General features: G+C 45.8%; 1 protein-coding gene across 3 annotated transcripts; it reads left to right on the top strand.

Annotated features, from left to right (window-relative positions):
• The first annotated feature begins 33,350 nt into the window (after positions 1 to 33,350).
• FSD1L (fibronectin type III and SPRY domain containing 1 like) lies at positions 33,351 to 108,625 on the top strand. 3 transcript variants are annotated; one of them, XM_054031276.1, is made up of 14 exons: positions 33,351 to 33,469; positions 43,753 to 43,848; positions 44,894 to 45,025; positions 50,320 to 50,421; positions 55,091 to 55,113; positions 68,844 to 68,965; positions 73,605 to 73,814; positions 74,268 to 74,366; positions 80,391 to 80,520; positions 82,781 to 82,813; positions 99,152 to 99,252; positions 100,580 to 100,831; positions 102,027 to 102,115; positions 103,979 to 108,625. In XM_054031276.1, exons 1-14 carry the CDS (start codon positions 33,455 to 33,457, stop codon positions 104,099 to 104,101), a joined length of 1,527 nt encoding a protein of 508 aa, XP_053887251.1. In that variant the 5' UTR covers positions 33,351 to 33,454; the 3' UTR covers positions 104,102 to 108,625. The 3 variants fall into 3 exon arrangements, with proteins under 3 accessions (XP_053887251.1, XP_053887253.1, XP_053887252.1); XM_054031277.1 differs by lacking the exon at positions 33,351 to 33,469 and adding an exon at positions 33,738 to 33,812; XM_054031278.1 differs by lacking the exons at positions 43,753 to 43,848; positions 44,894 to 45,025.
• The last annotated feature ends 2,040 nt before the right edge of the window (positions 108,626 to 110,665 follow it).

Here is a 110,665-nt window from a genome sequence, read left to right as displayed (position 1 = left end):
TCCCAGTGAAGTCAATGGGAGTTTCACCCTTAAATGTAGTGTGAGCAGAAGTAGGCTCTTACTCCACCTCCTTAGACAGATAGGGGAAGAGACCTGTATACCCCCAGCCCCATATGCTCTCTCCTGGTTAGTGGTACATTGTAAAGCAAATCTGAGTAGTGCTTGGTTTACAAGAAGTCTTGTTTCCTTCCTGCCATTTTGAAGGAAGTTCTCTTTGTAATAGACTCATTAGACCAAGGCTCTGGCTGAGTTACTGAAGTCCTCAAATATCGATTTAAAGACTTCACATTATTGAGACTCTACCATTTACTGTAGTTCAAACAAAAGTGCCCCATGGTGCAGAGGAAGGGGTCTCTGCCAGTCTGACCTGGGGAACAATTCCTTCCCAGCCCCAAACGTGGCAATGAGTTAGACTTCAAATGCCTTATCTATTTTACAAGCTGGAAACTCTAGAAAAAATGAGCTGAGGGAATGGATGGTAAAACGTAGATGCACCCTAGCACAGTTAGGTCACAAGGTGTTCCCATCCTGCACCACAAAGATTGGGAATCGCTGGCTGGCTGGTGGGCCTTGCGGACGTGCTCAGGGTCTAAGATGGGTCTCTAGCACACCCAAGCACAGCTCTTTGGCCACAGTAAAGTAGGGTACACATCTTGCTTCAACAGGGCTGTAGGTAATTACGTTGATTTTTAACAAGGAAACAGATGACAGTCACATGTTTAATTTTAGGGGCGAGGCGGGGTCTGGGAGAGAATAAGGCGGGGAGGGGGAGGCACTCTGCAAAGTAGTACTGCCCTTACGTTTTCTAACACTCATTCTTACAGGGCCAGACCCACAGCTGGTGCAAATCTCGCTCTAAAGACATTGGCATTTCACTGAGTTACAGCAGCTGAGGATCTGGCCCACAGCACTGTCCGCTCCCACACTCACCATGCAGGCTGCAGGTGTTACCCCCCTGGCTTCACTGTGATTAAAACAAGCATGTCTGTGAGCCAGGAGCAGAGAGTGATGGTAGAAAGTAGGTAGCTGGGAGGGGACATGTCTCCAGAACAGCAGTGGATTAGAACGACACCTGGCCCAGATCCACAACTTAGCTACCTCCTTCCTCTCCAAGATAGCCTTGTTTCCTTCCTCAAAGCCTGAGTAGTGTGTGCTGTGCGCCCTGGCTAACTGGGGTCTCTCAGCGTCCAGCCTCTGGCTGTGTCCACCTTCCCTGACATAGGAGTGGGCCCCCAGGGGGCCGCCTGGACCCAGGGTGTGTCTAGGAATCCTACACGGGCAGCAGATGGCAGCCATCAGATGAGTGCTCTGCCACTTGCTGTCCACTAACTCATTGGTGCCCGCCCCCATAGTGCAAGGGGCCTGCCTTAATCCTCCCCTGCTACCTAAACAAACTGGTTGGCCCTTGGAACAAAACCGTAAACAGAATTTACTTACTTCTGCAGTCCAGATAGGCATTGACAAAGGTTGGCTGGAGCCCTTCACAGCTGAGTTTCATAGGCATAAAGAGGTCAGAATATAGCCTACAGACCCTTCTTAGTGGCTCAGAAAGTATATGTACCGTTGCAGAGTTTGGCAAGTGTTAAGTTCTCTTTTATGGTCTTTTAGCAAGTAGGCAATAAGGAAGGTGCAGCCGTCTACCAGCAGATTGGCATTATTTTTGTACTGTTGGGATTGTATCACAGATAGTTACTATATTTGATACCGAAAAAGTGGGGAGTCAAAATCTGTTTGGAAATGCTGGTTTTACAGATCAAACATGGCTTAAGTACTTGCAGATGGCGTTGTTACAGTCTTTACCACTACTTCATCCTGGTGCAGGCTTTTCATCCCGATCACGCATAATAAGGGGATCAAACCCATGGAATGTATTAGCAATTAATGTTGAATCTTGCTGGTCCGTTTACTAAGAAGTGTGCTTCTTTCCAATGGAATGCCACCTCCTTTTGGAATAAAACTAGTTAACGTGACACTGTTTGTTGTTGTCTGAGAACCTGAAATGTGTTGTAATGAAAATTGTAAATGGTGGAGGGAAGGGAAATGAACAGTTCTGATCTAATATTAGATTTTCTGTGTAAACTGACTGTGGCAGAATACTGATGCAAACTGTATTTTAGTCTGACAAATGTATAGAATTTTTTTATGTATCAGAATAAAGTTTTCTAGAAAAGACTTTTTCGTGTCTCCTCTGTTGGCTGGCAAGATGGTTTCCCTTGCAGTATGGGTGAGTAGTAGAGCGGGACTGGGCTTGGTGGGCAAACTTTGGCTCTGGATTAAACGTCCCCTGAGGGTATATGGAATAAAGACTTAGAACTACAATGTGGCCTTTCCCCACCTGGGTATTAAAATGTGTTAGCCATCATGTTTCTTATACGCGCACCTTTTTTTCCTGCCGTAGGCAGATGTCTATCCAGTCCCTCACTGTCTGAGATAACACATTTGCAAGCAAATATGCATGAGCATGTTACTCTAATGCCCCAAGGCTTAAAAAGGCATCTCTAATATTAGACCATGCTCCTCACTGTAATACCTCATTACTACTGACAGTAGCACCTGGAGCTCTCAAAGGATCAGCATTCCATTGTGTTAGGTGCCGTACACAAAGACATGCTCCCCACTCTGAAGCTTTTACAGTCCAAGGCCCCAGTTCTGCAGTGCTTTATAGACGTGCTTAACTTGGAGTCTCATGGCACATTTTTAAGCCCTTTCAGGATCAAAGCCCAAGAGGACAAGTAGCATAGCAAGGATGGGAGTGCAGAGAGGCAGCATAATCCTGTGGATAGGAAACTGAACTGGGACTCAGGGGACCTGTGTTCTCTGCTACAGCCTGCAGTGTGACCTTGAGTGAGTTTCTGCCTCCCTTTTCCCATCTGTAAAATAGGGGTAATGTTACTTACCCACTCTCCTGTTCTGGGGCCAGTAAATGGGTTTAAGTTCTTTGAGATCAGATGAAAGATGTTCTATAAAAGGGAACTTATGAGATCATATCTGAGCACCTCAATGCAGCCTAGTTCAGTGGGATCAGAGAGCTCCCCTCCTTTCCCCCCGCATGATAGCTGTCAATTTCCTCTTTTGTTACTGCCAGTTTCTCAATGGACTATAACCAGCCATGCAGAGCGGTGTTTTCTCCCCATGTTATCCTTTATTTCCTGCAAACGCAATGCTTTTATTAATTTAATTTAATTTAACTGGGAGCTATTGCCAGCTCAAACCTTGAAGTTAAAGCCATTGTGAAGAATCACTAAATACAATTAGGAGGCATAAAGGACTGATCAACCAATCAGAACATTGGACTCCTGCAGACAGATGGGGCCTCATGTGGTGGAACTAACTACCCCTAAATTAGTCCATTTTAACTGGGAAATTCCATTTTAAAGTGACACTGAGGGACAAAACATCCTCCATTATAATGCTCTGCGTGTGCATGCGCTGGCGAGCACCAACAGTAGGCTAGGTGCCCTCCAGACAGGTAAGACAGCCCTGCCTGCCTCCCCCTCCACACAACACAATCTCGTTTTACTTTGTGTCTCAGGGCGTTGATGATGGCCCAGGCCACGTCTGTTTGGCTCAGTATCTCAGTCACAGTTTGTCAGAAATGAGGCTGCTCAGAACCAGAATGGTGCTGCGCGGACACAGGTCATTCGGAACTCAACTGGCTCCTGTTGAACTTTGCAGGTGTAAAGACTTCAGGACAAGGCCCTAAGACAGTCACAGGCTGGCTCCCCATCTGCCTCATCTCCCTCGGTGGCCTTGCAGCTCTGGGTGCGGGAGAGGAAAAGGGAAGGCATAGAGGATGGGCCTGGGGAGATCTGGACAGGGACAATGGGAAAGGGGAGAACAAGCATGGAGACCTGAAATGGAGGAGAGAATTGTGGCTTGACCTGGGTAGGCTCAGAGGGAAGCCTGTGATGAGTTTGCAGAGAGAATGGGAACCAGAGGGATAGAACTAAAAAGATGAAACCCACAGAGATTGTGTGGAAGAGTGAACAGGAACCAGAAGGAGAGGGGAAGGAAGGTGGGTGAGGTACTAGGTACAAGGAAGAGGGAAATGGATTGGGGAAAGAATGAGAAGAGGGTAAGGGAAAACCAAGAGAGAGAACCAGGAAAATATTAACAGGAGGGAAAGCAAGAGTATGGAATAGAGAGACGTGAAACGTAGGAGAGGAGAGCACAAGAAATGAAAAAGCAACAGCACACACAACTACCTCATTCTGGAACACACACAATTCCACAGTCAAGATGCTCTAAGTGCAATAATCAGTGTTTAACCCTGGGTCACACTGTCTGAAAAACAACCCACATGGACCCAACTCTGGCACTGACAAGTCGAAACCCCAGGGCAAAAAGCTTATCCTGATGATTGACTTTACCAATAAGCACGTTTTGCAGATATGGGAATATCAAGACCAGATCTGTACCTCTGATCTTAAAATCTACAAATATCTGACTCACTAGAATAGCTCATTGAATGTCCATGTAGTGCTCAGGGTTGTATTTGGTACCCTGACAAGGCATCAAAGGAAAGACAAAAGTATAATTACAAAATAGAAGTCGTAAAAATGTAGGGCTGGAAGGAACCTCAAGAGGTCATCTAGTCCAGCCCATACACTGGGGAAGATTAAGTATACTGAGACCATCCTTGACAGGTGTTTGTTCTTAAAAACCACCATAGTTTCACCTTCTAAAAAAAGGCAGGGATTTATGAATTACCCTAAGAATGAAAATACCAAGGGACTATTGTTCCCCTGAAATAAAAACCATGAACAATTTTCTCTACTAAAGTCCCACTTACAAAGAACTTGTTCAGTGTAGACAAACCCCAGTGAAATTCAGTGCAACAGCCTCAGCAACAAACCAGTATCATGGTTCTGTTGAGACGCCTTAGAGTTATTGGCCAAGCCATGCAATCAGGGCCTGATCCATTGACTACCGATGTCAATTGGAGGCTTTTTTTCTTACTTTGCGTTTATACAGAGCCTTCGGTCTACCCCTCTTTCTAACTTAGCTTCTCTCATTGCTGTAATACCTGAGCGCCTCACAATTTTTAATGTATTTATCTACACAATCCCCCTGTGTGCTGAGGAACTGAGGCACCAAGGCCCAGAGCCTCAACTGATTGCAATGGAAGTTTGGTGCCTAAATATCTTTGAAGATCTGGGCCTAAGTTACTTGCCCACGGCCATACAGGAAGTCTGTGGCAGAGCAGAGAACAGCTGATTCACAGACTAGTGCCCTCTCTGCTGGCCATCCTTGCTGTCTCCCATGTTCTAACTGGGAGGCCTTTAGATTAAAGCCAGAGCATGACTTGGGACCCACATTTGAGCCTGAGACTTGGAGAGAAGCAACCAGACCCATCCCATCCACTTCCAGCGCTGACATCAATACCCAATATACATTTTGTTGCCCAGAGTTTTTATTCCTCTAGGACTTTGCATTTAAAGTGGGAACTCTGCTGTCTAAAACCTGTCAGAAACGTAATTTAAACAGAAGGGCCTTTTGTCATTATTTCTGGGATTGTGGCTGACTCAGGGCTGTGATTTCATGTCCAAGGCATTCTAGTGTGAAATACCTGTTCAGCCATTTATTTGTCTCCTACCTGATTACTGTCAGCTCGGGTGGCTGGATAAATCAACTCAGAGGGGTCTGAGGTTTGCTTTTTTTAGGGCATGTAAAGCTGTACTGGGCTCAAAAATCTGTCCCAACATTGGATTTGCTTAAATTTTATTGCATTCAAGGTAAATAAAGGACAATTAGATGACAAGTGAAGAGTATGAAATAGATCAGCTGACAGCAATAAAAGGAAAGTAGCATTACACAGCTAAGCACTGGTCCATCATGGGGGTTCTCCGCACTACCGTTATACAAACCATAACAAAGGGGTGTTTGTTTTTTGCAGTTTTAAAAAGAAGCAAACCCAGACTAGAAATGCAGGTCTGAATTATCCAGATTTACACTGCAGCCAACTTGAAAGTGAACCCTGATTGAAAATGAAAGTGATAGTTACACTGTGCAGAACTGTTTCATTTTTTGTTCACATCTACACTATTGCCAGCTCCAAGTGGTCCAAGATCCTGGATCAAGCTCCCCAGGATCATGAGTTTGGCTTGAAAAAATAATTTATGTTCTTTTTTATTTGCTTCTAGTTTTTGACTCTTTAGTGGTCACGTTTCCAGCTTTTCTCAGCAGCCATGAGGGCTAGAGATTTACTTAAAACCAAAAGAAAAAAGCAAAGCTGAGATTCTCATATAATCACTTGACTGCAGGAGTAGGGAAACACCAGATATCGGGAGAGTTGGCATACCTGAAGACATCTGGGTAAAAAAGTTCTTTGTTCAGGATTCAGTAACCCCATGTTTTGAATCAAGGGCTGAGAAAGCATCCAACCCATGTTTAAGTCATCCAAGAAGTTCTCCAACAAAAAGCAAGAAAGACAAGATTTGACATTCCTGATCATTCTAAAAAGAAGCAGAAAGGACCGTTTGTCCCCTCCCCCGACACACCTGTCTTTGTACCTGATATAGCGAAGAGGAAGGCCTGGTATATCTGTTCCCACACCCACACTTTGCAGGTCATCTTTAAAGGAAAGAGAGGGTGGAAGAAGTGACCAAGGGCTCCTTTGCAGAAGCAAAACAGCCAACCTCAGAGAATTCAAAGTTAAGGGGTGTTTACACAATCTCCAGGGCTCACATACGCCTTTGCAGGTGGGGCTGTAGGGCACATGGAAGTGGCAATAAGCAGCAAGACATAACACAACAATATAAGAAGGTGGCTAGTGCAGTTGTGGGCAATCCAGAGATGAAGGTGACAAGAGCAGTGCTGATGGGACGCGTGGGTGTCTTATCTTGCAAGAGGCCCTGCAACACCCAGAGCCAATGCTGGAAAAGAATGGAACTGATGCCAGATCCATGCACAAATGTGTGTGCAAATTGGGCACACAATTACTGCACTAGTGCGGCTAATACCAAAGTTACATGTGCAATTGCACAAGCAAGTTAAGCGGTCGACTGTACGTGTCTAGTTTTGAAAAGCTAGCAGAGTCTCGGGGGTATCAGTGACAAATATCTTGCACCGAAATAGTCTGTGGTTCATTTAGAAAAACACTTCTCTCCTTTGCTGAGCGATACGGTTAATTGTCCCTACAAAATACCGGCTCCAGTCTCCATCCTGCCAGCTGTGTATTGCCAGTGTGTTTCAGCCTGAGGGCAAATCCCATGACGAGGGATATACAGCATTGTGTTTCTAGAGCTTTGCCGCTTCATCTATTATCATTTCCTTGCTTCTGTAATCACAACATGCAATGATAATAAAAAACCTGGCAGGAATTAAAAATATTGCAACTAAATAGCCAATTAGCCAGCCACTGCGTTGCAACGTGGGCGTGAAATAAATAGCCTTTGGCTAGCAAGGGCAATTGAGAAATCAAATCGGTGCTCTGAAAAGGTTTCTGAACTACGGAGCCTGGTGCCAGCATAGCATCACAGGAACACCACTATGCGCCAAATCCATGTTTCCTAAAATATGGACCATGTGTCCATCTAAACAACAGTTAAAATACACTAATAATTCATTTTCCTTGTGGACCAGATTATCAGTGTGAAGGAAATAAAGAAGCAATGTTGTCTCTAAACTACATTGGCAGGGCATTTACTCAGTTTAGCACCAATCCACAAGGCACTCAAATATGCTCACAGTCCCCTTGGCTTCACTGGAGTTTAACATTATGCCCGTGTTTATCGTCTCTGCCGGACCATGAGCTTTGTGCAGGGAAGTTCAGAGGTAATGGATACACCACTAATTTTTGCATCCACAGCCGTTGCACCCTTATTTATTTATACAAGAGTTTCCATAGCCCTGTTAATGTAGCAGCTGGGTGCCACACATCATTAAAACCACAATCTATATGCCTGATGGGCAGCTGTCTCCTTCCCTTACTCAGGCAAAACTCCCACTGAAGTGACTGATAGGAGGGAGAGTTTTGTCTGACTAAGGTCTGCAGCATCAGGCGCCACAATACATCCCAAACCACCAGTGTAAATTATTGTTTTCACAGGGGCTCAGGTAAAAAAAATCAATGTAGCTTTAAACACTTGCTTGGGGGAAGACTAAGAGTAGGGTTTGCTCAATTTTAGCTTAGCTGATCCTGCCCAAGGGTAAACAACAGCAACAAGATGTTTGCGGAGTACTACGCAGACTGTCTGTGCTGGGAAGTATAAACCCCACGCTGGCAGTGACAGGGTTAAAGGGAGCTGGAGAGCCCAGGTAGCCCATTCTGTGGCACCGGAGGGGAGACAGGTAATGAAGGATTGGACGCAGCAAGGGAGGATCAGACTGGTTGGTTCCTAAAGGAAGGAGTGCAGGGTGATACAAGGGAGATAGAGAGTTGTAGGCTTTCCCCTCTAAACGGCTCTGAAGGGCGACCACAGTAAGAGGAAAGACTTTCCTATGGCAGGTTCAGGAGAAGGCCAAGCCCTAAGGCCTTGGGGGGAGATTGGGAAAAGGATCCAATCTGAGGATGGGACTTCAGGGCGAAACCTCATGGCTACCCGGCTCTAGGAAGAGCCAGATGTCTAGGGAGAAAGCTGCGAGAGGCAGTGCTCTGTAAGGAAGCCGGAAAGAACTGAGCCCACTTTTATATGTTGGGGTTTATTTTGGACTTTAGTGTACATCAGAAGGGGGAAAACTACAGCGTGACCTAGCTGGAAGGCCACTACGCAGACCACTGGCGTCCAGAGGAGAGATGGGGAGGAGTTGCTGCAACAGCAGGTCTTGCCACAAGGGGGTGTCTCTGAAATGGTGGGAGTCTGAACGCTGCCCTTGGAGAGAGCATCACAAAAAGCTTTGAAGTGACTCAGATCAGAATGGCTGTGACCAGAGGGATAGATATGGACGTTTAATGTAATGACTTTGAACCCTATGTCAAAAGAATAGTAAGGTTGCAAAGTCAACGACTCAAGTTAGGAAGTGCCGGAATTAAGGTTGCCTGTATAAACTTGTGCGCGTGCATAATGATAAAGTCTTTAATTACATGATCACATACTAATTATTCCCCCTCTCCCCCAGGATTGCTTCCTGGAATTGAAATTCCAAGAGGGAGGGATAGCTCAGTGGTTTGAGCATTGGTTTGCTTAAACCTAGGGTTGTGAGTTCAATCCTTGAGGGGGCCATTTAGGGAACTGGGGTAAAAATCTGTCTGGGGATTGGTCCTGCTTTGAGCAGGGGGTTAGACTAGATGACCTCCAGAGGTCCCTTCCAACCCTGATATTCTATGAAATGAGAAACTACAGGGAAAATCCTGCTCATTCCCTGCTGAAACATGTTCAGTACTGTTGGCGTGTAGGTGGCACATCTGACTGTACATGGAATATTTGGAGACTAGCTGCCAGATTCTACTAAGCCACTACTGTGCATGTGCAAATGGCATTTTTCAGAGGTGTTTAATTCTGCCAGACTTGGGTAGACTTTCATAGAGGTGGCAAAGGGCAACCTTTTGGAACCATGGTGATCCATCCCGCCTGTCAAATTTCAGTTCCTTGCTCTGAAGCATAGAGGCATTAGAGCTTCTCAGCAAAACGGTTGCCAGAATTTAACATAGCCAAAATAATATCCTTTTCCTTCATCTTGGAAACAGCTGAACCATTTTTGCCAAAACTTTCCAAAATCATCCTGAGGTAGGTGTCTGGCATGGATTCTAGCTGCCTGCCTGCCTAACAGTCTGGCAGAGTTCTGGACAGCTGAGACAAAGGCCTGCTAGTGGAATGTACTAGGTAAAGCTGGGAAATATTTTATTTTTACTGAAATTTCTTTTGTCCCAAGGTGCTGATTTGGGTTAGCCAAAACACTTAGTTAATTCATGTCGAATTTGCTGAATTGTTTTGGTCAAATTCTCCTTCCCCTCCCCCCCAAAATACAACTAAATTCTGATAGAGTCAAAAGTTTTTTGTTTTGAAAATGTCAAAACAAAATGTTTTTAATTTTCAGTTCAAAATAACTGGTTCAAAAATTTGTTCAATTTTAATTTTAAAAGTAAAAGTTTGACATCCAAATATTTCAAGTCAAAGGAAATGTTTAGTTCAACCCAAAACAAATTTTTTCTGACTTTTTTAAATTTACAAAAAAACTAAAAAAAAAGGTATTAGTCCAGCTCTAGTGTTATGCAACCTTAACTACAAGAATCTGTGCTAACTTTGCCTATAGGGACAAGAGTCCTGCACTTAGGACGGAAGAATCCCATTCACTGTTACAGACTAGGGACCGAATGGCTAGGCAGCAGTTCTGCAGAAAAGGACCTAGGGGTCACAGTGGACGAGAAGCTGGATACAGTGTGCCCTTGTTGCCAAGAAACCAAACGGCATTTTGGACTGTATAAGTAGGGGCATTGCCAGCAGATCGAGAGACGTGATCATTCCCCTCTATTTGACATTGGTGAGGCCTCATCTGGAATACTGTGTCCAGTTTTGGGCCCCACACTACAAGAAGGATGTGAAAAAATTGGAAAGAGTCCAGCGGAGGGCAACAAAAATGATTAGGGGACTGGAGCATATGACTTAAGAGGAGAGGCTGAAGGAACTGGGATTGTTTAGTCTGCAGAAGAGAAGAATGAGGGGGGATTTGATAGCTACTTTCAACTACCTGAAACAGGGCCGGCTCCAGGCACCAGCCCACCAAGCTTGTGCTTGGGGCGGCACCTGGAGGGGGGTGGCGCAGTGCTCTGGCTCTGGCCACGGGAGGGAGCGGAGCCGCAGCGGGCTCTCCGCCCTCCTCCCGGCGCTCTGGCCGCCGGGGAGAGCAGAGCCGCAGCGGGCTCGCCACCCTCCCCCCGGTGCTCTGGCCGCTGGGGAGAGCGGAGCCGCGGCGGGCTCGCCGCCCTCCCCCTGGCGCTCTGGCCGCCGGGGAGAGCGGAGCCGCGGCGGGCTCGCCACCCTCCCTCCGGCGCTCTGGCCGCCGGGGAGAGCGGAGCCACAGCGGGCTCGCCGCCCTCTTCCCGGCGCTCTGGCCACCGGGGAGAGCGGAGCCGCGGCAGGCTCGCCGCCCTCTCCCCGGCACTCTGGCCGGTTGGGTAGAGCGGCCTGCGGCCGGGCTCGGTGCCCTCCCCTGCCGTGCGGGCGGCAAAAAAGCCAGAGCCGGCCCTGACCTGAAATGAAAGGGGGTTCCAAAGAGGCTGGATCGTGACTGTTCTCAGTGGTGGCAGATGACAGAACAAGGAGTAATGGTCTCAAGTTGCAGTGGGGGAGGTTTAGGTTGGATATTAAGAAAAACTTTTTCACTAGGAGGGTGGTGAAGCACTGGAATGCGTTACCTAGGGAGGTGGTGGAATCTCCTTCTTTAGAGGTTTTTAAGGTCAGGCTTGACGAAGCCCTGGCTGGGATGATTTAGTTGGGATTAGGTCCTGCTTTGAGCAGGGGGTTGGACTAGATGACCTCCTGAGGTCCCTTCCAACCCTGATATTCTATGATTCTATTATTCTAAGCCTTCATATTACTCTGTGGCACTTATTTTCATCATGTTTTTTTATTTTTAATAACTAGGAGTTAGGAATCTCCTAATTGCTGGGCCTGCTGGAGTCCTGGGATGGAATTCCATTTCAATGGGTTTGTCTTGTCTGCACTAGCACACACTGTCTTCAAAAGCAATTCAGCCCTTCTCAGCAATGGTTCTATTTCCTAGCACATGACGGGGCTTTAGATACCAGCCAGGAAAGACTGAGTGCTGATAGCGGAGACTGATACAGTGCAAGTAGCCATGGGGACTTGAAGGGACTCAGAACAGACAGAGATGACTTTTCCGATGCTTCTCAAGTGCAGGGGTGTTGGAACAATTTTCATAGTGGGGGTGCTGAGAGCCACTGAACCAAAGTGTAAACCCTGTATATCATGGAAACCACTTCAAGCCAAGGGGTGCTGCAGCATCCTTAGTTCCAGCACCTATGCTCAAGTGATTCATTCATTTCTGCAGACACTCAGGTTTCTTTTTTGTAATTACGGTAAGACTCTAACTCCTGACACTGTGGAGATACCTTTCCAACCATTAACTAATGTAGTATCACCTTAGACCTCAAACACATTCCAGCTAGTAAGTCAGGACACCCTAACTACAGCAGTGTTCTCCGCTGACCCCATTACAACTGGTTTACAGCTTTAGTATAGACCAGACCTAACTGGTCACCATAGTCAGCCTAAAGCCTTGGACTGTGCAGGGTTTTAATATGATCACAAGGACATGGCTAGGTCCCATCTACATTAGTGCATTGGTTGTACTTATTGAGGTGGCCTTATTGAGTCTGAAACTACATGGGGAGGAGTCAACAGCATCCAGTTCTTACAGTGGGTGTTGACTCTGAAACCCAATGATGTATGTTTAAGGCCCTGATCCTGCAGAGAGTTGTGCATGGTTGGAAACCCCTACGGAGCCACACTGACTCCAATGGGAAATTAACTATGTTGAGCTAACTGAAGAATCGGCCGAAATGTCAACGTTGTTTGATTACTTTAAGACATGCAGTGAACAGGGTTTTCTGGTGCCGTTGGATCTCATTCGTGATGAGAGAGCTGTCAGGGTACCTAATTCATCCTCCTGGCATCACAAGATTGTTCCCTACAGTACATCTCAGTGCTTTGTCCAATCCAGTTTTGAACCTCCCAAGTGATAAGGGAAGTCACAGAAGCCCTGAGATACTATTCTCTAGACTAATACATTGTCAGGCAGCTGCCTGGTATTTTTCCACTCTGAGTTTTCCTTTAAAAAGGAAATTCCTCCTCTTATTCCTGGTTGTACTCCAAGTCTAAACAAATCGCCAAGGGGAGTGGAATAGCAGCTACTACTGCAGAGCTGCCACCAGTAGGCTTTCTCCAGAACCAGTTCCTGATTCCACCTTGCTGGCAGTGTTAAGTCATAAGCCCCCAAACTAAATCTAAACACACACGAGACTCGCTCCCAGCACTCGTGTATTACAGCACCACTTCTGGCAGCAGGGTGCCCTGTAGAGAGCAAAGACTTCCCAGAACACCCGCTGGGGTTGGGGATGAGTGATGGTGCAGTCCCTCTTTGCCAGCAGTACTGCTAACCCCCTGTGCTGTTGATACCATTGTTTCAGCACCTGCTCCATTGTTCTACAGCCATGCGTGGGACCCTGAATGGTCCCGCTGGGAAAGCCCAATGCACTGCAGTGTCACCTTTAACACTGAACGTCAAGATTTTGTTTCCAGTTTGTTACAATCAACTTTATATTTTGTAAATTTCCTGTGCAGGAAATCCCTGAAATCATTAACTGTCCCCTATCCCCTGCTCCCATCTCAAAAGGGTCAGATTGTCAATATTTGTTTCCCAGTGTCTGTGGTCCAGGCGCCTGACCTGATCCCCATGCCAGATATGCCAGGGCCTATGAGAGCTGCGATCAATGTTAGCAGATAAGAAGCTTGTCTTTGACTGGCTTAGCCCAAAATCAGGCGAGAATGCACCACTGTCCCCTCAATAGCTTTTCTGGGACATGACCTGGCCCCTGTTTCTGTCCTGGCTTATGCAGCACCCCCTCTGGTTACCTACGTTAACATGCCAAAGGTTATTGTGCTCCAAGAAGTGGCATGTAGTTAGCCTTCCAGATCTAGGCGATCTGTCCCCTTTATGCATTAATTAGATTAAACCTAGAACATTTCAGATAGTCCACTGAAACGTTCTCCATCACCTCACTCCTACAGAAACCCAGGAGTCAGTGTGTCCAAGTATTTATCTTGTACCCTGGTTTCTTCTGCTGTTCAGCTCCACTTTTCTTTGTGCGCATGCTATCTAAGGATATAGCAAGTTAAAGGTTGATCCTTCAACTGAATGGCTCCTGAGTCAAACCTGGCCTCTTGCAGGATCAGACCCTAAAGAGGTCCAAAAAAGTTACTTTTCCGTGTGCTAAGCCACGTGCTGATACTGCCTCTGCCTTCTCTAAACAGGCACACTGACAACCTGACTGAGTGCCCCTCCCCTTTTTTCTTTTTTTAAACTAGAAAGGGAGTTTATGGAGATTCTCCCATACATTCCAGTCTAGCAATACACCCTGAGCTGACAGCTTGATTTCTGCTGTGCATCATACAAACACTGAAGGACCGCATCTTGCTGGCAATGGACAGAGTGTTTGGGGGAGAAGGGGCAGCCACACAAACATCCCTGCCGAACCTCACGCATTTGGCCTCAGACTCCGTTTTTTGTGGGATTTCTCAGGCCCCAGAAGCAGCTTCCAAAATCCTGTTAAAGGGATATAGAGTGGGGAGGGGACAGACACATGGAGTTTTAGGAAGGCTGCAAAGACAAGTCTTGAGACCCAACGTCGCGCAATGACATTTACATAGAAAGGCTATTTCATTTTCTTGAGGGGAAAAAATGCATTTCTTTCATGTCACTTTGTTGGGTCAGATAATATAGAGGAGCTTCAGGGATCGGCGTGTGACCTGCCAAGATGAAAAATCCGTCTCTTAAATTTGCCACTATTAGGCAGATGTCCTCAAAAGCATGATGAGCTAACTGTGTATTCAGCACCAGCTGTTACTGCAGTGATCTCACAGCGCCCTCTGCTGGGCTTTCCACAAAGAGCTTTGGAGGCAAAGAACAGCACTAAGAACTTCTGGTGAGTAGGACTGAGATGAGATAGTGAAACAATTGGAGAACAAAAGCAGTATTGTAGCACAGGAGAGAACCAAAGGGACATGCTCATAAATTCCAACTACTCCTTTATCACAGTGATGGGCATAGTCTGAATACTGGGGTAAACATGATAAACAACCATTACAATTGTCTGTTGTACGTTCGCAAAATTAGCTAAAGTCTCCACAAGTTTGTTCATTTGCCCTGTGCAAGGGGATTCCTTTATGCCAAGGACCAAAAATGTGTATTCCCCTGATAAGAGGAACCCCTCATTCACAATTGCTGGGTTTGTGTGGCTATAATGAAGGCACTGGTATCCAGTACTCACAGCGCTGGTGTTCTCTATGTTGTCTACTCAGTCTATAGAATGGTGCAATTAACAAATGCCTTCTTGTTTGGTTGACTTTGCAACAGGTGAACCTTTATTTTTATGGAAGTCTAAGGGGACCCCCAAAACATTCAATAAAACTGGAGTTTTGCAGATTCCGCAGAGATACACCGTTGCCTGCAATTAGACAGAGACACATTTTGGATAAGAGTATTTGTATTTCATGATTGTGAGCCAAGAAGGGGGGCAGCGTGTAAACTGAGCTGCCCAGGAGCAGACCTGACAAAGTTGTGACACAAACTCACAATTCCTCCCTTGCTGCCCTCTTGCTCAGGGGAGCAAGTGACTTCATCTTTTCTATGGATCAGTTTGTTCTTCCATGTGCCCCAATTGGCTACTCTGGGTAAAGGCTAGGGGAGCCAGGGTTCCTCATTCTCTTCCCACCCTTTGGCAGAGGTAAAAACCATGTTGCTTTCTCAGGGCAGGTCTACACTACCCGCCTGAACTGGCGGATAGAAATCAATCTCTTGGGGATCGAATTATCGCGTCTCGTCGGGACGCGACAATCGATCCCTAATCGACGCTTCTACTCCACCAGCGGAGGTGGGAGTAAGCGCCGTCGACGGGGGGAGCCGCGGAGGTCGATTTTGCCGCCGTCCTCACAGCGGGGTAAGTCGGCTCCGATACGTCGAATTCAGCTACGCTATTCGCGTAGCTGAATTTGCGTATCTTAAATCGACCCCTCCTCCCCCGTAGTGAGGACATAGCCTCAGATATTCAGTACAACACTTGCGACAGTGACTCCAGTAAGAGTCAGTGGTTCCCATTTCAGACAATAGCTCAAGCCCTGAAGTCCAGCCCAGTGGCAGGGTTATCCACAGCTTTGGCGTCGCTAAGTTACCGGAGCGTACTCAGTCAGTTTTCATCTCATCTCCAACCTCTTACAGACTTCTCACACAAACGCCCTGTGGCTCTGGTTGGCCAAGTTTGAGGCTGCATTTCCCTGTGCATTTTGCTGTGCTAGGCGGAAGGGACACCCCGTGAGCTCTGTCAGGTATGGGGTTAAAACAGCTCCCCAAATCGCCCGCCTCCTGTGCACTCAGCTGGCCAGCAGGTCGAATGGTTGGTGCTGCAAGCAAGGAACGTCTGTGCTTCATTGGCAGCAAGGCAGCTAGTTCCTTGAGTTCTGAGGTCTATAAACACACAGGCAAGGGCAGGCACTGCAAGAGAGGGGGGCTATTGCAAAATCGGTCATGTCTCTTTTGGGCAGAGTTGTAATCTTCTACTGCGGACTTCCTTGGGGAGATCCACCCTTTGGCTCAATCATCATCTGGTGTAAATCAGGGTAGCTCCATTAATGGAGTCTTGTCAATTTACACCAGCCAAGCATCTGGCCCATAGACGCCAACTTTTCCCGGCGCCGGTGGGTACTCGCGCCCCACTGCCCCTGGCCCCGCCCTGACTCCACCCTTTCCCCGCCCCTGCCCTGCCCCCATTCCAACCCCTTCCCAAATCCCCGCCCCGGCCCCACCTCTTCCCTGAGCGCGCCGCCTCCCTCCCAGCGCTTGCCGTGCGAATCAGCTGTTTCGCAGCGCAAGTGTTGGGAGGTAGGGGGAAAAAGTGGGCACGAGGTGCGCTCGGGGGAGGAGGCGGAGCAGAGGCGGAGGTGAGCTGGGGCGGGGAGCAGCTGGTGGGTGCAGAGCACCCACCAATTTTTCCCCATGGGTGTTCCAGCCCCGGAGTACCCCCGGAGTCAGCGCCTATGATCTGGCCCTTTTTGTCTTTCAGCAGGGGTGAAAGTAACTTAAAGGACTTACCGGTACTCCGGAGTCCTTAGGAGGGGCGGGGCCTCAACCGGAAGAGGCGGGGCCTCTACCAGATGAGGTGGGGCCTTTAAACCCGGGCGCTTTAAATCAGGATTTAAATCAGGATTTAAAGGGCCCGGGGCTGTGGCTGTGGTAGCAGCAGCTGGGAGCCCCAGGCCCTTTAAATCACCCCCAGAGCTACCAGCTGCAGAGGCTGGGAGCCCCAGGGGTGATTTAAAGGGCCAGGGGTTCCCGGCTGCCGCTACCACAGTGGAGCCCCAGGCCCTTTAAATCACCGTCAGAGGGGGCCGCAGCCTCTGGTGGAGCTTTAAAGGGCCCGGGGCTCCGCTGCAGTAGCGGCAGCCGGGAGCCCCTGGCCCTTTAAATCACTGCCCGAGCCCTGCAGTTGCTACCCCAGGGCTCCAGCAGCGGGGCTCGGGTGGTGATTTAAAGGGCTCCGGAGGGTAGTGGCAGTGGGAGCCCCGGGCCCTTTAAATCGCCACCCAAGCCACGCTGCCGGAGCCCTGGGGAGGTGGTGGCGGGGCTCCGGCGTCTATTTTAAGGGCTGGGATGGTAGCGGCTGCCGCAGCCCCGGATCCTTTAAATAGCCGCTGGATCCCGGCCGCTGCTACCCCAGGGCTCCGGGGATGATTTAAAGGGCCCGGGGCAGTAGCTGCGGCAGGCGCCCCGGGCCCTTTAAATCGCTGCCCGAGCCCTGCCGCTTCCCCAGGGCTCCGGCAGCATGGCTCTGGCAGCAGTTTAAAGAGCCCGGGGCTCCAGCCGCTGCTGGGAGCCTCAGGCCCTTTAAATTGCTGCCAGAGGAAGCCAATCCGCCTCGGTACGGCGCACCGGCTCTTGCCAATACGCCATACCGGGGCATACCGGCTTACTTTCACCTCTGTCTTTCAGCTATGTCTGTAGGCAGCTTGTTGTATTTATTGATGTTGGGTATTAAAGGGGTAGGACATTGTTATGTTTGCTGTGGTTTGCTGTTCCAAGCTTTCTCCGTGGGCCAGATTCTTTCTTTCATGACCATCAACCGCTCTCTAACAGGAATATGGCCCAGTTAGCCTATCAGAATCCCATGTCCAGTCCCCGATCTCCATACTACCCATGTGACGATTGCGTTCCCAGTAAGTTTTCAGGCCCCAGCATATAACTCAGTAAGCGAGGCTTCACTCTTGCTGTACTAAATAGAGGGCACATAAGAAGTTTAGAAGTTACACCACTTGTATATCGGGCGTATTCGACATACATTAAACCCATCTGCATCATCCTACTCTTCAGGCCTGTAGCGCTGCAGTGCCATCTGCTGCGCTTTTGCAATAATCTGAGTTACTAAAGCACAACCACCTTCACCAATTAAAGGTAATGGGTTCAGGGAGGCAAGGCCTTGAAAATCTTTATTGTTATATTTGAAAGACTCTGATTCAATAGATCAGCTGCAGATGGAATAGCTACCAACGTGCATAATGCAAATAAATGTCGATTCTCACTTTTTTGACGAGGGTAACAAAACAGCCTGCAGCACAAGACCAGGATTAGAATGTCTTGAGCCTATTAACAGGACAGTGGATAATCCTCATTAAGAAATGGCTTTAGGAAAGCCTGCATTCTGATTGGTTCAATAGCCAGAGCCTAATATCCTGGCTAAACACCATCAGTCACAACCATTTTGTTTCTTGAAGTGAGTCAGATAAAAGCAATTGGGCATTGAAGATGCAGGGTCTGTGAAATGCTTAGATATCCTTGGATAAAGAGCTAAAGGTGTGAAGAGTGCTAGTGTTTATTAATAGGGACTTTGTAACATTCCTTGATTCCCAATCAGCAGAAAACACAGCCATGTGTACAATGCATTTTTCTAAAAAAATCAAATTTCTATGGTTTTTAAAAAAACAATATAGATTACTAACCATGGTCTCTATTTTGCAAGCAGCTCCCTGCTGGCAAATCCCTGCATAGATGTCTGCCTGCACAGGACCAGGGCCCATGTTTGTGCTCATCTTTACCTACCTGCTCCTCCCCCGTTGTCTATTTAAATGTAATTTATAATCTTTTGTAAAAAATCCTTCCCAGAAGTCCTTGCTTCTCTGAGGCAAGGCTCCTCTCCCTTCTCCTCTCTCTGCTCTGTTATCTCCTTGTCTCTCTCCTGCTTTTCTCTCTCCTCCCCTATTTGTGCCTCTTCTCCCTTCTTTTCTCCTCTTTCTGCTCCTGGCTATGGGGCATTTCAAAAGGTTGTTTTAAAATGAGAAGTGACTGCTCTGCTGGGCTACATGGCTCAGGGCCAAGCCTTCAACGTGGAGGAAACTAGATTCAGAAGTATTTTTTTTAGCATAGGTCAGCTTGTTCCAATATGAACTTCTCAGTTTAAAGGAACTAGTGATAGGTTTAAAAATCTGTTTGATTTTCAAAGCAGTCCAGGGGACACAGCTGGCTGGATTTGAAGAAAGCCTTTATCGTGAGAGAGAGAATTCCTGAGCTATATGACTAGTGCACACAAACCACTTTGGCTTATTACAGTTTTTTGGTGCTTGTGTCACTTTCTAGTCAATTTCCTTCTGAGTCCCTCAAACAGTTGCCTAGTGATGCAAGCTTTGGGTTGCATACATAGTAGGAGGCATGTTTGTGTGTTTAAAAATGGTTTCCTCTAAAGTTTAAACAAGTCTTTCCTAGAATATCAGGGTTGGAAGGGACCTCAGGAGGTCATCTAGTCCCACCCCCTGCTCAAAGCAGGACCAACACCAACCATTTCCGCCCCCCCCCAGATCCCTAAAGGCCTCCTCAAGGATTTCACAACCCTGGGTTTAGCAGGCCAATGCTCAAACTACTGAGCTATCCCTCCCCCCCATCTTTGTTGGCTGTCAATGGGATTTAGGCTCCTAAGTGCCTAAATCCCATTTGAAAGTAATATTTAAGGGCCTAAATCAGCTAGAGGTTGTGACACTGAGCACGGCAATGCCAAAATACTTTTAAAAACCTGTGCCCCAGTGCACATCCCATTATAGGAGTAAATTCCACAGCCTTTTCAGTATTGTACATGCCTCTTTTCTGTGTCCCTCATTTTGGACTTTGTTACACATTGCAGCCTGCATTGGGGATTTGGCAAGTTGAGAGGTATGCCCCAAAGAGCTTACAAATTTAGCATCTGATGAGAGACAAGAAGTGGATACAACAAAGAGAAAGGGAGGACAAGATAATAGTGAAATAATCACACTTACTAGTTTACTATCATAAGCAGTAGTCACAGCACACTCTGTGCTTAGTCAAGAGTTTGGTAGTCGTCACAGCAGAAGTGGTAACTGAATCGAACGTTGTGTGAGCAGTGCTATCACAAACTCTCAGATCACCCAGGACAATCTCTGGATAGCTTTACAGATGACCGGAGAAAACATCATCCTGCCTTTTCCTCAAGCAGAATGCCAGAAGGAGATAGATTAATCTAACACTAATCAAAAGGCTTTTCTGGAACTTCCCCCTTCCTTCATTCTCCTTCCACTGGGAGATTTGGGCACCATGTATACTATGCAACCTACAGGGTATAACGTGTCTCATACTTAAAGGTGGTCAATATTGTCATAAAACAGTTCAGTCTTGCCTGTGTGAGTGGAGCCAGTCTGTTATTTTAAAACCATTTAAATGAACAGCCTTCTAGACCTGGCCTTTATTAAATAAACCCGACTAAAACTGTGTGCAATAAGCCACACGCCATACCAAGCCTCATGTTTCTCTCTCTCTCTCTCTCTCTCTCTCTCTCTCTCACACACACACACACACACACACACACACACACACACACATCTATGTTTTTTTGATGTCACCAGGCTCTGTGGAGTTCCCTACTCAGTGAGGTGTGTGGACGTCACGTACCTCTCCAACACCCAGAAGCATCACTGGCACCCTGGCACCATTTCCGGTAGTCCATGGACTGGTAGGTGCTCTGGTGTTTTGGACTCTGCTCAAAGAAATAGCACCAACCATAAAAACTTTTGGTCAATAAGGCCTTGGCTGGACAGATATAGTTATTTGGGTGCAAGTTTGTGTTAATTCACACCTTGGTTGTTTTTGCGCAAGTCTGCAGGGATGCTCTCCTTTTGTAGCAAGGGGATCTTATTTCAATTCTGGTTAAGCTGACTGGTTTTTTTTCTTTAATAAGCTACACCAAAATAAGACACTTTATTTCAGAATAAGGGCTTGTCTCTAGGGAAACTTAGAGAGCAGCAAGCCAGGTTGTGACTGTAGAGCGTACTAGCATAAGCCAGCCATGTGGACCCTGCTACTGCACACTAAAATTTTCCTAGTGAGCTTTGACATACTGCAAACAGCAGAAGGTCAAAACACACTATGGAATTTCTAATGCATGGCAGCAGGGTCCATACAACCAGTGTGCCACTCTAAGGCTTGGTCTACACTACATACATACATACTGGGATGATTTAGTTGGGGATTGGTCCTGCTTTGAGCAGGGGGTGGGACTAGATACCTCCTGAGGTCCCTTCCAACCCTGATATTCTATGATTCTATGATTCAGTATAACTAAGTCTCTCAGGGGTGTGAAAAATCTACACCCTGAGCAACGTAGTTATACCAACTTTAACCCCCTTGTGTAGATAATGCTATGTTGACAGGAGAGCTTCTCATGTTGACATAGCTACCGCCTCTCAGGAAGGTGGAGTTATTAAGCCAACAGGACACCTCTCTCCCATTGGCTTAGAGCAGTAGTTTTCAAACTGTGGGTCGCGACCCAGAACTGGGTTGTGGAATGTCAGGCACTGGGTCGTGGCGGCTCTGGTCAGCACTCCCGACCGGGCCGTTAAAAGTCCCGTTGACGGTGCTGCCCGGCTAAGGCAGGCTAGTCCCTACCTGTTCCGACACCGCGCTGAGCCCCGGAAGTGGCCAGCAGCAGGTCTGGCTCCTAGGCCGGAGGGCCACGGGGCTCCAGGTGCTGCCCTGAGCACCAGCTGTGTACTCCCTTTGGCCAAGAACTGGTCAATGGGAGCTGGGGGGGCGGTGCCTGCGGCCGAGAGCCACGCGGAGCCACTTGCGCACCTCCGCCTAGGAGCCAGACCTGGTGCTGCCTGCTTCCGGGGTGTAGTGCGGTCCGCGGTGCCAGGACAGGCAGGAGGCCTACCTCTGCACCCCCCACTGCGCTGGTGACCGGGAGCCGCCCGAGGTAAGCCCGCGCCCCAAACCCCTGCCCCATCCCTGAGTCCCCCCTTCAAAGCTGGAGCTCCTTCATGCAACCCAAACCCCTCATCCCCGGCCCCACCCCAGAGCCTGCACCCTCAGCCCAGAGCCCTGACCCCCTCCAACACCCCAACCCCCTGCCCCAATCCAGAGCCCCCTCCCACACCCTGAACCCCTCATTCCCAGCCCCACCTCGGAGCCTTCACCCCCGCACACCAACCCTCTGCCCCAGCCCTGAGCCCCTCCCGTGCCCCAAACCCCTCATCCCCAGCTCTGTTGGGTCATGGGCATCAACAATTTTCTTCAACTGGGTCGCCAGAAAAAAAGTTTGAAAACCACTGGCTTAGAGGATCTCCACTAGAGCTGCTACAATCTGTAAATTTGTGGTGTAGACTTGCCCTAAGTCTCCATAGAGACACGCCTTAAGCGTTCACACAAAGACTTGCACTGAAAGAACAAGAGGTGTGGATTCAAACAAGCCCTTTGGGGCAGGGGTGTCTTTTGTTCTGTGTTTGTACAGCACCTAGCACAATGGGCTCCTGGTTCATGATTAGGGCTTCTAGGCACTACAATGACACAAATAATAATCAAACTGATGTAATTATTTCAGTGCAAGTTTGCAGATAAACCAGCTCTAAATCCTTTCACTTACTCACAGGTGGTTTCTGCCTAACCTGATTGCCACTCACCATCACTCACAGCTGAGATATAGGAGAGCCCAGTCCCTCCCTCTAGACCAGGAACAATCCCCTAGACTCAGCTGCTCCCCTGTATGCAATCTGTTCTAGCTTCCACAGGCAGGGACGGCTCTGGCTTTTTTGCTGCCTCAGGCAAAAAACGCTGCCTGCCGCCCCCAGCGCGGCAGGGGAGGGCACTGAGCCCGGCCGCAGGCCGCTCTCCCCAACCGGCCAGAGTGCCGGGGGGGAGGGTGGCGAGCCTGCCGCGGCTCCGCTGGCGGCCGGAGCCCCGGGTGGAGGGCGGAGTGCCGGCCGGGGCTCTGCTCTCCCCAACCGGCCAGAGCGCCGGGCGGGAGGGCGGCGAGCCCACTGCGGCTCTGCTCTCCCCGGCGGCCGGAGCCGGAGCACCGCGTCGCCCCCCTCCAGGTGCCGCCCCAAGCACAAGCTTGGTGGGCTGGTGCCTGGAGCCAGCCCTGTCCACAGGCTACTTCCTGCCTTGACCCCTTTGCCATCTCTCTCTCGGTCAGGTGCTCAGTACCAATCCTACCTAACCCCTAGTTACACTCACACCCAGAAGCCCAACAGCTGGCTCTCCCCTCCTCAGACTGAAGGCAGGGAGCGTTTATATTTTACCCTGCTTTCCCGTACCTACTGTGGCCCATGCTTAGGTCCAGTCAGGTGCTCCTTCTCAGTACCACACCACCCTGAATGCCTGGCTTTGAACTCAGGGGGCTGATAACCCGTAGCAGTGGAACAGGCCTGACTGTGCCTATAGAGGGTGCACATTTCCTGGTACAGTGGGGATTTCATATGAAATCAGAGAATGAAAAATGTGTATTGAGAAATACCCCTGACACCAAAAAGTTTGAAAAACATTTTCTTTGTCCTTGTTGCCTTTCATACTTTATATTGATTATCTAGGGTTACCATTCGTCCGGATTCCCCCGGACAGGTCCGGCTTTTTGAGCTAAAAATAGCGTCCGGGGGGAATTTGTAAATGTCCGGCTTCCCCCCCGCCCCATGCAGAGCGCGCGCGGCTAACAGGGCAGCCGGCCGGATGGTGTCACTTACATGGGGCTCCAACAGCCAGAGAGAGCCCCTCCTCTCCCCTGCAGCAGAGATCACTCCCTCCCTCCCTCCCTCCCTGCATTCGCAGATCCCTCCGGCAGTCTGGAGCTCCTCCCCCACTCCTCCTCCCCTGCCAGCCAGCCTGCTGGGACGAACGGCTCACAGAGATGTTAGGCGAAGGCCAACAACAAGGGGGCCAGAGGGTCGGAGAAGAATATTCCTGGCCCGGGGGCCCGGCTCCGGCAAAGTTTCCTGCCTGCCCCCCGCCTCACACGCTACCCCCCGATGCTCCCCCCGCGCGTCCCCCAGCCCCGCCTGCTGCCCCTGGGCGATTTAAAATAGCCCGGGGCCTCCCGCCGCCACCTGGCCACGTAGCGGGGCTGAGCAGCTTCCTGCATGCTCGATCCACATGGCTGCCAGCATGTCCTTGCAGCCCATTAGGGGGGGTGGGGGTGCTGCTGCGCGCTGCCCCCGCCCTGAACGCCCCTGCAGTCAATGGGAAGCTGCAGGGGCAGTGCCTGGGGACAGCAGCACACGGAGACCTCCCAGCCGCTGCCGGAGGGGGTGCCCCAGGTAAGCACCGAATCCCCCATCCACTTCCAGAGCCTGCACCCACACCCCCTCCCCACACACACCCTCTGGCCCTCAAATTTCCTCCTGCACCCCCTCCCCTTGCACCCCCTCTCACCCCCAAACTCCCTCTCAGAGCTTGCATCCCTCACCCCCTCCTCAATTCCCACCCCCTGCCCCAGCCTGCACCCAGCACCCAAACTCCCTCCCAGAGCCTGCACCCTTCACTCCCTTCTACACCCCCACCCCTGCCCCAGCCTGCACCCAGCACCCAAACTCCCTCCCAGAGCCTGCACCCTTCACCCCCTCTTACCCCCCACCCCCTGCCCCAGCCCAGAGCTTGCACCCAGCACCCAAACTCCCTCCCAGAGCCTGCACCCCATCCCCTCATACACCCCTACCCTGCACCCCACCCCCTCCCCCCAAACTCCTTCTTGCACCTCCACCCCTTCTTCTGCACCCACTTTTGCCCCAAAACTCCCTTCCAGAGCCTGCACCCCTCACCCCCTCCTGCCCCTACCCCCACCCCAGCCCAGAGCCTGCACCCAGCACCCAAACTCCCTCCCAGAGCCTGCACCCCAGACCCCCACCTCCACCCAAACTCTCTCCCAGAGCCCGACCTCTTATCCCTTCTGCACCCAACTCCCTCCCAGAGCCTGCACCCTGCACCCCTCCTGCACCCCAATCCCCTGCCCCAGCCCAGAGCCTCTACCCAAACTCCGTCCCAGAGCCTGCACCCCAGACTCCCTCCCCACCCAAACACCCTTCCAGAGCCTTAGGCAGGTGGGAGGGGGAGTTTGGGGGGGTGGGTTCTGGGTGTTCTGGGCACCACCAACATTTCTACAAATCTGCCGCCCCTGAGTGCATACTACCTATAATAAAATATTATCTTGCCTGCTCCAAACCCTCCAAGCAGAAAATCCCAGTCTTTTTTCAAGGCAGATATCTCTCGTCGTGTTTGCTTCTATATCCTCTGTCTCCCCCAAGACCACTAATAATCTTGGGTAAACACTTCGGCACAGGCGGCTCTAGCTTTTTTACCGCCCCAAGCTCGGCAGGCAGGCTGCCGTCGGCGGCATACCTGCGGGAGGTCCCTGGTCCTGCGGATTCGGCATACCCGCCGCCGAATTGCCGCCGAATCCGCGGGACCGGCAGACCTCCCACAGGCATGCCGCCGAAGGCTGCCTGACTGCCGCCCTCGCAGGGACCGGCAGGGTGCCCCCCGTGGCTTGCCGCCCCCGGCATGCGCTTGGAGCGCTGGTGCCTGGAGCCGTCGCTGCACTTCGGACACACAGAGTGACAACAGGCTGTATGTGCGAAAGAGAAAGAAAGAATTTTCCAGAAAAAAGACCGGTAATGTCTAGACAAGCATTGAGAAAGTGAGAAAAACTAGCCTATATTCAAGCAAATATAATGAATATTATAAGCTTTAATAGCCTATAAATCATATATGCACATAGTTTGAAATAACTTGCTCACCAAGTACTCAGAATATTTTGATATAAATGTATATCTTAGAATCATAGAATCATAGATTAGGGTTGGAAGAGACCTCAGGTGGTCATCTAGTCCAATCCCCTGCAGGACCAACCCCAACTAAATCATCCCAGCCAGGGCTTTGTCTTCCTTCACTTCTCTCAAAACCCTCTATTTATCCTTTCGTCAGCACTCTCTGATATTTACTGTGAAGGTTCCCAAAACTGATGGAGAGAAGCCAACACAAATTTATCCTCCTCTAGATCCACTCGACCCAAGTCCATAAGATGATCACCTGCAAACTCAATCATGAAGCATGGATAGAAAGCAGCATGTGCACTAAAATACACAATTGTACGTATGTACAGAACAAAAGAAGAAAGAACACAAATTAATGGTGTTAAATTTGCAAATTAATTTTAGTTCTGCTGTTTCTCTTGGAAGTCTGTCTCTGAAGTTTTTTTGTTCAATGATAGTGACTTTTAAATCTGTAATAGAATGACCAGGGAGACTGAAGTGTTCACTTACTGGCTTTTGTATGTTACCATTCCTGATGTCCGATTTGTGTCCATTTATTCTTTTGCAGAGGGACTGTCCGGTTTGGCCAATGTACATGGCAAAGGGGCATTGCTGGCACATGATGGCATATATAACATTAGTAGATGTGCAGGTGAATGAGTCCTTGATGGTGTGGCTGATGTGGTTGGGTCCTCTGATGGTGTCGCCAGAACCAGAGGACCCTTGAATAGGGACTGGGAGTGGCTGGCTCATTACAGAAGCAGCTTTTCCTCTCCTGGAATTGACACCTCCTCATCCATTATTGGGAGTGGACCACATCCACCCTGATTGAATTGGCCCTGTCAACACTGGTTCTCCACTTGTGAAGTAACTCCCTGCTCTCCATGTGTCAGTATATAATGCCTGCATCTGTAACTTTCACTCTATGCATCTGAAGAAGTGAGGTTTTTACCCACGAAAGCTTATGCCCAAATAAATCTGTTAGTCTTTAAGGTGCCACCAGACTCCTTGTTGATAACTCTTGTGATCAGTGATTATGGGCACTATGGATCTACAAATTCAGAGTAACCTTTAAGAAGTTGTGCACAGAAGTGTTAAGTACTGCATTTATTTTTAAACCCATAGTTGTATTATCAGTCTTTGTTCTAACTACAAGATACATAGCTTTATCGTGCTTTACCCTTCATAAAGATATAATGCGCATGTGCAGTTTAAAATAAAAATCCCATTCTAAAGGGCATCAGAATTAAGGAGATGACACACCTGAAGAACACATGGCATGAGAGAAAGCTGCATGTGCAGATTGCTCTGTAACAGTTACAATTATGATGTGGTTCTAAATCCGTTTCATGCTCCCAATAATAGGCCGTGTCCTCAGATGGTGTAAATTAGTATAAAATGACTTCAGAAGATCTATTCTGACTTGTACCAGCTAAGGCCCTGGCCCACTGGCTTCAAGAGAGTTCCAGGTTTTGGTCAAAACAGGGTTAATTTTTTTTTCTGTGTAGGAGTGACAGATTGGCTGACAGAATAGGAGGGCAAGTAATACAGAACCAGTCAACTGAACTAATCACTGTACGATGGGACATCAGTGATAATACCATTTCCTATCAGTGGCATGTGAACTTTTCTGTACAGCAGAGTAGATTGCAACCAGGAATGCAGAAAGTGCATATTCAAGAGAAAAGGGATTGTTGCCGCCTACATTAGGAACTGACTCATAACACACAAACTATTTTATACTGTCATACTGTTTTACTGTCCACATTCTGCAGTAAAACAATCTGGGACACTTTGAATGGGAGTATTGTATCTTCACTGCAATTGCTGCAATAAAACAAATCAAGAGAGTGTAGTCAAAGGCCCGGGTTCTTTGGCACTCATCACTCAAAGTGTGGTGTGTTCAAACAGGCCCCGGTTTAAAGATGTTCTTGTTCTCCTTTATATTTCAAATGAGGGTTACATTTTTTAGGATTACAAAATTATTCAAGAGAAATTAAGTGGAAACAAATGGCTTTTTTTCTATTTGGTATGAGCCACCAGACTCTGCAATAATTAAAAAACAAGCATTGTCTCTAAGACCTCAGTGTTTCGTTTTCATGTGCACAGGTTCTTTATATATAAGTTACATGAACATAAAGGGATTTATTTTCACAATGTTTGCAGTGTTGTTGTAGCCCTGTTGGTCCTAGAATATTAGGTGGGTGAGGTAATATCTTTTATTGGACCAACTTCTGTTGCTGGCAGACACAAGCTGTCGAGCTACACAGAGCTCTTCTTCAGGTCTCTTTATTTATGTAGTGACATGCACAATCACATGGCTAATTTAAATGCAAAATTCCTGCTTTTGGATGGGCAAATAGTCAATTGTCTATTATCTAATTGTAGATTTGCTCACACATATTCTTCTTTGCTCACACAGTCATGGTAATTATGTGCACAGTTGTGTGTGCGTGATTTGAGGGGAAAAACAAAACAAAACACACACCCTCAGGATCATTCAATAAATCAGTTCCAGCCCTTGAGACGCAGCATAGCCTGCTGCATGAGGCATGAGACTGGGATCTAAGAACAGCCATACTGGCTCAGACCAGCTGGGTGACCAGATGTCCCGGTTTTATAGGGACAGTCCCGATTTTTGGGTCTTTTTTTTTATATAGGCTCCTATTACCCCCCACCCCATCCCGATTTTTCACACTTGCTGTCTGGTCACCCTAGGTTCATCTAGACCAGTATCCTGTCTTCTGACAGTGGCCTGTGCCAGATGCTTCAGAGGGAGCGACCAGAACAGGGCAGTTTATTGAATTATCCGTCCCCTGTCATCCGGTCCCAGGTTCTGGCAGTCAGAGCTTTAGGGAAACCCAGAGTATGGGGCTCCAGCCCTGACTATCTTAGCTAATAGCCATTGATGGATCTGTCTTCCATGAATTTATCTAATTCTTTTTTGAACCCAGTTATACTTTTGGACATCACAACATCCCCTGGGCATATGCCTCGAGTTCCATACCAACGTGGTGCTCGGGCACCAGCAATATTCAGAGCCCAGGGGCCCAGGGGCCCAGCTCCACCAATATTTGGGGCCGGGTGTCCTCCCCGGCCCCCCTGCGCCCCCCCCCTCCCCCGGCCCCCTCTTGCCTTCCCGGGCTCGGAGCGGGGCTGCTACTCTGAAAACTGACACACACTTCCCTGCAGCTCCATGCTGCCTCCCTGCAGCAACTGCTGCCGCAGGGTCCTAGTGCTCCCCATCTCCCTGCCAGGACAGACTGACTCTGAGCCTGCCCTTCCCCCTCAAACCCTTCCCTTTTCTGGCAGGACCCTCCAGCATCACAGCTCCCCCCCCCCCCCCGCAGTCACCGCTCCTGCCCCATGCTGGGCAAGGAGGCAGCCCCATCCCTCACCCCCCAGTGAACCTGCAGTCAGGGGCAACAGCAGGGGAGGAGGCACACGCAGCACCCTCTGGCACCCACCACGGGGGAGGTGAGGGAGATTCCTGGACCTGAGAGGGGCCCTAGGAGCACATGCAGTGACCGTGTGCTGCTGGGGGGGGCAGGAAAGGGGGGCTTCTCCCCCAGAGCTTGCTGCTGCCGGCAGGGAAAGGGCTGGGGGGAGTCCTCCTCTCTGGCCCCTGTCCTGGAGCATCCTGCCTTCACCCCAAACTCATCCCCAGCCCGGCCCCACCCCAGAGCCCACACCCCCAGTCAGAGCTTTCACCCCCCCACCGCACTCGCAACCCTCTACCCAAGCCCTGAGCCCCTCCCACACCCCAAACACCTTATCCCCAGTCCCAGCCAGAGCCCTCATCCCCCTGCACCCCAACCCTCTGCCCGAGCCCTGAGCCCCTCCCACATCGCAAACCCCTCATCTGCAGCCATACCCCACACCCCATAGCCCTCACCCCACACCCCTCACCCCTGCACCCCCTCCCTCTGCACCCCTTCCATCCCCAAACTCCCTCCCAGAGCCTGCACCCCAATCCCCTGCCCCAGCCTAGGGCCTGCACCCCAGACCTCCTCCCACACTCAAACTCCCTCCCAGAGCCTTGGGCAGGTGGGGGGTGGAGTTTGGGGGGGCGGAGTTTGGGCAGGGGTGGGTTCTGGGCACCACCAAAATTTCTACACACTTGCCACCCCTGCTGGCAATGAGTTCCACAGATTGATTGTGCACCTTATGAAGAAGTAGTTCCTTGTGTTTTTTTTAAAACTTGCTGCCTATTAATTTCATTGGGTGACCCTTGGTTCTTGTGTTATGTGAAGGGGTAAATAGCACTTCCTTATTCACTTTCTCCACACCAGTCATCAGGGCCGGCTTTAGGAAGTGCAGGGCCTGATTCGAATACCCGGCGGTGATCCAGGTCTTTGGCGGCACTTCGGCAGCGGGTCTTTCACTTGCTCCGGGTCTTCCGCGGCACCGAAGGACCCGCTGCCGAAGACCCGGAGTGAGCGAAGGACCCGCTGCCGAAGTGCCGCCAAAGATCTGGAGCGAGTGAAGGACCTGCCAGCGAAGTGCCACCGAAGACCCGGACCGCTGCTGGGCAGTAGCGTAGCTAGCGGGGTGCAGAGGAAGCAGCCGCTTCCCCTCAGCACACTTTGCAAAAGCGGCCGGAGGAGCGAGGGGGGGGGGGCGCAGCCGGAGAAGAGGGGACGCATGCTGGCTGTGGCCCAGCAGCTGCGGCCGGAGGAGCGGGGGGGAGGGGGAACGCAGGCAGGCTGTGGCCCGGCAGCCACGGCCGGAGGAGCAAGGAGGGGGGTGCAGGCTGGCGGCCGAGCAGCTGCAGCCGGAGGAGCCATGCGGGGGAGGGGTGGTGCGGCCGGAGGAGCCAGCCAAGGGGGGGGGCGTGGAGCGGCCGAAGGAGGAGCCGAGGGGCGTGGCCAGAGGAGGAGCCAAGGGGGGGTGCCTTTTTTAGGTTTGCTCCCCCTCCTCTTAAAAGCTGGCTACGCCACTGCTGCTGGGTGAGTAAAAATTAAAAAGGCGCCTATATTAGGCGCTCTTCTTTAGGGCGCGGGGCCCTCTTAGGCGCGGGGCCCAATTCAGGGGAATCGGCCTAAAGCCGGCCCTGCCAGTCATGATTTTATAGGCCTCTATCTTAACTCCCATCCGTCATCTCTTTTCCTAGCTGAAAAGTCCCAGTCTTTTTAATCTCCCCTCATATAGAAGTGGTTCCATACCCCTAATCATTTTTAGATTTAGTAGACCTGAGCTCAGAGTGGTAGCCATGTTAGTGTGTATCAGCAAAAAGAACGAGAAGTACTTGTGGCACCTTAGAGACTAACAAATTTATTTGAGCATAAGTTTTAGCTATAAGTTTATAGCCCACGAAAGCTTATGCTCAAATAAATTTGTTAGTCTCTAAGGTGCCACAAGTACTCCTCGTTCTTTTAGATCTGAGCTGTATTTCTGGCTCTGTTGCCTGGTCCTGTGTGACATTGGGCCAGTCATTTCACCTCTCTGTGCCCATTTTCCTTCTCAACCTTTGTCTGTCAGATATTTGTCATTGGAAGCTCTTTGAGGCAGGCCTGTCTCTTGTTATGTGTTTCTACAGTGTCTAATACAGTGGGGTCCTGATCTCCCAAATCTTAAACAATACTAATAACAAAAGGGTGTGGAGTTCTACCTCACTAGAGAATTCATTTCCTCCTGTTACTAGGTATCTTGTTTTATAAAATTTACTTTGAGTGCCTGATTGACTTTCATGAATGTAGGAAGTCCATAATGCTTTAGAAAAATCAATGATACTAAGAAAAAATGGGGGTTCATCCCTCTTAATTCCCATTTATGTCCCCAAAGCTCCTCCCTCAAAATTAAAAACACTTTGAAAGGACACTCCTTTTGCATAGTTTCAAAATTGGTTCTATAGTTATTTTTTTAAAATACATAAATAAAACAAATTGAGGCCCAAATTGGCTTAATAAATCCTTTTTACCATTAAGTGGTGATGTAGTAGTGAAGGTAGTCCTGGAGAGTTACCATAATGTGGTTTTCTTTTCTTTTACTTTGCTACCAGAGTTTATACTATTATTAATCAGTGACATTACAATAATGCCAAAGCCCCAATCAAGAGTGATACAGTCACAGATACTCTCAAATACTGTGAATATTTTTATAGTTATATATTTGTAAAACGTCATTGATATGAAGAGTTACCACCCATTTCAAACGCTATATGATACACTTTTTATTCCATGGGTCAGAAGGCCCTGAAATACTACAAAGCTGGTTTACAAGGCACTAAGTAGGGCAAACTAAATACATTTCAGGTGTAGGGGAAAAGATCCCTTATGTGTCAAGTTTGACTGCTGTATACAAGACAAAATACAAAATTGGGTGAAAACCTTAGAAAGTGGATACTCAGCCTGAAACATTCAGAAATATGGTGATGTTCACAGGTGTACCCACAATTATCATTTCAAAAGCTCTGATCATGTGCTTGAGCCTCTGTCAGGCTCAGGGGCCTAAACTTTCAAAAGGAATTAGTGATTTTTATGTGTCTGACTTGAGATGCCTTATAAGGGCCTGATTTTCAGAACGTGCTGAGCACCTGCTCTCTAGAAATGAGGTCCCTTTGAGGCATCCCAGCCGGACACACAAAAATAGAGGCAAAGCAAAATCCAGTGTTGCCAACTCTTGTGATTTTAGTGCGAGTCTTGGGATATTTGCTGCTTTTCTTAAAGCCCGAGCTCCTGTATGCATCTCAGTTTTCACTAAAATAAAATTTTATTTTTTTTAGCCCTCATGGATGTGGGAAAAAAAATGAAAGCCATTAGCCAAGTGTGCCATACAGGCTCTGAAAGCAAGAGACAAATAAAAATAACCTCAACTGTTAAAGATTTTTTTTTTAAATGTCATGATTTTGGGGACCTGACTCATGATTTCTTGAACACCTGGAATTGCTAGCCACTGAAAATCATTGGTCACTTGTCAACTCTGGCCAGAATGAAAATGGCTTGTGTCACTGAGGGGGTGGCTATGGCATGGATACACACTCCACTGTCGGCCTTTGCCAGGTCAATACACCCTCCACCCCTGATGCTGCTGTGGGAATAGGATATGATAGCCCAGGCATGGATGGGACTGTGTAGGGTGACCAGACATCAAATGTGAAACATCAGGACAGGAGGTGCGGGGTAATAGGCGCCTATATAGGAAAAAGACCCAAAAATCAGAACTGTTGCTATAAAATTGGGACATCTGGTCCCCCTAGGACTGTGTCCAGTTACTGCACTGGGCAGCGCATGTGTGCGGCCTGGACGCGAACCTGCGACTCCAGGGCAGGTAAGGCGCTGCATTCCTTTAGCGTGAGACGCCCACAGCCCAACCCCTCACCACGCCCACTGCGCAGGCGCCAGCGCTGCAGCTCGCACCTCCGTCTCTCTCGCCTTTCCCCTCCCACCTCGAAGTAGACGTTCCAAGTCACGTACGGGACGGGGCAAGGGGCGGGGTGGAGGCGGTGCCTGGTGGAGGCGTCGCGTCTCTATTGGCCGAGCAAGCAAGGGGGCGGTGCGTCCGGCCCGGGAAAGGGCGGGCACGCTCGGCAGGGAGGGAAGGGAGTTTGTGGAGGACAGGACGGCGCACGCGCAGGGGTGTGGCTGTGGGCGGGGCCGACGAGCGCGGAGGGTGCAAGAGCGGAGCCTCTCGCCCGCCGGCGACTTTGATTAGCGGGCGGGCTGAGGCGGTGGGTGTCTTCCGCGCGCGCCTGCGGCAGCCTCGCTATGGAGGCTCAGAAAGTGAGTGAGTGAGCGCGCGCCCGCCCCGCCCCTGGGGGTGGCAGTGGGTGACCCCGGTGTGAGGGAGTGCCGCCGGGGGGGGGTTAACGGGCCGCGCCCACTCTCACGCGTGAGCCCTGAGCGGCCTCCCCGCAGGTGTGTGGGGGCGGCTGCGTGGAGCCAGCGGGAGTGGCTGTGGGGTGTGGGGGGCAGGTTGGGCTGACTCGCTCCTCGCCCCCCTCAAGCCGTGGGGCGGGTCTGGGGAAGCCGGGCGGGGGGGGGGGGGTGTCAGGCTTGTTTTGCTTTCAGTGGAAAGCTCTCCGCCGCACGGAGAAGCGGAGTTGCAGCCTGAGGAAATCGCTGTGTAAGTGCTGGGTGTTGTCGGCGGATCGCCGAGCGGCCGAAACCAGGCTCGCCTCGAAGCTGCCTTGAGAGGAGCGGGCAGAGTTAGGGGGCCTGGAGCAGGCTGGATCCTGGGGGAACTGTTGCTTTGTGTCTTAGGGTCCTAGAGGCGGGAGGGATGCGGAGGTGGAGGGTAGCTGCACACTAAATGTAGCTTCCATTAAACAGGTCTCACTTAAAATCTTCATGGGGGAGGGGGGAATGCATCCTTCTGTCTGTGCCTCTACATTTCTCTTTCTCCTTTGCTGTTTGCCTAACGTTGGTAGGCTTTGGAGAAGGCTTTTTCACAGAGAAGTGGTATGAAAACTGTACAGCAGCTTAATAAAATTTTTAAATCTGTTCTTAGCTGAGAAGAAACTCACCTGGGATGTACTGTGATGGGGAGGGGAGCAGCATACATGCCCGTCAGTTCCAGGGAAGTAGCAGGTTTCCCTAAGAGATTTGCCCATACTAGTGAGACAGTGTTTAGGAAGTGGAAGGAAAAATTCTTTTCAGTAACTTAACATACTGCAAAATGAGCACCTGTAAGAGATAGCTACTAGGAAGAAAATGCTGGGAAAATAGATGGAAACTGTTCTACAATATTGCTCTGATCTTTCCTACAAGAGGGATGTAAAGGGGTTATGAACCAACAAATGTAACTGTTGAGCTTAACAAAAGATTTGGCATCCTGCGTGTTGGGATGCTAATTGTGTGTTTACAGGTACATGTTATAAAACACCAATATGGAATAGATCACTCTCTTGTTGTGCATTTTGGCCACCACTAATTAGATTGTTGACATAGGTGAATCCCTCTGTTTACTGTTAATGTGAAACTGCATTGAAGGGGACAAATTAATTAAACTTCTTGTATGTTTTTAAAATGTGGCTGTTGACCTGCAGAGATGTGGCTGGGTTAGGAGACTGGACCAAGAGGAAAAAGTTAGTATAGACTGCAAGTAATCTTGACCCAACTTTGTGGGTCCCTGGCCAGGTGTCTGGAAGGATTTTCCCTGCATCCTCCTTCAGGACCTCACTTTACTACTGGCAATAGCCCAGAAATACTGGAACTACTGTTGGCTATGAGTTGTACCTTGACTTTTTGGGTCTTGAAAAATTTCACACACATTGTCTGGACAACTAAGGTTACTAGTACTTTGAAATATGCAGGTGAGAAATGCTACCACCTAACTGGTTAAGACAGCTCTGTGGTAGACTCCTGTCATAGAATCTATGATTCTATCCGGATGCTCTCACGGGACCTCTTGGTTGAAGAGGTAAGGGGGTGAACCTCTGTAAGTCTCTGCCTCGTTAAATGTTGTATAAAATTGAATCTCTATCCACTTTTAGTTGCTGGACGGGAAAAGGAATTCCCCCTCCCCCCAACCATCCAGCGGTGGGGGTGGGGGAGAGGGCCTTTGTTATTCTACTGATTCTCCCAGTCTTGAGTAATGGCTTCTGCTTTATCCTTTTCCAAACAGTATCATTCACATGATTTCTGAGTTTCACTGCTGCCCCACAGGGTTCTGCATAGTATCCTTAAAACTGACAATAGGTATTGTTCTCCCTTTGGTGCAGCTTGGAGAAGCTATGAAAAGTAGCAGAAATATTACAGCTCTTTTCAGACTTGAAGGTGGCAGTAGCTTGGCTTATGCTGGGTTCATGTTTTGAAAGTTACCTTTTGAAATCATAATGGCTTGAAACATCATTCTTAAATGAAAGATTTTGCAGAGGCTCAGACTCAGAGTAGGTCCCCTTGCTAGGGCCAGCTGAAATTGATTGAATACTACTTAATATACATAACCTTATTAATTTAATATTTGAGGTGTTCAGTTGCTATGTGGGTGCCATATAAATCAATTGTCTGTTATTTAGGAAGGCACATGTGTATCTGTAAACTTAAAAAAAGTCTTGTCATGTCTATTACTTGTTGTGTAGTGTAGTATGACAGACTTGTTTGTGAAATTTTAGATGCACAAAATGTATTGTAGTCTTCCTTTCGTTAATCCCATCTAATGGAGTCTACTTTACGAGTCCTCTCTCTCTCTAGAGTGCTCTGTTCAATGCTATATATGCTATATCCTTTAGTCTATCACACCACATTCTAATGTCTTCCTTTATGATATTCCACTGACGCTTTGGAGTTTCACCCAGACCAGTAAAGTGTCACCTGTAACCTTGTGTGCTTCTGTACTGTGCAACTTTGACTCGGAGACCTGACACCAGCAGCCTGCTTACATCAGTGACCTCACCCTGGCTTCCACCAGCCTGATTATTTCATGCAGGGTGATACTATACTTACTATACTAACTACCCCTCTGGTCCTGTGTCTACCCGAAACTGTCTCCCATGCAGTGCTCAGCCCTTCTCTAAAGGACCAGCAAATTTGATCATAGAATCATAGAATATCAGGGTTGGAAGGGACCTCAGGAGGTCATCTAGTCCAGCCCCCTGCTCAGGGCAGGACCAATCCCCAGACAGATTTTTGTCCCAGACCCCTAAATGGCCCCCTCAAGGATTGAACTCACAACCAGGGGTTTAGCAGGCTAATACTCATAAGGTTTTGTAAGTGCTAAAATGAGAAGACCTTACACAGTATCAGCCTGTTTGACTGGATTTTACTCTTTCAGTTTAAAACACTCCACTAAGATGGTTGTGCAATAAAACAAGATTGTTTATTAATAAATGACAGATATTTAAATGATACCAAACAGAAGGAATTGGGCTAGAAAAGGTTCCAAATAAACAAAAGTGAAAATATGCTTGTGATAAATGAGAGGGGGGGGGATAGCTCCCTTTTGTGGACACCGAGACAGCCAGTTTGCTAGGGAATCCCTCTTGGTGGTGGTTCTCTGCTTCCTTTACCTGTAAAGGGTTAACAATCCCACAGGTAAAAGAAAAGGAGTGGGCATCTGACCAAAAGAGCCAATGGGAGGGCTAGAAACTTTTAAAATTGGTGGGGTGGAGGGAAACCAAAAAACAAAAACCTTCCCTGTGTCTAGGTGTTGTGGTTCTCCAGGAAAGAGGGGAACAGGGAGCAGTTACGCTGTGAGAAGCTTAAGCCAGATATGAAAAACCATCAGATTATACCTAGAGGTTGCTTATCTGAAACCCCAGATATGTAAGTAAATTAGGGAATGTCTAGAAAGATGCGATTAGGTTTATTTCTGTTGGTTTCTTATTGGCTTGTGGGCTCCTCTGTGCTAACCCCAAATACTTTTTGTTTTGTCTTTAACCTTTAAGCTGGACGTCAAGGAGGTTATTCTTGATTGAATTTTGTAAGTGGGTTTTGTAAATCTAGCAAAAGCCTAAATTCCAGATGTATTTTTCTTTTTTGTTTTTAATAAAATTTACCTTTTTTAAGAACCGGATTGGATTTTCGGTCTTCTAAAATGTTTGTGCATCTGTTAAATTAGCTGTTGCCACCAGCTAATTTCCTTTGTTTTTCTTTCTCAGCTCTTCCCCGGGGGGGAGGGGGGGTGAAAGGGCTTGAGGGTACCCCACAGGAAGGAATTCCAAAGTGTGCCTTTCTGGTTTCAAAGGGAGTGTGTGTGTTTTATTTATTTATTTTTTGTATTTGGGTGGTGGCATCATCTAAGCATACAAAGTCAGAGAGAAACTGTAACCTTGGGAGTTTAATAATACTGGCCACTCCAGGTTTGTAATTTTTAGAATCCATGCACGTCCCCACTTTCTGCACTCGAAGTGTCAGAGTGGGGAATCCGCCTTGACAGTGCTTCTAATACTAAAACCCAATTTGACAAGCTGGGATCTTTTGTTTAAAATGGACTATGGTGGAAAAAATCAGTCTTCTAGCACGGCTGGCTAGTCCTTAGCCAGGATCCAACTCAGATCTCAAAGTGCTTGATGTCTTTTCTTCTTCAGGTGAAGAATGCCAAAATGGCTTGCTTTCTCCACTCGTATTCTCAAGGTTCATCCTTGTTTTCAAAGGCAGGAAACCCTCCTGGGGGCTCAGCTTGCTGTGTCCACCAGAGAGCTGATGCCATGTTGATTTTTTTCTCAGTCTCCTCCTCTTTGATGGCTTTGTTTAAGTTTTATGTAAATGTACTTCCATTGTGTGTCGATCAATTTACATTGGAGACGCATACAAGCAGGCAGAGCCACATTCCTTGGTCTAGCCCAGGGTGCCTTAAGCCCTACCACATTTTAAGAACATTTCCAGCACATTTATAATTTTTTATGTTAACAGTAAATAATCTCACAAGAATACTAATCAGTGAGTTACTAGATTTTCAATGATATATTACAAGACATCCTTTAAATTAATATAATGACAAGTATGTGGGGTGCACTGAGCTGATCAGGCCAGCTGAGACTCCCTGCTACATATACCTCTACCCCGATATAACATGAATTCAGATATAACACGAATTGAGATATAACACGGTAAAGCAGTGCTCTGGGGAGGAGGGGGCGGGGTTGCACACTCTGGCGGATCAAAGGAAGTTCAATTTGACGTGGTTTCACCTATATCGCGGTAAGATTTTTTTTTTTTGCTCCCGATGACAGTGTTGTATTGAGGTAGAGGTGTACCAGAAAGCCCTATGCCATCTTCTCATGAGGGTGGGTTATAGTTTTGCCAATCACTTCTTGGGTTGACCTCTTTTTCCTTCTATCTTGATGGGTTGGTCTTACCCACATAGTTGTCAGGACTGTGCTTTACACAACCAAACCATTTCAGCCTGCACTCCCTCAATACAAAATGTATCAAATCACATCATGTAACTCATGGGTGTTAATGTGCTATTCAGAGGCACTAAATCTAGTTCTTAAATTACAATGTAGTTAATTTGCCATGATCGGATTGTTGGCATACAATATTAAAAACACATCTAAACCTTATTTTAGGGCTTCAGTGACTCCATGAACATGTACTAATTGGGGTACTAAGCCTACTAGCCAGAAGGAAGTACAAAAATGAAGGGGCTCCCCAGTGACCTCCAGGACCGTGCCTGATCAACACAATGCTTACGTTCTATGCAGTAAAAACAACGAGGAGTCCTTGTGACACATTAGAGACTAACACACTTCTGTGCAGTGTTATTTGAATCCCCCTCAGTAGGGAAATAGCCAAGGGTCTTCACTGCAGCTTGATTGTTAGGCCATTCTCCTATGGGATGTAAGCCTCTACTTTTTGCTCATAGCCAGGTCTACACTAGAAACTTACATTGGTATAACTATGTTGCCCAGGGCTGTGAAAAATCCATACCCCTGAGCGACACAGTTAAACCGACCTAACTTCTGGTGTAGACAATGCTAATTCTCTCATCAGCATAACTACTGCCTCTGGGGGAGGTGGACTAACTGTGTCAATGGGAGAAGCCCTCCTGTTGGCACATTAGCATCTTCACTGAAGGTTTTCAGCTGTGCCACTGCAGCCTTTTAAGTATAGATTGGTCGGTCCTCTGTTTTCCTACAAAAAGAAGAACAGGAGTACACAGACTAACACGGCTGTTACTCTGAAACTTGTTTTCCTACAATTCATCTTAATGAAATTATGGACAGCAGAAGAGATGCCGGAGCTGCCAGCCTTCAGAGATGAGCTGCAATCTGCTTCATCTTGCATTTTACTACTCAATTGGACGATTATTTGCAAACAAAATACTAGAGCTAGAAGTCAGCAGCTTATTTGAAATTGATGGCTTGGGCCCCAACACCTGCCAAGGAAAGCTACCCACTCCATTAGCGGAGTTTTCAGCCTTTACTTTTTTTCCACCATTATGGAAAATGTATGGTTAGGATTAAAGTTAGCCAAACTTCATGCTATTCCTTCCTGCTTGATGAAACTGTAGCTTTGAAAGTTTTATATACTATTTCTAATAGTCTTGCTGATCCTTGTTTCTCCCCCTGTTCCCTCTCTCCCCATTAGTCCTAACTCTAGGATCATTGGCACAATCTTGTTTATGGTGGGACAACTGTTAGCAAGTAGAAAACGGGAGTGGTACAGTACATTGTTTGTATTTTAGGAGTGGCTGTGCAAAGGACTTTATTTGAATGTTACCTAGATAGACCTTTGCCTTTAGGTAAATTCAGACTTTTTTTTTTATTGTACATGGCTATAAAATCTTTTTCAAATGGCAGAACCAACAGGATCTAGTAAATGTAATCCTCTTTTGACTTGGGAGTTTTCTGACTCATCCATACTGACAGTTATATTTATAGGATCTAAGGCTTAGCTGTGGGCTTGTCTGACACAAGCACAATTGCTTCTGGTCAGTAGTGAACCAGAAAGCAGCTGGTCAGATTAGACTGTCTGAGGGAATAACTTAAAAACAACTTTGTTCATAATACTTATGTGACGGGTTGGATCACAGAAACCCCCTTGGGAGCTGCCACCCGATGTGCAAAGACTACCCCTGCTTCTGTTTTCCCTGCCAGCTCAGGACTCCAGCACCCTGTCTTGCTGAGCCAGACACTCCCGTCTGGCTCCAGACACAGACCCAGGGTCTGAATCACTTGTCCCAAAGCTGCAAGTTTACCTGAAAACAGCTCGCAGTAGCGTGCTTGTCTTTAGCACTCAGATGCCCAACTCCCAATGGGGTCTAAACCCAGATAAATCCGTTTTGCCCTGCATAAAGTTTATGCAGGGCAAACTCATAAATTGTTCGCCCTCTATAACACTGATAGAGAGATATGTACAGTTGTTTGCTCCCCCAGGTATTAATACATACTCTGAGTAAATTACTAAATAAAAAGTGATTTTATTAAATACAGACAGTAGGATTTAAGTGGTTCAAAGTAGTAACAGACAGAACAAAGTAAGTCACCAAGCAAAATAAAATAAAATGCGCAAATCTATGCCTAATCAAACTAAATACAGATAATCTCACCCTCAGAGATGTTTCAGTAAGTTTTTCTCAGACTGGACACCTTCCAGGCCTGGGCACAATTCTTTCCCCTGGTACAGCTCTTGTTGCAGCTCAGGTGGTAGCTAGGGGATTCTTCATGATGGCTTCTCTCCCTCTCTCTTCTCTTCCCCCCTTTATATATCTTTTGCATAAGGCGGGAACTCTTTGTCTCTCTGGGTTTCCACCCCCCCTCACTGGAAAAGCACCAGGTTAAAGATGGCTTCCAGTTCAGGTGACATGATCACATGTCACTGCAAGACTTCATTACTCACTTGCCAGCACACACATATACAGGAAGACTCACAGGTAAATACAGCCATCTGCAGACAATGGGAGTCATCAAGATTCCAAACCATCATTAATGGTCCACACTTTACACAATTACAATAGGCCCTCAGAGTTACATTTTATATTTCTAGTTTTAGATACAAGAGTGGTACATTTATACAAATCAGATGATCATACTCAGTAGATTATAAGCTTTGTAATGATACCTTACAAGAGACCTTTTGCATGAAGCATATCCCAGTTACGTTACATTCACTTATTACCGTATTTTCTCTAAAACCAGCTCAGTTACATTATATTGACTTATTATCAAGTTTTTATAAAACCATATAGACTGCACAATGTCACAACTTACTTAACCAATGGGAAAGCTTCTATTCTCAACCAAATGGTAGAAAATATATACATAACAGTAACTTGAGGGAAGTAATGGGTCCTGGTACACATCACCATAGCAATTTGACTGTCCTTAGTGAATAGTAAAAAAAATTGGCAAGGTCTAGCAATTGTATGCAGTTGCACACAATTAACCAGAGTAGTATTGCATGATTACCTCATGCCAACTCTTGATAGGTGTAGAGGTAAACTTGCCTTCCAATTTCAAGTTTGGAATCTTTTCCTAAGGGCCTTTTGGCAGGAACCAGGGTCTGTAGATAGCTTGCTGATTCTTCCACTGAAACATTGATCAGTGATGCTCTCCTATTAAAATCCTCAGAGTGCAGGTAGGTGGATGCTAGTATAATTCAGTTCTTAGTGTTCTCCATGGCTTTCCTTTCAATATTCTATCGAACTGGATGTTGGCATACCCTCTAGAGACAGTGGACAGCATCCCACCAGTTTTAGTTACCTGAGTGCTATACCTCTAGGTTGATCAGCAGGCTTGTTTCTAGGCAGTTACCCAGTTTCAAGTATTTTTTTTTAATAATTCTAATTAACTGGAGAATGACAGAAATGCTTTATTTGTGAGGTCAGAAATAATAAATTTCCTGTGATGCATTTGTAGAATGAATTAAGGACGGGACTAGGAAGAAATGTTAGTTTAAACACAGTTGCTTATATACCAACTTCTGTTGACAAAGTCCAAAACACTTAAGTTTTAGCTACTTTTTATACAAATTACATGATCAAAGGTGTAAAGAAGTCTTTTCTACTCCTTAAAATAAGGAAAAAAACATATACCTTGGTGGAACACCTCTTAGATCAGTGTTTCTCAATATGGCCACTGTGGCTGCATGTGGCCACTAGGGGCTTTTTGTGTAGCCACAGCCTCCTGGGTTGTGATATGGGGGGGGCAAAGCAGTGGCCCCTCCCAGGGCTGCCAGTAGGGGTTGGGCCCTGACCCCTTCTGGAGCCACAAATGCTGGAGGAGTAGGCAGGCGGCAGCGCTCGGGCTTCAGATCTGGGGTGGTGGGCGGCAGGCTCCAGCCATGTGGTGGTGGGCTCCATTCCCCTGGTCCCAGGCACTCCTGCCCCCACCCGTTGCCTCCTCTGGCCCTGGGCTCTGGCCGTTTTGCTCTGACTCCTAGCCGCAGGATTTTGGACTCCACCCATGGGCCCACGTGATCTAGCCCCAGCCATGTGGCAGGGACTATCAGCCCCAAGTTCACCCCCTCACCCCACGCATTGCCCCGGGCTGCCACTGCATCTTCCGGCCCCGGTCTTACTGGGCTATGCAGCTGCAGGGCTCCAGTCCCTGGACTCACCCCCACATCATCCCTGGCCCCGAGCTGCCTCCCTATCCACCTCCCCATCCAGGCTTAATTTGTCCCTCAGCTTGCCAGGGCTGAGTAAATCTGTTGTGAAAAATATTTGTATGTCTGTTTTCACTGCATCCCTGCTAGCTAGCAAGTCCGCTGCTAAGAAAAGTGATCTTAACAAAATACAAATATTAGTTTTCACACAGACTTACTAGCTAGCAAGTCTTAAAAATATAAGCAAGCAAAAGAAACCCCAACAAAAAGGGACAAGAACATGCAAAACACATTCGTTTTTTTTCTATTTAGGTCCAGTAAAGAAGAGAACTGTACATTTTTATTATTGAGTCTGCAAAAAAAATTACATAAATATGCACATATGTCCAAATCATTATTTGTTTTTCCTAACGTTAATTCAGTATTTTAGGAAAAATTGTCAAAGCGGCCACCAGCAATAGTTGGTGACCTCAGCATGCAGCCACCAAAACATTTCTTGTGAGAAACCCCTATCTTAGATCTCTCATCTTTGACTGTTTTGGGCCTTCCTAGGTTTAACAAAACTTTAAAAACAAGGAGTCTGGTGGCACCTTAAAGACTAACAGATTTATCTGGGCATAAGCTTTCGTGGGTAAAAACCTCACTTCTTCAGATGCATGGAGTGAAAGTTACAGGTGCAGGCATTATATACTGACACATGGAGAGCAGGGAGTTACTTCGCAAGTGGAGAACCAGTGTTGACAGGGCCAATTCAATCAGGATGGATGTGGTCCACTCCCAATAATAGATGAGGAGGTGTCAATTCCAGGAGAGGAAAAGCTGCTTCTGTAATGAGCCAGCCACTCCCAGTCCCTATTCAAACCCAGATTAATGGTGTTAAATTTGCATTAGGACTTGAATGCATGTTTGTATTGTCCTTGTGGTGTTGCAGTGGGAAGTGGTGATAGGCAGGCAAAGTTTTCATTAGGTGGTAAACATTGTCTTTGGGGTGGGAAACTATTTAAAATTGCTCACAAGATGTATAATCTTTACATAAATATTGAATTCTCTCTTGAATTTCTTTGTAATCCCAGGAAGCTCTACAAAGGATTATCTCTACTCTGGCGAACAAAAATGATGAAATCCAGAACTTTATCGACACACTGAACCATACATTAAAAGGTGTTCAGGTACATGTGTTAATATCAGCAAATCATTATATTTGCAAATGTGATGAAGTTGGGAGGTGGATCATAGAAGATCATGGGGTTGGTAGGGATCTCAGGAGGTCATCTAGTCCAATCCTCTGCTTAAAGCAGGACCAATCCCCAAACAGATTTTTAACCCCAGTTCCCTAAATGGCCTCCTCAAGGAGTGAACTCACAACCCTGGGTTTAGCAGGCCAATGCTCAAACCACAGAGCACCTTAGAGACTAACAAATTTATTTGGGCATAAGCTTACATGGGCTAGAACTCACTTCATCAGATGCATGAAGTGAAAAATACAGTTTGCAAATTAATTCCAGTTCTGCAGCTTCACGTTGGAGTCTGTTTTTGAAGTATTTTTGTTGTTGAAGAATTGCCACTTTTAGGTCTGTTACTGAGTGACCAGGGATTGAAGTGTTCTGCTGGTTTTTGAATGTTATGATTCCTGATGTCTGGAATTAATTTGCTAACTGGATACCATCAGATTAGGCCTGAATAAAGACTGGGAGTGGTTGGGTCATTACAAAACCTAAACTTAATTTCCCCAATACTAATTTCTCCTTACTGTTACTCACACCTTCTTATCAACTGTCTGTAATGGGCCACTCTCTTACCACTTCAAAAGTTATTTTTCCTCCCTTGGTATCCTGCTGTTAGTTGATTTATCTCGTTAGACTGATCTCACACTTGGTAAAGCAACCCCCATCCTTTCATGTATTTATACATGATCCTGTATTTTTCACTTCATGCATCTGATGAAGTGGGTTCTAGCCCATGAAAGCTTATGCCCAAATAAATTTGTTAGTCTCTAACGTGCCACAAGGACTCTTCGTTGTTTTAGTCTGCTTGAGAGGCCCACCATACCAAATTGCATTGTGGCTAGCAAATTTTCATGAGATGGGGGAGCATGACAACATGCAGAGTGACCATTGCACATTGTAGTGGGGTAGGGGGAAGCTTTCACTCTGGAAGACTGATTTTCATCACTGTTCTTTCACAACTGAAACACAATTACAATTCTCTTCTTAGGCTAATTCTTCTAATGTAATTGCTGAACTGGATGAGGAATTTGATGGTCTGTATTCTATACTGGATGAGATGAAGGAAAGTATGACCAACAGTATTAAGCAAGAACAAGCTCATAAATCTCAAGAGCTACAGGTAATTGCATACATCTGAAAGCTTTTGCAGTACTAAGGATGTAATTCTTGACAAATTTAGCTAGTTTCAGTCTCATTGCAAAATGATTTGTTATCAATATATGCTGCAAAATATGTTTACTCCTAGCTAAGGTGTGTTCTATCTTAAGTACTTACATGGCTTCCATTGCATGAGTCCCTCAAATTTTTAAATATATTTAACTCACATGGATATGGAGTATGAGGAAGTGCTGTTATCCCCCATTTTACTGATGGAACCGAGGCACAGAGACACTAAGGGCCACACAGGCAGATTGTAACAGACCTGAGAATCAAACCCACATTTCAAGTCCTAGGCTAGCACCTATTTACTGATCCATACTTTCTCCTCCTTGTTCTTTACACATAAAGAGTTATCTGTTTTCCACTGGAAAAGTATGAGGTACTTGTTGCTACACAATTCCCAATATGTATGTTTTTCTGAAGTGTCAAATTATTAAATTTGATATAAGAACAAGTATTACAATTTTACATGCTGTGTAGGGAATATTTTTGGGAGTGTGAAGAAATATGAACAAAATAACTGACTTTTCTGAACTGGACATCAACTTTGTATTTTCGCCAGTAGTTTGTCAATGAGAGTGTAATTTTTTTATTTTTATTTTTTTGGGAAGGTAAACATTGGCACATGTTGCAAGGGTCTATGAATGTCATCTTTTTAATTGCTGTTCCTCTAGTTTAAAAAAAAATGTATTGGTTTTTTAAGGAGGACTCCAATGTTAAAGCAATTTCAATGTGAATGGAATGGCATCCTTATTTTCCTTTATTTTGAAAATGTCTACCTTTCCTCTTCACCCTCCCGCTCTGAAAGGCTTCCCTCCCCTTATTCCTTGCTGCTGCTTTTTTTTTTTTTTTAACTTTTTAAGTCCTAGACACTCTGTTTCTCAGAAAAAATTTCCATGGCTCCTTTAGGAGCCTGTTCACTGGTAATATTCATATTCAAAGGTTTGGCAGCAAAACTTGGATTACATTTTACAAAAGTTTCCAGAGTACACAGGAAAGCCACACATTTTTCTGGTTTTATTCTTTAGCACTGCTATGAAATAATGGGGCTGGAAGACCATTGTGGGTATTAAGATGCAAACGAGCACATCCACCCCTCAACTTTTGTTCCAGAATTCCTGCAAATAGACTCTAAGGCACTTGATGTGCTTTCTTGTCTTTACTCATTATACTCTCCTACCTCCCTCATAGCAGTGCTGGTGTTGGAGCTCTGAGAACAAGCGGAGAGGTTTTGACATGCAGATTTTTTTCTATGTCCTTTTCAAGCAAGAACTGTAAATTTCATACCAAATAGAGCTAGTATTGTCATTCACATTTTTGAGTTTTAAAATACGTTGTTAAGCTCTTGACTGGAACTTAGGTAACTAATTACATTTATGCAGTGTTTGAGAACAAAGGGTTTTGAAACTGGCCTGGCTGACTTTCTTTAGAAAGAGGCAAGTTCTTTATTGTGCAAACTTTTTAGCCTGCTACTCAAGGCTTTTAAGGTCCTAGACTAACACTTACTCACTGTACAGCAGGAGCAGCTCTATTTGGCGCTTAACTCTACCAGAGACTTCCTATAGAACCTTAGGCAAGTCACTTTTCTGTGCCTCCGATTCCGGTCTTAAAAAACCCTCATTACTTCACATGTATGGGTGAAATCACTAACGTTTGTAAGGTGTTCAGTATTTTAATGGTTGGGGTGGGGTAGCTGTGGGAGCAAACAGCATGTATACCTGATAGGAGTTCTGGTATTTAATTAGACCAGTGCTTTATTTAGACATGTATCATGTCTGAGAGTGGCCAGTACCAGTTGCCTCAAAGGAGGGTGCAAGAAATCCCTAACTGTGGGCTGTCATTGCTTTTAGATCATGAGGGTTTAAATCCACAGTTAGAATTATACCATATAGAAAACTTAAATTAAGGATCTTAGTTTCTTGACCTAACAGAGGGCTTGACATGCTAAAAGCTTGTCTGTCAGTGTTGTACAGTTGAACCAACAACTGTTACCTGAAACCTATGTATTGTATGACGGCACTGCCGCTTCTTGAAATTAGAAGGAAAAAAGAGGGCCTGTGGTATGTTAATAGTGACTGAATGCTTGCAGGTTTTGTCAACTTGTCTTTCAGGGCAGGTGGAAATGTTTATTTGCTTAGTCTTCAAATTTGATCACCTTCAACGTCTCATGATTTGAGGAGTTCATGATGATACTTTGGAGGGGGATGGAGAGGAGTTGTGATTCAGAATAGAACTGCACTTTATGAATCTCCAAATGTCTACTAAAAGCAGATAAAGGATAGTATTGACTCTTCTGGATGTACCTTAATTGATCACATTTTTTAGTGAAGACTGCATGCTGGACTCCTTGTTGGCTAACAATGCACTATATAGGTCAACTGTACAAAAGTACAGCTAAAATAATGAAGCTTAGTCTAGGGCAGCAGTTCTCAAACTTTTTAGCAACCTGAGGACCCCCATTTTGATTGAAAAATTTTCAGGCCCCCAACCCCCATCCCCACTCTTCCCCCTCCCTCCCAGTGCCTCCTGCATGCCATTGAGCAGCTGTTACCTAGCATGCAGGAGGCGCTGGGAGGAAGGGGAGGAGTTGAGTTGCTCAGCAGGGTCCGTGGATCCCCTGGAGTACCCTTGCAGACCCCCAGGGATCCGCAGACCCCAGTTTGAGAAATGCTGGTCTAGGGTATATTAACTGGGTGTGACTCTTCATTGGCGTTGAGGAAGCAATATCCTCTAATTTTACTGTCACCAGGGAGTGTTTGTGCTGTATCTACACAAGCAGCCTTCCTGATACTGTCTGGATTGGAAAACTATCTATTCCATGCCTTTAAACGGGAAGAACTTGTAAGTTGTACAGTCATGGTTGTATAATGATTGGTAGATTTATTACAAATAAAACTGCTGATATTGATATGAGTGATTTAATTTAACTCTCTTCTAAGTTGATGCCATCTCACAAGAATATTGAACTCCTCTGTAGGCCCAGGCTTAAGGCTGGAAGAAACACTGCTTATTTGTAGGGCAATCTATCCTAATTACACTTGTTTACAACTGACATGGCTCCTTCCGTTCCCAAATACTGATGCATCCAACTGGAATGCTAATGCTAGTGTCTGGTTGCTGTGTCTTGGCAAACTGTTTAGAGATGCCCTTAGCTAAACACTGCTATTGTTGAGATTTCTGCTTTTATGGCAATATTATGCAATGTTGTGCATGGTATGTCAAAGCTGATATATCCGCAACAGTCACATGTGGGTCAGTGGACAGAAGCTGACTGGAAGGAGGTTTGCATTAATCTAGCATGTTTCAGAAATCACAGAAAATTGGTATAAACTTTGAGGTCTCAAACAATCTTTCTGCTACTAAAGACAGCTACTTAGATCCTAAACTGTTTTTAGGTAAGACTACTAAAAAAAACAAAAACCAAAAAACCCCTCTAGATGGATTCAACCTCTCACTGACATCACTCTGCAAGTTCAGTATTGTGCAATTTTTTTGGTTTGCTACTGGAAGCTATTCAGGGAAGAGACTTAGGTTTATTTGCTGTACAGTATCAGCAGATTTATTGGATGCTTGCATTGCTGTATCCCTAGATCTCCAAGGTGAGTAAGCAGCACTTTACAGAGGGAGAAATTGTTGCAGATTAAATGCAACAAGTTGATGGCAGAGTTAGGACAAAACCTACATCTCCTGTGCCCTACCCTTTGGCCTGCAGTTAAGATGTTGTACACAGTACCTCTTCAAATGTAATTTAGTATCTCCGTAATGAACTAAAATTAAAACTGGAAAGCATGGTTCAGGTCATGCTTTCAGCTTTTTAACCAGATCTGCAACATACGCTTTAATTTATTTGGTGCACACTCTGTAAAATGCTTACAATTTTTAGTATGGCGAAAGCAGTAGGTTGCAGTGTATACATCCATCAGGTCTTATGGGTGCCATTTAACAAATTATTTGCTCCTTAGTTTCATAGGGCATAGTACACATCCTTAAGTTTCAGCCAAGATGTGTCCTGCCAAGAAGGATGCCAATGCCTTTGGGTGGCAGAGCTGATACTTAGTAACATTTATAGTGCAGCTGGGGTGAATGTCAAAATTCTGCAGTTCATGCTACTACTCACTATTGTGATACCTTGGCACCCCAATATTCACTACTGTCATGTAATTAGGACCAGTTTTGTACAAAGTACACCTTGTGAGGCATCATTCTAAAAGTCTTGATCTGCTAGACAGTAATATCTCATTGGATTGTATGTGCTATCGTCATGTGACGTTAGGAAGTTTGGTTATGTGGGTGTTACTGAAACGTTGAGGTTGAAAATCCCCACAAGCAGCCTTTTAGGTACAACAGTAAAAAGGCCAAACAATATTAATGTCTCATTGAGAAAATGTACAAGCACTAGGATTACCCCTGGGATTGTGTATAATGAAACCTCTGAGATATCATTACAAAATGGGAACTATTTGATCCAGATCACAGCAAAAGAGCTCTCCAGCAAGTGGAAAGAAGATATAAAAGGGGGCCAATGACATCATGATGGTACCTCACTCTCCCTACGGAAACATCTGAGGGGCAAGGACTGAACTGGGGGAAGTGATGGTCCCAGGCTAGAGGGATTTTTAGCCTGTGTATGAACCTGGGAAAGCCAAGGCAGCTTGTGCCTTAAGAATCTGCCCACCTGTTTATCACTCCAGGGTGAGAATTTGCTAATTCATATCCTACCTATTTAACATGTGTAAACTCTCAGTTTATGGTTTTGTTTATTTACTAAGGTAATCTGTTTTGTAGTGAATAAACTTGTTTTGGTCTAAAATCTGTGTGTGTAAACTATGAAAGCTATTGCATATCTCTTTCCACATTGAGGGGAGAGGGTGGATTTTATGAGCTTATCCTGTACAGTTCCCTGTGCGGCACAAGATGATATATTTTGTGTCTGCACTCCAGAGGGGGGTGCATGCCTTAGCAACTAAGAGGAGCCTCAGCTGAGTCTTCCCATGCCAAGCTGATCTCGGCATCTGTGTGAGAAGCTGCAGCTGGGTGTGTCCCTACCTGTGTGTATGCTGATGAAAGAGCAAGCTTGGAGAGCTTGGCAACTTATTACAGTACCACAGTGTGAAAGGGAACCTAGGCTGGTGGGTCAGGTGGGCTCAGTGGTACCACAGTTCCAAGTGGCATTCTGGAGGGAGCCAGTCAAAACGATCTTACCAACTCTTAAAATTTTAATATATGAAACTATCTTCTGTTTTCTGACCCTAGAATCAACTTAGCCAATGTAGTAATGCCTTGGAGAATTCTGAAGAACTTCTAGAATTTGCTGCACGGTCACTGGACATAAAGGACCCTGAGGAGTTCTCAAAGGTAGAAAATTAAACGGATGTGAATGAGGAAAACACAGTTCTATTTTCTTAACTTGAATGGGATTTCATCATAAATCTGACATTGCAAACTGCTTAGCATAAGGATAGGGGAAGAGGAGAGGAATCTAGAAAAGTAGCTAGTGCCATAATGCCAAGATGGCTGTTACAAGGGTGAAAAATCAGTAGGTATATTGGTGTGTTTTTGTTTTTTTTCATTCTAAACTACCCTAGTATTGCTTTTTGCTGCCTCCTGATTTCGATGGGATGGAACCACGAGAGCCATAGCCATTTGACTTAACTGCAGTTTAAAATCTTACATTAGCATCTGTAAGCTCCTTAGGGCAGTTTTTACTGTATGCCTTGCAGGCCTTCTAATGTATGTGGGTGGCTTTTTTGTTTTTAAAAAAAAAAAAAAAAAAATTCTCCAGCACAATGAGAGTCCAGACACAGTTTGAGTGATTCGGTGGAGCTAATGCAAACAATATATGTACATTACCATTAACAAACTTACAATTGAGTCGGGGAAATGCACCAAGGGAAAGGTAGAGGAGTGGAAACGCAATACAACTGGTAAAATGCTGGCAATCCAGTTACTGCAGCTTCAGATCTATTACCAGGATATCCCATGTTTGACTTTGTCAATGTCATGTACCATATTTGTTTTTGTACTAACAATGCAGTGAGCCACATCAAATCCAAACCCCAATTACTTGTGTTTTCTGCTGTTTTAATTTTCACTTGGTAACAAGGATACTGGAAAGGTTCTAGTAAACAGGACAAACTTTCTCTTAAAGTGACAGTGTGAGTTCTTGCTTTCCCCTCTGGAAACCTCTTTGTTTAATTTTCCCTGAAGGACTGACAACTTAAAGCTAAATAACTATCTAGTACTTAAATTTAGGGAGCCTAATACATGGTGGTTTGACTTGTCATTTCTTGACACATTAAAACTGTCAGATCTTAAACAGTTCTTCAGAAATATTGTACCCAAAGCTATATTATAACTAGAGTTAACTGGAAAGCACACATACTTTATTAATGGAAATCTTATTCATCTTACACTAATTATAATGACCATTTCTTTTGGCATTTAGATCACAAAATCTGCAGGGTTAAAGATACTAAGAGCAAGTGTAGTCAGCTGTAATTTAGTATTTGTAATTTGCACTGTTAGCCTGGGCTGTAGTCTCAACTTCAGCTTTCTTTGAGCACAGATTTGCATGGGCTATAGGGCTCTATTCTGGTCTACATGCTGCCACACCTATGACAGTGGATTTTTGACTTCATTGAGCTTTAATACCTGGAAGGGGTGGTGGGTGGGAGGTAAGATTGCCCCTGCCTTTTGGAGTACTCATGTTTAATATTAAAGTATAGGAAAAAATGAAGACCACCTTACATTTAATTGCAGTATGGAAGAGCTAATATCTTGGAATTGCTAAAAACTCATCTTTTATTCAAACTAAACCCTTAGTTTAAATAAAACAACAACCCACTAATGAAATCCCCTTGGAAGTAGGGCTGATTTGTAAGCTTGTATTATCCTCACAATGTTCTTTCATATATGCAAAAGCACTTGGCTGCATCTGTTGTGGACACCATGATGCATGCCTTAGCTTATTTTTAGGTTAAAACTGCAGTACTATAATTAGGCTTGAGACTTTTTAGGATGTCATGAGTATCGGGCCTCAGATTTCACTGTAGATACCAATCTCAAGCAACCATCTAAGAGGCTGAGAAACTGCTTGCTTAATGGAAGCATGTTTCTAAAAAAAGAGAATTGCACTCAAATGTGGAGATATCAGCTGAAAAATACGGTAAAAATTACATGCACTGAATTAGTACATATCTCCATTGTAGGACTGTGCAGTGTTGGTACTCGGCTAAATATTAATGCTGAAGCACTGCAGATCTCTACATGCCATAGTAACAGTATGCTATCTTTGTAGAACTCCTTCTTTTAGCTTTGGAATATTGTTCAGTGCGTCAAGACTGATTCTGTGTACATAAATGATACATCTCTAAAATGGGGCGAGACTTGATCTAAGTGTTAATTATTAAATGAAATGGGAGCAGTAGAGTTGACTGACAAATATTCCAGCCATTGCAATTTTGTGACATTTATACAGGGCACAACTTTTAAATTTATTTCCATAGGTACACAAAGTAAAAACTTGATAGGAAGGTACTGGATATATATACCTACTTGTGAACCATAGTAATGGTCTAAGTTCTCTGCAGAACTTCTTCATTTAAATGTTTCCATGGTCCTGTCTCAGCTGAAGATGGTCAAAATGACTCCATGTACAGCAGTAAGAAGCAGGGTTGGTACTGATTGACTCTCTTCTTTCCTGGACAGCGAGCACAAGACTTTTTTTTTCTTCTTCTTCTTGCAAGTTTCTGTTTAATTTTTAGACACAAACTGCATTTGATCAGTTTAAATACATCAAGTCTAAATTTAAATGTCCCTTATGGCCACACTGGTGAATTGATGCAAGTCACTATTTTGACATGTTATCGGTTCATGCTCCTTGCTGAGTAGAGCCAAATACACCGTTTTTGTATGGCTAGTCAGTTAATGAGTCATTCAGCTTGCAATAACATGTAAAATCCCTTAATACAGGGAATCTTTTGTTTCAGAGTTAATCACTTAATTTGAGAACCGCTATCTCAATGTGGGGGGAGATGTTGAATCCTATTCATGTCTACTGGATTTTTAAACTATGATTGAGGATGGATTTTCTTTTTTGTCACAAGTGATATTTAGTGAATTGGACTTCAGTGAATTTTTGAAACAAGCTGAGCAATTTAGATAGTTTTTCACTGAAATTGACATGGAAAAACCATGAACAGCATTAAAAGCTACATTCATGGTAGTCAAGAGAAGAAAATTGGATCAACTGTAAATGTCTCCTAGCATAGTCTGCTGAGCCAGCTCATTAGATCAGCAATTCTCATTTCTAAAATGAGAGATGTTCATCTTCCTTCTCAGTACAGAAACTACACTGATTCATCTTTCAGGTGTGTGTGGTGTGTGGTTTTGGTTTTTTTTTAAAGGGGTAATTGCATGATTGAGACCTACATGTTTGCTTCATTAGAGAAATGACAGGATGGATTCTGGGGGTTCCCTGGAACATCCTTAAATTCTGGTTCTAGGAGAAGTAGATCTTAGTTTCAAGAAGTTCCCCTCCACCCCCCCCTTCAAAAAGTTGATTCTTTCTTTTTAAAGGAGCAGCTACTAGGAATTGTAAACAAGAGCTACTACATAAGATCCTGCTAGAGTTGCCAAAGTAGGATCTCCTCCCTTGAGTACGGTACCAAATTAGTGAGGAATGTCATTGATCCAACTCTATTTTTAGTATACTTTACACAACGGCTATTTAGCAAATAAGGGCACTTGGAGTGAAATTTTCCTCTGCAGGCACTCTAAATTGAAGTGAATTTCAGCCTTACTGCTTTTTGTAGGTTGAAATAGTCCAACTATATATAGCAAATTGATTGTAATTGTACTAGATGAATGTCAACATAAGATCCCCCCCATAATGAAACCCTTGTGTGATATTGTAGTATAATTTCCTTACTACTAGACTTTCCTGTCTCTAAAGTATTTCTAAGCAGATATACTCTTAAATAAATAAACTTGACTGGTGTTACTGTGTAGCTTAAATTTCCAGACATGCACAGTTTAGGTTTCCAACTGTGACATATGGAAATTTAAAAGTATTCTCCAATGGAAAGATTTTTATGTAAACATGCTTGTAATCAACAAGAACCGTTCTATTAGTATTTGTAAAATACTTTTATGTCTAAAGAAATGTCCTAGGCTTTCTGGTGCTGTTTCTTGAGTTTTATTTTGAGGATTAACTATCTGAGTTGGAGGCAACCTCAAACCAACTAGAAACTCTAGCTGAAAGACTATTGGGTAGATGAATCCACCTAGCTCATTACTGTTAACTTGTCCAATAACCTTTTTATTCTTAAATGTGACCAGCCCTCCCTGTTTTTAAATGGTAAATTTAAGATTATGATACCTGTAGGTCAGCCATATTGATTCTGGGTATACTACAGTAATAGCAGGAAGTTGAATACTTGTGCAAGTCCATATATTGGAGCTTCTGAAGAATACATGGGGAAAATCTACAGTAGAGTAGGATTGACGAAACAGTACAATAACTTTCAGAAGGAATTTTTCCTTTCCTCTGATACCTCTTCCACAAGAAATTAGGCCCCTGACAGGGTATGGATAAATACCATTGGTAGCAAAACAAGTACTTTGCACTATTGATTCAAAAGAGCAGAAGCTAAGTAAATGCTGCTGTCTTTGTACTTTTTTTTTCTTTTAAATTTGGAATTATGGATGCAGGAAGAAATTTAGTGATAAACTGGATATCTGATCTTGCACTAGAAAAGAAGCCCAGTAATTTGGAGTTGGTTTGGTGTGGCTTTTCAAGTTGATTGCTCTGGTCTGACTTATTACAGCATTTCTAATATTGTGCATTAACACAAGCTTATGGAAAGAAAAATCTTGTATCAAAGTGGTAAAATATTGTTCGGTGTTTGAATCTGAGCTGCATAGCTGTGGGATTCATAATTAACTCTTCTTGCATGTTACTGCAGTTGAGACTTGCATGGAAGCACTAATTACCTTCTCTCTCTTCTCCCTGATATGCACCAAGGCTGCCAGACAGATCAAAGATAGGTACGGTACAAACCCTTCTACAAAACTTCTTGCTTTTTAATTGTTAATATCTTTTCACTGAACTCAAAAGTCAGTCTTAAAGGGGCACAGTCAACTTTTCTGATACTCTTGTAAATATCTAAAAGTATCACAATTGAAAGATTATATACATTTGATGGCATTCCATATAGTCAGTTTCCTACTCTCCCCTGTCAAGCTGGTTAACCTCTTCCTCCTTTTGTGAGAGCCTTTCACACAGCAACAGGGGGAGAGAAATAGGTAACAATCCAGAAAGTGTGGTGAGACAAACGGGTGTAAAATTTGAATACCGTTTTTAAATCTATTTTTATCAAGTTGACAGTTTCCCTTTAAATTCTGAAATATAGGATCCCAATTTAAAAAAAGTTCTGCAGGCTTAATGCTCTGTTTTGAATGTGAGGGGATGCCTTGTAGCTAGACTCTTTTTCTAGCTAAGTTATTCTAATGTTTACAAAGAATGAATGTCTTTCTGGTGGTATCACCAGTGCTGATGCTAGTGGGTTTACTGCCTGAGTTAGTGATCTTTTGCCAAGGCGTTTCTCTCTGGATGTGAAGAGTCTTCAGCATATACTTAAATCAACTTTTTAGAGTGGAAAACTTCTAATCTGCCAAGTATTTTATGGTGAAACAATGTTAAGGTAAGCACATCTTTCTTCTGGACTAGGACAATCTATTCAAAATGTGCCCAGCAAACTCAGGCATCTCAGTGGGTCTCCATAGAGAATGGAAGCACTTTGAAAGCTTTTAGACACAAGCTGTATACAGCATGTGGAAGACCAGCCCTTCCAAGAGTTTCCAGAATAGGTTGCTTCCACTGACCCAGCAGGTTGGCTGTTGAGTCAAACATTTTCATGAGAACTAACAAGTCAGTTGCCAAAGAAAAAAAGCTAGTTTCATGCTGGACTTCATGTCCAAGGTAAACTGTTGATTGCTATGGGAAACTAAGCTTTCTATCCCAGTCCAAGCAGAAATAGAGAACCCTTAATAGAAAAATTTAGAATGGTGGTGGCAGAAGTTTTGTTTAATGTGCTTCAGCTCTTTGAAAAGTAGCATGCCTCCTGTTATCCCTTCCAAGCTCATGAAGCTACTCTAACAGCATTCAGCCAGTTTGAACAGTGAATCCCTATACAGCTGGCTGTGTTGGCCAGACATGCAGAAGTTTCACAACTAGGTTGTACTTACGGTGAGTTTCTGCTTGGACAATTTGTAACTAACAGAACCTTGAGTTGTCAATAATGTCAACCAAGCTGTTGCACTTTTGGGGCTTAGTCTGTTGGCTGAGCAGTGATAGCTGTGGGGCTGCTAGTGATGCATGCTGGAAAGTTGGTGATGGGAAACCTCGAGTACTTCTGACTTAGTTGTGAGCTATAGGGCTACTGGTATTGGATATTGAGCTGCTTGTCAAAGTAAATCCTATTTAGACTCCCGGAACTCATGGGTACTGCCACTTTGAACTAATAGTTTTTAGGATAACCAACACACTGTAGCATTTCCTGCAGAGAATTTTAGGGTTTTTTTTAAACTTTTGAGGATGTGACCGTCAAGTGGAAAACTTAAAAAGAATGGAGGTCTAAAAATGGATAAGGTCAAGTCGTCAAAACTCAGAACCTAGATAACTGAGGCCACTTCACCATCTGGACAAGACAGTTTAAATACTCCAGTAGCAGGTGTATAATCCCTTTCATTCAGAGATTGAGAGGCCTCTGTCCGATTCTGAGATCTAACTATTTCACGGCTATCACAATCATGAATAATTTCATGGAGTCTAAAACTGATGGCTTGGAATTCTAAAATTCCATCTTTAGTTCACTTGTCCTCAATGTTTTATAATAAGAACATGAATTCCTGAAGTATCAAATTGAAACTTATTCTCAGATTTCTCTCCACTGTTTAGGAAGGTTGATGATTTTTCATAATCTTAATTTTATGCCAGTCTGTTTAATTAGGTGTCTGAGGTTATTGGGGACTGGGTCAGAGTTCGAACTGATCTTGTAATAGCTCAAAATTTAGTAACCTTTTGAAATGGAATATCTTCCAATTTTGATTCCTACTCTAACTATTTTGGGAAATTAAATGGCCACAGTGCGTCTGTAGTTGGCACTAAAAAGAGCATTGTCCTTTTTCCCCCGGCAACCTGTCATCCTCTGCACTATTTGCTTTCTCCATCAAGTCTCTAAGATCTGTTACTACTTACTCTTCCCTCACTGTCTACACTGCTAAAACCCGTTTTTGTGCTTCATTCACTCACTATTGTAACTGTAGTTTCAGTAAGACCTTGGCTACACTTGAGACTTCCCAGCGCTGCCGCGGCAGTGCTGTGAAGTGCGAGTGTAGTCGCGCCGCTAGCGCTGTGAGAGCTCTCTTGCAGCGCTGAATGTACTCCACCTCTCCGAGGGGAATAGCTTGCAGCGCTGTGAGAGCTCTCTTGCAGCGCTGTATGTACTCCACCTCTCCGAGGGGAATAGCTTGCAGCGCTGTGAGCGAGCGTGCAGCGCTGTATGTACTCCACCTCTCCGAGGGGAATAGCTTGCAGTGCTGTGAGAGCTCTCTTGCAGCGCTGAATGTACTCCACCTCTCCGAGGGGAATAGCTTGCAGTGCTGTGAGAGCTCTCTTGCAGCGCTGTATGTACTCCACCTCTCCGAGGGGAATAGCTTGCAGCGCTGTGAGAGCTCTCTTGCAGCGCTGTATGTACTCCACCTCTCCGAGGGGAATAGCTTGCAGTGCTGTGAGAGCTCTCTTGCAGCGCTGAATGTACTCCACCTCTCCGAGGGGAATAGCTTGCAGTGCTGTGAGAGCTCTCTTGCAGCGCTGTATGTACTCCACCTCTCCGAGGGGAATAGCTTGCAGCGCTGTGAGAGCTCTCTTGCAGCGCTGTATGTACTCCACCTCTCCGAGGGGACTAGCTTGCAGCGCTGTATGTACTCCACCTCTCCGAGGGGAATAGCTTGCAGCGCTGTGAGAGCTCTCTTGCAGCGCTGTATGTACTCCACCTCTCCGAGGGGACTAGCTTGCAGCGCTGTATGTACTCCACCTCTCCGAGGGGACTAGCTTGCAGCGCTGTATGTACTCCACCTCTCCGAGGGGACTAGCTTGCAGCGCTGTATGTACTCCACCTCTCCGAGGGGACTAGCTTGCAGCGCTGTGAGAGCTCTCTTGCAGCGCTGTATGTACTCCACCTCTCCGAGGGGACTAGCTTGCAGCGCTGTGAGAGCTCTCTTGCAGCGCTGTATGTACTCCACCTCTCCGAGGGGACTAGCTTGCAGCGCTGTATGTACTCCACCTCTCCGAGGGGACTAGCTTGCAGCGCTGTATGTACTCCACCTCTCCGAGGGGACTAGCTTGCAGCGCTGTATGTACTCCACCTCTCCGAGGGGACTAGCTTGCAGCGCTGTATGTACTCCACCTCTCCGAGGGGACTAGCTTGCAGCGCTGTATGTACTCCACCTCTCCGAGGGGACTAGCTTGCAGCGCTGTATGTACTCCACCTCTCCGAGGGGACTAGCTTGCAGCGCTGTATGTACTCCACCTCTCCGAGGGGACTAGCTTGCAGCGCTGTGAGAGCTCTCTTGCAGCGCTGTATGTACTCCACCTCTCCGAGGGGACTAGCTTGCAGCGCTGTGAGAGCTCTCTTGCAGCGCTGTATGTACTCCACCTCTCCGAGGGGACTAGCTTGCAGCGCTGTATGTACTCCACCTCTCCGAGGGGACTAGCTTGCAGCGCTGTATGTACTCCACCTCTCCGAGGGGACTAGCTTGCAGCGCTGTATGTACTCCACCTCTCCGAGGGGACTAGCTTGCAGCGCTGTATGTACTCCACCTCTCCGAGGGGACTAGCTTGCAGCGCTGTATGTACTCCACCTCTCCGAGGGGACTAGCTTGCAGCGCTGTATGTACTCCACCTCTCCGAGGGGACTAGCTTGCAGCGCTGTGAGAGCTCTCTTGCAGCGCTGTATGTACTCCACCTCTCTGAGGGGACTAGCTTGCAGCGCTGTGAGAGCTCTCTCGCAGCGCTGTATGTACTCCACCTCTCCGAGGGGACTAGCTTGCAGCGCTGTATGTACTCCACCTCTCCGAGGGGACTAGCTTGCAGCGCTGTGAGAGCTCTCTTGCAGCGCTGTATGTACTCCACCTCTCCGAGGGGACTAGCTTGCAGCGCTGTGAGAGCTCTTGCAGCGCTGTATGTACTCCACCTCTCCGAGGGGACTAGCTTGCAGCGCTGTGAGAGCTCTCGCAGCGCTGTATGTACTCCACCTCTCCGAGGGGAATAGCTTGCAGCGCTGGGAGCGAGCGTGCAGCGCTGTATGTACTCCACCTCTCCGAGGGGAATAGCTTGCAGCGCTGTGAGAGCTCTTGCAGCGCTGTATGTACTCCACCTCTCCGAGGGGAATAGCTTGCAGCGCTGTATGTACTCCACCTCTCCGAGGGGAATAGCTTGCAGCGCTGTGAGAGCTCTCGCAGCGCTGTATGTACTCCACCTCTCCGAGGGGAATAGCTTGCAGCGCTGGGAGCGAGCGTGCAGCACTGCAGGCTCTGATTACACTGGCACTTTACAGCGCTGTACTTGCTGCACTTGGGGGAGTTTCACACCCCTGAGCGCAGCAAGTTGCAGCGCTGTGCAGTGCCAGTGTAGCCAAGGCCTAAGACTGTCTGTTTTCATGGGGTGGGTATGGGGATAAGTGTCCTTCCTGTTCCTTCACAAAAACACTTCAGAATCCTGTTGGTAGCCACTTCTCAGATGTCACAGATCCCTGGATGTGAATTTGGTAGAAATGCTGCTTTTGTCCAACTTTTGACTTCTGAAACAGCATGTCATTCGTTGCTACTTTTCAGAACTTGATTTTTCTTAAATGTTTCATATTTTTCTAAAAAGTGGATAGGATAGGTTGAACGTTTGATTTCAGAAGAGCATTTGACAGATGGACAGCACTCCAGGTAATGCTGTACAACTTTGTTATAAGGTGCTAAAGACCTAGCTGGAAGGCACTTATTTTCCTTTTCCTACTTCCTCCCACTTATATAGAATGGGGATGTTATCATACCAATATCAGTCTCTGCTGTTTCTGGAGCTAAGAAGTCCGATCCGAGAGTGAACATGAAAGCTGTTAACTATTCTATGCTCCAGTCTCTACCATGATACTGGTTGTATATATTTTGTATACAACTAACCTCTTCTCATCCCCTAAATAAGATGAGTAGGGTGGCGCTAATAAAGTATGCCTATTTGATTCAGCAGAAAACAGATCTTGTTTCTGAGTAGTGTCCAGTATTTTCAAAATGGGAATCTGCATTTTAAAGAGACAACTGGAATTTTCTTCAGTGGAAGACTTAAGGTGCTTTATATTATTGAAATCTTTAATGGTCTTCTGTAATTGAGGAACAAGTTGTGTTCTACAGTGTTGGCAGCTAAAGCATTTCTAATAATGGACAAATAAGTTGATACTTGAAATGTTGTTGGGTTTAATACTTTCTGAAATCTGAGAATCAGACTAAGGCCTTAATTCTTCAATGCCTTGTCTTTCATCTCGTCATGCTTCAAGTCACCCGGGCCTGATGAAATACATCCTAGAATACTCAAGGAACTGACTGAGGAGATATCTGAGTCATTAGTGATTATCTTCAAAAAGTCATGGAAGATGAGATTCCAGAGGACTGGAAAAGGGGCAAATATAGTGCTCATTTATAGAAAGGAAATAAGGAGAACCCAGGGAATTACAGTCAGCTTAACTTCTGTACCCGGAAAAATAATGGAGCAAATAATTAAGCAATCACTTTGCAGACACCTGTTAGATAATAAGGTGATAAGTAACATCAGTATGGATTTGTCAAGAAGAAATCATGTCAAACCAACCTAATAGCTTTCTTTGACAGGGTAACCAGCCTTGTGGATGGGTGGGGAAGTGATAAATGTATATCTTGACTTTAGTAAGGCTTTTTATAGCGTCTCACATGATCTTCGCATAAACTAGGGAAATACAACCTAGATGAAATTACTATAAAGTGAGTGCATAACTGGTAGGAAAACCATTCCCAGAGAGTAGTTATCAGTGGTTCACAGTCAAGCTGGAAGGGCATACAAGTGTGGTCCCACGGGGATCCGTTCTGGGGCCAGTTCTGTTCAATCTCTTAATCAGTGATTTAGATAATGGCATAGAGAGTATACGTATAAAGTTTGTGGACGATACCAAGCTGGGAGGGGTTGTAAGTGCTTTGGAGATAAGGATTAAAATTTCAAAATCTGGACAAATTGGAGAAATGGCCTGAAGTAAATAGGATGAAATTCAATAAGGACAAATGCAAAGTACTCTATGTAGGAAGGAACAATCAGTTGCATACATACAAAATGGAAAATGACTTCCTAGGAAGGAGTACTGCTGAAAAGGATTTGGGAGTCCTAATGGATCACAAGCTAAATGAGTCAACAGTGTAACATTGTTGCAAAAACTAGCAAACATCATACTGGGATGTATTAGGAGTATTTTAAGCAAGACATGAGAAGTAATTCTTCCTCCCTGTGCTGATTAGGCCTCAACTGGAGTATTGTGTCCAGTTCTAGGCACCACATTTCAAGATGTGGACAAATTGGAGACAGTCCAGAGAAGAGCAACAAAAATGATTAAAGGTCTGGAAAATATGACCTATGAAGGAAGATTGGGGGGTGGAATCTGGGCTTGTTTAGTCTGGAGAAGACTGAGAGGGAACATAAGTTTTCAAGTACATAAAAGGTTATTACAAGGAGGAGGGAGAAAAATTGTCCTTAACCTCTGAGGATAGGACAAGAAGCAATGAGCTCAAATTGCAGCAAGGGATGTTTCTTCTTCGAGTGCTTGCTCATATCCATTTCATTAGGTGTGTGCGCGCCGCGTGCACGATCGTCGGAAGATTTTCTACCCTAGCAACACCGGCGGGTCGGCTGTGGAGCCCCCTAGAGTGGCGCCTTCATGGCGCTGAATATATACCCCAGCCGACCCGGCGCCCCCTCAGTTCCTTCTTACCGCCCCTGACGGTCGTTGGAACTGTGGAGCGCGGCATAGCTGTTCTCCACTCTCCCTAGCTTAGTTAGTTATTCGCAGTTGTAGTTATAGTTATAGTTCTAGTGTTTGTAGTTTAATAGTTAAATAGTTTTTAAAGTTGTTAGATTTGTTATAATAGTCCAGGGGACTAAGGGGGTCGTCGCCCCCTTTCTCCCCCGGCCGCGGGCCCGGGCTCATGCCCAGAGCTCCCGGCTTCAAGCAGTGCGCCTCCTGCGCTAAACCTATGCCCACGAGCGACCCGCACGACTCCTGTCTGAAGTGCCTGGGAGAGTCCCACCAAACAGATAAGTGCAAGATCTGTAAGGCCTTCAGACCAAGGACCAAGAAAGAGCGGGACTTTCGGCTCCAGCAACTCCTGATGGAGGCGGCACTTAGCCCGGACACTCCTTCTACGAGCCAGGCCCAGGCACCTAGCGCCTCGGTGCGCAGTGCCCCAGCAGCACCGGCAATGCCGACAACGCGGGCGGTGTCGGACAAACCTCCCCGGCACCGCAGCAGGCACCTCGGCGCCGGTCATTATCCCCGGGGCATAAAAAAGCCCATAAGACGGGGACCTCTGTACCGAAGACGTCGGCTCCCCCAGTGCTGGGGGTAGAGCCGAGTGCGCCGGTGGAGCACCGGAAACAGGTGCCTCCAGCACTGTCTACTCCGGCACCGAGGCCGTTGAGTCCGGTGCAGATAGCGTCTCCACCGAGACCGGCGGTAATACAACTCCCGTCGACTCCGGAGACCTTCGTGGCGGCGAGAGACTTGATAGCTCTCACGGAGCCGGCACCGCCTCAACCACTGGCACCGACGGCACCGTTGACCCGCCCGGTCCAGTCAAGGGGGAAACCTGCCTTGATGCGCCCTCCATCACAAGGGCTGGAACCTCGGCACCGGTCCAGGTCCAGAAGCAGGTCCCCACGCCGCTCGCAGTCCCGGCACCGAATATCACCTCGGCACCGGTCGTACTCGCGGCCAAGATCTTCGTCGCGGCACCGGTCTACGTCTCTGCACCGCTATGATCGTCGGCACCGATCAACGTCGAGACGTAGTTCTCGGCACCGCTACGGTCGACGCTCGACGTCGAGAGGCCGCTCCCGGCACCGGGCATACTCCAGGTCCTCGTCGAGGTCCAGATCCGGCTCCCGGCACTGACGAGGTCATCGGCACCGATCGCGGTCCCGGCACCGTTCGCCGGCACCGTGCAGAGATAGATCATCTCCGGACTGGTACCGTGCGGCACCGCAGCCCACGGGGGTCGTTTCATCTCTCTCGGCACCGCCATGGCCGTCAAGATCGGTGTCTCGCTCCTCGGAGGACCTGTCGAGATCGGCATACCCCCCTCAAGGGCAAGCCGAGGAACGGAACTTGGGCCATTGGCAGGAGATGGCAGAGGACCACTCTCATGGACCATCTCACTGGTCATTTTGGACCCCGTGGGCGTACCACCAGGAACAAGGGGCTCCAATACCATCGACCTCTCGCTCGGGTCACTCGGTTAGAAGGGCCCCAGAATCCACCATCTCTCGGCCTCCGCCAGGGGGCATGGAGGCTTCCGTGTCCACGCCACCTGACACCATAGACCCGAGTACAGGTGATGCTCCGGCCCAAGAGCAGGGGGATCAGGACCCCCCCTTGGATCCAGTACCACCGGAGGCGTCTTCCTCCTCCTCCTCCTCCGGATGAGGCAGTGGCGGGCACTTCATGTACGGGTCCCCCTCCGATAGATCTTCGGGCTCACCAGGATCTCCTGCGTAGGATGGCCCGTAATATGGACCTGCAGGCGGAGGAGATAGTGGAAGTACAGGACCCTATCGTGAACATCCTCGGAGCGGATGCCCCATCGAGGGTGGCGCTACCCCTGATCCGCACGATACAAACCAATGCGGATACGATATGGCAAACTCCTGCCTCTATCCCACCCACAGCGAGAGGGGTGGAAAGGAAGTACTTTGTCCCGTCTAAGGACTACGGGTACTTGTATACCCACCCCCAACCGTGTTCACTGGTGGTGGAATCAGTGAACGCACGAGAGCGCCACGTCCAGCAGGCTGCAGCGCCTAAATCAAAAGAGGCTAAGCGGCTCGATTTGTTTGGCCGTAAGGTTTACTCAGCCGGAGGGCTGCAACTTAGAGCGGCGAACCAACAGGCGCTATTGAGCCGTTACAATTTTAACTCCTGGAACTCTATGGGGAAGTTTAAGGAGTTGATTCCCCAAGAGTCCAGGGAAGAGTTTGGAGCCATGGTAGAGGAGGGTAAGAAGGTGGCTCGGACCTCCTTGCAGGCCTCCTTGGACATAGCAGACTCAGCTGCGAGGACCCTGGCTTCGGGTATCGCTATGCGGAGGATCTCCTGGCTTCAAGTTTCGGGTTTGCCTCCGGAGCTACAGCAAACCCTACAGGATCTGCCCTTTGAGGGACATGGATTGTTCTCGGACAAGACGGACTCTCGCCTGCAGAGCCTCAAGGACTCGAGAACAATCATGCGCTCCCTGGGGATGCATGTTGTGGGCCCTCAGCGCAGACCATTTAGGCCGCAGCCTCAGCGCTTCTACCCCCCCCCGCCTCGTCAGAGACAGGACTCGACCCGGAGGCGAGGGCGAGGTGGTAGAAGAAGGTGGGCCGGCCCTCAACCCGGCCAGAACCAAGGGCCACCTAGACCACCTTCAGGCCCCAGGCAGAACTTTTGAAGGTGCGGTCAAGGACGGCGCCCCAGTCATCCCCCAGGATCCAGCCCCCTCCTTTCGGGATCGTCTCTCCCACTTCCACCGTGCTTGGTCCCTTATAACTTCGGACCGTTGGGTCCTCCGCACAGTGGAGAGGGGATACACTATCCAGTTTTCTTCTATCCCCCCCTCCCACCCCCCTTCCCCGTCCCTCTTCAGGGACCCTTCTCACGAGCAACTTCTTATACAGGAGGTTTCCACGCTCCTTGCTATGGGGGCCATAGAGGAGGTTCCAGTAGAGTTAAGGGGCAGGGGATTTTATTCCCGTTACTTCCTGATCCCCAAGTCCAAAGGAGGTCTGCGGCCCATCTTGGACTTGCGCGGACTCAACAAATTCGTAGTAAAGTTGAAGTTCCGCATGGTCTCTTTGGGGGCCATTATCCCTTCCCTCGATCCTGGAGACTGGTTCGCCGCCCTCGACATGAAAGACACATACTTTCACATCTCAATTTACCCACCTCACAGACGCTTCCTGCGATTCGTGGTAAACATGGTGCACTACCAATTTGCAGTCCTTCCCTTCGGCCTATCCTCGGCCCCAAGAGTGTTCACGAAATGTATGGCTGTCGTGGCAGCGTACCTTCGTCGGCAAGGGATACAGGTGTTCCCGTACCTAGACGACTGGCTGGTACGCGGTCGCACCAAGGAGCAAGTTCAAGCTCACGTCCACATAATAGTGCACACATTCAACGAGTTGGGCATCCTACTCAAGGACAAATCCACTCTAGAACCTACCCAGAGAATAGAATTCATAGGCGCAGTTCTAGACTCCAGACGTGCACAAGCCATCCTGCCAGACAACCGATTTGGCACCATCACAAGCCTCATTCAAGGGCTCCAGGCGTTCCCAACTACCACGGTGAGGTCGTGCCTTACCCTGCTGGGTCACATGGCCTCCTGCATGTACGTAACCAGGCATGCCAGACTTCGGCTTCGCCCACTCCAGACCTGGGTGTCGTCAATATATCGACCAAATCGAGACAGCCTGAACATGGTGGTCACGGTCCCGATCTCGGTCCTGACCTCCCTCACCTGGTGGCTAGATCAAAATGTGGTCTGCGAGGGGATGCCATTTCACGCCCCACAACCCTCTCTGCACCTGGTCACAGACGCTTCATCTCTGGGTTGGGGCGCCCATCTCAACGAACACCATACCCAGGGCCTGTGGACTGCACCCCAGCTAGCCCTGCACATCAATGTTCGGGAACTGATGGCGGTGCGCCTGGCGTGCCAGGCATTTCTCAACCTCCTACGTGGCCGATGTGTGTTAGTTCTCATCGACAACACCACGGCCATGTTTTACATCAACAAGCAAGGAGGAGCACGTTTGTCAATTCTATGCCAAGAGGCCATTCGCCTGTGGGACTTCTGCATCGCCCACTCAATCCATCTCACGGCATCGTTCCTCCCTGGAGTCCAGAACACTCTAGCGGACCGACTCAGCAGGTCCTTCCAGACGCACGAGTGGTCTATCCATCCGGACATCATACATTCCATCTTCCGGAGGTGGGGGTTTCCCCAGATAGACCTGTTTGCATCTCGAGACAACAGGAAGTGCCACGTGTTCTGCTCCCTACAAGGTCGAGCTCCGGGCTCCCTCTCGGATGCGTTTCTCCTTCCCTGGAAAGACCACCTGTTTTATGCCTTCCCTCCGTTTCCTCTGGTCCACAAGGTACTGTTAAAATTGCGCAGAGACCAGGCACAGGTAATTCTGGTCGCTCCAGCGTGGCCGAGACAACATTGGTACACCACACTGTTGGAACTCTCGGTTCAGACACCGATCCCGCTTCCGTTGTGTCCGGATCTCATCTCTCAGGACCACGGCCGGCTGCGTCACCCCGACCTGCAATCACTCCACCTCACGGCGTGGCTGCTCCATGGTTCACCCAGGCAGAGCAGCAATGCTCACACTCTGTCCAACAGATTCTGCTGAGCAGTAGGAAGCCCTCAACACGCACCACGTACCTGGCCAAGTGGAAGCGGTTCTCATGTTGGTGCGAACAACGAGCCATGTCCCCGTTGCAGGCACCCATTCCTCTCATTTTGGAATATCTCCTCTCCCTAAAACAGCAGGGGTTGGCGATATCTTCAATTAGAGTTCACCTGGCCGCTATATCGGCCTTTCACCCAGGGGAACTCGCGTCCTCGGTATTCTCTAACCCGATGGTCGTTAGATTCCTCAAGGGCTTAGACCGGATGTACCCACAACAACGTCAGCCCGTTCAGACGTGGGACCTCAACCTGGTTCTCTCCAAGCTCACAGGTCCTCCATTCGAGCCACTGGCCACCTGTTCACTTTTGTACCTATCCTGGAAGACAGCCTTCCTTGTAGCCATCACCTCAGCAAGGCGCGTTTCTGAACTCAGGGCGCTTACATCCGAGCCCCCTTATACAGTTTTCCATAAGGATAAAGTGCAGCTTCGTCCACATCCTGCCTTTCTCCCTAAGGTGGTTTCTCCTTTTCATATCAACCAGGACATCTTTCTCCCGGTCTTTCATCCCAAACCACATGCCACTCGCCAGGATCAACGTTTGCATTCCCTGGACGTACGAAGGGCCCTGGCCTTCTATATTGACCGCACAAAGCACTTTAGAAAGACGACGCAACTCTTCGTTGCAGTGGCCGACCGAATGAAAGGCTCACCGGTCTCCTCACAACGCCTATCCTCCTGGATTACGTCTTGCATCCGGACTTGCTATGACCTGGCAGGTGTCTCAGCACCGCACCTCACCGCTCACTCCACGAGGGCCCAGGCTTCCTTGACGGCTTTCCTGGCACAAGTTCCGATCCAGGACATTTGTAGAGCAGCGGTTTGGTCATCAGTCCACACATTTACAGCTCACTATGCACTAGTGCAGCAGTCCAGAGACGATGCTGCTTTCGGATCAGCGGTTTTGCACACAGCAATGTCTCACTCCGACCCCACCACCTAAGTTGGGCTTGGGAGTCAACTAATGGAATGGATATGAGCAAGCACTCGAAGAAGAAAAGACGGTTACTCACCGTTGTAACTGTTGTTCTTCGAGATGTGTTGCTCATATCCATTCCAAACCTGCCCCCCGTCCCCACTGTCAGAGTAGCCGGCAAGAAGGAACTGAGGGGGCGCCGGGTCGGCTGGGGTATATATTCAGCGCCATGAAGGCGCCACTCTAGGGGGCTCCACAGCCGACCCGCCGGTGTTGCTAGGGTAGAAAATCTTCCGACGATCGTGCACGCGGCGCGCACACACCTAATGGAATGGATATGAGCAACACATCTCGAAGAACAACAGTTACAACAGTGAGTAACCGTCTTTTAGGTTGGACGTCACGGAAAAACTTTCTGTCAGGGTAGTTAAGCACTGGAATAAATTGCCTAGGGAGGTTGTGGAATCTCTATCGTTAGAGATTAAGAGCAGGTTAGACACACACCTGTCAGGGATGGTTTAGATAATACTTAGTCTTGCTATGAGTTCAGGGGACCAGACAAGATAACCTCCTGAGGTCCCTTCCAGTCCTATGATCCTAGGCTTGTGCAAAGTGGCTGTAAAATGTTACCAAATCAGAATTTTTCACTGTCAGTGGCTAGTGTTACTCTGTCTGCACAGGTTTAAATGAATACCCCAAAGCATGGGAGAATCAGGCCTGAAGTCTTTTTAGTAACGTCTAGGTTGTCTTACATGGACTCAGTGTCGCAGATCAAGTGAGAGGGAGGCACTTGCAACTAACACCAGATCTTTTGAGAGATTCTCACAGCAGTGAAACACTTCTTTTAAGTTAAACTGCAGAAAACTGCTTGTAAACATCACTTTAAAATGTGGGAGCTGATTTTTCATATATAAGGGAAGAACAGCACACTCAAACCTGTAGCAACTTCTGAAGTGAATTATAAAGAATCACATGGTTTTGACACACCTCAAAAGTTAACTTCCTGAGTATAGAATTTCCAAAATATGAACCACATTTTCCTAATAAGCCTTTCTTTCCTGTAGAGTCACAATGGCTTCAGCGTTCCGCATCTCTTTGAAACCAAAGGTCAGTGATAACATGACTCATTTGATGGTGGACTTCTCTCAGGAAAGGCAGATGCTCCAGGCTTTAAAGTTTTTGCCAGGTAAAACTAAGTCCTGTAGTGAATTGAATCTTTATACTATAAGATATCTGGGATAAACAGTAGTTTAATTCATGCATTTTAATACGTGGATTTTTTTCAGCTACCTTGAGCAGTTTCTTCAGCATTTACTAAAGCTTTATATATCTTGGCAAATATCAGATCTCTAACATCTACTTCATAAAGGTGGTAGCACACACATAGACCTTTACTACAGTAGTAGGGCCAGTCAACGAAGGTGGGACTGGAACTTGTTCTTTGCTCCCAGACCTGTACTTGTTCCTTTGCCATCATAGGTAATTGCCTAAGATCATACATGCACTGGCAAGGTATCAAGTGTTGAACATATTCACAAGCTGAGTCTTGTCTGACATGTTACTACTTCATTCAGTTCACAAGATGCCAGGGATATAAGTGCAGAGGCAAGAGTGTTTGAGTTCCTTTGACTTCCTTTCCATACTTCCTTTCAAAATATGATCTGAGCTTTGAATTTCCTGGATTAGATGTTAGATTCTCAAAGGCAACAGTCCACTAAACTTTAAATTGCTGATATTTCCAGCCTGAGCTCCAACTTAAGGAAGACTTTCCTTTGGTGCGGGAATTAATAACCTCAGCACTGTTTCCAGAGCTATTAAGCCTCCTGCTGGTAGTCATGGTCACTTTCACTGTATGATGTGGAGGTAATCTTGGTCCTGTGCGTAGTGTTTTGTCTCAAATCACTATCATGATGCTTAATTGGCAACTCATGATGAGCTGTGCTGAAATTACCATTCAGTCCTTAGACTCTGGATGAAAATGGCAACTCAATTATCCTCTTTCCCTTTCCAGATAAGGGAGGAAGCTTGAAATGATGCTTGTATACTGTACTTGTTATGTGGGGCGACAAATGGAGGACTTGAGTGACCAGTGCTGTCAAAACATTTGTAGGTACTAAAGCGAAAAAAAATTACATTCCTTAAACTAGAAAAATTTTCAGTTAACCTTTGTTATGCAGCCAGTTTCAGCATAATTTTGGTTAGCTACATACTTGCTCATGCAAGATAATCCAGCACTTAGCATTTAAATATGGAAAGATCAACTGTAAAGATATCACTGTTTTTTTTCTTTCTAGTGGATAACTTGTATATGTAGTGGATAGCTTGTAACTATTTGGTACAGAGCTCTGTCACTACTTATAGCAGCACAGATTCTTGCAGGCAAAACTTAAACTGGGTGTTGATTCAGAGGGTTTGAAATCCCAAACTTGGTGAGGCGGTGATATCTAGGCATTGATATAATGCTCATCACAATGGTATTGGTACCTTACAACTTCTAAAACACATGAACTTCTAAACACATGAAAGAATCTCGTCTTTCTATCTGGCATATAATAAAATGCCAAAAATAATGGGTAGCGGTAGGTGCTTCAAAAATTGCTGGCATGGCCTCTATATGATAGATGTCTTAGTATTTCTCTCAAACTCTTAACCTGTTGATGGCTGACTTCTATAATCTTCTTCTCTCCAAATACTACTGTATTTCTCTTTAAACCAGTTAGAATTGTTTGTGATTCTCTAAAACTTTTAGCTTACCACTTTCATAAACCTTTGTTCTCAATCTCTATACAACGTGGCAATTCCCAAATGTTTTGTAAACCACGTGCCCTGCTGGAACATCAAGTTTTATGACTACAACTTGTCCTGTGTTCTATTCAAATAACCCTTGTGAGAAGTGAAAAGCATTTACACTTAAGTTGTGCTATTTAAAAATGTTCAGTAACTCTTCAACATAGCATGCTTGGGAGGCTGGCAGCGTGAGATAGGTACATAGACTGAAGAAGACTTTCTGCTTCTGCTGGGAAGGCTAATAAACAAAGTGGAGGGCACCATATCTCCTCTTGGCAAGCTATAAATGTGCAACTCTCTGGCTTAATGCTACATGCATTTCATGCTATGAGAACTGAGCTGGAGTGAGTATTTTGTGCACTCACAAACCTTCTTTGTTTTATAACTTCAAGTGGAATATCTTCCCTTTTCTTTTCCCCCCCTCATGCTCTGACTGACTAGGGTCCATTTGCATAAAGAAACTGTACAATAAAAGCAAGACTAAGCTTTTCAAAGATTTCTGTGAGATGTCTGGTCTTCAATGCAAATTGAAATTTTAGGTAATTTTTATCACTCCCACATGTTTCATGCACTTTGACACACCTGCTGGGATCATTGAATTATAACTTGCACTCTTCTACTGAAGTGTGCATCGCTGTTTAAGCATGCTGCAATTTAAGCTGTACTACTATATCAGTAAAAACAATTGTTTGCTTCAGTGATGAAGAAATTTAATAAATTCCCCAATAAATAGTCTTTTGTCTCTCTTCAGTGGTGGTTTGGGATATATGGAACAAGCACACTGAACCGGAGACTGGCATAGTGATTAAATACCAAGTGTTCAGCTCTAAAAAGTGACAGAAAATGGCACCACCTTACTTGGTAAATGTGCTACTGTTGTGTATTCAGATGGGGAAAACTTCCTGTTAGAAATCAAAACCAACCTGATGGTACTGAATGTTTGTCACTATGAAGTATTTACACGAATATAATTTACATGCCTTTTGATATTAAAAACATTAGGCTTCTAAGTTCAGCATCTTCAAAAGCTGAAAAAGAATTAATATAAAAGTTTCAATTGGCTACATCTGTGAAAACTCAGTGAAAAGCAGCAGTGTTAAAGATGTAACTTAAGTCTCAATTTGAAGACCATAGTTCTTCAATATTTAATTACGGGTCTAAGTTCGACTGCAGAATGTCTATTGGTGGTGATGCATGACATGGAAAGAACCAGCTTGAATCCGAACTCGGACTATTTACAGGGCTGATTGTTGGTGATCCCCCCCCATCCTCCTACTGTAAATGGAATGTACTTCCACAGAAATAGAGGTCTAAATATGAAACTCCATTAATGCATTTTTATGTGACTTGTCAGAGGAATAGCTTGCTGCAAAGTGGCAGGCCTCAGGGGAATAAAATATCTAATGGGTTGTGAGCAAGCATACTTCAAAACTATTTTCAGGACCCTTTTGAAAACTGCAGAAGTTGTTTATTAGGTAGAGAATGTTTTTTTTTCTTTATAGGCAAAAACAGATTCTTGAACAAGAAACGCATGGATACTTTTCCTTTCCTGTCAATGTAAATTTGACTCCTGAAGTTCTTGCTTTCAGCTTACTGATGAAATAAAGTTTTGGTCATGAACTCAGCTGTAATTGGCTACTTACTTTTTTGCTTGCTTTGTGCATTGTTTTACATTCAGAAAGAAACATATGAAATTCCATTTGATTAAAATGGACCACTGGTAAGGTGGTTTGTTTTTTGTTTTTAAGGTTTTAAATCCTACTTTGTCTGCTATCCACTAGTATATTACTCTGTCATGCACCCAACTTCTGATGCTGCCTCTTTCCTGCTCCACGCATGATGTGTGCCTCGGATGTTAATATTTGGGGATTAGATGGGAAAGAGAAATATAGTGAAATTGGTTCAAGTTGTAGAATGGGCCCTGATGCATTTCTTGGGTAGCTGGTGTCATGAGATGCTGAGGTTCTGCAATATGACCCGGTATTACACATTGGGAGTAAGAAGTGAGTTTTGTTTCTAGTGTAAGGTTAATCCAAAACTTAATGCAGTAGGGCTTAGTAAAGGAAGTTGAATTTTTTTAATATGGTACTTGAAGTACCTGAGATCATCTTATGTCAACTGATTTCAGATAGATTAGAGGATTTGGAGGATAACAAAATAAAAACACAGTAATTTGAGTAAACCTAAATTATAATTATTGGAAACATACTTTCCTCAGTGTCCTGGCGGTGAGAAGCTAGTTTGCTTTTTAGCTCTTATCCTTTTGCTTGGATTTTGCTAGAAAATACACTACAGAAGAAAAACCATAAAAACACAAGTCTACTAATGTTTTGATACAAGTTATATACACACACACACACACACACACACACACACACTTTACTCATTAGTAAATGCTTTGTGTTCAGGTCACTGTAGTATCTGTATGTACCTTGTTTTCTCTGGAAACGTTACGTTGTAAATCTGTGTAGTGGTGCTTGTATCCAAATATTATAAACCAACCTTTTTCTAAAGTGATGGAAGCAGGCTCTTGCTGCATGATCCGATATCAGGGCTCTAGCTCTGAGTGCTCTGTAAAAAGATCTGTCTGAAAGAGCCTTAAGACAATTTAACCTCCTTAAAATGTTCTTCCTGCTTGCTTATTCCAACCATGGAACCACAATTGCCAGTCCCCACCAGCTCTGTTCACTTGTTACTGTTTATACAAGGAGGTCAGCCTGACCTGTACTGTTAGAAAAACAAAGACAAGAACGGTAGAAGTTAATCCTAGAGCTAATGTGTATTTGTTAGCAAAATGTTAATTTTGTGTTTAATATAGTCACTTAACAGACAGAGTATTAAATAGAATATCAGTCTATTGCTCTTTAAGTTCCAATTTGTAGATAATTGAGTAAAATCCCTGAAAGGAATGCGTGCTACTGAACCAAAGGCAATTTCTGATTCTCTTTGTAGATCCAAAGGAACAGACTGCAACACTGGGGTGGCAAACCCTTTTTTCATCAGTACTCTAATGTTCTTTTGTTTTGTTTGTTTTGCAGTCCCCAAAGCTCCAGAGATAGACCCAGTAGAGTGTCTGGTAGCTGACAACGCTGTAACGATAGTATGGAGAATGCCCGAAGAAGACAACAAAATTGATCATTTTGTATTGGAATATAGGAAAACTAATTTTGATGGGCTTCCTCGAGTAAAAGATGAAACATGCTGGGAGCTGATAGACTATATTAAGGGCACTGAATATACATTATCTGGTAAAGATTGCTCGTTTACCCTCTTAAAAAGTCTTCTGCTCTTGAGGTGACTCTGAACAAACACTGGGGTTTTTTTTGTTTGTAACAGAATCCTATTAGAGACAAGGTGGGTGAGATCACTTCTTTTGGGGAAAGACAAGCTTACACCATGTCTGGGACCAACATGGCTATGACAACACTGCAAAAATGGAATGCTCAACTATACACAACACTTGCCGTTGACGGGGCATCCTTATTCCAAACACAAATGTTACTCAGTAAATGAATGTAGCCTCCAGATAACTGGTCAGTTACAGGGCCTTCCTATAGAGACCTGGGTCACCTTGTTCTTAGCTACTAGTCCTCCTCATTCTATGCTAAATAAACTTTCCTCTTACTTTTTTAATCTAGAACATATGGAACTAATCACTATCATTATGACAAACGTTAAGTGCTTCAAATGTTTTTTTTCAGGACTGAAATTTGATTCAAAATACATGAACTTTCGAGTAAGAGCTTGCAACAAGGCTGTGGCAGGAGAATACTCTGATCCAGTGACTTTGGAGACTAAAGGTAAAATGACATGGTAGCCTTGCATGAATGTGTGGAAAACAATATTGTAAACACTGAGGAGAATTTAGCACTCTCTAGCCAGTCAGTCTAATGGCAACAGAGAAAGAGGCAATGAAAACTTGGGTCCGAGGTTTGTGGGATGAAATTCAAATGTCATCTGTTAGTGAGCCTACATGGAAAAGGATTGTTAGGCTGCCTTGTCCTATTACTCTACTGTACATAAACATCTAGCGCGATTAGAAGTTGAAAAATCTCTGTAGGTACGTAACCGTTCCTGGCTCCAATATCTGAGATTGTCTACTGAAACTGCTGGTCAGGTTTCTGAAGTGGTGGTGGTGGTTGCAGTTAATTTAACTTTTCTGAGGAAAGATTTTGCTATTACCTGGAGCTGCTTGACGTGAGGGCAGAGCTTGACGGACTGCTCCTGAGCACTTTGGCACTATATACCTGTTCACAGAACTCGAATGTAGGTGACAGCCTATTCGTTAACGTTTGAGGATTGCTGTGGGAGGGGAGGGCACAGATATCTGAGGAGTCAGTCTTGTGGATCCGTATAGTGAACAACTCGAACTGCAGAAATACTCCGAGAAAATAAAGGAATACCCATATAGCCTGTAGCACTTCCCAAGAATTTCAATTTTTGGATTACCAAGTGAAGCTGTCTTGGGTAAGTACATGACCACTGAAAGGTAGCATAGAAAGCAGGTATACTTATTATGCTTTAAATCCCAGCATTGCACATAGTTACTGGATACTAATCTGTAGACTATACATTTTTAGATAGCAAATAAGTTAGAGTATATACACAATATTTTCCTTATTAAGTTGTAGTCAGTGACTGTTTTTGTAAGTGACGCTTTTTTTTAAGTCCATAGATTGCTGTGTGGATTCAGAGTTGTAACTGGGGGGGAGGGTGGTCTCGTTGAGACACAACATAAAACCCCACACTATTTTGAAAAGTGAATAAACATCAATCACAGTTGAAAGTGTACTTTATATATAGTATATCCCATCAAAAAACCAAATACTGAAATTTGAGATTTTGTTTCTGCCTTTTAAGGGCCATATTCTGAACATACTCTAGATCAACAGGATGAGTAACTTACTGCTCTTCAGAGCACCAAGTGATGCTTATGGAGTTGGGGGATATGGTTGGTGGCGGTCTGTCCGAGCAGAATGTCTCAACACAACTTCAGAACATCACTACTATTTTTGGGTTGTCGACAGCAATGAACAAGACAGTGCGCTATATTAGTGGGAGGGCAGCTTTTCTGGACCAGAGCCACCATGGCCAACACTCTTACAAAAAGGGCAATTAGATATCTAATGTCAATGCAGAATAGACAAGGTTCCAGTTTTGAAGGAACTGAAACCACATTAGTGTCATCTGCTTTGGAAAAATAGAAGGCTAAGTCAGAGAGGATTTGGAACTCTGGTTCCAGAGAGATGAGGTATTTTAAGCTTAGACCTCTCACTAAGCTGTCACCTCTGACCCTGTCATTTTAACATATTTCTGGAGCCATATGTCCTTTCAGGAAAGTCATGTGTTCTTCTCTCTCCCCCCCCCCCTTTTTTTGATTTTTAAAAATCAATCAATTCCAATATTGTGCTGTCAGTTTTCCAGACTGCAGTTTGTGTCACAGTTGACACTGAAGATTTAACTTTTTAGATTACATGTGTGTTTTTGTCGGTGTGCTGCTTTTTTTTTTTTGGCAGGGGGGTGTCTTTGAGGGTTTGTCACATCCTCCAGTCTACTTAAATCTAGCTCTTTCTGGAAACTTCAAGGAATTTATTGCTAGACCTACAATGTTTTGTAGAGAAGAAGAGTTTCAAAGTACCTCTTCAGGAACTTTCATAGATGTAATTAAGGTGCCTGGTTTTTATACTGAGGAGTTCTAAAAACAATGACCTAGATGGTTTTTTATTCTGTTAGACTTACTACTTATTGAAAACCAAAAAGATCAAACTGATGGGTGTTCTAGTTTGACATTTTGGCTGGCTTACCAACCTTTCACTTTGCTGTTTGTCACACTTAAGCATTAAATTGAGGTCCGACAGTAAAAACAATGCCTTTAAATATGGTCTGCATTCAAAAAGAAACCAGCTGTATCGGCTTGTGCTTCCTAAACAAGTTTTGGAACCTACACCAAATCCCAGAGGTCACTGCTGGATCCTGAACCTATGCTCTTATAGCAATACCTCACTTCTTGCCTTAGATAATCTATATAAGGGCTGTTTCACTACTACTATGTAAACTTCAAGAGAAACATCTGAAAATGGCTTCCGCTTTGTTTTAGGACTTAATCAGATACGATAGTAGTAATCTTTACAAGAATTTGCTGCCACACAGTGGATATTCTGGAGGGCAGGGGGCTAATAAATTTAGAAAAATTGGCTAATTCCATTTTGCTTCTGGTAAGTGCTGCTTCATGATGGACAGCTGCATTTGAAATGTATTGTACTGTCTTTAAATTGACCACTACTGCAATCTCCACTCTTAAAGCAATTATTTTAAAAACTAGGCATATTGAAATGCAAAATTGAAGTCTCTAATGTGTTCTAATTAAATAATACCTATTAATACAGCAATCACTATTAGGCAGGCTCCTTGCTTCAGCTTCAGAAGCATAACTCCCAAGAGGCTCAATTATTTTGCGTAGTCAGCAATAACAAAGGTGGAACTTGCTTAAATAACAAAGTCCAGTGAGATGTTGGATTCAAAGTACTGGCATAATTTTTTCTTGGTTTTATATTGGGTATGGTGGGCCTCTGATCTCAATCTGCATATTACAGTGGTTCAAGCCAAAGGATGAATATAGGCAAACAACACAGGAATGCAGGGGCAAGATTAGAAAGGCAAAGGCACAAAATGAGCTCAAACTAGCTACGGGAATAAAAGGAAACAAGAAGACTTTTTATCAATACATTAGAAGCAAGAGGAAGACCAAAGACAGGGTAGGCCCACTGCTTAGTGAAGAGGGAGAAACAGTAACAGGAAACTTGGAAATGGCAGAGATGCTTAATGACTTCTTTGTTTCGGTCTTCACCGAGAAGTCTGAAGGAATGCCTAACATAGTGAATGCTAATGGGAAGGGGGTAGGTTTAGCGGATAAAATAAAAAAAGAACAAGTTAAAAATCACTTAGAAAAGTTAGATGCCTGCAAGTCACCCGGGCCTGATGAAATGCATCCTAGAATACTCAAGGAGCTAATAGAGGAGGTATCTGAGCCTCTAGCTATTATCTTTGGAAAGTCATGGGAGACGGGAGAGATTCCAGAAGACTGGAAAAGGGCAAATATAGTGCCCATCTATAAAAAGGGAAATAAAAACAACCCAGGTAACTACAGGCCAGTTAGTTTAACTTCTGTGCCAGGGAAGATAATGGAGCAAGTAATTAAGGAAATCATCTGCAAACACTTGGAAGGTGGTAAGGTGATAGGGAACAGCCAGCATGGATTTGTGAAGAACAAATCATGTCAAACCAATCTGATAGCTTTCTTTGATAGGATAACGAGCCTTGTGGATAAGGGTGAAGCGGTGGATGTGGTATACCTAGACTTTAGTAAGGCATTTGATACGGTCTCGCATGATATTCTTATCGATAAACTAGGCAAATACAAATTAGATGGGGCTACTATAAGGTGGGTGCATAACTGGCTGGATAACCGTACTCAGAGAGTTGTTATTAATGGTTCCCAATCCTGCTGGAAAGGCGTAACGAGTGGGGTTCCGCAGGGGTCTGTTTTGGGACCGGCTCTGTTCAATATCTTCATCAACGACTTAGATATTGGCATAGAAAGTACGCTTATTAAGTTTGCGGATGATACCAAACTGGGAGGGATTGCAACTACTTTGGAGGACAGGGTCATAATTCAAAATGATCTGGACAAATTGGAGAAATGGGCTGAGGTAAACAGGATGAAGTTTAACAAAGACAAATGCAAAGTGCTCCACTTAGGAAGGAAAAATCAATCACACATATACAGAATGGGAAAAGACTGTCTAGGAAGGAGTACGGCAGAAAGGGATCTAGGGGTTATAGTGGACCACAAGCTAAATATGAGTCAACAGTGTGATGCTGTTGCAAAAAAAGCAAACATGATTCTGGGATGCATTAACAGGTGTGTTGTGAGCAAGACACGAGAAGTCCTTCTTCCGCTCTACTCTGCTCTGGTTAGGCCTCAGCTGGAGTATTGTGTCCAGTTCTGGGCGCCGCATTTTAAAAAAGATGTGGAGAAATTGGAAAGGGTCCAAAGAAGAGCAACAAGAATGATTAAAGGTCTTGAGAACATGACCTATGAAGGAAGGCTGAAAGAACTGGGTTTGTTTAGTTTGGAAAAGAGAAGACTGAGAGGGGACATGATAGCAGTTTTCAGGTATCTAATAGGGTGTCATAAGGAGGAGGGAGAGAACTTGTTCACCTTAGCCTCTAAGGATAGAACCAGAAACAATGGGTTTAAACTGCAGCAAGGGAGGTCTAGGTTGGACATTAGGAAAAAGTTCCTAACTGTCAGGGTGGTTAAACACTGGAACAAATTGCCTAGGGAGGTTGTGGAATCTCCGTCTCTGGAGATATTTAAGAGTAGGTTAGATAAATGTCTATTAGGGATGGTCTAGACAGTATTTGGTCCTGCCATGCGGGCAGGGGACTGGACTCTGACCTCTCGAGGTCCCTTCCAGTCCTATAATCTATGAATCTATGAATAAGCTTGTGAATTGTGGACCTCTTGATCTTAAACACTTCTCCCTGCAGTAAATATAGTAATAGCAGAACAGTATTCAGAGGAGAGTTGAAAATCCATTCTCTAAAATGATGGCTGCAGCTGGTTGGCATGTCTACTCTACTTTACTCTGTGCTGTCTGTTTTTCTCTCTCGCTGGGTGAAGGATTTGACAGTAATTGCTACTCAATCTTCATTAGTTGCTTGCATCCTAATGCCTGCTTTAATCTCTGCAGGTCATTTTGCAGTTCGACTGTCCCTGTGTATTTGCTGTTCCTTCAGCTTTATTGTAATCAACAGGTTATGACCGTTAAATCTTCATCACAGAAATAGCTCACAGTGATATGGAGAGCAGAAGATGGGCTTAGTTTTTTGTCACTATCTCTCAAACTATAAATCTTGGCGTAGGTTGCAACTAGTAGGAAGTGTCTCTGATTTAATACTAAAATTTTAATTGCTGAGACTCTGATTTGAAGGTGTTGTGTGGTATGGTCCAGAGACTACAGTTGGACTGGCTGTATTTCACTTGTTTATAGTAAAAAATGTCAGACCAACTATAATTAATGTTACATTTTAGTCATGGGTATTTTTAGTAAAAGTCATGGACAGGTCATGGGCAGTAAACAAAAAATGTATGGCCTGTGACCTGTACATGCATTTTATTATATACCCCTGACTAAAATTTGGGGGTTGGGGGGGGGGGCAGGGGTGGTGGGGGGGGGGACAGGGGTTAGTGGGGGCAGGGGTTGCCACAGGGGAGAGGGGGTGGGATGGTGCAGCTGGGGCAGGCTCCCTACCCAGCTCCTGGGAAGCAGTGACCCTAGCTCCATGTGCTGCCTCCTTTCCACCCCAAGCCTCAGTTCTGCAGCTCCCGTTGGCTGGGAACCTCAGCCAATGGGAGCTGCAGAGGCAGCATGTGGACCTATGAGCTGAGGGAGGGGAGTTCCTGTTGCCCTTCTGGGGGTGGGCTCCCCAGGTAAGCACCACTCTGCATCCCAGCCCTGAGGCCCATCCCTCCTCCCCCTCCAACTCCGAGACTGCCCCAGCAACAGCCAATGCAACGGGCCCAAGGGCTACCCAAACTGCACAGGCAGCTCCCGGGCCAGCTGCACCAGGCTGCTGCAGAAGTCAGAGGTCACGGAATCTGACTTCTGTGACCTCCGTGACAAACACGAGTCTTAACTATATAATTACTTGGCTTTATAGTGCATTGTTGTCTTCTACGCCTAAGTTTTTTTTCTTAAATAAACAGCATGGGGAGATAATCCATGTCTTTTTACTCTTGGAAATCTTGTCTTGATCAGCACTTGTCTTCAATTTGGACAATACATCATCTCATCTGAACTTGAAAGTTGAAGATTCTTATGTTGAGTGGGATCCTACTGGAGGCAAAGGCCAAGAAAACAAAATAAAAGGAAAAGAGAATAAAGGCAGGTAAGAACTTTAACTCTAAGATCTGTAACCTGAAGTCTTAATTTGAATAAGGTTAATATGTTTAGAGCGGCAAACCTATTTTATGGCACTGTTTGTGCTTAAGATACTTAATATCTTGTTTTGAATTGGCATACCATGAGGTGCTGATTCCCTGGACCATAGGGTTGAATTAAAGATCCTTAAATAGGGAGTTGTCAGGCATACCTGACTCATTGGACTATGGACACTGCCCAGGAAGTGAAGGGAGGAAAGTCAGTGGTATTGGTAGCTGGCACACTCCTGCCTCTGTGGGAGTTTACACCAACCAGATGAGTAAGGAGAGATGCACCTGTGGACACCAAAGGAAATTTCATCTAGACATTTCTATATGGAAGAAATGTTACTGTGGTATAGGATGGGGAAGGCCCAAGGGAGGGATAAGGCATGTAGTCCTACTGAGAGGAGACACTCAAGTAAGCCACTTTAAATATTTGAAGAGAAGCCAAATCAAGAGTTAGAATTTCTTGAATCTAAAACTTTATCACCTAAAAATCTTCCTTTGTGAATTCAAAGAGTTATGTAATGTGGCCCAAGTCAAATAGAGTAAGCCATGTCCAGTTACTTCACTATTGGACAGTAATTCTCATAGCTTCAGGTCTGACACACTTAGATACGGTAGAACCACCAGTTCGAAGAATGAAAGGCTGAGTCAGTCTTGCTAATACTATATTGTAGATGGATGGAGTTTGATAAAACAAGAGAAAAAACAGCATAAAGAGACTCAATCCTTACTGTCCATACCATATCTGATGCAAGATTTTTTGAAAGAGTAGAGCTGTGTATTGGCATACCCTGAAAAGCTGTCCTTGACGCACATTTCCATCTCTATAGTCCTGCTACATTCTTTGCATCAGTTGTCTGCCAGACTGCTGTTCTCAATCATGGAGTTAAGTTGCTTTCCATGGTACTGTATGAATATCTTTTTTTTGTTTAAGTACTCTAGACCAGTGGTTCTCAACTCTTCCAGACTACTGTACCCCTTTCAGGAGTCTGATTTTTTTTGTCTTGTGTACCCCAGTTTTACCTCAACTACTTGTGTACTTTTAAATCTGATTTTGTACACAAGTGTTACAGCGCACTAATACTGAAAAATTACTTGGTTTCTCTTGCATCTGAAGAAGTGAGGTTCTGACCCACGAAAGCTTTATGCTCCCAGTACTTCTGTTAGTCTCAAAGGTGCCACAGGACCCTCTGTTGCTTGGTTTCTCATGTTTACCATATACTTGTATTCCAATCAACTTATTTTATACTTCTCAGTGTGTAGTGTATATAGAATAGTATAAACTAGTCATTGTATGAAATTTTAATTGGTACTGACTTCGCTCGTGCTTTTTATGTAATGGGTTGTAAAACTAGGCAAATATCTAGATGAGTTGTACCCCCAGAGATACACATACCCCTGGTTGAGAACCACTGCTCTAGACTTTCAAGGTTGAGGTCAGCTCAAACACACTGGGTAAGGGGAAGGGAGAAGGGACCAAGTCTCCTACCTGAGTAGTCTTGAGTCTATATTCATGCACTAACCTTAAAATTATATAAGATCTGTCATACCTAGAGGTGGTGTATATCTACTCCATAGGGGTGTTTTGGCTGCTCTTAACTGCCAGTCAGTTTATCACTGCTGATGAGGCATTCCCCATGACTGTCAGCTATTTCAACTTCTAAACTTACTATCTTGCATCAGATATGGTATGGACAGTAAGGGATGAAATGGGTAACCAGCCACTTAATTAAAAAATGGAATGAACTTCACATAGTAGGAGGCAGTTCAAGTTTGGGCTGCCTCATGGAACCATAGTTGATGGATGAAGGAGAAAGGATACTGATATTTCTAAACTATTATCCGTGAGGATACCAAGATCTTTTGATAGCAAATTGAGTAAAATATTCTGTGGAAGTTAAAGGAGGGCTGTGCAATAAAGATTGTAGCCTTTGGTAAAGATTAAGCTTTACCAGAAGGCCAAATCTAGAGGGGGGAAAAAAGAGAACTTAATTAAATATCATATAAAAGTTGCACTTAGTCGAGACTTGTTTGTATAATTATGAACATCTAATGTGACACATTGTTACCTAACATTAAAACAATAAATGCCTTCCTGGCTGGTGGTGGTTGCCAGTGGTGTGAACAGTTTTGAAAGGCTGTTAAGATTTGTCTCTAAAGTTAATGTTTACAATTTTTAGTAGTGACATCTTTTAATCATTGCTTATTTCTGTCTGACAGTGGCCAGATTACCGTACTGAAGAACAATACAAGGTGATAACTTATGACTTCTCTTGTTCTAGGATCTAGCCTCTAGCTTTGCTGAAAATCTTCAGTTTTCCTTTTTAATCTTTGCTCTTTCTCTAGATAAAACATGAGCCTATCCAACAGCCTTCATCAGTAACCAAGACAGTACCTTTTTTGTTTTGTTTTTTTGGTCTGCTTTTATTTAATGGTTTAGTAATCTAATCTTCATCCATGGGGAAGGTTGATGCAGACCCCATTCTCAGGAGAACAGCCTGTTACCCTAAGAGTAGGATATGCCAGAACTCCTTTGAATCAAATGGAGCTGTACATGCTCAAGTTTCAATACAATCTAACATTGTTAATTTGTATTACCATTGTGACTAGAAGTGCCAGTCATGGACCAGGACCCCCTTGTGCTAAGCACCGAAGAGATACCAAACAAGAAAGTCCCTGCTCCAAACAGCTTACAGTCTTTAGTAGTTCTTCGAGAGCTTGTTCATGTCAATTCCAGTCAGGTATGCGCGTGTTGCGTGCACGACAGCCGGAAGATTTTTTTTTTCCTCTAGCTCCGGCACTGTCTATGTACAAGCTGGTCCCGAGGAAGGACTCTGCTAGACACCCTCGGCACAGTCACGGCTCCGCCCACAGGTCCCACTCCCCAGTGCCCCTCAAAAGGAAAGGCCAACAGAGGTCTAAAGACCAGTTGGCCAGCAAGCCCCCATCGGGCACCCATTTGGTGGGGATTCCATCCCCTCCTGCCCCGGGACAAGTCCAGTTGAGTCCAGCTCACACCACTCATTGGCCCACCACCACAAGGACCTATAGCTCCCCTCCACACCAGTGGCGTTCGAGGTGGCAGTGGACTTTTGGCACAGCGCCCCCTTCACCTCCTAGGCGGGTGAGGTTACCGGCACCAGTTACGGGTACCATACATTCTATGGGCAAACCAGCAATGATGTCAGCCATAAGACCACCGTCTCCGTTGCATCGTCCTGTGGCACTGGCGACCCATGTGGGGGAGCCACTCTGATCCCCCAGTTGGCACCGCTCTCCAGCATCAAGGGGCTCCGCTCCTCCGTGGTCCTCAGAGACCTCTGAGTTGGAAGCGGAGGCGTTGCACTCTAGTAGGAGCAGAAGATCCTGCTGCGACTGACAGCTGTACCTGGCGCCATGGCTGAACCAGTGGCAGGCCCCTCAATGGCCCTTCTGGACACCCTGGGCCTATCAGCAGAGCCAGGGTTCCAGATTAACATTGGTGGCCTCAGCTTCTTTTGCGCAGCTGCATAAGCCCTCCACGCTGGTCATCCCGGCAGGGACCCATCTGCCAACGTCAACTGTCTCCGCTTCAGCATCAATGACTGCAGCACTGATTGTGCCACTGGTGATGGGGGCGTGGGTTGCTGCACTACCCTCAACACCGATCACTAAGCTGACTGATGTTGGAAGCACCAGCCGCAGCACCGGTTCTCCTCGCCCCCAGGGGGGCCAAAGGCAGGGAACAGGCCCCAGTACCGGCCACCATCTCATCCTCCTCGTTGCCGGATGAGGTGGTGGCGGGTTCCTCAACCACTCTGGCCTTAGAGGACAGTAAGGTCTTTCAGCAGCTTCTGAGACAAGTGGCCCAGAACCTTAATATCAAAACAGAGGAGGTGGTCTAGGAAGCGGACCCAATGGTCGACATCCTCTCCCCTTCCCGGCCATCCCCTATTGGGCTGGTGATGACCAAAATGATCAGTGATGCCATTAAGACTGTGGCAGACCCCATCCTTGTTGCCACTGACTGTGGAAAAGGTACAAGCGGAGGTACTTTGTTCCCTCTCAAAGATATGAACATTTGTATACACAAACTCACCCTTCTCCCAGACTCCCTGGTAGTGGACACAGCTAACCAGCACAAGCACCAGGGCTTCCAGGGGTCCTCTCTCAAGAACTGTGAGGCCAAAAAACAACCTCTTTGGGAGAAAAATATACTCTACGGGTGGTTGCAGTTTCGTATTGCTAACCATTAGGCAGTGGTTAGCAGATACAACTATACTACCTGTGGCACAATGGAAAATTTCAGAGCTCCTGTCTACAGACTCCCTCGACAAGTGTGGAAAACTCTTCACGAGAAAGGCCAACTGCTTTCCCATGTGTCCCTGCAGGTGGCCTTGGACGCAGCGGATGCAGCCTCTCGTACCATGGCTTCAGGGGTGGCTATGAGAAGGAGTTCCTGGATGCAAGTCTCAGGCCTACCATATGAGATGCAGCAGACAATTCAGGATATCCCCTTCGAGGGTCAGTCTCAGTTTTCAGAGAAGACTGACTCTCATCTGCACAACCTCAAGGACTCTCCGGCCACCTTGAAGTCCATGGGCCTCCACACCCCTGCCAACCAGTGGAGGTACTTCAGACCCTGGTTCCTCCCACCCCACCGAGGAATTATCAACCTTAGGGTAGGCCAGACAGGTGGTGCAGGAGGAATAGGAACTCAAGGAAGAGACCTCACCCCATCTCTGGCCAGTCTAAACCCCTCATCAGGCTCAAAATAGGCATCCCGCCTTACCTTTTCGTCCTGTCTATCCCCTTTCTACTATGTGTGGTACCATTACATTGGACCACTGGGTCCTCGGCATGATAGAGAGGGGATAATCACTCCAATTCTCTACCCTTCCACCCCCTTCCCCATCCCTCTTCAAGGACCCTTCTCATGAGCAACTCCTTATTCAGGAGGTGCAATCGCTCCTCTTGCTTGGGGCAGTGGAATAGGTTCTTCAGGAGCAGAAGGGCAAGGGCTTCTATTCCCTGTATTTCCTAATACCGAAAGCCAGAGGCGGGCTCAGGGCCATCCTAGACATGCGAGAGCTCAACAAGTTCATGAAGAAACTCAAGTTCTGCATGATCTCCTTGGCTTCCGGTATCCCTTCCTTGGATCCAGGGGACTGGTATGCCACTCTCAACTTGAAGTATGTGTACTTTCATATAGCAATCACACTGTCCCACAGAAATACCTCAGGTTTGTGGTGCATAACAACCACTTCCAGTTCAGTCCTCCTGTTTGGCCTGTCAGCGGCGCCTCGAGTATTTACAAAATGCATGGCGGGCGTGGCTACATTTCTGCACAGGCGCCAGGTACAGGTGGTGGTCTTCGAGTGATTGCTCATATCCAGTTAGGTGTGCGTGCGTGCACCGCATGCATGGATGTCGGAAACTTTTACCCAAGCAGCTACCCATTGGGCTGGCTGGGGAGCCCCCTGGAGTGGCGCCGATATGGCGATCCATATAAGCCCCTGTTGGCCCTCCCCCTTTCAGTTCCTTCTTCCCACCTGTGACGGTTGTTGGAACAGTGGTCTCTTGGTTTCCCAAGTACTCCACTAATGCCTAGCTTATCTCAATCATTGTTAGTTAACTCTTAACACTAACTATTAACAATTTTCTTATCTGTAGTGTTAAGTAGTTAATTGCTGAGGGCAGTTTAGCGCTCTTCAACTGCCCTGCGGGGCCCTGGGGCATGCCGTCCCAGGGCTTCAAGCCTTACAAGTCTTGCAACAAGCCCATGCCTACAGGCGACCCCCACGACTCCTGCCTTAGGTGTCTGGGGGAGGGCCATCAGGCTGACAAGTGTAAGATCTGTAAGGTGTTCAAGCCACGGACAAGAAAGGAGAGGGAGATTTGCCTTAAACAACTCCTTATGGAGTCTGCATTGCAGCCTTCCCAAGATGCGGGCCCGAGTGCCTCAGTGCGCAGTGTTCCCACAGCGGTGCCGATTCCGGCACCACAGAAGATCCCACACCCACCCCAGGACCCAGAAATGCTCACATCAGCACCATTCTCCAGTTGCAGGAAAAAAGCAAGATCTGGGAAGACCTCCCGTCCAAGTTGATGCAGTTGTTCAAGCTCCGATCAAATAACAGGGCAGCCCAACACAGGTTGCAGTTCAAGTGGAGGAGATTATCTTGCCCTCCACTCCAGATACCTTCGAGGCTGCTAGGGGCCTCATCAAGATGACAGCCCTGGTACCCACGGCCCTGGCACCGACCCGAGTTCCGGTACCTTCCAAAGGCAAGCCGGCAATGTTTGGACTGTCTGCCCATAGACCAGTATCTCCATGCCGTTCCGAGTCCCGGCACCACGCCAGGTACTGGTCTGACTCACAGCACCGGTTAGACTCGCGGCATTAGTCTCATAGCCCCGACCCTTGGAGCCGCTCCCGCTTGGTCACTGTCGCTGCTGGAAAACAGGCATCTGGTCCCACTTGAGGTCTGGATCCCGCCAAGGGACCTCGCGGCACTGTACAGACCGCTGCCGCACAGAACACCAATCCCAGAGTCAACCGTCGCCTTGGCACCGGTCCATGGCCCATTACTGCTCCCCTTCGCAGCACCGATCATCTGAGCAGCGCTACTCCCCAGCACAGCACTGGTCACTCAATCGGCACTGTTCCCCAGCACGATCAGCTTCCTGGCGGCGGTCACCCCATGATCCGTGGCTACCAAGGGGCTCGGTGCCCCTGCTACTACACTCATGCAGTACCACTCCTTGGCCATCGCGATCTCAATCCCCTTCTGGGAGGTCGGGAAGAGCTTCGGGGGCTTTGGACATTCCCTGGTCAGGCCCAGGAAGCCTGGGGCAGAACCCCCCAGTGACCACTTGGCAGCCTCAGTGGCAATTTTGGACCCCCAGGGCATACTACCAAGCACAAGGTGCCCCCCTAGGGGCCCAGCCATTGCCGCATTTGAACACCTGTCCTCCTGAAGCATCCCTCAGCCGTCCTCCTCCGGACTCAGACCTACCCGAGCAGTCGGCACCCATGGTAGAGACTACTCCAGAGGAGATGCCTGCGACTGACCCAGAGCCTGTCCCTGACCTGGGTCTCCCGGTGGAGTCGTCCTCATTCTCTGAGGCCGTGGCTGGCACATCGTCTGGTCCACCCCTCATGGACTTTAGGGCCATTCAAGAACTGTTGAGGCGTGTGGCCCTCAATATGAACCTCCAAATTGAGGAGGTTGTGGAGGACAAGGACCCCATGGTGGACATTCTAGGCCCAGAGGGGCCTTCCAGGGTGGCCCTCCCCATGAACAAGACTATTCATAACACCAAGTCCCTCTGGCAAACCCCTGACTCTATCCCTCCCACAGCCAACGGGATAGAAAGAAAATACTTTGTTCCCACCAGGGGCTACGAGTATCTTTTTACCCATCCTGTCCCATGCTTGCTCGTAGTGGATGCGGTAAATGCCAGAGAAAGGCAGGGCCAACAACGGCCTGTACCCAAATCAAAGGACTCTAAATGCCTGGACCTTTTTGGGGGAAAAGTTTATTCTACTGGGGGTCTCTCGCTTATAGATACCTCAATAGATACTTTAACTCTTGGTCTTCAGTCCTTAAATTCCAAGACCTTCTCCCAGCGGAGGCCTGTACCGAGCTTGGGGCCATTGCTGAGGAAGGAAAATTGGTGGCCTGGACACCTCTCCAGGGTTCCCTTGACGCGGCGGACGCGGCTGCGCGCACTCTGGCTTCTGGCATTGCCATGTGGAAACGCCTCGCTACAGTCCTCGGGTCTTCCACCGGAGGTCCAAAACACCATCCAGGACCTCCCGTTTGATGGTCAAGGCTTGTTTGCAGAGCAAACCAATTCTCTCCTGCGTACCCTAAAGGGGACAAACACTTATCAAATCTTTAGGTATGCATACCCTGGCTAACCAACGAAAGCCGTTTAAGCCCCAGACCACTCAGCAGCGCCCCTTCCGACCTAGACCGAGGCAGGACTTTTCATGTCTGAGAAACAGATACTCCCAACATAGGCCATGCCGTGCCGTCCCGTCCCCCCTCAGGACAGGGTCAAGGACAGTCTAAGCCTCCCCCGTGCCCTAAGCGCCCATTTTTGGAGGTACGCCCGAGGGCGGACCACCAGCTCTCACACAGGACAGTTATCCTTTCCTGAATCGCCTGTCCCGTTTCTGCTGTGTCTGGTCCTGTATCACATCAGACCGTTGGGTCCTCCGCACGGTGGAGACTGGATATTCTATCCAGTTCCATACCATCCCGCCCTCCCACCCCCCCTTCCCTGTCCCTCTTCTGGGACCCTTCTCACAAGCAACTCCTCATCCAGGAGGTTCAACCCTCCTTGTCTTAGGGGCAGTAGAGGAAGTTTCTCAGGAATTCAGGGGCAAGGGTTTCTACTCCTGCTAATTCCTTGTCCCCAAGGCAAAGGGAGGCCTAAGACCTATTCTGGACCTCAGGGAGCTCAACAAGTACATCGTCAACCTGAAGTTTCGTATGGTCTCCTTAGCCACTATCATCCCTTCGCTGGATCTGGGAGACTGGTATGCCGCCCTCGATATGAAAGACGCGTACTTTCACATCTCCATTACTCCGCCTCACAGATGTTTCCTCCGTTTCGTGGTGGGCAAGACGCACTATCCGTTCACAGCCCTCCCATTTGGCTTGTGCACAGCCCCCGCGTCTTTACGAAATTCATGGTGGTCGTGGCTGCCTTTCTTCGTCGACACCATGTTACACGTCTTCCCATACCTAGACGACGGGCTTATACGGGGCCAGTCTCACAATCACGTCCAGTCGCAGATACACCTACTCATGGACACGTTCACTTGCTTAGGCATCATGGTAAACCTCAGCAACTCCGTCTTCGCCCCCTACTCAAACAATAGAGTTTATAGGAGCAGTCCTGGACGCAAACAAAGCGAGGGGTTTCCTTCCGGACGCATGGCACCTGGCTATAGCGGGCATAATTACCAGCCTCTGCAAGTTTCCCACCACCACAGCAAAGCACTGCCTCAGACTGCTGGGTCACATGGTGTCCTGTACATACATAGTGCAACATGCCAAGCTAAGGCTCAGGCCGCTTCAGGTGTGGTGGGCATCTGCCTATTGACTGGGACGCGACAGCTTAGAGATGGTCCTTATGGTCCCGACATGCACACTCGACTCCCTGCAGTAGTGGCTGGACCCTCAGCTGGTGGGTGCCAGGGTCCCGTTCCGTCCCGTTCCATCCCCCCCCCACCCACTCTGACTCTAGTTATAGACGCGTCTGTCCTGGGATGGGGAGCCCACCTCGGCAGCCTGACAATGCAAGGCTTATGACACGAGAGCGAGCTGTCGTTGCACATCAACATCAGAGAGCTCAGGGCGATCCACCTTGCGTGCCAAGCCTTTCTTCTCCACTTGCGGGGCCACTGCGTAGCCGTTCTAACGGACAACACCACGGCCATGTTCTACCTGAACAAGCCAGGCAGAGCCCGGTCATTGCCATTCTGCCAAGAAGCCCTCTCTGTTCTGCCTAGTCCACTTCATCAACCTTCAGGCCTCGTACCTGCCAGGTGTCCAGAACATCCTGGCGGATACTTTGAGCAGGCGTTTTCTGTCTCACGAATGGTCCATATGCCTGGATATCATCCATTCCGTTTTCCGCACCTGGGGGCTTCCCCGAATTGACTTGTTTGCTTCGTGGACCAACAAAGTGTCCAGTTTTCTGCTCCTTCCGGAGTCACAGCCCGGGCTCTTTAGCGGACGCCTTTCAGATCACATCGTCGGGCCAGTTGCTGTATGCCTTCCCCCATTCCCGCTGGTTCACAAGGTGCTCCTCAAGGTCCGCCAGGACAAGGCAGATGTCATACTGGTAGCCCCTGCCTGGCCACGTCAGTGTTGGTACCTGACTCTGCTGGACCTGTCAATTCAGGCTCCCCTACATTTTCCTCTCGACCCCCGACCTCATATCCCAGAACCATGGCCGTTTCCTACACCCGGACCTCCAGTCACTCCACCTCATGGCCTGGAGGATCCGTGGCTGAACCAGGCTGAACGCGCCTGTTCGGACTCGGTAAGGCGGTACTTCTGGAAAGTCGCAAGCTGTCGACTAGGCTTACCTACGAGGCGAAGTGGAAGAGGTTTTCCAGCTGGTGCGCTCAGCAACAGGTGCCCCCACTCCAGGCTTCCATTTCATGCATTTTGGACTACCTGATTTTCCTAAAAGACCAGCACCTAGCCTTTGGATCCCTTAAGGTCCACCTTGCGGCCATTTCTGCATTCCATCCAGGTGCGGCAGGGCGTTCGGTGTCTGCACACTCGGTCGTGCAGCGTTTTTTTTTCAAAGGCCTGGAGAAAATCTATTCTCCAATGAAGCCACTAGTGCCTGATTGGGACCTCAACTTGGTCCTCTCCTGCCTTATGGGCCCTCCTTTAGAGCCACTGGCCACCTCCTCTCTCTCTCTCTCCTGGAAGGTTGCCTTCCTAGTGGCCATCACTTCCGCTCAATGGGTCTCCAAACTACGCACTCTCACCTGTGAGCCGCCCTATACCATCTTTCATAAAGTCCAACTAAGACCTCACCTGGCCTTCCCACCAAAAGTGGTGTCCCGCTTCCATGTAAGCCAGGATATTTTTCTACCCAAAACCGCATGCTGACATACGTAAATGCCTCCATTCTCTCGACGTTAGAAGGGCACTCGCCTTCTATACAGACCGGACAAAGCCCTTTCGTAAAACAACCCAGTTGTTGCCATTGTGGAGTGGATGAAAGGCGCCCCGGTTTCCTCTCAACTAATATCTTCGTGGATCACCGGGTGCATTTGTGCTTGCTATAACCTGGCAAACGTCCCCCCACCTGCTGTTACAGCTCACTCCACGAGAGCTCAGGTGTCATCCGCTGCCTTTCTGGCACACGTTCCTCTTCAGGAAATCTGCAGGGCTGCCACATGGGCCTCGGTTCATACCTTCACATCCCACTATGCCATCGTCCAGCACTCTCGGGATGATGCAGCCTTTGGTAGAGCGATCCTTCAATCTGTGGTTCCTTGACTCCGACCCCACCTCCGAGGTAAGGCTTGGGAGTCACCTAACTGGAATTGATATGAGCAATCACTCGAAGAAAAAACGGTTACTTACCTTTCTGTAACTGTTTTTCGAGATGTGTTGCTCATATCTATTCCATTCTCCCCCCCCCCCCCCACCTTCCTCTCTGTGGGAGTAGCCGGCAAGAAGGAACTGAAGGGGGGTCGGGCCGGCAGGGGCTTATATGGATCGCCATATCAGCACCACTCCAGGGGGCTCCCCAGCCGGCCCGATGGGTAGCTGCTAGGGTAAAAGTTTCCGACATCTGTGAACGCGGCGCGCGCACACCTAACTGGAATAGATATGAGCAACACATCTCTAAGAACAACAGTTACAGAAAGGTAAGTAACAGTCATCGCAGTACGGGGGGAAAAAAAAAAACTGACCCAGGGCTCTATTGGAGGCGCAAGTCGGATTCATCATTGCAACCTTTGACGAACTGGGCCTTCTCCTGAACGTGGAGAAGTAGATTGTGTCCCCTGTTCGCAGGATAGTTCATAGGGGCAGTGCTGGACTTGACCCAGGCCAGGGCGTACCTACCGGAAACAATGTTCCAGGCCACGGGCAGCATCATTCAGCATCTCAAGCCGTTTCCCAACACCACAGCACGGAATTGTCTAAGACTCCTAGGACACATGGCTGCATGCACTTATGTGGTGCAACATGCCAGGCTCAGGGTAGTGACTCTGCCTCACCTGGTCCTTGACTCCCTCCTGTGGTAGCTCGATCCACAGATGGTGTGTGCAGGGATCCGCTTCACCAGCCCCCAGGCACCTCTCTTGTTGATGACTAACGCATCAGACTTGGGCTAGGGAGCACATTTAGGAGACCTCAGGACACAAGGCCTCTAGTCTCAGGCAGAACTGGCTCTCCACATCAATATCCGAGAGCTGAGAGCGGTGCGCCTGGCATACCAGACTTTCGGAGTCCCCCAACAGGGAAATGTGTATCAGTTATGACAGACAACACCACGGCGATATTTTATATCGACAAACAGGGCAGTGCACACTCCTCTCCCTGTACCAGGAAGCCCTGTGAGACTTCTGGGTAGAGCATTCAATACACCTGCAAGCATCGTACCTCCTTGAGGTAGTCTGCCAACTTGTTCTGTACCCCATCAGATTGTTCCACAGCCATGAGTGGTCCCTACACCCAGGTGTTGCAAACTTCATCTTCCAGTGGTGGGGCTTTCCCTGGATAGACCTCTTTGCCACGCAACTCAACAGGAAGTATCAGTAATTCTGCGCCTTATGGAACCACAGTCCGGGCTCCGTAGTGGACACTTTCCTCTTCCCATGGGGAGACTCTTCTATACGAGTTCCCACCCATTCCGCTTGTTCACAAGTTACTCCTCAAGATACAGAGGGAACAAGCTTTGGTAATATTGATGGCGTTGGTTGGGTCAGGCTGGAGCTGGTACGCATTCCTCCTGGACATGTCTATGGAAGCCCCAGTCACCATGGCCGCCTTCAGCACCCGAACCTCTAGTTGCTGCACTCACGGCATGGAAGCTTCATTGCTGAACCCAGTGGAGCTTGCCTGCTCGGATGGGGTTAGACAAGTCCTCGGCAGTAGGAAATCCTCTACCAGGGCTACCTACCTTGTCAAGTGGAAGAGCGTTTCAGTCTGGGCGGCACAGCATCATTTATCTCCGACGCTTGCCACTATACCGCTTATGTTGGACTACCTCCTCAGTCTCAAGCAGCAGGGCCTATCCATGTCATCAATAAGGGTTCACCTGGTTACCATTTCAGCCTTCCATCCAGGTACAGACAGCAGGTTGGTCTTTTCAGAAAATGACTGATCATAGGGTTGGCAAAGTCTTGAGAGGCTATATCTACAGGTCAGGCAACTGATCCCAGGTTGGGACCTCAATCTGGTCCTTTCTAAACTGATGTGTCCACCCTTTGAACCATTGGCGACGTGCTCCCTGCTCGCTCGCTCGTGCGCTCTCTCTCTCTCTCTCTCTCTCTCGCGCTCTCTCTCTCTCTCTCATATACAAGGTGGCGTTTCTGGTAGTGATAACAGCCAGGAGGGTGTCTAAGCTCAAGGCCTTAACATCAGAGCCCTCTTACGCTGTGTCCTATAAGGACAAGGTGCCACTCAGGCTGCACCTGGCTTTGCTCCCGAAGGTTGTCTCCCAATTTCACATCAACCAGGACATATTCCTTCCAGTATTCTATCCTAAGCCATACTGGAGCAGTAGGGAGCAGAGTCTTCACTCATTGGATGTCCACAGAGCGCTAGCCTTTTACATTGAGAGAACAAAGCCGTTCCAAAAGTCCATTCAACTAGTCATGGCTTTGGCAGACAGAATGAAAAGTCTTCCTGTCTCTTAACGGATTTTGTCATGGATCGCATCCTGCATACGTGAGTGCTATAATTTTGGTAGGGGTGGCTGCCCATCCGATTACTGTGCACTCCACCAGGGCACAGGCCTCTACAACAGTGTTCCCGGCTCACGTTCCTAACCAGGAAATATGCAGAGCGGTAACATGGTCCTCCATTTGTATTTTTGTTGCGCATTATACGATCACCCAGCAAGCCAGAGATGATGCAGCCTTTGGTAGTGTGCTGCTCCAATCAGTAGACCACTCCAACCCTGTCTCCAGAACTTAGGCTTGGGAGTCATCTGATTAGAATGGACATGAACAAGCACTCGAAGAAGAAAGTTACTCACCTTCTCGTAACTGTTCTTCGAGATGTGGTGTTCATGTCCATTCCAATACCCACCCTCCTACCCCGCTGCCAGAATAGGAAGGAACTGAGGGGGGATCGGGTTGGCAGGGCCCTATATTGGGTGCCATGAAGGCACGACTCCGGGGGGCACCCAGGCTGACCTTATGGATTCTGCTAGGGGGAAAATCTTCTGGCTGTTGTGCATGCGGCACACGCACACCTGATTGGAATGGGCAAGAGCAACAGTTATGAGAAGGTGAATCACTGTTTGTTTGTTTTTCTCTATTCAGTACATTGTCCCTCACTCTTGAACCCTTAATGCCTTCAGCCCCGAAATGGTATGCCATACCTATAGTTTGCTACCTATTAGATGCGATAGAGTAAACCATGAGTTAGCATGTATAGATTCTTGCCCTCTCTCTCTTCTTTCCCCCACCCCTCTGAGGCTACTGGTCATCTTTAGAGACTGAATGCTAGACTACATTAATTAGTGGTCTGAATTGCATGGCTATCCTGATGATCAGACTTGCCTGATTGGAAGTACTGGTACACCTGTATAGGTTTTTTTCTTTTACACCAATACTTCTTCCTTTTTTAAAGGCAATACATTTTTTACAATTGGAGTTGGCTGAAATGTTTCATCTGACCATGTTTTGGTGAAAAATGAAGATGTGGGTTGACCAAATCACTTTACGAATTTGTAAAATGGTTTTGCTGAATTGTTTCAGTCAAATCCTAAATTCCAAAAAAATTTAACCAATTCACTGTTAGACTTTCAAAAGTTTTACTTATATTCAAAACAACTTTTAGTTTTGAAATTTTCCTTAATCATACAATCATAGAATATCAGGGTTGGAAGGGACCTCAGGAGGTCATTTAGTCCCACCCCCTGCTCAAAGCATGACCAATCTCAGACAGATTTTTACCCTAGTTCCCTAAATGGCTCCCTCAAGGATTGAACTCACAACCGTGGGTTTAGCAGGCCAATGCTCAAACCACTGAGCTATCCCTCTCTTCCCCCCTGGTTGAAATAGAAATTAAATATTTTTTTTCACCCAGGATAAAATTTTGACTTTTTTGGGGGGAGGGGGGGAGAGAACTGGCAGTGAACTGAAGAATGATGCTCAATGTGTTTTTTTGTATTTGAAACAGAGTATTGCCCATGACTTTACCTAATGAAACTTTTGCTGAGTGGAATTTCTTTAGACATTCTCCTTCCTCAGCTTATCTTTTCCTTTTCATCGGTTTAGTTATGGGATCAAAATAAAAATGCACTATTGCCCACTCTCTCCTGTATCTCCCCCTCCCCATACTTCTCATCATGCATACATGTTATAAACTTGACTGCCTGGGAGGTCAGCAGCAATAAAATCTATCCAAAACCGCTCCTGAGATGAGTGTATTGCCCTTAACGTTTAGTTTCAGGAAGCATACCAAAGAGTAACTTCTTTTTCTGCTGCTGCTTCTAGAGATGACCACTACTTGTTCCATTATTTCTTGGATTTCTGTGCACTGCTCCCTTCGTGGACATAAGATGTTCAATGCATAGAAAAATTCTAGCCAACTCTCTTGATATTTTTCGCTGCTAAAGGAGCCAATCACCCTGCCCAGTCTAGCTTGTAAGGCAGGCTCCATTCCAGGAGAAGCTATTAGACAAGCTTTCTGGTTCTTAGTGCTGGTGGCTTGGGAGAAGCTACTGCCCCACCTTCTGTTCTGGACCGTCTTTCCAAGACTGCATTAGAATAAAATTTGAAGAAGGCCCAGTAGCAAGTGATATGCTAACAAACTTGTGCCCATTTTATCCCAGACTTACTCCTCTGATTGCTAGTTTTTGTGAAAAGGACAGCTTAATTGTTTAAAAATACACTACCTTATTTACTTGTCTTTCTCCAAGGTAGTAAAGGTTACTGTGTGAACTGTTAAAGGCTGTTGGAGTCAAGTGGAGAAGGTCAAACCATTGGATGAAATGGTCATTTACAGACTCTTCCCCCCCCCCCCCCCAAAAAAAAAAAAAAAATAAAGAAGTAGCATGTTTTCAATGTTTGGAGTAACTTGTTTTAAATTGAGTGGAGGAAAAATCCCAACTTGCAAAATGTCTGCTTTTAGTATGCTACCTTTTTTGTCAAATGATAAGTCTCTAAATGACCATGTCACTTTCTGCATACCTTGCTGGAAATTCATCTAAAAGGAAAATCTAAGGTCTTGCTTCTGATAGAAAACAGAAGCAGATAGCTTCTCAGCAGTGGCGTACATGGAGCAGGATGGAATGTTGCAGTGGATATTGTTTTCCCCTCTGAAAATGTGCTTTAATTCTTGGCTTTGCTGTTTTTCATGCTTTCACTTATTTCCTTTTCTTTCGGTAAGTAAACTGCTACTTTTTTATTCCTGTTTATCATAAGCCTTAATGTTTCATTCGGCTTCCTTTGAAACTGTTACATACTGCTTTTAAAGTACTGTTATCCTATTTTATACCCTCTTCTTGCAGTATTGTAGCCATGTTGCTCTCAGGATATTAGAGGGACAAGGCTGGTGAGGTAATATTTTTATTGGACCAACTTCTGTGGGTGAAAGACAAGCCTGAAGAGGTCTGTAGCTCAAAAACTTGTCTTTCACCAATAGAAGTAGGTCCAATAAAAGACTATCCCACCCACCTTGTTCCTCTTTTTGCAAGCAGTTTAGGAGCTGCTATGACATCCTACAATCTGGCTAATTAAAGTCTGCTTCTTAAGGTGTATCTAAACTATAATCCGGTCAGGAGACATGACCAAGTATTTTAGCACAATTTGAGAACACTACTAATCTGTCTTGCAAAATGCTGTAATTTGTCTCTCTGAACAGTTAAATGCTGGAACCTTGACTATAGGCATGCACTCGAGAAACAGTATTCCATCACGCTGATATTACACAGTGACGTTACAGTTAAAAAGGATGTTATCTTTTCAATATAGATTAGAAATAATTCCCAGGGTAAAAATTTTAAGCTTTTTAAGGCCCCTCCCCCCGCCGCCCCCTTCTCCCCGTACTGGCACCTCTGATTCCTATGTTTCATCAAGGAGTATCAGATGTGAAACAGCAGGAAGATATTTAAGAAGACAACTCAGAGTTCCTCCTACACAAGCATTCAGGTCTTGAGCAGTCCAGGAAAACAATGCAAGTTACAACAAAGCTTAAATTTGTTCTTCATAATAACTTTAAAAACAATACTAACTGCCTATTTAATTTTAAAAACAGCAAAAAATATCCACCTCCCTTTCCATCTCCTCAGTGTGATAGAAATGCTTGCTTTGATCTGCTTAGCTCTTGGAAGCCCCCAAGGCTCCAGGCTGCTATCCCCGTGCTGTCCGGGATCCCTACGGAGAGCTCTGTCCGCCATTAGGGAATTTTTTTCCGAGAGCCCCCTGTAACATTTGGTGAACCTCCCCCCCCCCCCCCCTTCCCCTGGGGTTCACAAACCCCAGTTTGGGAACCACTGCTTTAGGTGGAGATAACCACCTCAAATGTTCTGTCTAGGCCTAAATTACTAGAGTTGTTGTGGTGTGGGGCTTACCTAAAGAACAGTAAAATGTTTAGTCTAACTAAATTCTTTCTAAAATATTGGTTCCCACCCAACTGATTCCTTCAGTAAAGAGGGATAAAAAGCTGTAAACCAAAACACAATTTGACCCTGCCCTGTTCTTTCCGGAGAACTTTCTTCTTTTGAAGTCTGATTAGAGAACATAGGCCTTCCTTGGTCTTACCTGAAAAATGCCCTATGAGGACTTTTTTTTTTTTTTTAAAAGGTTCTATTTCATAGGACTGCTGAGTACTTTCTCACTACAAGTCCGAGGGGTACATTCGTTAATATATTTAACAACCTTTAACGGCTTCTCCAATATGGTAACAAGAAGTAGACCATATCTACTCCCTTGCATTTTTTGGTCTGATCATCATTCTTGAGTGGAAGAACATTGCTTTATAAGTAGTTGGTTTAAATGCATTAAAAGAATTTATTGAGCTGCTGAATCTCAGCTAGCTTTTTCCACCTCTGTCATCTATTGAAATTCAGCTCACCAACTTGTGTTTAGTATTTACAGAAATACTAGCATCAGGCCCATTACGTTGTATAGTAAAATGCTTTTTTAGATCTTTAATATCTCCTTTAAAAGATTCTCTTCAGTGTTACTGTAGCAATGTTTGCCTCTTGGATTCTTAAACTTCTCTAAAAATATAATAAAGTGCCCATAGGATTTAATAATGGGGATATAGACCTGCTACTTTTTTCTGCAAGCAGCTTTAACAATTGCAATGACGTTCCAGGCTGTGTTGTGATGAACGTCAACACTTTCTCATGCTTCACTATACACCTGAATATCAATAAAAAGTGACGTGCCATGTTGATTAGTTACTTACAAATTTTGATGTTGGAAAATGGCAATCAAAACTTTTTAGGTTTCTACAAGAAATTGGGGAAAACTTATTTACCTCTTGCATATAATTTGAATGACAAATGACTCATTTAAATTCTAAACTTTGATTTTATTCGCCTCTCATTCACTTGCTCAGCTGCTCCTGGCTTTCCTCTTCACTACCTCATTTTCATTAAATCTTTTTTTTGTTTGCTTTTCATTTTCTTTCCTCTCAGTCAGCCCTCCTTGTGCATGATCATTAGCTCATTTCTATATAGAAGAGTTTATAGTGCAGCTAATGGCTGGTCCAGCATGCCACTTGAAATTGTAACACAAGCACTTAACACTTCAGGCATGACTCACATAAACTAATCTGTATCCTGCAAGAGAAATAAAACTTCCTGTCGATTATTTGACTGGTCTATAAACGTCCCCATACTGGCGTGCAAATTATTTTGTTTCTTGTTTTATAGAAGTGGCACACCATCTCCAAAGAGGACTTCTGTTAGTTCGAGGTCACCATCGATAAGGGGCAGCAGAGATCGCTTTACTGGTGAATCATACACAGTGTTGGGTAGGGTGAATTTTTTGCTTTAATGCTTACTTACTGTATCTACCCTTGCTCAACACTAACTCCTCACTTAACGTAGTTATGTTCCTGAAAAATGCAACTTTAAGTGGAACAATGTTAAATCCAGTTTTTCCCATTAGATTTAATGTAAATGCGGGGGGTTAGATTCCAAGGAAAACATTTTTGGGGCAGACAAAAGGCATTATATACTGTACAGTACTGTATTGTGGTGGGGAGGTGCCCCTGGCTTACCTCAGGGGCTCAGGGCTGGGGGTGCAGGGTCTGGGAGGGAGTTAAGGTGTGGGAGGGCGCTCAGGGTGGGGATGCGGGAGGAGGCTGGGACAGGCTGGAGGGGCAGCTCCTGTTTGGTGAAGGGAATGTGCAGGTGGTTCTGTGCAGCACGGCACCGCCCCCCTGACCGTGATTCTGGGAGCTGCCCCCCCTCCTCCCCGCAGGCAGGGCCACCTGGAACGCAGGGGCTGCAGGGCCCCTTTCGGAATGCGGTCCTGCGAGCATGGGCCGGAGGACTCGGGAGGAGCAGGGGCAGCCGCGCAGCCAGCGGCCGGAGAGAAGCGGTGCTTTCCCTTTCAAAGCCGGCTGGAGGGAAGCGCAGGGAGGGGGAGGAGGCGGAGAAGAGGAACTCGTGCAATGCTCCCTTGTAAAGTCAGCCAAACGACGTTATAAAGGTGCATTGCACAACTTTAAACGAGTATGTTCCCTAACGGAGCAGCAACATAACTTCGAAACAACGTTAAGCGGGAGGACAGTAAGTGAGGAGTTACTGTAGATCTGGGTTTCCATCAGGAGAGAATTTGTAGCTTGTAATCCCAAGGTTTTTCTGACAATGACTTCCCAGGCTGGGGGATCTGTACTCTAGATTCTCCTTTAGATCTGTGCAGAGGTCCTTGTGCTCATTCAGGGACTGAAGATACTTATGTATGCAGGAAATACTAGCATTTGAGAAGTAGTCTTTTATTGTAAGGTTATCCAAAAGATAGCTAAAATACTTCTGCTTAATGACATTTTCTAATGTGCCAACTGTGATAGCATCAAGGTGCACTTTTTTTGTTAAATACAGCATTCTGTTAAATTACCTATCTTCGGTAGAGACCAGAAAAAGCCTCTGTTCCACCTTAACTGAATGTGATGAATATACACAAGGTTTCTAATAGTCTTAAATTTATTGGATTTTGGTCTGTTTCCACAAGGCTCACTGTCTACAACATCTAAGTCTTTACCTAGCAATTATTTCTTGAGTATGCTTCATTGTTTTGCCCAGTGGGAAGTATATAAAACCAAAAAAAACCCCTACATCTGTGATCTGTTACAGGAGACACTGCTATTGAAAGTGGACAGCACTACTGGGAGGTGAGAGCCCAGAAGGACTGCAAATCCTACAGTGTGGGAGTAGCGTATAAAAATCTGGGAAAATTTGATCAACTGGGAAAGACTAACACAAGCTGGTGTATCCATGTCAACAACTGGCTACAAACCACCTTTGCTGCAAAGCACAATAATAAAGCCAAAGCCCTAGATATGACTGTTCCGGACAGAATAGGAGTGTACTGTGACTTTGATGGAGGTAACTTTATATTATTGTGGACTTCATAGATTGAAATTTAGTAATGGCTGGGTACTACCAAATTGCAGAAGTATGTAATACTGTAAATGTTGTGGAAATATATTAGGATTCAACCTAGGAGCAACACTAATCTGCCTTTTCATGGTGAGGAGGGAGACCATATTGAGAGAGACGCGAAGGTACTGTACATAACTGTCAAATTACTTGGCTCCATTTGAAAACCAGAGTTATGAACACTGGACACTTTTCTGTATCACAGATTTTAAAAAGTCTGGATATAATGTGTGAGGGGAGACTTCTGAAAAATGGTGAAAACATTCAGCAAATATGGAACTAAGAAATAGACATACACCTTGTCCTACCTCTCACAACCTACTTGATAAATAAGTACTTGAAGGGTTATGAACAGAAAAGCAGTGATTTACAACATATTACCATTAAACCACTGTCTTCCAGTAGTTGTCCCATTTTCAGATATCCTGATGAACTTGGATTAACCAAAAGATGACTTTAGCTATTTCTCAAATGGAAAGAGGAATAAAATAAAACTTTTTTTAAAATACTGTCTAGACAACAAGTACTATGGAAACTGCCACTAGAATAAAACTAAACTTAGAGGCTTCCTGGGCTTTCTTTTTTGTTGCAAGTTCTGTGAACTGACTTGCATTGCCTTCTCAGCCCTTACTTTGCAATGCTGCCACAGATATTTTGGACAGCTGCTGTTCTTAGATCTGTACTGTACTCTTTGGCCACTCACAGGTGGTGGTGACCTTTTCTATGCAATAAGGTAACCAGGCTAACACAAAGCTCTGTAAAGAAGGTAGTATTTGATTGTTTGCTGAAATAAGGAAGTGGACTATATGGCACTAATTGAAATTGCTTTAACTTCATAAGAGATGGCTTTTTGATCAAGTACCAACTTCTCGAAGCAACGCCTGACAATAGCAGGTATAAGAACTTATGAACTACACATATAAAACCCATATCATACTGCTCCAAATTCCAGGAATGAAGAGTAACAAATTTCTTGCTGACATTTGCAGTATGCTGACTGCCTGAGTGGTACCTGTCACTTTGTATCCTCTTCTGGGGCTCTGGTCCTTCATTGTTCAGACCAGTTTTGGATTTATATCTTCTTGTGTATATATATGAAACTTGATGTTAGCAATTTTTAAAACCTGCTTTTCTCTTTCAGGTCAGCTCTCATTTTATAATGCAAGTTCAAAGCAATTGTTATACACCTTCAAAACAAAATTTACCCAACCACTACTACCAGGTTTCATGGTCAGTACCCAATTAACTTTACTTCTATTTTTAGCACTGATATGTGTTGACCTCTGTTTTGGTTGCCTAACACTTGGCATATGGGATTCTTGTGAGCATTTTCTTTGAGAAGCTCTCCTCTTTTGTTTGTGGTAGCCCTTCATTGTGCAGCAGGGGAAGTCTTAAGTTTATATCTCAACAAAAGCTTAAATCAGTTTCCCTTCTTGCCTGCCAAAATAACCCAGCATGCTAGGTATCTAGTTTGGGCAGCAGAGCACACTTCTAGGAGCTGGCAGAGTAGCAGTAGTCGGAGAGGAGACTGGCTGAGCATCCCTGAGCAGTAGTGGGAGAGGAGACAGGCTGGGGGAACCACATAGGGCAGCAGTTCCAACTCGCATCATGTAAAGGGACACAGCTGGACTTGTCTGGGCTTCCTGCATCAAGCACCTGGACTTTGGTCAACCCTTCCTCTGGGATTCCTACCTCTTGAGCTACAGGACAGGATTGCTATCTGTGATGCAATATTGAAGATTCAAACCCTGCTCAGAATGTGTTGTGGGATTTTGTGGGGGGCTAGGAAGGGGAGTTAGTTGCACACTAACACTTGTTCACTCCTTTATATAAATTTTTTTTTAAAAGAAGGGCATTACAAAAAGATTTAAGTTGCAGTCAAACACTCAAGGTAAGAAATAACAGAAGTGAGGTTGCACAGGCATCCTTAAATTCTTCCCCTTCATATCATAATGCATATGCACAGTCTCTCAATATATACCTCTACCCTGATATAATGTGGTCCTTGGGAGCCAAAAAAATCTCACTGCGTTCTATCCAGAGGTACGATCAGGTACGGCGTACGGGCAAGAGCAGTTCGGCGTGCCAGACTGGACCAGCTTCCCCAGTGGTGATTTAAAGGGCCTGGTGCTCCAGCTGCTACAGGGAGCCCCGGGCCCTTTAAATCACAGCCCAAGCCCAGCTGCTGGGGCGGGGATTTAAAGGGCCTGGGGCTCCACATGAATTCAGATATAATGTGGTAAAGCAGCGGGGCTCGGGCGGCGTTTTAAAGGGCCCAGGGCTCCCCGCTGCTTTACCATGTTCTATCACGGTAGAGGTGTATTATCCCTTTTTCTTTTAGGGCCTCTGCATTATTCAGTACACAGGGTGGATGCACAAAGGGGCAAAATTAAGATCGCATGGGCAAACTTTTTATTAGCGCTCATCCACTTCGTGTCAAGGTCATTAATGAAAATGTTAAATAAGATTGGTCCCAAAACAGATCCCTGAAGAACATTGCTAGTAACCTTCCCCCAGTCTGACAGGTCACCTTTCTGTATCACCTGTTGTCATGATTCTTTAACCTGTTCCATACCCACCTTTCAATTCTCGTATCAATCCCCATCTTCTCCCACATGAAACTCTGTCAAATACCTTATTGAAATCCAGGTAGAGTAGATCTACTGAATTTCGTTTGTCTGAAAAATCAATATCTTAGAGATCTGGTTGGTCTGGTACAATCTACCTTTGGTAAAACCATGTTGTATTTTATCCCACTTACTGGGTCGTCTTTCCTTAAATCCCTGAAGGAAATCCTTTTTGATTTTTATGCTTTAACTCTCCGTCCCCTCTGACAATCTACATCAAGACATCACTGTGTACTAGGCAGTGCCTCTCATAGACACTTGAAGGTTATTTTGAGTAGAATTCCCCATCCAGTACATTGACTGAAGAGTAGGAAGTGGGTGTCTCTTGAAAGGGACAACTGTAGTTTTAGGATGTAAAGTTCATCTTTAATTTTGCATTTGAAAATGTGTGTGGAGGGAGGAAATGGATTTTACTGGCTTTGAAACATTGACTCATTGTAGCTTTGTGTAATGGTTTATCTTCTAGGTCTGGTGTGGCGGACTTGCATTGACTACTGGACTGCAGGTGCCGAGTGCTGTGAAAACGCTCCAGAAGAGTGAAAATGGATTGAGTGGTTCAGCTAGCAGCCTAACCAATGTTACCCAATAATGTCTCTTTAGATGCTATACTCCTGTTTCTGAGTGGGTTTTTCTGTGCAGCTGCTATTCACAGGAGCTTGTGAGCAATGGATTAACTGGCTTTGCTACCCACTGCTGCTTTAAGGCCTGGGCACCAATAGTGCAAAGGTTCTGGGCTGAAGCATTAGCAGAAATGTACTGTGAATCCAGAGAGCCAGATAGAAAGCGAGTCTGACTTTTTTTTGATGTTTTGGATGGGGAAGTCAGGAGCTGTAGCTATGCGCTTGTATATTAGACTGAATTTGATTGTATTAGATACTTGATCATTTCAGTATAACTGCACATGGCAGGTATGATCTTAGTTTGAAAAGCACTTACTACTACTCACTTTTTCACTCCTTGTTTCCTCATCCTGAAAAGGAGTCCGTTTTGAGGTCCTAAATGGAAGCTTTAAATATGTGACCCTCTGAAGAAACCAGTCCCTCAAATTTCCACATACAGATATGGCATGATGCAAGTTTGAGACTTGAGATGTTCTCCTAGAGTAGCTAATGTGATTTTGACACAGGTTGGCTACCCTCTGGTATTAGTTGAATAAATAGTGCATCATTTCGTGGTGGTCTTTAGTTGTCTAAATGGGCACAGTGCTGAGTATACTTTTATAGGCTATTCATAGTTAGAACACGAGCTCAGTAATCCTGCATCACTTTAGTGAAAATGAAGACTTCACATCAATTTTACACCAATGTTTTCAGAGCATTCCCGATCTTTACTGTGTGAGCCCTCTACTTAGATTATTGGGGAGATATGCATAATAGCGCACTTTCCCCAATGTTACCCTTAATAAGCTTTCAGCTATATTCGATTACTTTTTTAAGCACTCAGCTTGGAGTACGGGTAGGCTTTAAAGTGCTTCCATGCTTTCTATATTTAAGTGTCTTGTTTTTAATATGCAGTTTAAATAAGATTTTTGTCCTGTTTCAACCAGATTTATATAACTTAAAGTTTTCTAATGAGTTTGAAGTGTGTAAACATGCAAAGATGGTGGTGGTGAGGAGGTGTTTTAAGACTTCAAGAATGCAGCTAAGATAAAGCTTAGTAGATAGAATGAGTGGTGGGCTATGTTGCACTTATGACATTACATTCATTTTAATGAAGAAATAGTACCACTAATTTCACTAAATTACATAGTATTCATGCACATTAAATGTAGCAGATCAGTTTATCATACTTCATCTACTATATGCACTCTTGCTCCTTTCAAAAAAGCAAGGCATATGAATATCTCTAAAGTTAGACTGGGCAGCACATCACTTACTGCTGAACCCCACCTGTATCACTTCTAACATAAGTAAATGGTGAATAGTAAGAACTACTCACTAGCAAAACGTTGTCTAAATGGAATGAGATTGCAAAACTGGAAAGCTACTAGGAGCTTAAAAATATAAGAGCATAATTTAAATGGATAGGACCACTTTATATCTTTTGAAAGCTCTGAATTTTTTAAATTCTGAACCCCCTCAAGCTCTTACCTTTTTAAATGCACTGTCCCATCTGAAAGACTCCCCAAGCAACTCTTTCCTTACTGACTGCGACCTCCAGAATGAAATAATTCTGGTTGTGCTGACTAAAGGTGGTCACTAAACAATGCTGAGTTTCCTCCTCTCACCCCTTTAATGGGACTGACTGTGTCTACTTTTTCCAGCCCTGGATTTCTCCCCTGAAACTGTTACTAGACCACTGCACCAGCCCTCCTCCTCCTCCTCTTACTTTAATGGTTTGTACTCCTTTATAAAAAGCAATCTAGATTAGCAATCTTTACAAAGTCTGTTTATGGTTCTTATACTGCTCTGGGAGAGACATATGCTGCACTCAGTTTTTAACAAATAATAGAATCGCTCTTCAGTATAAGGGATTTTGTTTTATAAATGGAACAGATTCAGACCCCTCCCACAGCAATTTCATATGGATGTCTGCTCTCCATGTACTTCTCCCTATTGAGGCAACCAGTTGCTAATTGGAGATCTTGTAGAGAATATCTAGTGACTAGCGAGAGAATATCCTTAGCAGCAAACCTTTGCATATAGTAGCAAAATTATTCATATTAATGGAGAGAGCTAAGAGAAAACATTTTAGTATTAAAGTCTCAAAGTTTTGTACTAGTGTTAAATCTCTTAGCCACTTTTAATCAATTTCCCTTCCTATTCTAGTCAGGGGTCCCACAAAATGACCTGCAGATGATGGACAATATTGTGACCGATTTTAGTTCTATAATTAAAGGTCTCTTATGGTGCACAGTCACACTAAGACTTTTCTACAAGCATAATGCTGGTGGCTGTGGTGAAATGCCTCCCTTCTTGGGAGTTGAACTGGGGGATATGGGGAGGGGACGATTTGCACTCTGCACATTCAGTCCCTGGAAACAGAGACCTTCATCTAAGTTTAGGAGCACTTCAGGTCTTCCTCTTGAAGGAAAGTTGCATGAGATTTCTTCACTCTACAACTTTGGAGATCACAGGCAAAATCAGATGTATTTAATCTGTTTTATACATAGTTGAATTTGGCCCATGATCTCCAGTGGTGTTGCACAGCATTTGCTACTCCTTTTTAAGAAACTGAGGATAAGCTGATTACCTTTTTTGGTATTCAGTTCCATATCTGAATTGAACATTTTCTCATGGCTTATTTTTCAGGCTTTATAATATGGTTATACAAATCTTTTTTGTGGGGAGAGAGGAAGAAAACCGCTTCCAGTATGTTTTCTCTCCTTTGCTGCATTTCTTGTCCAATTTAAATGTACAAAACTGAAAACAACGCCAAATGATTGGTGAATGGTTTTGTGCTAAATGAGCTCAATAACATCTGAATCAGCTTATCGTCCTACTCTGGGACAGTCCATGTTGTCTTAGTAAAGCCATCATCCTAATTACCTTCATTTTTGGAGAATCAGGTCCTTAATGCAGCAACATGAGCATTCATGAATGTCCAGTGAATTGAGGGAGTGAGGCATGCAGGATGGGGCTCAAAATTGTGATTTCGAAGGGAGGTGTAAGCTTTGTTTCTATTTTGAGACTCTTAAATTGATGGTAATAAAGGTTAGTTTCTGTTCCTATCTGTCCAGCTCTAACTTTTCAATATGGGATAGTTAGCTACAGTTCCTGCTAAGTTTTCCTTAACTTGTAGCATACACTTACTTTTACACAAAGTAAACACATGAGGGGGAAAAAACAGTAACCATTGAGTCAAACCCAAAAATTGAATGCAGATACATAATTTACTCGAACATATTTTAGCAAATTGTAAGGAAACCTGCAAGGCACACTTGATTATCTACAAGATGTAGACAATTGAAATCTCCCCTTCTCCCCCCTCATCCCCCCCCCAAACTATTATGGTATCTTAGTTTGAAACAAGCTGAAGTATTTAGTACTGTGACTTATGCTGCACGAGGCTTATTTTGATATGAAAGATATAGCTGTTCTAAAGAATAATGTATGGGTTATTTTGCCCTTAAAGTTTGAAGTTACTCTACAGTAGTTAATGCACAAGTGCTGGATTTTTGCTGCTAAGTCTCCGTTTTTTGTAAATAGAATATGGAGATGAGGAATTGCCTTAAGCACTTCAGATTTTTTCTTAGATTATGATTTCTTTGCGCTAACATCTTGCGGATCTGCTTTTTAAATTTGTGCAAAGTAAAAGTATAAATGGTATTGCATAGCATCTTGGGTGCTATTGTTAGGTACAGTGTCAGCAAAGGTAACGTACTAGCTGCAGCTTCATTATGAGTTGACATAGGAAGAATGTCTGACTACCCTGAGACTGCTTTGGCAAGTGGATTTTATTGGCGGCTACTCGACCACTTGATTTGATTGGGCACATTTGCAACCCTCTTGAATGGTGGTGCTGGCACAGCTCCTGTTAGAGCTGTGCTAGATTCTTTGTATCAGCACAGTGTTTCCAAGTATGTAAGTAATCTAATGGCCTGGCCCATTGTAAAATTCAAGTATTTTGGGGGGAGGAGGGGAGTTGTGGCGTTGCTAAACTTGAGTTCTCTTGTAAAGATGTGATTTATCTTTTTAATTGTATTTCTGTATATTTACAAGTTTTTGGTTAAGGGTTTACTATTAATCTTTTTGTAAATTATATTACTTCTGTTTGTTAACAGGGCATAATATGAGGTTTTTTAATGTAGTGAAACTGTAAAAATATATTTGCATAAAAAGGTAGTGGAAGTATGTGAATCTACTGAAGTTAAGGGGTATTAATTTTGGAAATGGATAGTTGATAACATACATGCATTCATATCTTAAGTTTGTCTTCAAGTATAGGGTGTAAAGGGCAGTGACTGAACTTTCAGTTTAGACTTACTTCCATGGTCTTTCAAAAAAGCTTGTAAGTAGGAAAAATAAGTACGTGCCCTGTGTAACAAGGCTGCAGAAGTACACACATCAGTTTCCTACATGTTTTCTAAATTACTGCTCCTTCACACCTCGCACATACAAGATGAGGAAACTAACTGGTTGCTATAGGGAAAATATCCAGCTTCAAAAAAAACCTATCTTCTGAGCATAGTAGATCATGGATTTTAATCATCTTGGTAGACTAGTTCAAGTGTGATCTTCCACCTACACTCAGATTTTTCTAAACATTTTATTGACTGTTGAAGGGGAAGTCTGGATTTTGTTTTCCCAGGCACTGTGAAGTGGGCTTTATGCATATCTCTGACTATTAGGAAAAGCTTTTCATTTCCCCCCATTGTTTAACACACCTTTTGCTGCATGTGCCTTTCATAAGTGGAGCTAGAATCACTGCTCCTGCTGTGGCATAATGTGTTGAGTGTACTTGGTGATCTTGAATTGTCACATTGATTTTTACTTTACAGATTGCACATTGATTTCCATGTACATTACTTTGACAATACCTCAGGTATTCTGTAATCAGTGCTTCATTCCTCATTCTTTGTATAAAGTATCCCAAGATAACAGACCTGTCATAGCAAGACTACAGGGGTGCCTTAGAGCCCACAGAGTATTTTATTTGCTGTGTCTTTAACTCAAACTGTGTATATCTTACAAACATTTTGTATTAATAAATTAATTTTGAAACATTAGCTGCATAATACCCTTGTCACAGCTTCTCCTTTTGATTTTCATGCCAGAGGAAGACAGCATCTTATTTTGGCTGAAATATAAACTTACTTTAGGTTGAAAGATGTTCCTACTTGAGCATTAAGACATTGTGTGTATTTTATACTGCAAGTATTGGATTAGATCAAAAACCTGTAGTAATTAATAAAATACATGGTCTACTGAACAGAATGACTGACCATTCTAGTTACCTTTTTCTGAATTCCAGCATTCTACTTCACCTTTTCTCTATTCTTTCCCCTCATCTGGTCTTAAATACTATTTCTTCAATATATTTTCCTGATGTTTCGATGTAACCATTAGTTTGAATTAAAAATGAATAAACTCTTGCATTCAATGTGCTACATTCAACACTGTCAAGGTGGAGCCTTGTAATAGCTGTAAAAATCTACTTAAATGTCAGGCAAAACTGCACTCTTCATTGAATGTCAGACTGACTTTATTAATGTTTTTCAGCAGCATAGCATAAACTGCTAAATACAGAGTTTGAGAGCTGCACCCAGTGCTGCATGGAGTAGAAGTGGTTTCCTGCTGTTTTGAGCTGTCAGAACCACATGGGGCAATAGGATGTCAATTTGTATCTGCATCTTGGCAAATGCACATTGCAAGTTTTTCTCCTGTCACAGAAAGGCTTATCCAATTCCCCTTCCCATTTGTAGCTGCCTACTTCACCCATCCTATAAATAGCTGTTATATAGTTTTTGTGGGGTTTTTTTGGGAGGAGGGGGAGAGGGACATGGACTAAAGGCAGCTAGCCCACTTCATCTGTCAGTTGTATATTTCTCCTATAAATAGAAAAATAGGTGGGCAAGGACTGTAGCCCTAGCCTTTGTTCCAAGCTCATGTCTGTGTAAATAATAGTCCTAGCCTTAAAGAGCTTATCTCCTAGGTGACCAAAAAGTGAAACCCTGCCTGTTTAACAGATGCAGTTGTAAAATGATGCTTTGGGCCCCTGGTGCCACCTGTACTCCAGGTGTCCTTAAGGATCCAGCAGCACCCCAAACTGAAAACTTCTTAAATGAAAGGATAGGAAGGACAATCACCCCACTTTCCCTTAACATACACAGTACCTCCTTTATGTCTACACTAAGCTTCTGCCAGCTTGCCTTTATCTAACGGTATATGTTCACTACCAACATTAAAGTGGTGCAATGTGGCTGTGTAGTTGTGGCACTAGTGCTGGGAGAGAACTCTCCCAGTGCTGTAAAAACAACCCCCATCCCCACAAGGGGAATAGCTACCAGCATGGGAAGCACAGCTATCAGCACTGGTGCACTGTCTATACTACCACTTTATAGCACTGAAACTTGCATGGCTCAGGGTGTGTTTTTCACACCCCAGAGCGAGAAAGTTTCAGCACTGTAAAGTGGCAGTGTAGACAAGACCTAAATATTGCTCTCTGCCCAGCTCTAGGAAAGCAAAGATGTATTATCTGGCTTTGATAGAAA

Source organism: Malaclemys terrapin, chromosome 6, assembly GCF_027887155.1.
Source record: "Malaclemys terrapin pileata isolate rMalTer1 chromosome 6, rMalTer1.hap1, whole genome shotgun sequence".
Taxonomy (NCBI): Eukaryota; Metazoa; Chordata; order Testudines; family Emydidae; genus Malaclemys; species Malaclemys terrapin.
The sequence above is the reverse complement of the archived record's forward strand: the minus strand, read 5'-3'. Positions and strand labels throughout refer to the sequence as shown.

Excerpts from the sequence above, each read along its gene's own strand:
- FSD1L (XM_054031276.1), top strand. Across the intron at positions 45,026-50,319 it reads ATAAATCTCAAGAGCTACAG|AATCAACTTAGCCAATGTAG; the intron begins GTAATTGCATAC and ends TTCTGACCCTAG. Across the intron at positions 50,422-55,090 it reads ACCCTGAGGAGTTCTCAAAG|GCTGCCAGACAGATCAAAGA; the intron begins GTAGAAAATTAA and ends ATATGCACCAAG.